The sequence below is a fragment of the Myiozetetes cayanensis genome, unplaced genomic scaffold (genome assembly GCF_022539395.1).
Source record: "Myiozetetes cayanensis isolate MyiCay16 unplaced genomic scaffold, myiCay2020 scf1, whole genome shotgun sequence".
Lineage (NCBI taxonomy): Eukaryota > Metazoa > Chordata > Aves > Passeriformes > Tyrannidae > Myiozetetes > Myiozetetes cayanensis.
In genome coordinates this window covers 50536658-50663554 of record NW_026086604.1, presented here as the reverse complement: position 1 = coordinate 50663554, position 126897 = coordinate 50536658, and the positions used below count along the sequence as shown (strand labels likewise).

The following is a 126897-nucleotide window of genomic DNA, read 5'->3' as shown; positions in this document are numbered from 1 at the left end:
GCATGGGGCTGCGCATATGCTTAGTCCTACACGCCATGTGCTGGGCTGGGCACAGGATGGGGACTACTTTGGTTGAGAACCATCTGAATCCATTTACCTTTTTTTTTTTTTTTTTTAAGTTTCTCTTACTATGTGCTGAAAACATTGAAAATAGTAACTCCGTTTTTTACCTAATTCTGGTAATACACACCCATTTTTGATTAAAAAGGTTAACCTCAGGTTGATAGTAGGGCTGCACCCTACACACATCAAAGTTATGCTAAATTTAAATTAAGTTAATGTTAAGGCCAGTCCACCAAAATCAACGAGGAAGGAGTCATAACCACGCTGCTTTCAGTATCCAGTGTTCTCGAATTTATGGAGCAGGGTTGCATACTATAACCCCAGGAAAGCAGAAGACCATCAGCTGTCCGATATTTTAAATCCAAGCTTCTGTTCTATTTACAGTTTTATTTCCCTTTTTTTTTTCTCCCACTAATTTATCAGGTACAATTGCTAAAGGGACATGAAGAAAATCTTGATTAGTCATTGTGAGATTACTGCCATATCATGAGGAGCTTCCTGGCAATAAACTGTTGTGGTGTTCATTATGTCACTGATTAGTTCCACATGGAGTCCTGCACTCACACTTATAGGCTGGATGAAGATGTTTGCCTTCTTCCAGGAATCCTAAATCCTAGGCCAAGGAAATGCCTGGAGAAGAGCTGTTGCTATCCCTGTGGAGGAAAGCACAAAGTATTTCTAGCAGAATATCACAGCCTGTGAGGAGAGAGAGTATCAAATGAGAGAGATCACAGGAAAGGCTCATCAGAGCGATGCTTTTGATTTAATTAAGCTTCTTTTTTTAGGAGAATTTATCAAAAAGAAACAAAACACAACAGATTTTCAGACAAGCAATAGAGAATATTGCTAGGATCCTGGCTGTTTGTTGCCTTTACACAAAACTGCATTATACAATAAAGTATTTCAATAAACATATAGAATACACTCACTAACATAGAACAATTACAGTTTGCACTCATAGCACAGCTAATTTAAAGCAGCTCAACATTTCAGCCAGAAATTAGTTCTACAAATTGACAGGAGATACTAATTTTTAAGGTTTTATACCATCCCACTCCATTCTTTCACTGACAGTGTTGTGGTGCAGGAGCACCTTTCCAGAGATTCCTTTTTTTTGTGTCACATCTTCAAACATTTCTGGGTCTTTCATGTATCCCATTAGTCATCTACCCTTTTGTTTGGTCCCAGTTTTGTAATTCTTGAAGTTAGGGAATTTTTGCTTATTGTACACAGGAAACATTGTGCTATCTGAATTAACTTCAGCAAGAAACACTGAAACTACACTATCATAGAATCATAAAATGTCCTGGGTTGGAAGGGACCTTAAAGGCCATCTACTTCCAACCCAGCTGCCACGGGCAGGGATGGGGATTATATTATAATCTTTTCTACGTTAGACTGGGGATTACAGAAAGAGACTGATAGATGGCACACTATATTCAAAGCTTTCAGTGTCACAAGCACAGCTTGATGACTTGTCCATAGGTGTGCTCAAATTAAGCTACAGTGATGTAATGGCAATGAGAGACTCCATAGAACAGATAAATGTACTTTACTGTTCATGCATGGACTCTGCAGCTTTAACCTAGAGGTCTTAACTTTCCAAAGCCTCTCGGTGCAGGCATGCACAAGAGTACAATTAATAAAGTTCCAGTTTGGGAGAGCATTTGCTTAAGCATGTCTATTTTTGAGACAGTAATACATCTCACCAACTTCAGAGGCATGTAAGTACATGTCCAATGGCTGCCTTGACTTAGTACCACCGAAATACAAAACAGTGCCTGAGAAATTTGCTCAGGAAAGCAAGTCAGATTCCCATCTTTCATCTTATCTAGGGAAATTTCTCAAATACACAGTAGTATATCTCACTAAAAAAAAGTTATAGCCCAGACCTTAAAAAGCATCTTTCAAAAGAGAGCAAATAACTTATTAGCTACCTACAAACAAGCAAATTGTTTAAAACAGTGGCATGATGATGCCCCAGTGGAAGCTGATCAAGCTGAAACAGCAGGAAAGAGATTGTTAAGGGCAATTTTACTTGCACAGGCAAAAAAATATAAAGACCCAAACAGAAATGAACAACCAGAGGAAAAAATAACCTATTGTAGTTGTTTAAACAAAGAGCCTATGAACAACAACAACGAAAGAAATGTATCCCCCAAAATTAGGGAGATAAGAAGAGAGAAAAACAACAATACAAACGGACATGTGCTCCAATATTAAAAAAAGCTACTGACGTTCATTCTTCCAGGAACTGGCATAATCCTTGTGTTTGTCTGCATGCAAGACACTGTGGTCAGGAAAACATTTTTGTGGAATTGGTCACATTGCAGTGTTTTCAAATGGATGGTTAAAAGCAAAGGAAGACAAGTCTTTGCATCCCAAATGTGGGTTTTTGTTTGTTTGGTTTTGTTTTTGTTTTGTTGTTGTTATTGTTTTTTGGTTTGGGATTTTTTTTTCCTTTTGTAGCATCTTATTCTATGAATAATTGTAAGTTTTGAAGTAGTGATGTACCTCACTTCTTTCTACCCAACTGTATTTTGCTTTTGGAAAATACAAAGCCAAGTAGCTTGGGTTTTCAGCAGCCTTCCTTTAGATTTGGTTTTCAGCAGCCTTCCTTTAGAATTTCAAGTCCCAGCATGGGGTCCTCCTCCAGTGGTCTAGAGCAACGATAGCTGTGGCTACTGCTGCCCTTCTCTTTGCCCCTACCCACATGTTCCTGCCCCAATGGGGCTCATGCTGGTAGAAAACCAGTCCTATGTTTAAAAGTTTTCTACAACCTCAGCCCCTTCCTCTCTACAAGTGGTGTAGTGGTATTTAGTTAGCCTGTATTGGTAGGAAACTGAATGCTTGTGAGGTTCTGGCAGTGTTCCTAGACTTATGAAGGCATCTGCCTTCCTCCTTCTGCTTTCTTTCTCTGGTGAGCGACCTAGGTAGAGAAAAATCTGTCCGAGACCCTGATGTGTACCCAGATCTTGAAACTGCTCTTGTTCTGTCCTGAACACTGATGAGTTACTTCCTTTCTCCCATGTTACTTTCGCTCTCTATTTCTTGGCAGGCATCTTTCTCACACAAAAATGTTATCCCTCCTCTTCACTGGCAAATTCAATCCAGGCCCTTCTACTATGGGCTGCCATCCCAGCTCTTATTCCCAAGACAGGGAAGAGGAGACAAGTTAACTCCCTGCTGCCCTGGCAGAAATGCCTCTGCATCCTTGCATGACACAAACGTGCATTACAGTAATGACTGCCACAACAGAAATTTCCCTGGTGCTTGCCCAAGAAACTGCCAAAATCTCTTACAATGAAAGCAGCTGCTGCTGAGCAAGCAGTTCTTTGAGTGGGAGGAGCAGCTTCCAGCTCAGGCCCTAGATCTCAGGCAAAGTCCAGTGGTTACGAAATGGCTAAAATTCTGGAAGACGCTCTTTTTTTGTTTGTTTAATCACCACAAAGGTTAGAAAAGGGCTGCCCTGAAAAGGCATCATGAGACTTCTGAGACATGAAAACCAGAGTACAGAAATGACCTGGTGGAAATAAGAGCCTGATTCTGATTTCAGTTGTACAGATCTTAAGCCACTGTCTTTTTTTTTTTACTTTGAAAAGGTTTATTCCACTTCATTGTACATAGAATAATTGAATTAGGCACTTCATAGCCCACTGTTTCCAGTGTGAATGCCAAGAGGCTCTGAAGTTGCCTGCCACTTTATTGTAGTGTTGCTTCATATTTTAACATCTCCTGTTTGTGGCAGTTAGACGGTCCAGTCACTGCCTCCTGAAGAGGAAAATCTGCTGGAAAAGGTTAGAGGGGAGTAAACCTCTGCAAGATCCTACTTGCAGCTTCCCTGACAAGTACTTTGAAAAGCATTATTTTTGCTGATCAATAAAACCTGGAAGTGTTTGTATAAAGCTTACCGGCATGCTTCTTGTTGGACTTTGTAACGGATTCACTGTTCCTAAAGTACTTGGGAAAGATTTTTGGCAGTAGAGATGTATGTTTGTCAAGAGGGTCAAGTTTACTCTACTCATTCACTGCTAATCCCCAGGGCAATCTCCCATCAAAGGTGTGAAAAGTAATGCAAGTTTTCTCATTCTTTGCACCATAGCCCCAAGCTGGTGATAGAGCTACATTTCTCCACTGTTAGATGGAGAAGGAATCAGAAAAAGTTTTTTGCTTACATCTAAAAAAACAGAAGCTGTGGTACAACTTGACAACGCTACAAATGTCATAGCAAATTAAGCACCAAGAAAGGACAAGACTAGCTAAAGCAAAATATTGGCTCAATTAAAAAATAGACATAAATTGGCTTCAGATGGATTTAGTCTAGAATTAAGAAGTAGGGCTTTCTAAAGCTTTGGCACATTCGGTCAGAGCAGTAAATGAAAAGCAAACTAATTTAAAAGTAGAGCTTTATATATATATAAAAAGAAATTTTTGAGATGACATGCAAAAAGAAAAGTCAAGATTCAGTGATCCAATAGATTATATGTCTGTATCACTACGTAAATTTGCCAGTGTGCTAGTTATGGCTGGGGTAGAGTTAATTTTCTTCACAGTGGCTAGTATGGGGCTATGTTTTGGATTTGTGCTGAACACAGGGTTGATATTACAGAGATGTTTTTGTTATTGCTGAGCAATGCTTACACCAAGCCAGGGCCTTTTCTGGCCTCCACTGGCAAGGAGACTGGGAGCAGGTGGGAAACTGGGAGGAAGCACAGCTGGGACAGCTGACACCAATTGACCAAAGGGATATTCCATCCTGTATGAGGTCATGTTTGGTATATAAGGTGGGGGGAAGAAGGGAGAGATGTTTAGAGTGATGATGTTTGTCTTTCCAAGTAACTGTTATGTGTGATGGGGCCCCACTCTCCTGGACCTCCAGGATGGCTGAACACCTGCCTGCCCATGGGAAGTGCTGAATTAATTCCTTGGTTTGTTTTCCTTGCATGCGTGGCTTTTGCATTCCCTATTAAACTGTCTTTATCTCAACCCTTGAGTTCTCTAGCTTTTACCCTTCCAATTCTCTCCCTGATCCTGCTGATGGCAAGTGAGCGAGTGGCTGCGTGGGGCTTGGCTGCTGGCTGGGGTTAAACCATGACAGCCAGACAACACCAACTGCTGAGGCTGGACACCAGGCCTGATGTGTCACAAATAAATCAAGTTAGAGCTCTTTCTCTGAGATTTAAATCACTGTGAAATCACTTAGCCTAGCAAAATCCATCCAGCTTATACAGGATGAATTCATACAAACAGTTTCTGATGAAAGCTCCGTATCTTATTATCAAACTCCTTTTCCACATGAGCCTTATTTGAATACTAATGTGAGCCCACAAGGCTGCATGAGTCCTTTCTCATGTATCATTCCATACAGAAATATGCCTGAGCACGCAGGTGTTTGCAGTGTAAACTCCAATCCAAACAAAGGGTTTCCCTGATTTCATGTACCAAGATGCAGTTCAAAACGGGGCCCACTGGGGGCATTCAAGGTTGCAATGTGGCTGTGTCCATAGCTATTGCAACTTGTTCCATTTTACCAGCTGTCACTTTGGGCTGCCAATTTTGAGGACAGTTTGAAAAGACAGCATGATGATTTTTATGAGTAAGTCCGTGGAAATGACAAGAACTGTTTCAGTTTACTTTTGGTGGCACTGACATCAGATGGCTCCATTCTTTTCATGCTTCTGGTGTATGTGATACCTGTTACTTGCTGCTTGAAAAGGGAAAGTAAAGATCAGCTTCACCAAACTATATGTTGTCTGATTGAAGCAATAACTAGCGATCTGTACTTCAAAATTCAGGGACTCTTAGCAGCAGAACAGTGGATACCTTCTTGCCTTCCAGTTCACTGCAGGAGCAGCCCAGGGAGGTTCTCATAAAGTACAATCACTTTACTGAATAGTAATGTTGTTTCCTTCTAGCAGTATATTCCACAGAGTACACTATTCTCATACAGAGTAGTGTAGTATCTGGTTTACCACCATTAGCTTTGTATGGGGTGAAGGAGACTGTGTTTACTACCAAATGAAAGGAGACCATCCACAATTCTCCTTTTAATTAAGCTTAGCCTTGTGAACTATGAAAAGGGTTTTGTATTAAGGCCAATGTTTTATTGTCAAGCAAGCAGGCTTCTATTGTGCGTATTGCCAAGGAGAGATAACAGGGCTCTTATACTCTTAGAAATTTGTCCTGCCAAGTGAGCATCAGGTTTATCTAAAACATGCCCAGGGTGTGTGTGCTGCCAGCTAGAGAAGGTTTGAACTTCACATTGATTTTTCTCATTAAATCCACAGGCAGTGAATGCACATTGATAGGTGCTTCCTCTGCTTACAGAAGACCCAAATAGGAATCTTCCAAACAAGGCTCAAGTGAAAATTTTTGAATGAAAATACATCTATCCATCCCAACCTTACAGTAGTTTTAGGTGTTGAGAAGGGTATCTGTAGCCAGCTTGTGGTGTAATTCCTATCTTTTTGTCTCCATCAGTGCAACTGGGTGTTCATTATAAACAATCATGAGGCAACTGCAAAGGAGAAATTAAAATTTTAAAAGTTGTAAGCCAGGTGGTGACTCAGGAGACTTATCAAATAAAGTCTTTTGTCTTAGTTTTTAGTCTTATGGACTAAAGTTGATTCCTTTGTTTAGGTTTAACAGTGAGAGGAATCTTTGCACTTTCAATGGAAACCAGGAAAACAGTATGAAAAAGGAATTTCAAAGGGAGAAAATCATCATCAATCCAAAAAATCTACAGCACAGAGTTCCTAAACCGTTGTTGTTTTTTTTGTTTTGTTTTGCTTTGTTTTGTTGCTTCTGTTTCATTTCTGCTATGAACAACATTTTTCTGTGTTGGAAAGAGTTTTAAGTCTGAGTTTGGGAGTGTGACCTCCCGTCATCCCATCATCAGTCTAAACAGTTCTGAAATGCAGAGGATGTTGGATGTAAACTCCAAATCCCCTTTTGGGTCTATGTCCTTTATGAGGATAAATTAACCCTTAAAAACCCCCACAGTTTTGCGAAGTTTTGACCACACAATTTATAATTATTGCTGTTAATGATGACTGCATTTTTCTTTTTCAGGATAAATCTTTGTTTAATATTTATTCCAATTTCCTTGTACATCAGTGGTAATAGTGACTGTTTATGGACCTCAGAATTTGCCTCCAACACATACAATCCGAGTTTGCTCAAACTTAAAAATAAACAGTAAGTCTGTATGCTTTGTTTTGTAGTTTTTAAAATATATATTAATAAGATATTGTACAATGGGAAATGAATGCACTACTTGATCAACGGGTTTAATTTTCTAATGAGGAGTAATAATATAGTAATCTCATCAAATATGCAATAACTTGCCAGGACCTTAACTGCACCAAGAGATGGTGATTACCCTGACATAACTAATAGCTAAGAAACTATCTTGAGGAGCAGAAACCAGAAATATGCACAATGCAGCCTATTTTATCAGTCCAGGTATTTTATCCTTCCCTTCAATCTTTTTTGTGTTTTTTTTTTTTTTTTTAAAGATGATGGAACAGTGATAGGTGTATCAGGTCCAAAGATCCTGAAATACACTAGGAGGCTCTAAATGTTGGTTTTAGGGCAATGAAATGCCAAGAAATGTTCTATACTATGTGTGCACTCTAAGGGTATGCAGACATACTTTCACTGTACATAGATCATGAAATCATCTCTCTCAGCTTCACAGTTAGAAAAGTTTTTAAAAGAGATGAGAATAAACAAACTAATAAAGTAATGAGTAATGGAGTCAGCAAAGTGAAGATCTACCTGTAGGACAACCTTAGAGAGAAGCTACCACAGTCATAATCTTTCTAATGATATCAGGAGTGTGATTAAAACGGATTAGAAAATAATTAAAACTTACACTCTGGCAGAGATAAAATATCATTTGGTGAAAACCCAGAAAGAGTCAAAGGTCTTATTTTGGTCTTAGAACATATTAAAAAAATTCTCATGGTTGAACTCTTCAAGTCTTCGTCGAAGTGTTAATTTGAGATAGCCCTGCTCAAGCCAAATAATTCCTTTCAGTAAGACAGGTGGCTGGAATGGCAATGTAGTCCCCAACTGTCATAGTTCGTATTTTTAGCAAGGAATTTTTCTTTCCTTTCCTCCTGCCGTGTGTGTGTGCTCTGTATATTGCCCATTTCGTTGAACAAAGGAATCGGCTCGAGCCCCTAATGGTCGAGATTTGTTTCCTTGACAACGAAGGGGAGAGTTGGCTGGTGTGTGACTGGAAGGGGGTGGAGGCTGGGGGGGGAGGAGAGTCTCTCTCTCTGCCGGGGTGGAGAGGCTGCTGCGGGCTGCAGACACTGCCGGGTTCCTTTGTCTCTTTCCTGTCGGAGGGGAACTCTGGCTGCTGCTCTTGGCTCAACTGTGGCTGGCTGCAGCCCTGCTTACAACGGACCCTAATCAGCTGAAGTTTGTGAGTTTTCTTCCATTGGGAGAACTTTCTGTTTTATTGCTGTTATTTTCCTTCCCCTTCTTCCCCCAACCCCCACCTGGTGGCAGCCAAGGATCTCACAGCGCTGCCTGGTGACGGGCACTGGACATTACAAGTTCTACTCCTCCAGTGATCCAACAGCACCACCTGTTGACTACAATAGGGCACTACAAGTTTTTTTACACCTTCAGTGACCCAACAGCGCCACCTGGTGAATGGTACAGGACATTACAAATTTTGCATCTCCAGTGACCCGACGGCGCCCCCTGCTGACTGTGGTTGGAACTGCACCAAAGGGTGCAAGAAATTGAACTATTTTCCTTTTGCCGGTTTATCGGTTTTGTTCTTGAAGGGGTTTATTGGTGGGTATAGGAGTATTACTTAGTTATTTTACTTGGGGTTTTTTTTTCGTGTTTCTGTTAATACACACATACCTTTTAATAAAGGGCTGTTATTTTCCCTTTTCCATAATTTGTTTTCCTTCAATCAAAGCCTCTTAATTTTGGATTTATAATTGCTTGGAAAGAGAAGTTTGGGTCTTTTCCTCCTAATCCATCCTCAGCAAAAGACCCTTGTCTCATTTAAACTGGGACACCAACCCTCTGGTCCAGGGGTTCATGCAGTCATTGGCAAGGGAGGAGCTTAGCCTGTGAACAATTTGGACTTTGTGTGAGCTACTATTGTTGACTGAACTTCTGGATTATGTGGCTCGACTGTAGTTTCTCTTCCAAAAAAAAGCTCAAATGATCTGCACCTCAGTGGGAATATCCCCTTTGGCTCCTGCACAGAGAATGGGAGCACTTGGGCATCTGGATGACTTAGACGATAGCAATTGCTTCTGGCTGCAGAACAGACAGAAGCTTGGAAAGACAAGAAATCAGACCACTGGAAATAAGAGAGGATTCGGGGAGCTGGGTCCCTAATGATTTTTACAGAGGATGGGGAAAATATTGAACTACCATCTGGCTTTATCCTGCAGTAAGGGAAGGTTAACTATACAGTGGGAGTTCAAAGACCTATCCAGATTCAGAGCTGAGGATAGTATCTCATAGCAATAGCAAGTTCATAGTGTCTTATTTATTCCAGCACAGGAGTGAGGACATAAACATCTCTCTGAGGAGGACACCTGTTATACACCTATTCTTGGACTTGTCACCCAAAAAATAAGCTCAAACTGAGGGCTGGTTCATTTATTTATCTAGTCCAAAGGAAGAAGTAAAATAGGCAAGTAATCAGGCTCAATGCACATATGCTGTGTTAGTGGCCTCTCAGGAGATAAATGTGGAAATAAAAAGGATGCAGAGATTTTGGAGGATAAGAATCTTAAAACAAGACACGTTGCTCCCAGCTCTCATCTTTATGAAAGATCTGTCTCCAGATCAAAGCAACAAAATCACTCTACAGCTTCTTTTTTCAAGATAAGCCAGATTTTCACTGCCGCTCCTCTAACTTGCACTGGCAAGTACATTGCATGCTTTTCTGTTTGCTTACCCAAAGGTATCATGAGATAATTAATACATAAAGCTAGAACTTTCCAAGAGAAGGAATTTTTCCTGTATTCTCAAGTTCTCAACATCCTGAAGTTTTGCTCCAAGGCAATTTTGAGAACTGTACAGATTAACTTTTCATGGGTAGGTGAAGGGCACCACAGCAAGAACAACTTTCTATTTCATCTATTTCTCGCTGAGGCAAATTACAAACTAAAGCTTTCCCTGTATATTTGATCTAATATAAACCTTAAAGTGCATTTGAGGGAAAGGATGTAATATATTATTTAAAACTAATCCATTAACCTATGGGTTAATAGCATTCATACTCTTAAAAAAACACAGTTGTTAGAAAATTTTAAGAACTAAATAGCATCTTTGGAATATTAATTCTCTTTACACAGGTCTTCAAAAAACATCAGACTGCCTTTCAAAGTCAAAGGTAGAAAGCCCTCTGAAAACATTATATCTGCACTGATTCCTGTACTGAACCCTTTCCAGCACTAGGGGCAGACCTAGAGTCTTTTTTTTTAGCTTTCTTTTAGCAGGACCTTGTCACATTCTGCCCATTTTGTAGAAATGTGAGTCTTTCAAGCTCCTTCTCCTCCACATAACTCTTCCTCGTCAAATAGGGTATCCACAGCCTTCCTTTTGCTAGATTTCCTTTTATTTCAGTAAGCTGCCCTACCTTACAAATGTATGGATTTTGCCAGGGGAGCAGTTAGGACCACTGTACTAACATAATTCATGCACTGGACCATACTGAGGCAGCGAAAGATGGCACTGGTACTGTTAAAACCACGAGAAAGCCCGTGCCCTCTGGCTTCCTGATGTACAGTGCGTGTTCATTGCATGGTACTGCACATGCCATGCCATCCTGTGGGGATGCATGGAAGTGGAGCTGTTCTGCTGATCAGACCACAACATCCCTCAGCCCAGTGGGGCTGTAGGAAGGCACGGCCAGATTTCCAAGGTGGTTATGCTCTCCGAGTGTGTCTAAGTGGAGAAAGCAGGGATAAAGGCAAACTGCCTTGTCCCTACTGTTTAGCAAGCAATATGTAATAAAAAAGAGAGACATAATCCTTGATCAGCAGTCAAAGAGAAAGTAAACGTAATGTATTTAAACAGATATTTTATAAATGTTAACAGCTTGCTTTTTAGTGATGGAACTCAGGACAACATTATCACTCATACCAGTGAGAAGCCTTCTATGTAGGGCTCAGTTTCCCAGTGTTAGAGCTCCTTGTTCTCAAGGAGTGGCTCCTTAGTCTCAGAAACAAAATCAACACTGTGGTTTTCAAAATCCTGCCTGGAAAGAGAAGTGAACAGGAAGAGTGCAGAGAGAGTGGGGTACATGCATGCAGATGTACCATCACAACACACCCAGCTCAGTAGGCTCATGGATGCTCAATTAATAGCAAAATTGTATTTAAATAAAAATGTTGCTGCCACTCTGTTATAGAACAGAGAGAATTTTCTTCTGTGTGGGAACTGGGAATAGTGTCCCTTTAAATCAATGTTATTTTTATTAATTTTAATAGTTTTCTTGCCCTTTACTTCCAACAAGTCTAATTGTAGTCTCATTGCCAATGGAATATCTGAGGGTGAGTGAGGCAGCTTTCTCATTTTACTTTGATATTTTTGCTGGGGTTCACTGGAATAAATGACACTTGGAAATATACTGGGGTTCTCATGGGCTAAATCCATCTTCATTCAGAAAGATTTCCTGTATGCTGTGCTTGACAAACATATTCCACTAAATCAGTGCTTTGATCCCACTCACATTCCAATACCACTGTGCATACTTTGTCTGTCTTTTTTTTATGAATCACCCAATAAAACACACACAGTTCAAGATATTACTGGCAATACTATAGTGTATGTGCATTAAATTTCATTTTAAATAGAAACTTGGAACCTGAAATGTTGCCAGTGCTCAAATCCAAGAAGATTTTGAAATGTATAATGTAAAGCTTCTTAATATACCTGAAACCCTTTAACTGTTCCCACAGTTAAAAAATAAGCTAACATTTTTATCACAACCAGGTACCCAGGGGTTCAAACCCTATAGGATAAAAAAAAAAAAAAAAAAAAAAAAGGAAATAATTGTATATATATCAAGTGAGCAAAGTTGATTTGGAAATTATTGAGAAAATCAGCCTACCCAGGAGCTGCTTTAGGACTGTAATTACCCTTTCACATGTTATTAAGTTAATTAAACAAAGGAGCTATTTTTGGACCAGACAGCTCTTTAAACTTTCAGTACTTGCTATTACAAATCATATGACCCTGTCATATATATTGTCAGATTTCTTAACTCATACTGTAGCACCATCTTCTTCAGAGATTATACAAGGGTTTTTATCCTATTTGTATTTCCTCTAGTTTTGTGTACATTTGTCTCTAGATAAAACACTTAATTCTTTGTATTCCCTCCCAGCTCAATAGCTGAAAAGTTCTGTGTAGAAACCGGCATATGTCACGAACCATCATTCAGTTGTTCTCCTTTTTTGGGTAGTTTTTTGGTGGCTGTTTCCTCTATTATATAATCTTTGCTCATAGTCTGTATATCCTTTTCTAACATTGTCAAGTAAGATAAAAACTGAGTCTTTTAGAATATTCTCAGCCTCCACTTTGAGAGGAACAACAATCTCAATTATTTCTTCAGTGAATGGACCTCTGTTATATTTTGCAAGTATTTGACTAGTTTCCAAATGTTGTGCCACTGTCTGTCCATACCTCTGTCTGGGACTCAGTGCTACATGAAGTGTGATTGCACAGTTGCTGATTGAGTTGGAGCGCAAGCAGAATGACTTCACATCTGCCCTCAAAAGACTGTGCAAACACGCACATCTGAAGGCTGCCTCCTCCGAAGGTCTAAAATACATGTGTGTAACTGACCCTGAAATGCAGTGTTCTTCCTGCAGGAGCCAGGGTTATCTAAACAGAGGGTTCTTAGGAAGTAACCTCTTGACTTCTCCACCCCTCACATTTTTAAGGATTGTCAGGTCCTAGCAATTGCACAGACCAGGATAACAAGCCGTGTCCCAGAACAATCATTCTCCTGACATGCATCCCGCTGGCACCTACCACCCTACAGATCAGCAAAAAAAGAGCTTGGCTGCCTGCATAGGCATGTACCCAATTCTTCCTGACTAAATGGATTACACCGTTGTTGGTTGGATAGGGTGCCAAGACTTCCAGCCAGCTAGTACTCATGTGGGTTATGAAAGAACGCCACTCTGGAATCTGACCTAAGTCCAGTCAAAATCTGAGAAAGGTCTGCAGAGAGGGTGCCAGACTCCCATTCTGCCAGGATTTCTGTTTTGTTTCTATTTTACTTTAGGAAAATGCAATGTGAGTATAAGAAAAACAGCAAGAAGACTCAAAAACTCTCAACAAAAACAGAATGAAAAGTGCTGCGTACACAGCAGCTTGCTGAGAGGAGTTTGGGATGGAGAAGAGCGGGGAGAGCTGGTGCATAAGTAAGAAGAGAAAGGATCGTAAGAAGGGACTTGTTGGAGGGATATGAAACTGATGTTGGATGACAACTGCCAAAAGGAAAAGTAGTTTTGGGGGTAGTGATAAATCAGTCCCATTTGTCCCTTTGAGATAATGTTCTGGGATCTCAGTAACTCATCTCTGATTCAGAAGAGTGTGAGCTATCAGCTTATATATGCCAATATCTAAGTAGATCTAAAGAGATGCAAATTTTAAACTCAGTAGAACAGGAAGCAAAGTAGTGAATAAATGCAAATATATTAATCTGAAGATCAGGTTAGGCATTTCCCGTAGGGACTAGTTGGGTGGGGAAGGGAGACTGTGTGGGTTGGGGAAAGGCTGGAAAGCCTGGCTGGCTCAAGGGCGAATCTAACAAGGGGGCAGGGTCTGGCCTGGCATACAACTCAGAGCTGGCACATTAGGAACCATGTATTAGATTGCTACCTCTCATATATGGCATCAGGTAGCGAAAAATAGTGCAGAAGATTTTTTTAATGTGTGTTTTATTTTATGCACTAATTTCTATCTCAGGCCTCAAGCTGTATCACGCACGTCACTTTGCTTCTTTTGTTCTCTGTTTGTCTATCTGTGAGACGAGAATAATGACACACATTTCCTTTCAAAATGGTTTGGAGATCTAGGATGAAGGGTTGGGGGATAAATGTATCTACTACAATAGTGTACCAGCTACACATCTATGTGGTTGCTGCAATTTCTTGAAAAAGCCAAAATACAGATTATTTTTTGTCCTATCAAAACAAATAAAACAAAAACAAAACAAGCAAACACAAACAAATAAACAACACTCCCACACACACCCAACAAAAAAACCCCAGACAATTCAGTGAGGAAAAGATTCAGTTTCTGATTGCCCAGTCTTGTTCCCTTCCAGTATGTCAGTGAGATGCAGATCTCTGAGAACCAGGAAATCCAGAGCTAAAATGCCGTGGTACAACCTGAGCTCTGACTTGTTTGATCAGTGATTCAGGCTTCCTGTCACATACATATGCATGACACATGATTCCTGAAGCAGAACTTCCCAGAGCTGCAGAACAGTGCTCTTAAAGGAAAATCCGTGTCCAAGGTGAGTGCTACTAAATGAGGAATGCTGTACAAACGCTGCACTCAAACACTGAGACCCAGCTCTTTGAAACAACCTCTGATGCAGTAATTCTTTGTGCTTTTTCACAGTGAGCTTGAGCACTTACAGGATGAGATACAGATTTTCACTTGACTACTATTGAGATGACAGGTCTATAGCCAAAGGAGTTGGATATCACCACAGGTAATAGTCTTACTTGAAACATGAGGCCATCAGAACTTGTCTCCTGATTTACATGCCTCTCTTAATTTTTCACACACATTACCATCTTCATGCCATTGCTTGCAAATTAATGCCAAGAGCCACTGGAAGCTCCAGGTGCAGCCTTAATGCTGCATCAGGATGTACTTCAGGAGGGCATTTCCTAGTTTTTAGAGGTTTGAGCATCACTTGAACATGCCACTGCATTTGTTGCTGACCCGGAATGATTTGTGGCTGACCCGGAATGACATGAGGAACCCACAAGGCAAACTTAACTTCATATTAACCAAGCTCTTTGTCAGCAAATTTAGGTGTTAATTTATTCACGGTTGGCATCCTGTGTGTTTATAATCCTTCTGCAAGGCCTTCACTAGGAGCAGTGGTAGCTGGACTCTGATATTAAGTGCCAGTAGTCACCAGCTCAACCTCTTACCCAGGAAAGAGGAAAAATTAAATAAAACTGAGTGTTGTGGAGGCACAAACTTTTGCAACCATAAGGGATGTATGAAAAAAAACTTCTCCAGTATTTTTACTGAAGAGGGAAAAAAGAAGAGGAGTAGGGAAGGGAAGGAGAGAAGGAAGGAAAAGGGAAAGGAGAAGAAAGGAAACATTTTATGATGATTGCCTCTTTTGAGCAGAAATGCTTTACTGTATTTTCAAATGCAAATTGATTGCAAATCCCAGGCTTTAGCCTGGGTTTTCATATGTATCCATTCATATTATAGGTACATGTGTGCCTATGTGTGTACATGTATCCTAATCTGTTTATGTAGTTATGGGCCAATTTTGGTTAAGCACTCTGCAAAGAACAGAAGGAGCGTCTGAAAAGTAGAGAGTGAATAGTTCAGCCATAAAGGACAACATATGCGTGCAGACAGAATCCTGGGGGTGGACAAGAAAACTATGAGTCAGTATTCCTCAAGAGGATAAGCAGCTGCCTTGGTGCACCAGCAGTCTAACCCTGATATGTTTTTTGGTAGGCTTTACAGGAACAGGGAGTTTTGCGGAGGAATACGAAGGAGGAGAGCAAGATAGCTGCACAGATATTTATGGGAAGCTCTTCCCACACACAGAGGTAGCTGGGGAGAAATGTAAAGCTAGTTAATATGTGGACATTGAAAGCTGACAGTTATCGGATCAGACTTGCTTCTTCACAACAAATGAGCAAAAATAGATAATAAATATGCTAGATAATAAATACAATAACACGGGTGAGTTCTGGGTGCAGCAGTGTTTTTGAGCCTGAGATCCTTATATCTAGAGCAGTTTTGATGGAAGAAATGTCACCAGTCAAACTACAGAATAACATGTTGCAAATACGTCTAGCCAGGTGTTGGGTATCTCGTGTCTAACATGCAAGATTGAAAGGATTTATGTAGTACTTTATGTAAATACTATAACATCTTGCTGATTGCTATGGACTATTTTGAGATACATCAGGTAGATAGCAACGCAGGTGTCTTTTATCACATGCAAAGGACCTTGCCAAGGAGTCTTCCATTTGTGTCCTCCCATCCGTAGCCTTGGCCTCCACCCTTTGTAGTGTGTTTTTTTCCCTGAGATAGAGTGTCAGAATGCAAGTTTATCTGTTCTTCAGTTTTTTACTTCCCAGTGCCTGTAAGGGTACTTAAACTGACTAGAAGAAGTCCAGCACAAAATCTGCTAGAGCGTTTTGGCAGGTGTTATATTACTTGCTCCTTAACACACCTCATCTAATAAAACAAGTCTGTTATGAAAATTTTATTCCATAATTAGGTATGCTGTTTTAGAACAGCAGTTCATCTGGAAGAGTCAGCATCTGTCCTACACTTACAAGGTCTCCACCTGGCTTGTTTGTGACTAGTGGCAGGGAAGCTTACCATCGACCTGAACTTTGCAGCAGGCTCCCAAGGAGTACCTCGGGATTCACTGAGGATGAGAAGTTTAGAAGTACCTGCTCACTTAGTCATTAAGTGGGATTTTGCATTGTGTGTTGGCATGAAGCCAATTTTTTTCCTTTTTTTTTTTTTAATTATTTCCCCCCACCACCTTGCGTGTGTCACTGTATGAGTGAAATGTTTTGCTACAGAGTTTCTACTCACAAAGGAAGAGACCTTTCCTGAAGGCTGCTGGTGATGGGGCTGGAACCAACTCTGCCTGAGGACAAAAGTCTGATGTTCTATCGGTAATGTATGGCACCAAAAAAACTGCAATTCCTGAACAATTATAATTTGTAACACACTGATACTGGTTATCTGTGCTATTTAAATACCACACGGTCCTGGCTACTGAGAAAGAACTAACCACCACTTAAGATCACATGCACATAGGAAGATCAAGAATTAATTTATATGAACTTATGCTAAGTATGACTGCTTGCAATTGTCATTGCTTTATTACATAAATTATACTTCTTGTTTTTAATTGTAGGTAAAAAAAAAACCCTCCTAAATACTCTAGAGACCATTACATATGGGCCAATGATTAATGGATGATAATTAACACTATTAATGCACTTTAAAGAGCAGTAATTCTGTTAATTATAATCCCCGTTTTCATAGATGTATCTCATTAAGTTCTATTTCTCATTATGATGACGATAATAATAATGCTCAAGGTAGCTTTGATGCTTCCAGACCACAGCAATCTACAGTTAGTGAGAATAAGTGCCTCTTCCCAAAGAGCTGGAAAACGGAACCAAACCCCTTGATTCTTTCAGTAAAACGAAGCACATCACATCTTAGCAGTGACAAAATTTCTAGATTCACTTCTACTGAACTCAGAGGAATCAAAATCAGGCCTTGATTGTGGTGAACAATGCAGAGAAGATGAGAGAAAACTTCTTGAAAATAACTTGTGGATATAAAGATAATAAAATGGGATCTTCAAGTACGCTTAATTTTCCTGTTCTACGTCTATCGCTATTACATCCAGCATTGCCAGAGATTTGTGATGTCAGGTATTTTCCCTGAATCTCTTCTTAAATTACAGTGGCAGAGAATAGCATGGTTCATATAACTTAGTCATGGTGAATTTACTTGATTTACTAAGATTTTGAGCTTATATATCTGAGCAAAAGCAAATGTTAAATAATCAGGATCCAGGAGGCCCCAGTGACTCATCTAAAGACTGAAGAGGTGTGAAATAGGGCAGAGTTTGTTCTGCAGGGTTGTAAGGAAAGGGATGTATGCATTTTAAAAGAAGATTACACATTTTCATCCACCGGGGCAAAGAGAATGAATGGCTACAGAGATTTAATCTTTGTCAAACTTACCAAATAAAAACAAAAAATTGATGTTGAAAAGCAACTTACAAGACATACTGTCAAAGACTCAGATAAAAACAGAGCTAATGAAATTGTATCCTTTTTTGAAAACCAAAAATAATTTATTTTGCTTTTTTGTATATTAACAACTTCATCAATTATTATCGAGATTTAAAACAAGACTGTGGAAGACACAGGTAAGACTCCCAAGTAGCACCAGTACCAGGCCCTTTCCTTATCAAGTGCTCTGGTTATTAACTAAATAGAGCATTTATCCAACACTTTTATCTTCCAATCTACAGAGGAAAAAGAATCTATCAAAACAGTCAAAATGAAAACCACCAGCAGTGACCAAAAGGTACAGCCAAAAAAAGTAAAAAGGATGGGTAACCTTGTGTGTACATATGACTAAATTGCGTATCTTTAAAGCAGAAGTCAGAAGGCACAGTGGTGCAGTGGGAGAACATTCCACGCGTTTAAGCCACAGGATCCCAGCTTCAGAAACTTGACAGTTCACATGAAGAGGATGCTCGTGGGCCGGGTAGTGGAGACATGGCCACCTGTCACAGAATCATAGAATTGTTAGGTTTGGAAGGGACCTCTGGAGATCATCTAGTCCAACCCCCCTGCCAAGGCAAGGTCACCTAGAGCAGGTTACACAGGAACGTGGCCAGGTGGGTTTTTAATGTCTCCAGAGAGGGAAACTCCACAACCTCCCTGGGCAGCCTGCTCCAGTGCTCTGCCACCTTCAATGTAAACAAGTTCTTCCTCGTGTTGAGGTGAAACTTCTTGTGTTTTAGTTTATGGCAATTGTTCCTTTGGGTACCACTGAAAAGACTCTGGCATTTCTTCATACCCGCCTTTGAAAGATTTATATGCTTTAATGAGATGCCCTCTCCAGACTAAACAGGCCCAGCTCCCACGGTCTCTCCTCATAAGAGAGATGCTCCAGACCTCTAATCATCTTTGTAGCCCTGTGCTAGACTCTCCCCTTGTCTTTCTTACTCCAGATGTGGCCTCACTAGGGCCCAGTAGAGCGGGAGGATCACCCGCCTCGACCTGCTGGCCGCACTCTTCCCTATGTTACCATTGGCCCTCCTCGCCACAAGGGCACACTGCCGGCTCAGGGTCAACTTGTCATCCACCGAGGCTGCCAGACCCTTCTCAGCAGAGCTGCTCTCTAGTAGGTCAGGGGACCCTTCTCCCCGGGTAACCCCACGACGGCGCAGGCAGGGACTTCTGCGGCCCCGCTGCCTCCACGACGGGACCCCTTCTCTCTGGAAGCGACCCCAAGCCGACCAAGGCGAGGAGCACCTTCGGGGCCCTTCCTGCAGGTGACCCCATCACACGCGAATTTCAGGGCCGGGGAAGCTCCGTGGCCTCGCCTCGGCCCCTCTGCGGGCGGCAGCAGGAGCCCAAGCCCCGAGATGGCGGCGGCGGGGAGGGGAACGGCGAGCCCAGGTGAGCGGGCCGGGGCGTGCGGCCGAGCCCGGGCGTTCTCTGGCCCCAGGGCCAGCCCGGGCGGCTCCGGGCGTGAGTCAGAGCGCGGGGCGTGGAGGGGCGGCCGCCTGTGCGAGCGAGCGGCGACCGAGCGAGAGAGCGGCTCCGCCGGGCGGAGGCGGGGGCAGCGTGTCCGGCCCAGACCCCTCCTCCCGCCTTCCTCCGCCCGTTCCCTCCTCCCTCCCTCCCTGCGCGGCTCTCCCGGGGACGCGGAGAGGCGCCGCCGGGCCCGGGGCCTGGACAGCACGGGTGCCCGCCCTCTCCCACCGCCGCTCCCAGCGCCGGCCGCAGGCTGGATGTAGCCGGGCGCCCCGCGGGGGCTGCAGCAGCAAGATGGCGGGTAGGCATCGCCCCCCTCCCCCTCCCCGCACACGCCGCCTCCCCGGCGAGGCGCCAGCCCTCCCTCCTCTATCCCCCCTCCTCCTCCTCCTCTCTCCCGCCCCAGCTTCGGGAGCGCTTCCAGCTGCTGTCCGGTCTCGGAGCGCGGGGGTCTGCGGGGTGGGGTCGGGTCGGGTCCGGTCCGGGGGGCGCAGCCCGCGGGCGGGGTTGGGTCACGGGGTGGCACCGGGGGTGTCGGCCGGCGCGTTTGGCACATGGTGTGTGTGTATGTGTGTCTCCCCCACCGCAGATCTGTCGCTGCTCCAGGAGGACCTGCAGGAGGATATCGACGGATGTGAGTGGGGACGTTGGGGGGAGCGACGGGGCGGCTTTTCGGGCGAGGAAGTGGCTTTCGCGGGGGAGCGCCCAGGGTGCATTGTGGGAGGCGGCGGCGGGGAGGAGGAGGAGGAGGAGGAGGAGGAAGCCATGGCCATGCTCCGCGCTTCCCAGTGTCCATGACCCGGTCCCGGTCGCGCGTGGGGCTCCGTCGGGTGCTCCCGCGGGGTGCGTTGGGCGGGGCGGGGGCGCCGTTAGCGGCCGCCCCGGCGGGAGGGAGGGAGGGAGGGAGGGAGGCAGGGAGGGAAGGGCGGCTCTGCCGGCGGGGCGGCGTCCCCTCATGGCCCGGGCACGGCGGGGCGCCGCCGGGGAGGAGAAGGAGGAAGAGAAGGCTGCTGCAACTGCAGCAGCGTGTGGGTTGCTTGTTCCTTTGCTCGTTCCTTTTATATCTCTGTGTATGTTTTTTTGTGTCCCTCATCCCTCCTCCTCCTCCTCCCCTCCCCCGCCCCCCCGTCCTCAGGCTACCTCTTCCTGGTGAAGGGTCTGGAGCGCATGTCCTGTGAGGGGGAGCTGGGGGTGTTTAGCCTGGAGAAGAGGAGGCTCAGGGGTGACCTTAACGCTCTCTACAAATACCTGAAAGGAGGTCGTAGCCAGGTGGGGATCGGGCTCTTCTCCCAGGCAACAAGTGACAGGACAAGAGGACCTAGCCTAAAGCTGTGCCAGGGGAGGTTTAGGTTGGATACCACGAGGAATTTCTTCACAGAAGGGGTGAATAGCCATTGGAATGGGCTGCCCAGGGAGGTGGTGGAGTCAGTGTCCCTAGAAGTGTTTAAGAAAAGACTGGATGTAGTCTAGGTGACAGGGTGGTGCTCGGTTGTAGGTTAGACTCAATGATCTCATGAATTTTCAACTTAATTGGTTCTGTGATTTCTGACCCCACTGAAGGGATGTGTGGAAAATAGTTAATGTTAGGGTGCAAGGAGCAGGATGTGGCTGTGGTGGTGCAGTATTTCTAACTCTGGGGTATGAAGCCTTAGCTCGGTAGACTGTGAGATGTTACTCAGGTGAGAAGGTGTCTGTTGGTCATGCCAATACCAAGGGAGCTTCTTGGTATCAGAGGAGGATGAATTTTGGGTGGAAAGTGAAAATGGAGGTGGAGGCAAGTGCCTGCCTCACAGCCTGCCATGGGTGTGCACACCCCCTGGTTGCTGTCTGAAGGTATTTGTCTGCTGCTCAGTCTGCACAGGGAGCCCCTCACCAGGGCTGGACCTTTCATTTCATGGCTTACATTTTTAGAGGAGAGCTATTTTAACTTTACAGGATTTAACTGCTACGTTTTCTTTTTCAGTTTTGTCAGCTGACGTTTGTAAGGCTCTTATTGTGCTTTGCCTTGCACAAAGAGGGAGCCTTTCCCTAAGGCCTTTTATTTTTTTAATTCAGATTGATAATGTAGCTGCTTGAAAACTCTCTGTGATTACAAGAGGACTTGTTCAGGAAGGACACACACACAAAAAACCTGTATTCTTAAGTTTCCACTTTGTTTATGGTTTTAGTTGACTGTAAGACAGGAGTTGAAATAAGAAATTATGTGTAGTCATTGGAAAGGTGACTCTGAAACTGTGGGTTCCTGGTGGTGGTCTGAATGCTGTGGTCTTGTCTTTAAAAATGAAAAAAATACATGCACAGGGATATGACTCAGTCCAGATGAGAACATCCTGAAAGCAGGAGCCATAGAAATCTAAAAATTCGAAACCTCATTAAAAATTACTGAGGTTTTGATGGAAGTAGATAAAAGCAAATGGCTCAATACTTATGCATGTTATTTTCAGAGAAAAAACAGGGACTCTATATGAATCAATGTTTGCAGTCTGGATGTAGCTCCAGTCACACAGTGGCTTTTATGGTTCTAAATTTTATGTGATTTTTTTCTTGTGAGGTGTCTGTGAGCCAAACAAAAATAATACAGACCATGGAGACTGTACATATCTAGTCAAAAGCACTATTTCTTGTGCAGTAGTATTTGAAATAACTGTGTTTTTTACCCACATACAACAGGTTTTACACAATTACGAAAGTGTTTCCAATTAGTGGATTATTAGGGATTAAATTTAAAAAATGAGGCAGAAAGCAACCTGCAGTTTCTACCTGAACCCCACCCTGCAGTACCTGTCTGTTGTAAATATTTCAAAAATTTGCAGGTCTTTCAAGCAGTGGAATTAGACACTGGTTTAGAGGTGTATTCCTGCAGAAGTGGAGTGCAATTGTGAGAAAACTGGAAGTGCTGGCAGCTTTTGTGTATGTGTGATTCTACCAGTTTTGATCTTGCTATTAAATGTGCTAAACTATAGTTGAGGACAAACAAGGAAAAAGATGTGTGGGCATACCTGTAGGCTTGGAGGTGTAATTTAGGAGGAGGAATTAGATAAACGTAAAATAATATGATCGATTGATTGGCTGTTTTGAAAAGTGAACCATGTTTTCAATAAAATTTTGGGCTTTTAATTGTTTTAATATAAAGCAAACACCTGTGAGGTGTGCTGGAGAAACCGGAAGTGTTTAAGACTGGATGCATGTGTAAAGATCTGGATTGAACATCTGAAGCTGGGTCTCTGATTAGACATATAGCTCAGGACATTTTACTAGATTAGGTGTTTCTTTGTAGCTCATCAGTGAGCCTTTGAATCAGAATCACAGAATTGTTTGGTTTGGTGGGTTTTTTCTTTGATAATGAGAATCTACAGTGTGATTCAGTGTTTCCTTCTAATGGAGGAATCATTAAGGTGACTGAAGAGAAACCTTTTATTGCTTATATTCTAAAGAAGTGGGAGAAAGTCCTGGAGTTGAGCAAACAACAAATACACAGTTGCTGCTAAAACTAATGGACCAAGAGTCTGTGCATCTTTTTAGATATGCAGAGTCATGAAGAGCTGTTTTATGATCTTTATCTTGTAAGGTTTCTGGAATTAGCTGTGTTACTGGAACATTGATGTTTAATAACTTGTACAACTGTACAATTTGTGCCTTCCCTCATTTATTATGCCAACTCATTGGATGCTAATTAACCTGAAATATAAACCAGTAAAATATTATATCTTTGGAGTACTATTTTAATAGCTGCTTGTAAACAAAAGTTTACCTTTTCCCTGAAGAGAACTTGATAAATATTTAAGTTAATGAAATATTGCTAGATTTCACCAGAGAGTAGTAAATCTGCTTTTGGAGTAGTGGGAGACCTTCAGAATGTATGCTGTGGAAAGCATCTATTTTAAAAAAAAATATTGCCTTTTGTTTATTTGTTTAAGAGGTCAGAGATTAAACAAGAGCTTTTATAAGAAAGGCTTTCAGAGAGTGGTTGATAAACCAGCTGGATTGACTTTTAAATAATTAATTTCAGCTTTGGTTTGCATTTCTATTTTGAAAGCTTCATGTTTTTTCTGCTCTTGGTTGCTTGGTAACCACTAGAAAGCTCTGATTTTTTTGTTTGTTTGTTTCTGAGGTGAATGCATACTTTACACCTGATGGTACATTACACAGATGATTGCTTTAAGTAGTTACATAGCTTGACAAATGACATTTCAGTACTTTTATTTTAGCTGCTATTTTGGTTCTGTAGAGGTAGCTCCTGATGTCAAAGGCTGTGATAATAATTGGAGAAATTCTGGTTCTTCCATCTTCAGTCAGTGGCTTTTCCTTGTTTGGTAGTTTGAAGTAAAAGGAAAAAACCTCAAAACCTGAACAGCGAATGTATGCTGGGTGAACATACAGAAGGCTATAGAAGAAAAATTTAATTTTTTTTATTGTGAAAAGCAACTTTGTTGTTATCTCTAACCCCACCAAATAAGGAACGTGCCATTGCATTTAATTTGTGTGAAGGTAAACCTAAAAAAAACCCCTTGTGTGATATACATTAAGGCAAAAAAACGCTGAAGAAGCACCCCACCCTAAAGACAGTAGGGTGAAAATTCAAAAATTAAAAGTGGAAGCCTGAAGAAGACTCCCTGTCCCATCTGGCTGTGATAAGATGGCAAAATGAAGACAGTAATTCATTGTCAGCTGGACAGTTACCCATAGCACTACTCAGACTGTTGGCTTCCTTGGTCTTTTGTCTGAAATCTTGCACAGTATATGAAAAGAAGTCAGGGAAAATTTGGCTTTTGTTCAGATCTTTGTTTTGTGCTTACAAAATCAAAATAGAATCGTATAACTATGTATGCTAAGTATATAACAGAGAAGAAAATAAGCAACAAAAATGATTGAAAAGCAAATGTGGGCTTGTAGAAGTACATATTGCTGATAAATAAAATGTTCTTTGATTCTTCCTAAATAGTTTTTTTTCTCTCCCTCCCCTGATTGTTTCTGAAGATTGAACTGATCAGTATTGATAGATGGAATCAAACATACCGTGATGCTGATGTCTTTCAGTCTGACCATTGATGTGTGCAGAATGTGTATTCTGAAAAATAGAGCCATCTGTAATTAGAATTCAGATTCTGAAAGAAGATAGCTTTGTAAAACTCATTATTTTAATTGTGATTTAAAGTACGAGAGCAAAAAAATCTTGATCTAGTAACTGGTTTTAATATTGTTTTACTTTTGTGTTTGGAAAAAAATCTATATTACTGGTAACTGACAGCTTCATTTGCATGCAGCATCGGGACTTTCGATAGTTGCAAGTACTCTGTGTGTGTGGTTATGTAGGGTAAGATTCAGATTTTAAAGCTTTACCTTTTGTCATGTTGAAAAATAGTGAGTGACAGTTTCCTTTTTCTCTATACTTAATTTCCAGATCTTTTAACTAAAAATGGAGAGAATGGAATTTTAATACCTAGGGATAGTTTAGGCAGTTCTAGTTTAGAACAGATAAATGAGCTTTTAGAGATACATATGTATATACACCTGTGTGTAAACTTGTTTTCTTTGGCATAAGGGTTTAGTGGCATGATAGATTTAAAATTCAACAATAAGATAGTTTCTACAATTGGCCAATCTAATGTTGCTGTTTGGATTTCACTAGTGGATGAAACAGTTCTAAAAACTAAAAATAAAGTAGCGATGATCCAACATAGCTCTGGTTTTAGTATTGAGTTCTTTTTCATTGATTGGAAAGGGAGGACAGATCTTCCTAGTCTCTGCTCCCAGCAGGCTTCTCCGAGAGTGAACCAGTTATTTAGCTGAGCTGAAGAAAATACGCTTTGTGCATCTGCAGTTGTCAAAAGCTGTTTTATCATTGATGCTATGTTCTTTTTCCAGGTGATGAGCAAATCATCTGACATTAGCTTGTGCTGGTTGATTGCTTTTAATTAAGTTATTCTCCTAGACTTTGAGTAGTGCACAGTTCTCTTTCCAAATTGAAGCTAATTTCAATTTATTTTTAAAATTTTTTTTTAATTGTACTAAAGTCAAAAGGTGTTGTTTTTGCTTTGTTGTTATTGTTGTTTTGTTTTTATAAAATCAGTCTCTTTTTCCCTGTGGTGTCAAATCACAATCACAGCTTGATGCTGTGTTGTAGTTTTTATTCTCGTGCAGTGAATTATGCTGGCATAACATGCATTCAGTATGTTAAAATTCACCTTCCCTTTCCCACAGCTGTACTTAGTAGTGTCAGAAGCTTTTGCGCTGTGGTTTCTTTGTTGCTTTGCCACAGAATAAGAATTAGCAAATTTTGTTATTCTGTTAGTTGTTATGTATAGACTGCAAGTCATGTCACTTCTTAGACTTAATTCCAGCTTTGAGGACAGTTAAATTTCCAACATGATGTTCAAATGCCGTGTTGCAGTACTGACCTTTTGGTCCCATCAGCATCTTACTCTGGTGAAAGAGAGCTGAGATACTTTGTGTTACTGGGTTGGTATTTGGGTGTTCTGCAATTTTTAACGTCTGTGTTGCAAAAAAGTAGTAACAGGAAATAATGGCAGACTTTCTGTAGTGATTAGGATCAGTTCTCTGGTGTGACTGAGATTCTGATCCTTTGGGAATTTAATAACTGTTTCTTAATGCTAATGAAGCGTACTTGTGAAGTCTGTTGTTTTCCCTGGAGAGCAGGGTTTAATTTTCCCAACTCTTCAGTTCATTTCTTTGTCTTTTAATGTGGTGATTGACCCTCATAGAAACTGGGAGACTCAGGTGGATGGCTGTGTCCCCATGGAATTCTGGTTTTAGTGGTCTCAGGTGGGTAATGGTTAGTGTCTCTTTCTCGAGCAACCTCTTAGGATGCTAGAGAGAAGGAGATGATGTGAAGAAAGGATTGTGCTTGATTTGATATAGGCTAATGAACCTTCCTCGTGCAGCTGCGCGTGTTTTTGCCATTACACCTAGCAGAGGATTGAAGAAGAGGTAGCTTTCTAGGCCTTCAGCTTTCCTCTGATGTGGAAATGTGCTTTTCACCAGCCACTTTTCATGTTCCCATCTCTGGCAGGGATCCTCAATTGAGGTTGCCAGCATTTTTTTTTTTTCCCCTTGTCTCATGATTTATCTCCTAGGCTTCTCCCTTTCTCTCCCACTTGGAGTTAAAAAGCCAGAAAGGAGAAGGAGTGAAAGAATCAGGAAGGAGCTGGAAATTTTCAATATCTTAAGCTTAAGCGAGTGCAGCCTTGGTGTTTGCAGTTATTTCTGACTGCTGACCTGTTGTGGAGGTGGCAGACCGCAGGGTGTTGAAGATAAAATGCCTTTCTTTCCTGTGTGTGTCTTTTGCTGCTAAGACTTTCCCTCTGTGTGGGCAGGAAGTTTTCATTGAGAGAGTTAGTAGCTGCAAGAGATACCTTGTAACATGAGCAGAACTGGATGAAAGGATAGCTTTGGCTTTGAGAGCTGGACTAACAGTTCCCTCTTTGGAAGAGTGAGGCAGGGACTGCTACCCCTGAAGGTTCCCAGAACATCAGGGCTCCTCTGTCTGCTATAGAAATTATAGCATAAGAAAAGCTAATGTGGCTTTTTCTTGGTTTGGGAGGGGTGCTGTGGTTCTTTCTGGCAGAAAGGTGTGAAAACCCTGTCCAATGTATAGGTTGAGCAAAATATCAAAATACGTTTGTGAACGCTGTTCGTTTGCAACAGCAGAACAGCTACAGAGAGAGTTGAGAGTGCTGGTTTGGTGGATTTTTCTTACTGTTTTTAAGGTAAAGAAGAAATAGAGGAAAATATTACAATAAATGTGCATTATTCTGCAATGCAATTTCTGGAAAAGCTAAATTTATTAATGCATTAAACTGACATTCTATATGAGCAATATTGCAGGCTGTTGCACTGTTTTTCTCTGATGAACAAGTCTGCATAGGGAATTTTTTTTGTGTTGTTGCCATAGTGCCTGAACATTTCCCAGATATTTGAATGGAAGAGAGGCTACCTTTTCCTTCCTCTTTAGCCTACAGAAGAAATAGCTTTATTAGTCTGTAGGGATACTTGCTTGTGCAAGTAATGTAAAGATTAAATAGCATTTAAATGAACCCCCATGGCTGTTCTTACTTTTTCTAGGAGTGGATCCACTGCATTCTGTATTTCTAAGTCTTCTCCCATAGACCAGTTTTATGCTTTATGCTGAACACGGACAGGAAAAGTGTGGAGAGTTGCACAAGTAAGAAAAGTGCGAAGAGTTGCAGCAAGAATTTCCACCTCTGCACGCTCAGGAAACACCAGAGTTTATCTACTGAGAGTTTTGAAAGCTGTCAAACAAAGTCTCAAGAACGTTGTCTGGGGGGTTAGGTGGAGAGAGGAAAAGTACAGTTAGGAAGTTCAAAGTGATTTAGGTTGCAAAGCCATGTTTTATGGATCATGGATGTACTAGTTGTAGAACTTGCCTTCTCTGCACTGTTTAGCCCAAGTAAGTATTTTTTGGTTACTGCGATTGAACCAGTTGAAGTAACGGCACAGGGGAACACTTAGTGGGTGGTGTATCATAACTCGTGGTGTCACATCAGCATTGCAAAGCCAACACAAGCCTTTGGAGCAATTGAGCTTCAACTGCTTGCTTCATAGCACTCTTCTTCCCAGGTTAGTCCAAGGTTAAAGCACATACAATTTGAATTTGGTGTTTTCGCATGTACCAGATACCCCTTCATGGCAGAACTTGAGCGTGGCCCCAAGCACAGTGAATCCATGTGTGCTGTTGTGGTAGGACCAGGGAGAACACGTTGGTTGAAGATGAAAGTGGGATTTTCCTTGCGGTGCTACAAAATTCTCAGTCACTAATGGGGTGAGCTAAAAATCCCACAAGCAGCAGTCCTCTGCAGAGAGAGAGAGAGGGTATACCTTTCTTTGACTATAATGTACTTGTGAAGTAGAAAAGAAGTACCTCACAGGAACTTCCTGATTTCCCTAGCTGACTTTTGCTTCCCTCTAACCTCATTCCATTCTTAAGTGTATGCAGTTGTTTGGAAGGGGTAGAAGACAGGGACTTAAATAGCAGGAGCCTTCAGTACCATGGTGATGGGTGTGACAGGCTCCCAACAGGAAATCGGCAGGCAAAATATAAACTGTTGATTATTTTAACTGGTCGCTTGGATGTCCTTCTCTTTGTTTCAGTTTCCTCCAGACCAGTGTTTTGTTGCAGGTCAGATTGTTAACCAGGAGAAGGTACATTCAGCTGTTGTGAGAATAAATGACTAGTGAGTGATATGAGATAGAACTATTTCTTTGTTTCAGAGCAAATCAGGATTTTCAGTGCTGCTTGCGTATGCCTGAAAGAGACAAACTTGTCTGTAGCTGCATTTGTTTTCCTTGCTTAAAGAATTTTGTATCATCCCTTGTGTCCTCTGATGCTTAATGAGAAAGGCAACTCCTTTGGCATGCTTGATAACTGTATCTTTTTTTTTGAAGGCCTTTGCTGAATGAAAATATTCTCATAGTCTGTCATATTTAGGCTAGTGGGTCTTTGATATTTGCTGTTCCGTACTTGCATCACTTCTCTGTGTAAACAGCTGCTGATTTTGATTTCTGTGTCTTTCTTTCATCTGCTAAATGCTCCCCTCAGCCCCTTAAGCCTGTACTGAAGCTTTATTTTAAAGGATTTGCTGTGTCTGTGCTTCGAGGTTAGCTAGCTCTGCTATCAAAGTGCTGCACAGGGGCTAATGTGGTAAAGCCTTGCTGTTGGCAGGACAGCTTTGCATCAGAGCTGCTTTGCATTTCTGCCTTCTTATCTGCTTCCTTGCTCCTGCCTCCCTCCTCCTTCTCTTCCACCCCTAGACCCAGCCCCACCAAAACTGGAGTTGTTCAGACAACAAAGTCTGGGCATACAGGTGTGGTAACTTCAGGTTCATAAGAGGCTCAAGGTGGATAGTGCTCTGTGTTTTGAAGGGGTAATTTAGGGGATAAATGGAGAAAGAGAAGAGTGCTTCTTATTTCTGCTAATATGATAGGCAGTCTGGAATATAAGATTATCATTGACAGTGATAACTTTTGCTAAGTAAAATCACATACCTGTCAAACTTGTATTTTTCTCCAAAAACGATTGCAATGTCAGGGAAAAGTTGTGGTCTCTAATTTGCATTTTCAGTCTTGGACTACAGCAGGAAGAAAACAGAAATAGTAGATTTTAAGTGTCTCTTGGAAAGATCGGCTCCCTCTTATTGATGATGGGTTCTGTGATCACCAGATGTCTGGATTGGGCAGGCAGGGTGGTGGAATTCTGCATGACAAACATATTTTGTAGTAGTTGTGTAGCTGTCACTGCAGTAGCTCTTGGTTAATGTTACTGAAGCAGGGCAGTAAATTTGTGGTGGCAAATGAAGCTGAAATAGCACGACTTGACTCTTTGGTCTGTGATGTTACTGCAGTACCAGAGCTGGAACATCATCCTGTAGGAAAGGGTGAGAGTAGCGAGTTCAGTGGTGAACAAATGTCGGTGTTCAGCTTCCATGCTTTTGCTGAGGTGAAAGTCTCTTTGCAGAACATCAAGATACAAAGTGGTATTTCTTATAGAAAATGATACAGAAATTAATGTATTTACAATATTGAAGGGCTGAGAATGCTGCTTGTGTTCTGCAGCAGTCTGAATGTAAGGTGAATTTTTTCTTTTATAGAATAGAGGACAGAAATTCAGAACAAAACCTGCTGCTGTTAGTTTGTGATGATGATATAAAATATCATGATATCAAATGTTTGGCCTTACAAGACTATTTTTACTTTAAAATAAAGGAGAAAAATTACTTGCCTGAACAGCAGAAGAGAAATCAGTCCTTTCTGCATGTAAGTGCTGTATTAACCTGAATGTCCATATAACAATTGATGTAGATTATAGTAAGTAGCCTGTTCTGCAGCTGAATAAAAATTAGTCCTTTTTAGTAGATGTATCTGTAGCAGCTGCCATAGACACTGTGTAATAGATCTTGAGGATGTTTCGGCAATGCAGAAGATAAAATGAGGGAACTGTAATATTAGTTGGAAATCTTGAATCTTTAAAGCTGTCTGTTGCTCAACTTTAAGAATTAAAGATTGCTTGCTTTTTAGAATACGCTTCTTCTTGTAACCGAGTTTCTATGCCAGAATGAGGGAGAACATGTTTCTGCCATGGAGCCCATGGCAAATACAGAAGAACAAAAAGAATATATGTAGGCTTTGCTACTGAACAGTCTACAGCAAGAGTTCATGCATTATTAAATAAAAGAAAAATAGTTATTTTTTTCAGACATGAACTTGTGCACCTGCCTGTAAAAGTCTCAGTATAATCAAAATCCTCATGAAAGACACAATGAAGATGTGATACACAGAAAAATGAGCTCAGTTGAAAATTGGCCTACAGACTGGTTTTTATAGGGTTCTGAGTTTTAAATGGACCTCTGTTTTGTTGTATGCTCAGCCAAGCTTGGCAGCAGTTGACTAAGCACCTCTAAACATAGACTGTCTGAGCAAGATTGCTCTTATAGTCCGTGGTAGTAACTGTGGCAAGTAATTGTTATATCCTTGCCATAGCAAACGGAACTTAAAGTGGGGGATGTTCATATATTCATGGTACAGTATGGACTAGATGCAAGATAGATAGACAAACCTGAACAACTTCTACAAAAGGCAAATGTTTGGACAGGAAAATGAAGGTATAGAGAGGAGAAGTTTTCTAATACACCAGGTCAGTGATAGACAATGGATTCTGTTTCAGTATTTGACTGTCTTGTTATGTGATGCTGCCTTGTGTTTCGTGGTAGTTGGTGTAGAGTTTTGAAGAGAAATTTGCAAACTTAGTCTGGATAAATTAATACATTTATTCATTTTGCTCTGCTTTGGTACTTGCGTAGACAGAAATAGGGGCACTGTGATCGCTTTTCATGCCATTGTGCAGTTGCTGTTTCTCTTCCTGACACTACTAGTGACTTTAAACCGCTGGGATAGGGTGTTTTTATGGAAACTCCTGTTTTCTTAGCTCTACTTTTGCATATCGGTGTAAACACGTAAGACCAGATAAGAAGGTAGGCTCTGCTCTTGCGTTAGTTTTTCAGTGCTGTCTTGTAGCTTAGATGTCTTCTCAGCATTTGGTCGTACTTGTTTAAAAAGCAGCTTAAAAAAGTGGAGAAAATTGACCTACAGTTTTTCTGCATCAGGAACGTAACATGTGGCCCTGTTGCCTGGTCTGCATTCTGAGGTGGGAATAAATCTGGATGTTCTGCATTTGAACTAGCCAAGATTTGTACTGGTTTTGACTGGGTTCGAGTTAAATTTCTCTGTAGTACCGTGTATGGGGCAATGTTTTGGATTTGTGCTGAAACTAGCGTTGATAGCATGTGAACACAGTGCTTGCACAGTGTCAAGGCCTTTTCCACTCCTCCCACTGCCCTCCAGTGAATGCAGAGGTGCACAAAATATAAGCTACTATGAAGAATTTTAACTGTATCCCAGTGAGAACCAGTACACTTGTGTTGTTCAGGGTTGTCTTTTGCATTTGTAAAATTTACAAAAGGTCCTTCAGTACTTGGACAAGTGCTCAAAGCTGGGTGGAAAGCAGAGGAGGGCTGAAGAGGCAATATTCAGCTAACAGCCTTTTTGATAACTGTTTTGGAATAACCTTCCAAGTGTAGGGAAGAGCAAAGCGACTTGGTTTATTGAATAATTCAAAGTATGCCCTTTATGCATTTTAGATGAAGAGTGGTTAGATTACTGGTGAATCATATTTTTGGCAAGTTAAAGAGAAGCATCTTCTTAAGGGGCTCTGCTAGAATGGGAATTCTAGTGGACTGCCTCTTTATTTCTTGGATACATGTTCTGATGTTGAAAGTGGAAATGAATACGTAAGATAACTCTAATAGTACTTTACTAGAACTATAAACTGGTCATGTACTGATTGATTTATTTTCATCACCCTTTTCTTCCCTGTTGGTATTAGTGTTGTGTTTATAAGGATGCTGCCATTTGAATGATCTCTTCTGGGACTACGAGCTGACATGCTGGAATTGTTTAAATAATAAATGTTGTTCAGCCTCAGTAACCAAGGTATACGAAGCCCAGTGTAGTGTTAAGCTTAATTTTACAATACACAAGCACAGCAGAGCCAAATCCACAGAACTCACTTTCTGTTGGAACCAGTAGGAGACATCAAACAGATAAATTGTAAGTAGCTGCTCATATTTTTGTCATTGGTATTTACATCTGATATAGAGTAGATTTAGCAGTTCAGTTGACTTAACTGGTTTCACAAGGCAAAAACTATCACAACATTCAGTTCGCTAAAACAAAGGCATCAGACATCTAGTGAACTTTGTCTTGTAGCACAGACATACGCTGATGTCTGCGTAAGAGTGAGCAGTCCTGCGTCATCTAAGATGGCTCTACGTTGGACCACTCACTGTAGGACTATTAGGGAAGAATAAATGTAGAAGGGGAAAAGGAGGAACGTGGAAGATAAAGTTGAGGTTGAGAAGAGAGAAATGGAGGAAGTAAAATTAGTGGTGGTTCATATAATGGTCAGCATTTATATTTTTTCCTTATTCATGCACTTGAAAGCTAAATAATTATACTACTGGCAATAACGATGCTGGTTTTTTAACATAGTTTCTTCAATTTATGCTTTTGAATTTATAGTGTGACCAGCAGACATTGAAATAGAAAATCAGGACTCTGTCATAGAGCCAATTTCAGTGAATATTTGAGAGTTGTTGTTTTTTTTTCTCCCCAGTTGGTCGTGTCACAACTTAACTGTAGTAATTTCAGTTCTGTAGTTTAGAAATTGGCCTGAATACAGGGGTTTGGTTTGTTACCAGGCATGAAGAGTATCTGTGTGAGATTTCTTCTGTGGATGCTGCAGAGTATGTTTGTTGTCTCAAAGCGTGTCTTGAGTCAGCCCTGGACAGCAGGAGCTCGCATACAGTAAAATGTTGCTGCGATGAACAACTAAGGACCTTGGTCTTGCCTAGTTTGGAGAGAAGGAGGCTGAGGAGCCACCTCATCACTCCCTGCAGCTTCCTGAGGACAGGAAGGGGAGCAGGAAGTGCTTTAGCTTTTAGTCAGCCTTGAGGTGTTCAGCCAGTCAGACTAGATGATTGTTGAAGCTGCCTTCCACTGAAATAGTCTAGGTATGAGATGGTGTAACTACAGACACAGGGAAACCCCTGGTTTCAGTTGGATTGATGGGTTGAATTAAAGGCCCATGAGGCTGTGAGTGACTTAACCTGGCGTAAAGTCAAACTTGCATTATCGGTGCATTTTTACATCCCCCCACACACTTCCTGTGAAAATAAAACTGACTCGTGCAAAAATCCCAAACCAAACAACAAAAATTAAACGCGAACAAACCCACAAAACCAAACCAAACACAGGTTCAAACAGTTATGTAAACTTGGGGTTGCTAAATGCTTTCACGCGGTGTTGCAAAAGCTTTTCGCAGCTGATCTTTCTTTTCAGCCTTCCCTTCCTCCCCCTGCAGTTTGTTATCCTATCCTCTACCTTATGTGTATCCAAGACCAGTGATTCCTCTCCTCAGGTTGCTCTTCATATACTGTGGCTCATAGTACACTTTCTTCCTTACCCCCATCTGCCAGATTCTTCTTACACACTTGCTCTTTCTCCATCAGTTCTTTGTTTGATTTCTGGCAAGAATGCCATGCGACTGCACATCAGCAACTGCAAAATTTGGACCCTCCTGCAAGGATGGGATCTATTTATAACCAGTTGATGTCCATGGATTCTCTACATAGAAAATGGGAGAAATACTTTGTTTGTAAAAGTGTGCTGTTAACTCAGTTTAGGTCTAAAAATATTACTCTTCCAGAGAAATTTAGTGTTTGTCTTTTGACACTGGAAATATTGTAAGGAAGATGGTAGCTGCTTGTGTATTCTGAATGTTGAAGATAATGATACAATGTCTGATAACCAATTTATATAGCATATCATAATTGTATGGAAGGTAAGAGGACAAAAATATTTTTTCTTCCTTCTGTAGAGTTCATTAAAAAAAAAAAATCATTGTTGGACTTGTAGATCTGTCTGTCTTCTGGCCTTCTCTATTTTGCAAGTTTTGAAAAGGCTTTTCAGAGAAATTTGGCTGAACTGAAGAATAGGAGTAGTGTACTGTACTGTGTTGTATTTTCAGGAGTAACAGAGATGACCTGGCATAGTTCTTGCAAATAACTGATTGCATTTTCAGGCTAAAGTCTGTGTTTGTTATGGGACTGAGTTTTAGAGCAGTTTAGAGGGCATATGGAAACTAAAAAAGGTGTTAATTCGAATCCTAAGTCTTCAAGCAGCTCTGCAGAGCAGGGTTGGACCTATTTTCCACTTCTTTGTGTTTCCATGTTGATAAAGGTGTCTATGTATGTGAAGTTCCCTGTTGACGTGCTGGTTAATAATTATGCAGTAGGTGAATTGCGCATCTTTTATTTGGTAGTTGTATCTAGCAACGTACTCTTTTAACAGGCTTAATTTAGATTTTTCTTTTTTCAAACAAAGAAGTCTTTTTGTTCTCTTAGATCATGTTATATTAACTCTATCTCTGGGCAAATTGCAGCGATGATTTTAGTATGTGTCTTCAAAAAGCTGACTTTAAATTAGCTGAAAGTAATTTGATTGATAAAAATATAAGGTATGAAAATACTGTTTGTCAGACAAAAATACCGTTGAACTTTGGAAATTTGGTGATGCATCTTACTCGGGAATTTGGAGAAAATTACTCAAAATCCATTTATACATCATCAGTCATACTTGTATGGAAAAGGCTTTATGGGGATAGGGAAAGATGGGGGGAATGATGCAGTACAGTTACTAAATATATTGTCAAGGGGACCTTGCCTAGACTTCTGTATTTCAGACCAACAACAGACATCATTTTAGTGTTAAACTACTGTGATTATAAGGAATATTTCTGATGTCTCTGATAGTTGGTGTGGATGACTACAGCTCAGAGTCTGATGTGATTATTATACCTTCAGCCCTGGACTTTGTCTCACAAGATGAAATGTTGACGCCGTTGGGAAGATTGGACAAGTACGCTGCAAGTGAGAACATATTTAACAGGTATGCTTTTTAAATGTCCTGTCATCTAATTCAAATCTGACTGAAGTTAGTTTGTATGGAATACAAATAATTAAAAAAAAAAACCAAAACCAACACCTTTACAAGATTCTTCAGTTCCCATTCCTTCTCCTGTTTCCTCATGTTCCTTCCTACTTACAGAAATAATTACAAAATATTAGTGGTAACAGAAAAATATTTGCTTACCTTGTAAGCAACTGTAGTTCAGGACTTTTTCATTAATTGGACCACATACTTTTAGGGCTTTTGTGGATGCTAGAATTCCTGTTGGCACAGGACTATAAGATGATAGTAAACTGAATCCATAATTCGGTGTGGAAACTGAGTTTAAGAAAATACATCAGGAGAGCATAGTGAACAGCACTGTAGATTGCTAGAGAAACCCAAGAAGTGTTCCTGAGGATCGATCTCCTATGTAATTTACAGTGTGAGTGTTGCTGCCTCTGGTTGCTGAAAACGAACTTGCCCAGTTAATACTGTGTTCTGCATTTTCCCCTTTTTATTTCTGTAATGCACAGGTATTGTAGCATAGTTCATTTAGAAACACCCCCCACCCCACCCCTTGCACACAGATATTCTGCAATCAAATGGAGAAGTTCAAACCCAGCATTTATTTTAATTATAACTGTGAACAGTTGCAGGATCACAGAAATGTATCAAATACATTAAGGTCAAGATTTTCTTGTATTTCATTTTAACATAGTTTAGTTTGGGCTTCAAGTAAGTTTTTAACAGTGTGTTTGCTTTTATGCTGAATTCTTAATTCAGTAGTGTGCAGAAGCTTAGTCTGTGATCAACCATCGAATAGGTTAGCCTCTATTTTGTTGTTCGTGGCCTGGTTTAGGAAAGAATTTAGCCCTGTGCTTAACTTCAGTCATGTGAACTGTACTTAAAATTCCATACTTACATGTATGAACATACCCCCATTTGAAAGGTTTTCATCCTAATTAAATTGAAGCTGACAATTATAGTTTCTCTTGTTACAACCTGCATATATCTGTATGCGCAAATTAGTTCTGAAATGCCTAATTTTAAAGTTTCCTGTTCTCCTGAAACATAAAGTTTGTTGTATTACACAGTTTGAGATGAAATCAGCAATTTGACAACCAGCAGAGAGTTTTTTGTGTGTTTGACTTCACATAGGGAGGGAGGGAAGAGGAGCCTTTAGCACTATTGGTGATAATTATGTAATAAAAGCCAATAGGGAGAAGAACAAGATCAGGAACTCAAGTTGTGTTACTTGAATTTTAAACAAGTATAGTGGTTCTAATATTTTACTTGCCTGCTTAAGAAAAAACTCCATCTGATTTTCTCAGTATGGATAGCATGGTGTGTGGGGCATGCATAAGCTTGAAATCATTTTAATGACTGTGTCCAGCTTTATGCATCCTTTCCTTTCCTGCAGGTGGTTGGAAAACTGTAGTTTTCCCAGATTTTTTTTTTTTTTTTGGTGTGCTTGTTCTTTTGGATTATTTTTGCTGGTACAAACATGTTTTTTAATCCTAGCTCTCTTTGTGGGCCTATTGTGGTTTGTAGCATAAGAAAATATAGAAAATAGCATATGATAACTATTCGTGATATAGCTGTGAGTAGCACTTATGTCACACTAAGTGTTAGTGACTACTGCAGGCAGTTTATGATGATTCAGCATTAGTCAGTCTCAGGAATAATAGGAGGGATTTTTGCTAGGCAGAGGAACTGGAGCATTTAATAGGAAAAGATAAATTATATTTGTTTATTCTAATGTCTCTTAGTGTGGTATAAACACATCCAGTTACTTATGTGTAGTATAACATTTTTTTAATATTATGACTGAGTTAATAATGTTTTGGTTGTTTCTGTGACCTGGAAACTGCATTTGTGTGGAAGCTTGAAATTTAGGCATAGATGCCCTTGAAACATAATCACTGAGCTTGGGCAAATTAGGGTAAGATTTTTTTTTTCTTTCTCTTTAAATACATGAATTTACTTTTACTGTGGGATTTTTTTAATCTTTCAATTTAAGTATTATTTCTCTTTGAATTTGGTTTTGTTATATTTTTCTATCTGGTTAGTCACCTACCTATGCATCATATTTGCAGTCTGTGGTTATATTGAATGACTAAAGTTAAGGAATTTTTAATAACTCCTGCAAAAGTCTAGTCTCCTTAAAGTTGATTCCTCAAGTTCTCATGGTTTCTCAGCCGGTTGTTTTGAGATGGAAATGAATCTGGCTGCATTCTAAGAAATGTCAGTAGATTGGACTTGGAACTTGGAAATAGGAATGTCTTCTTCACTTAAATATATAAGATTTTTGACAGGATGAACTGAAAAAAAAAGAGGTAGGAAATCCTTTATTGGCTTCCCAAATGGTGGAAGGAGTTGCTTTGTGACAATTTTTGATATGTTACAGTTTATGTTCTCACTGTTTCAGCTGTTTCTCATCAGCACCCCAGATTTGTCTTAGTCTGTGAGAATGGATGGGAACCTGACAAATGTTATGCTAAATGACTTGTCTTGTATCTGAAAAACAAGGCAAGTGAGAGTCAGTCCATGGTTTGATTAATGAAGAGCCAGCCTCCAGAACAGATTTGAGAAGCATCTCTAGCATATGCCTTAATAATCCAATATCATATTGCAGAAAGACTTGATGCCAAGCAGAAAGCCAAAACCACCACCGTAAAACAGAGGATCTTCTTGTGCCTGGTAGCCCTGGTGTGTGGGCATACATGAACGAATAAGGATTCCCTTTTGCTATTTGCTTTAAAACCAGTTGCTGGTGCAGTTTGGAGCATGGCTTTTCTATCTTTTCATGTTAAAAACCTTTGTGGGTTTTCTTAGTCTTTATTGCTGTTAACTTGCTTCTATTCTTCATTAAGAAAGCTCAGAACTGTAGGACATGCACCAGTAGATCTGCTTTAACAGTGAGATAGCTCCTGAACAAGAGACCCTTCCTTTTCATAGGGCTATGAGGAATTGTTACTGCTTTTTCTCTTCAAACCAAAGCAGATCTTGGCATACTCACATTCATCTGCATGATCAGTTTTGTCTATCAAGACTGTATCTGCATATCTGTATAGATAACTTCAAGCTGTCCTCGTGCCAGATTCTTTGTGTTCTGAAGTATTTCTTAGCTTTTCCCTGGGGAGAATACCTGATGTCTTTCGAAAAAGTTTTTTGGAAACAGTTTAACTTAAAAAATACTTGTAGAACAGCAGTCAGCAGTAACTGAGGATATACATACTGGATCTCAGGGAGGGATTAAGCATACATGTGTGTACTCACATACAGCTTAAAAGTAACAGTTTCGCTGCCTGCAGTGTACATCAAGATTTGGCCTAGGGCTTTTTGAGTAACTTGTCTTTTTTGGCTAAAAGATATGCTCCTCTGACTTCATGTCACAGATGTCATTCTTCATATGATTGGTAGAAGAAGCTGACCTTCGTGCTTTCTAGACTCCAGAGGGAAGAGAGGTTAGCATCAGCAAGGAGGCTGTACCATGCATGGCAATGAATTATTTTAATGTGTTTATCTGATTCCTCACTCCAACGGTCCCAATATAAACCTTGGTTTTACATGCCCCTAGTTCTGCAAAATAGAAATTTGTAGAATGTATGCTCTGTGTCAGGAACTGAGAGGTCGGTTTCCTTCCAAGGAATTGACTAGGGGTAAATTGAAAGCATAATGATAAATGTTCAGATGTGTCAGGGCTGTGGAGTCCATAACATCATTTAGCTGTGATAGTTCTTGCATGCATAAAGTGCTCCCATTAAAACAGAAGAATGTTTTCGTCCCTCTGCTGTAATGTATATGAAAAACCTCTCAAGACAGTTTGGTGGGATGTCAAGACCATCTTGCCTTTTTTTTTTTTTTTTTTTTTAGATATGATCAGAATATAACCAAGAAGTTAATTGAGAATTTGGTTATCTACAGCTGCAGTTATTACTCTCCCCGCTCACTTCTCTTCTCTCTGTGCAGCCTAACCCAGTGTAAAGTTTCTTTTCTGAGTATTTGAGTACTGACAGTAAGGAAATGCTGAACTCATACCAAAAGCCAAGCAGGTGAAACTGTAGTGGGTTTGTTCTGACTGGAACACTTCTTGTCATTTTAGCATAAATGTTGTTATTTTTCCTAATCTCTAACTCTACTCCATTTTCATGTTTCAGTCTTTCTGAGCCTACTGGATATGAAAGAATAAAATTTAGTAAAAAATAAAACCTCAAAACGATGGTTCTTTGCACAAAAATTTGCATATATGTGTATACCAAATAAATTACTGAAGTGTAACAGTATAGCTTGAGAAATGTTATCGTGTAAGTGTGCATTAAAATGACATAAGCTGAACTAGAAAGGACAGAGTTTTCCCAGAGCACTAAGAGAAGTCTTAATTACTTAAAACTTAATGTACCCCTGCATATTTAGTTATCCTGCTTAAGAAGGGTACAAATATGTTGATTTTGAGATTGGGAGTTTATTCTGGATAGCTTTTGAGATTGTTTGAGGAAAATGGTGCTAAGCTCATTTATTACTACCGATATTAATTTGAATACAAAATGTAATCTAATCTTGTTTTAGTTCTACAAAAACGGGTGAAGAACAAAAACCACCTTATTTAATTTTCTCTCTTTTTTTTTTTTTTAAATATCCTTACTAGCTCAATGCATGCCTTGTGCAGATGAAGTCATTTAAATGCTATAGTGGAAATTTATTTTAAGGCCTAATGATGGTCAAAGGAGTTTGAATGAGCAAAGCAAAGATATTTATAGTTTTTCTTTGAGTATGTCATCACAAATCCTGATTATGTCCATATGTAGAGTATTCAAAATACATGTCACAGGTCTGTGGGCATAAAGGCAGTGTGTTTGTAATCTATCCCTATTTTATCCCGTTGCTAATCCCAGTGAAGCGTGCCTACGTCCTAACTATCGGTTTTCCTAATGTTGGACAGGCTCACGAAAACTTGAATTTTGCTAAATATCCTCTACTTTTGCACGTGGTAGTGGAAGTGCTTGTAGTGCATGCCACATTGCAGCCTTTGACCTCTGTCTTTCTTTGGTGTGTAAATTATTTAATGGATAAATAGATGCATTGCTGCTTAGGTGGCAGTCATATACCAAAGACACATATGGTGAATAAATAATTTTCTTTGGGAATTCACAGCTGTAGGGATACTGATTTGAAGCGTCACTTGCCAAAGCAGCTAGCAAAAGTCTCTCTGGACCTGGAGGAACTGGGTACAAGATCTGACTGAATGGGCAAGAAGATGCAATTCTATGAGTTGTTGTGATGAAGACAGCTCTTCTGGCACTGGGAATGTGTAAAGGTAGAAATTCATGGTGGAGCTTAGTGTCTCATTAGAGGCAAGTACTGCACAAACCCAAGCCAGCGGCAGGAGGGAAATGGCAAGAAACCATTAATCCTAGTTCACAAGTTGTACCCTGATAACTGGGAGGAGTGTGTAGTAACAGAATATATGCCATTCACATCAGTTATATTGTCATCATTACTGTTGGTGGAGTCATTTTTGTCTCATAGGTACTGAGTACACATAGTTTGATTCCCTGTTAGAATGCAGTTTATGCAAACTTTAGTTTTTGTTGTCATTATCCCTAGAGGAAGCCTGCTTGACCTCTTTTTCTCTGTCACAGGAGATACTTTCTTGCCTCTGCAGCATGAAGCATGTCCACCTATTTTTGTTGTTTTGTGTGTGTCTAGACCAGACAGGTCATCCTTCAGAGCTCTGTTAAAAATTCCAAAGTGCTCACCTGGCACTCACCTGGCAAGTTGCAGGGCAAGCTAACGCTTGCCTTATGTTGTGCTCCTGTGCACGGATAGTTCAGTGCATCCTCTGTTGTAGGCTTTTTGTAGCTTGACTGGCAATGCTTGTGTGAGAGGGAAGACCAGGCTGCTGGTCCGGGCACCGGGGACTGTTGCATTCTCTCTACTCTGCAGTAAACAGAGCATGTTAAAAATGTGAGCTTGTGGGGCTCGAGTCATTCCACAGTAGTTGCCTACGCGCCAGCTGTCAGCCTGTGGAAAATACAAAAGTAGGTTTAGCTATGACCTGTGTTTGTGTTTTTGAGACGAGAATCATTTGGGGAGACTGTTGGGATAGTGGCAGAACTAGATTAGAGCCTGTGATGTTTGGAGAACGTGAGTGGCCATCATCTCTCTCATCGGTGGAGGGATGGATGGAATTAAGAGAATCCTCTGTGATTACTGGCTGCTGCCTACCCAGTTAGGTTTGTTAGAGTGAGCTTTGCTTACCCTGGTGCCCTTTGCTGTAATGCTTTTAACCAGAATCTGCTAAACATAAAAGGAGATCCATTGATTCCTTTTCAAGCCAAAAAATGAAATACCATCTGGATGCAGGTGGGGGTCATCTTCTACATGTAGTCCAGGGAATAAGTTGAATGTCCCTTAGCTTTGAGTGGATTTAATAGATAAGTCTCTTCTACTTCAGGTTAGGATTTGTTTTCATCTCCTCCTCTTGAGCAGAAGGTTTATGGCCTCTGTATGGCCATCTGTCCAACTTGAAGGAATTAGCAAAGACTTACTCTGGGATCCAGCCACTTCAGTCCAGGATAGTGCTAACAAAGCTCTATGAGATGAGTCTTCTCAAAACTCGAACATAGTAGGGAACCATTCCGTAGTCCCTAGGAGTCACATGGGATGGTAGTGCTTTCTATTAGACGAGATGTAGTGCTGTTCATTGTGGTTCCTTACTTGCTGAGACTTTAATCAGTGGGTCAGTTGGTTTGTCTCTCACTTTCCAAGATTACATTTAATATATAGGAGACAAATGTGTCCACACAGGGTGGTTTATGAAATATGCTTCATCTGTTCCTCTTCTCTTTTCAGGGGTGTCCAGCCCTTTAACAGACCAAGTCAACTCTGCTTCTAGGTTAGTGTGTCACGTAGTCTGTTTCCCTCTGCTAGGTTTGATAGCTGAACTTTTAACTGCGTATCAACATCTTTGCTGAGAGTTGTTGCACTTGATAGAGTTGAAAAGTGCGAGGGAGAGGAAATTTGTTAAGGACAAACAGGTTTTTTCAGTTTGTTTTTTAGAAGATTTTGTTCATCTGTTTGTCAAAACAGTTTAGTTTAAGATCATTTTGCAAGTAGCCAATGCGATATATTTAAATTGTTGATTTTCAGTTTGAGAAAATGGAAATGTCTGCTTAGCTTTGGGAATTCATGGAAAACTACTGCATTTCTCTGCATGGAACTGTGAAGTTTTCAAGCTTTCCTCATGCACTAGGAATGTAACCATCTGTTTCTTACCATTTTTTTACCATCGGTCATGTTCAACTGTTTGTAGTGAACATGATAAAGTTAGGTAAGCTTCTGCTCTTGTCTACAGCGCTGCTGTTTGTCAACAGTGCTTATACCTAGGCTGCATCCTAGGAGTGTTTCCATCAGTTCTGGAAATACCTGGCACTTGACGCTTGTTGCTTCAGCATTTTGATAAGTTGCTCCAGGGATGTACAGGAGTTACCAGCATCTTGAACACTGTTCCTTGGCCCATTCCACTCTTGGGTTAATCCTGCTAGCTCTCCGAAGTTCAACCCATGTTGTCCAAATGGGTGAAACCAGAGAGTTACACCACTGCAGGCTTTTGTTGAGGAGAAAGGTTGATTGCCACACATTTCCCACTGCAACGTTTAAAAAATTGATGTGTAAGGCTGTCTAGGTTACCAATGGGTATGACTTTGTAACATAGGCTGCAAGAGAACCTTAGAGGATAAAACCGCAAATGTGACTATATCTTGTCAGTCACAAGTTAATCCACAGAAAAATTTCTTGTACACAGAGGTAGTAACTGAGTTGACTATGATTTGTTTCATATTTTCATAATGTTTCTTTTTCTTTTTTGCTTAATGTATGTCCCAGGTACACATGGGTTGGGTAGCTTGTTTTATTTTCATAGTATATACACACTGCTCACAGTATATACCCGTAGCACTTTAATGAAGTTCAGCTTCTAAATGTCACCCTTGATGTGGAAATCTTCAACTTGAGTGTTCATGCTTTTGTGAAATAAGTTCAGAATTCTACTTAAGAACATTTTAACAATCTTGTGTTGTCTTGCTTTGTATGGAACAAGCTAGAGAACTCAGAGATGTGGATGGAAGGTTGATATTGACTCCCTACTATTGAGCTCCCGTTTGCCCACCTAGCAGATGATTACTGTTTTTGGTCGTGCTAGCTGTTACATTTAAAGTGAATAGTTCTTTAAGATTATGCCAGGTATCACAATTAAGAATTCCCAAAGCAGGGCTAACTAAATTTACTGAATTAAAAGTGAAGATATGTGACATTTACTCTTTGGTGTGAGAAACTTGTATGATTGCACAATTTTTTCATTTATCTGGATTTCTAGACACAAATAATGCTGATTTTTTTTTAATCTTTCTTGTAAACTAGGCAAATGGTGGCTCGAAGTTTGCTGGACACTTTGAAAGAAGTCAGTGATGATGAGAGAGATTGTATTGCTGTGTTGGAGAGAATCAGCAGATTAGCTGATGATTCAGGTAGGTAGCATTAAACATTTTACTGGTTAATGTGGCGAAGTCAGAAGCATTGAACCTATGTTCACAAAGGACCGATAAGTTCTTACTCATCGTCAATATTCAAACTAGACTTCTGCAAATGCAATAAAATACTGTAAAATTTAATTTCTCTAAATCACTTCCCAAACATGACTCTTTTCCTTAGTACTTTCGTCAACAGAATAAAACCCCTTCAAAATGTAGGATTGACACTTTCCAGCAGTACATTTTAAATAACTTTTGTGATGTACTTTTTCTACTCAGTAGGTCTATGTGATTATTTTAGCTTTGTAGATAAAGATTAATTTTTTGCTTTGAAAATAAACTTGAAAAACATTTGTGCAGAACTTCCACAAGTTGTGATAGAATTTAAATGCTGAAGTTGTTCTTTTAGACCCTTTTGGGAAACCAGTTGTGAAGGTAAGAGAGGCAGCAAGAATTGGTAAGCAAGATGAAAATATCATAGAATCACAGAATGGTTTAGCTTGGAAGGGACCTGCCATGGACAGGGACATCTTCCACGAGACCATGTTGTTCAAAGCCCCATCCATCCTGATCTTGAACACTTCCAGAGATGAGGCATCCACAACTTCTGGGAAACCTGTTCCAGTGTCTCACAGTTCTCATAGTGAAGAATTCCTGCTTTGTGTCTATTCTAAACCTACCTTCTTTTAGTTTGAAGCCATTACCCCTGTCAGTACGTGCCCTTATAAAAAGTCCCTCTCCAACTCTCTTATAGGCCCCCTTCAAGTACTGGAATGCTGCAATATGGTCCTGACCCCGAGCCTTCTCTTTTCAGGCTGAACAACCCCAACTCTATCAGCCTTTCCTCATAGGAGAGGTGCTTCTCTCATCATCTTTGTGGCCTCCTCTGGACGTGCTGCTACAGGTCCACATCCTCCTTACGTTGGGGGCCTCAGAGGAGGACACAGCACTTCAGGTGGGGTCTCAGAAGACTGGAGTAGAGGGGCAGAATCTCCTCCCTTGACCTGTTGGTCCTGCTGCTTTGGATGCAGCCCAGATTACAGTTGGCTTTCTGGGCTGTGAGCGCACATTGCTACCTTGTGTTGAGCTTCTTGTCAATCAGCACCTCCAAGTCTTTCCCCTCAGGGCTGCTCTCTATCTGTTCTCCACCCACCCTGTATTGATACCAGGGGTTGTCCTGACCCAGGTGCAGGACCTTGTACTTGGCCTTGTTGAACTTCACGAGGTTTGCATGGGGCCCCTTCTCAGGCATGTAAAGCTCCCTGTGGATGCGATCCCTTCCCTCCAGCATGTCAACCGCACAACATAGCTTGGTGGTGTCGGCAAACTTGCTGAGGGTGCACTCGATCCCACTGTCCGTGTCACCGACAAAGATTTTACACAGAACTTGTCCCAACACTGATGCCTGAGGAGCTGCAGTTGTCACTGGTCTCCCCTTGGATATTGAGCCATTGACTGCAGTTCTTTGAGTACAACCATCCAGCCAATTGCTTATCCACGGAGCGGCCCATCTGTCAAAGCCGTGTGTCTCCAGTTTAGAGACAAGGATGTAACAAGATACAGCATCAAATGCTTTGCACAAGTCCAGGTTGATGATGCCAGTTGCTCTTGCCTTATCTACCACTGCTATAACCCCATTGTAGAAGAACACAAAATTTGTCAGACATGATTTGACCTTAGTGAAGATCTGTTGGCTTTTACAAGTCACTTCCTTATTTTCTATGTGTCTCAGCAGAGTTTCCAGGAGGATCTTTGCCATGATCATGCTAAAGCAGCAAGATGAGACTGGCCTGCAGTTCCCTGTGTCTTCCTTTTCTCTCTTTTTAAAAATTAGAGTTTTGTTTTCCCTTTTCCAGTCAGTGGGAATTTCACTGGACTGCCACAGTTCTTGAATATGATGGATTGTGGCTTAGCTGCTTCCTCCACCAGTTCCTTCGGGACCTGTGAATGCATTGCATCAGGCCTTGTGGACTTGTGCACTTTCAGGTTCCTTAGATGACCTTGACTCTAATCTTCTTCAGTGAGCAGTTACTCATTCTCCCAGTCCCCATCTTCCCCTCCTGGACTTGGCTGGTGTGGCTGGGGCACTTGCCAGCAAAGTCTGAGGCAAAAAAGTTGTTGTGAAGTACCTCAACCTCCTCCATGTTGTGAGTAACCAGGGCTCCCACTTCCTTCTGGAGAGGGCCCACATTTTTCCCAGTCTTCCTTTTAACACTGATGTACTTGTTGCCCTTGACCCCCTGATCAGATTTAATTCTCTCAGGGCTTTAGCTTTCCTAACCTGATCCCTGTCTGCTCGGACAGTTTTTCTGTATTCCTTCTAGGCTTTCTGTCCCTTCTTCTACCCTCTGTAAGCTTCCTTTTTTTTGTTTGAGTTTGTTTAGGAGTTCCTTGTTCATCCATGCAGGCCTCCTGGTGTTTTTACCCGACTCCTTTGCTGGGATGCATAGTTCCTACACTTGGAGGAGGTAATTCTTTAATATTAAACAACTTTCTTGGGCCCCTCTTTCCTCCAGGGCTTTATCCCATGGTGATACTCTACCAAGCAGATCCCTGAAGATGCCAAAAGTCTGCTCTCCTGCACAGCACTGTCCTTGCTATGAGCAGGACATCTCTGTAGATACAGTGTGTCTGTTGCTAATCAATATAGTGGGACTGCTGGGTGTTTGGGATAAAGAGCAAAAGCAGGAGAATAAGAAAAACAAATGTGAAAGAAAAGAAGTTCTTAAAAAGTAATGGGTGATTGGATGAAGGGAAAAATGGTGTGGACAGAGCTGCAACAAAATTCCAGCTTAAAGATGCTTTGAAAAGAATTAAGGGCTTGATTTCAGCATAGCTGATGCAGTTGAAACACCAGAAGGAAGAAAGGCTTTAGCAGCAAAACATCAGAAATAATCTGAAGGTCATTCTTTTGTTTTTGTCTGAGTGCTATGGAGAGAAACTTGTGTTAAATCTCAAATTGGAAGAAAATGTTTCTTCTGCTTAATGTCTGTTAGTTTTTCTCCCTTCTTCTGGAACTGCAGAACGTAGTGCTTTCTAAGGGTAAAAAGATACTCTGCTGATTTCTGTTATTCTGTCATTACTGTCTTAATTTAAAATGCATGTGGGTTTTTTTTTTTTTTTCTGAGGGAATGTCCTTGTTTAGCCAGGAAAAATAGCCTGTTGTGAGCATTACATAATTGTATTGAGTATCTCTCCAAGGATTCTTTAAGCGGAAAAAGAAGTCACTATTCACTTATGATAAAATGTGTCTTTAATTGAGAACACTGGTATGCTACTGTTTCTAGAGTGCTTTCCTAGCAAAGTTCTGCTTCTGAAATCTGCATATACAGTGCCTGTTTGTGTGGTCCTGTGAACAGTTTGGAGCATCAGAAACTTTATGAAGCTTCACTTCAATTTATAATATGGGACAAATATGTCCCCGGGGAAAATTGTCTCTTGCAGCAACTTTGTAGCCTTAGGCTTTTCATTGGTGACCAACTAAGTGTGTCAAATTGAAGTTTGTTTAGGCATAAATGTAGTGGAAGCCAAGAGTCGAGCTCAAATCAATTTGTTGCCTTTAACAAGGGTGGAGTACATTTTTAGTCAGGGTTGATATTTTCTCAGCGTCAGTAAAAGCAGCAGTTCAGGCTTTTCCTGCATTGTAGAGGTTGTCTCAGATCTGCCAAACTAGTAGCACTGGATTCTGCATCTGCCCCACAAATTAAATTTCTGAAAACTTAACTGTGAGTCTTGTGCCTCGAGCAGTTGCAGTATTGGACTTAGCTGGTTTCGGTAAGACAGGTTATTAGAATATCCTTGTGTCTTAAGCCATGTGAAAATTCATTAGGGAACTAGAACTGCTTTGTAGCTTAATATATGTGTTTGACTGTTATTTGACTGCAGCACAGTGGGCTCTGTTAATTTTTTGTTTGGGGGTTTTGGTTTTGTTGCGTGGTTTGGAGCTTGCTTTTGTGTGTGTGTTTAAAGTTGCTATTACTAGACTTGTTAATTTTTCTCTTATCTTTTGTTTTCCATTTACAATACTTTTTCCAATTTATCTGTCAAACATAAAAACCCCTGAATTTGGAATAAGAGAACATTGTAAAAGTACTTGTGTGTTTTAACTTGCTTGATTAGAGCCAGATATTTTTATGGTTAGAGCCATCCTGCAGTAAGGCCTTCATGTTTAAATGCGTACATAAAGAAAAATAGAAACAGACTTGGAAAGCCAAACTCAACTATGACTATGAGAAGTACAGGTCTTCTAATTGCTGATACTCATTAGTCTTATGCCTGTTCTTTTAACATTTGGAGGTATTTGTCTTCTCTTGCCAAATCAAGTCACGGAAAGGGAGGTACTTTCCTTCTTTTGGCAGTAGTTGGTATAATGAGGTTGGAATTGAAGAGTGTACCCAGCATACACAACACTCAATTACAGCAATGAAGACAAACACTGGTATTTTTCAGTCCTGAACTCTGGACTTCCCTGCTGCCTTTGGTAGTGAGTTCCTTAGAGTAGTTACAGCTGAGATACTTTGTATTGCTTCTGACTTTGCTGTTTAATCACTTTGTAATTTCTGTTTCTCTAAGGATATTGGGTATGATTTTCTACTGAAATGTTTTTATGGTGTCTTTGAATCAGTGCAAGCTGAGAAGCAGCTTGGCATAGAAGCTCAGTGCTTGGCAAATGTGAAGTTAATCCCCCATAAACCCTTGTTAAAGATAAAATGCTGATCTTTGTGTTAAAACAGCTGGGTCTTCTTCATTCTCAAATGTAGACCAGCCAGACTTGTGGGAGCTTGAACAAGGGCCTTATGTCTGATTTTTTCACTTGAGTAAATTAATATAATTCAAACTTTTTGTTTTGGTACCAGCTTGTGAACAGCCTAGATGCTACAAGATTTCATCACTGTGTGCTGAAGTGTGATTAACTGGCTTTGAAAGTTAGCCTCAGCCAGAATTATGGCATTATTGGCATTTTGCTTAGTGTGCTTTTAAGGGGCACCAGAAGCTTTACATCTTGTTTTCTGAGAGTTCTTAAAAAGCCTATTATCTTCATTTCTAAAATATGTGCAGTAATTTATTATAGTATTAAATACATACATATAGGTATCTTTCTAAAGAAATGATGGCAGAAAAACAAAGTGATGTCCTGAAGAACTGGTGCATTTTTCACTTGCGTATAGACAAGTAGAATTTTTTTTTCTTCTGAATGAAAAGCAGTCCCTTTACTGCAAAGAATCAGTTGTGAATGCAGTTTGCAAAACAAACTGATTTTAAAAACAATTATTAGACTAATTGGTTGTTAAGTTTTGAAGCTCTATAATCGGGCTTAATGTGGATGGCCTCACAACCTTAATTACTTAATAGTGTGCTTAAATGGTTTTACTAAGGTAGGTTCAATTACTGCTGTTGGTATAGTGAGGGATGCCAACAATACCTGTTGAATAGCACATACTGCAGCATTTAATTTTAAAAAATCTTCATATATAAGCAATATTAACGGCAATGCTAATGTTTGCCTTTCCCAACTGTCGCTATCTCCAGCTGCGTTTTCTTCCCTTCTACATCTTCATGTTTCAGGATTTTCTGTACCTCATCTCCCACCTCCTGCTACGCTAAGAATTTTTTCCTGTGGTTAATATAAACCTCTTTTGTCTCTCCATGCATCTGATGGGTGACTAACGGTGACTGTACCCTCTCTCATTAGTTTGTATTTCACTCCTTGCTGTACCAGTCAGTAATGAAATCCATTTTTGGTTACTGAGAGGAAAGAATCTGACTACTGAAGCAGCACACGCGTCAGACACATCAGCCTTTCTGCTGGACTCCTAAGATAAAAGGGATGGGCCCTGGTTACAGTGTATTTCTGCTTGTCTAGGTTTTCTTTTGTCTTGAAAAAAGGTAAGAAAGTTGGAAGGAAAGATGAAACATGAAATGAGAGAAATCAAAAAGGAAAATATGGGTATCAGTAGAAGACAAAAAAGAAGGAAAGGGAAAGCTATATTTGGGAAAGAAGAGGATAAGTAAAGTTTGAACGACAGACCGTAGAATTTATTTAGATTTCTCTTTGATCATGCAAGTGATATTCACTTTGAGAATAGTCATGGTCACAATCCCAGTACTGTTGGCCATGCTACTGGCAGATCAGCATCTTGGTATGCTGTGGATTTTATATTCAGGATTAATACAGAACTGAGGATCTATACAGGGAAGGGTATAAAGGTGTTTTATGTTCTGCTTATTTGTCTCTAGAACTTATAAATCAATATTTTTGTTTACCTTTTGCCAAATTCAATGGCATGAAGCTAAGTGTGTGTATGAGGTGTTAGGTTGGCTCTAGGAAAAGGTTTTTCATCCAAAGGATGGCTGGGCACTGGAACAGGCTGCCCAGGGAAGTGGTCATAACACCAAGCCTGACAGAGCTCACAAAGCATTTGGATGACACTCAGGCACATGATGTGATTCTTGGGGTGATCCTGTGCAGGGTCAGGAGTTGAACTTTGATGATCCTTGTGGATCCCTTCCAACTCAGGATATTCTGTGACTCTCTGAGTTGTTTGGGTTTTTTTAAGAGTGAAAGTGTTAATGCAAAGCTGTGCACTTGCACCTTTCCTTCTTGCACACAACCCTTAATAAGAACAAAAACCAATATTCTTAATATTCAGATAAACTTAAAACATTCATCACAATTGTCATTTGAAGTGACACTAACATCATCAGTAGTTATTCTTCATATTACAACACAAAAACCTTACAACCCTTCACAAATGTAGTGGAAATTCACTACTGCTTGTATTGCAGAATGGTCACATTGGGATAATGAAAGCTTTGCAGACTTTATTCTAAATACTGGACATTGTTGAAGAATAAAGCATCATGAAATAAATCTTGTTATGAGGTGGCTCTGGAATAATTACTTCATTTACAAGTAACTGTTCTGGAGCAATTAGTTGGTATTATACCATGCAATAATCCCCTTATAATTTCCAGCATACAGCTAACTGTGGTGCTTTACTTCCTCATAGCTGAAGTGGAATACAGAAGCCTCAGCAGGGATGAAACATATTTATATATGAAAGCTGAGTGTATGTGCTAGTAGTAGCTAGGTGAGCATGCTGGCACTTTACTTACATGAGAGATGGTGTCAAATTCTAGGAAAATGTAAGTTTTTTCATGAATGAAGAAACAGTTAATTACTTCTATGATTTTGGACTCAGTTTAGGATGTTGATTTAAGTGGTGATTTCTGAAATAGCTAAAATTGAAGGTTTGTGTGTGCAGATCAAAGTCTGCCCAGATTCTGGATGTTAGTTGAGAGGTAGAACTGCATCATTTTATTCAGGCAACTTTTTTCAGAATTGTTTCACAAACAGAAGAAATGGAAGTCTGTTTTCACTGTCTTTTGTCATTCTCTTAACTTTGTTTGATTTCTAAAACTCAATTCAGTATAATTCTGTAGAGAATACACAAGACCTGACAGAATGAAATAAAATGCTAATGCTTAAGTAAGAAAAGCAAGTATGAGTTTGCTTCTTGAGATCTAATTTTTTTTTATATTAGGACTTATTGTCTAAGTTTTTGTTTTGACAAATTGAGGGTTTTTTTTTTCTAGTACATTGCTACTTTAAGGCATAGACTTATAGTTTGAGGAGATAGTTTAAAAAGAGCAGCATTTAAAAATGCTTCCTCTGCCAAACAGAAAAATACTGTTCCAGGCAAGTGTTATGGAGAACAAAACTGTCCACAGTGATTTTTTCAGAGTGCCTAAAATAGAAACTTGACATGAAGCAAAATGCTCCACCCAGATTTTGTTTATATTGTGTGGAAGCCTGGTCCTGACTGTATCGTACACTGCAAAAAAATTCATAACGTAGTGTTCCCCAGCTGGATGCCCTTATGCTTTAAGAAGCTGCGTGTAATGATTTTAACTCATACTGCCATGCTCCATTCACTGTGTTGATAACGATGCTGGTTTTGGCTGAGGCAGAGTTAGTTTTCTTCCTAGTAGCAAATATAGGTCCATGTTCTGGCTTTGTGCTGGAAGCAGTGCTTAGGCTGCCTTAAATTTAGGAGTAAGGAAAGTAACAACTCAGGATGATGCCCATGTCCTCACTGTGAATGCAAGCCATCCCCAGGAGAACAGGGCTCCATCATGCATAACAGTGGCTTGGGAAGATAAACACCACCACTCTGAAGGTTCTCCCCACTTCCTCCTTCTTCCCCCAGCTCTATATGCTGAGCATGACACCATATGGTATGGGATGTCCCTTTAGTCCATTGGGATTGACTGTCCTGGCTCTATCCCGTACCAGCTCCTCGGGCATCTCCAGCCTGCTTGCTGGTGGGGTGATGTGAGAGGCACAAGAGGCCCTGGCTCTGTATAGGCACTGCTCAGCAGTAACTAAAACATCCCTGAGTTATCAACACTGTTTCCAGCAAAAATAAAAAACATGGCCCTGTACCAGCTACTATGAAGAAAATTAACACTGTCCCAGCCAAAACCAGCACAATGACCAAACCGTAAATTTGATTATAAACAACAGAGAAGTTTAAACTGAAGTGGTAGACACTGTCATGTGTTAAGCCTGCTGGAATCTGTGCTTGGAGCTGCCACCTGTTTAAGCTAAAGACAAAGCTGAGGAATAGATGAAGGGAATGAGAAAGCTCTCCGGTGTATTCTTTGGGCATTGTTGCTTGGGTCTTGAGGAAATATAATGAGAAAAAAAAAAAAGCTCTACTGTAACAGCATCAGACTGCAAGATTAGGCTCTATTCAGTACACACTGGAACATATGCTTCAGCCTTTGGAAGAATTGAGCTCTTATCTAAATTGGTAAGCTTAAGGTTCAGGTTCTTGCATAGCAGCAGTAATTCCCCAGAGCAGCACAAACCCCTTTTGATAGCGAATTATGGTGTTGTGTTACACAGCCGGTTATGTGCACAGTGCTCGCTTGTTTGCTGGTTTGAATTGACCTTGCACAGATCGCAGAGCTGTGTACTTAAAAGTTAGGGAATGTAAGAGCTAAGGTGACTTTACAGTTCTAATTCATTCCTGGGCATTAATTTTTCAAATCTTTAATTGCATTATCTCATCTGCCTGTGTTCCTCACTAAGCCAGAGCTTACTTAGTAGCTCAGGAAGAAAGGGGCTCACTTTACATCTGCAGATCTTCAGTATTGTCAGGCAGCTGACATAAGTGCTGCATAATAGATGAACCCTGTTCTGAAGGAAAAAGGATCTTATGCTTTTGGTGCATGTTGCTCTCTCTTACTGGAATGCTTCATAAAGAAATTCATTAATTCAATTTCACAGCAAACCTAGTCAATTTGGGGAAAGGGAGTGTTGCCATTACTTTGTCAGTGGGTGGGCAAAAAGATACAGTTATCAAAGAGGTGTGGAAACAGTCTGCTCGTTTTGAGTGGCTAGTGTCCAAAGCTTTATACATAGCTCGTGTTAGGCTTAATGCAGAGCTCTTACTGGCTTTGATTGCAGAGGTGGTATTTCTTCAGCAGTGAAGACACAGAGTTTGGACTGCAATCCAAATGTGCAGTTACTCAGTGAACATTTTGCACAGCTTCCTGCTAAGCAAAGGAACAAATCAGGTTTCTCAGCATTTTGCTCCATTTACTCTGTTCCGGCACCCTCTCTCACCATCACTTGCTTGCTTCCATCATGAGGAAGTCCTGCTACTTGAGTGAAGTGTGTGATTGCACAGGGAAACCGATTTAAGTGTCAGTTATTGCTGTTTAGTGATGCTGCTGTGGTGGGGCAAAGCTGCATCAGCCATATCAGTTCTTTGATATGGTTTGTTTTCTGGCTGCATGAACAGTTGCATTGGCATAAATGGAAGCTGCAGGTTTTGCCTCTGGGAGGGTGGGAATTGCCCGAAGCAAATCCAGAAACAATTGAAGAAGCACTGCTGCCAAACATGCAGCCTCGGTCAAATTAATTTTGCTTACACTCCACTACACCCCCGAAGTCATCTTCTTTCTGCTGTAAGGAACAAGGCGTGAGTCCCAGGAAGTGAGAATGAGATCCTAGTGATAAGTGTTGAGACATAAGCTTCTTGTACCCCTAGATCATGTCCTGGGCGTGTCTTGAAATAACAACCTTATGGGAAAGGTGGTCACACATTCCTCCAGCCCTTTCTTTGGGCTCTGGTTCCCATTTCTTGTCCATCAAGTTCCCATCTTCCTTCCCTTAAGTTGCTAGTCTTACCTCCTTGTCACTTATCTCTCGGCCCTCCACCTCTCCTTGCCCAGCCTGATGGTTCCTCTTTCTGTTCTGCCACCTGCAGTGTTTTCAAATGAGTTACTCTTGGAAGTGGGACTGTGTACAGTGATAATGGCTTTCTCTGTCTCAGAACATGCTCAACAAGGAAGGACTCTTCAGTCTGTAGTTGCTGTGCTTTCTGTCGGATACTGGCCAGTTGCAGATGGAGGGTGTTTGCAGGGCTTTCGCTCAGCCACCTTTGGGCAGGTTGTCACACAGACAGAAAAAAGCATGTTGACATGTACATGCTAACATGTTAAAGGACGTCTTTCTCCAGCACATTTCAAACCCCTCTTACAGAACTGAAGGAGCTAGGCCTTGTCAGATAAGAGGACCAGAATTAAGTGTAGGAGGAAAATAGATGTCTTTGCCAACTTAATTCTCGAAAACATCTGATCTGCTTTGCTTGACACACCCTCACCCCCATCCCAAGACCTCATCCTAATGAAGAATTGCAGCTTATCCTGCTTGTGTTCTAAGGACTGCCTTGGCAATTTTTTTTTAAGAAAGCAAAAGACGAGTTACTACAATAGAAATAGTTTCTTTCTTTGCATTACTATGGTATGTAGACTTCAGCTTTCAGCATTAATGATCTCGTTAACTATTAGTTTGTCCTATTTACAGGACATGCTATCATGCTTAGTGCTACAAACACAGTGTTCACTAAACTAGAGTTTAGCCTTTTCTATCTGTTAATTTCTGTTAATTCAGGTCTGCTAAAACTGTAATATAGTTTGTGTGGACTTCTTCAATACAAACTTCAGGATTTCAGTATTGCTTATGGAGTTCAACCAAATGTATTTCAGAACATTGGAGGCTTAAATAAAAAGGCTTTTGTCCTGTGTGTTCCTGATAATGTTTGGAAAGAGATACAGAGCAGACTGCAAGGCTTTTTTTATGTTATTGCAATGAATAGCAAACCTATTTAGTATTGATTTATCTGGGATTTAGTTTTGTAGTTTGTAACATTGTGAGCAATTCATAAATGTTGCAGAGGATCCCTGGAAGTGTTCAAGGCCAGGTTGGATGGGGGTTTGAGCAACCTGGTCTAGTGGAAGGTGTCCCTGTCCATGGCAGGGAGTTAGAGCTAGATTATCTTTGAGATCCCTTCCAACCCAAACAATTCTTTAAGTCTATGATTTTGATATGTCTTTATATAGTGAAAGTAATTTAATTCTGTAGTGAAAGAAGTGGAGCCCATAGACATTTGATTACTTTGTGCACTGGGATCTTTTCTGTTCTTTTGTGCTCAGTGAAGAAAAGACTGCACGCAGCATGGTCCTTGCTTTGTCTTTGTTATGTTTTATTCAGGCCCAAGTTTACACTGTAATTAGTGTTCAAGAGAGCCAAGTGCTGCACATATTGACCATGTTAAATACAAATGCAAGTTAAATGCCTCTTTTTAACAAAAGGTTGTATTTTTCATGTATTGTGTTAATTACAAATATTCCAATGAAGATGTTTCTGGGCATACCATCAAGTTTTACATGAACAATTTGTAGGTAAAAATTCATTAAGGCACGTGTATCCTGTGAACAGTGTACATCTTACTATTACAAAAATTGTAAATCAAATTAGTGTAACTTGGGAGTATTTGGTGGGTTTTATGATGTGCTTTTATAGGTAATCAGTTCTCTAATGGTAACCACAGATGTCAGCAAATTCTGAAAGAATGGAATTACTTAGTTCAGAATTTTTTTTTCCCCTTTGGACAAGTGGGCTGTCAGGCATGTAATAATGTCCTACTTCTTAAACTGAATCTATTTTTAATACTTGTATTTCTTCTCTTGCTTCTCCTCTCATCCCCCAAATATATATGCATGTTCTATGGGGATTAGGATTCATTCAAGCAGTGCACCATTTCCTGAATTTAAAAATTGAATGAAATATTTTTCAAATAATTACCGACTGTGATGAAAACCATACCTGAAAGGTTTAACACAAGCAACTGGAAAGATGCAGGACCTTCTCTATCTGAGAAAGACATCGGTAGCCTTAAAAAGCAAAGGATGAAAAGCAACATCTCTGGTTATGGCTGGTTGTCCAGATCAGTGGGATCTTTCCTGTCTGAGAGGCTGTGGCCCAGAGTCCTGCACAGTTCATTCCTTCTCATAGTGGTACTAGTTTTGGGTTGACTTTCTACTTATCAGGTTTGTGTGAAGTGAGCGATGCTCATAAGGAGTTCAGGCAGATTCTGGTACCCATAATGTTTGGTGGCTTGTTCTCTCATACCTCTTCTCGGGTTTTTACTGAGAATATGGGACAGTACAGAGTGTAGTCTGTAATAGTTCTACCTGGTTTTGCAAAAAGGTGGTGATTGTCAAAACGAAGCTTGACATAAACACACCGGCATGAACACCTGTGAACATACTTGGTATGTACAGGACTGTAAAAAGCTTATGCTGGCAGTATCTGGGAAGGTATGCTTGTAAACATTTATTGTGCCTTTTTTGGTTTTATTTTGATCCTGACAGAGCCAACAGTGCGGGCAGAGCTGATGGAACAGGTGCCTCATATTGCTATGTTCTGTCAAGAAAACAGACCTTCAATCCCATATGCTTTCTCCAAATACTTACTGCCTATTGTGGTGCGATACCTCGCAGACCAGAACAACCAGGTAAGTGTCTTCTACCAGGAGTTTACTAGCTAGTTGAATAGCTGGTGGGATGCCAAATTATTTGAATTTAGCATCATATGATTTAACGCAAACATTACATAGTAGTGAAAAACTGAGTCCTTGGTATAATTCAGTTTTTTTAATCTACTATGTACCTTCATGACCAGTTATTTGTGTATCAATCCGATGAAGGTTTTGGACTGAACTCACGTGGTTTGTTTCTCTTCATTTGTAATAAGTTAGTTTGCCCAAAGCTTTCTAGAGGCTTCTCCAGTCATTTCAGACTAGACTAATGCTAGGTGATACATTATTTTCAATATTCTGCTAATTCTTGTGTAATACAGCAGCCATACTTATGCTTGATGTTCTCTTGCTAGAGAGAGTCTTTTCATTGTCTTAGCCTTTGTTGATACTCCATACTCCATTTGGCTGGTGAGCTCTGGAACAAAGAGCTCAAATGTGTTTTCAAAATTGCTGCATTGCAGTATATGTAGTCTCTTGCTGTATGTCACATTTTCTCTTCTGATGAAAGTACTCTTTTGAGAGGCAGGGGTTAGCCAGTTATGAAGTCAGTTATTAATGGGTATCTTATTTTTGTGCAATTTTTTTAAAATGAGACTAAGCAAAATTGTGTCTCAGAATTTAAAATGCATTAGAAATAAATGCAGTTATTCCTTGCCAGCCAAGCCTGTTAATCTCAGAAAAAGAGGATTTGTTTAGTAAAAATCACATTCCTGTGTTACTCCCAATTAATTGTGCTGCTTTACTTTATGTATTGCTTGAGCTTTGCCATGACTACTCCTATTGACATTGCTGCCCCATGTTTTGGGAAGTATGGAGGTGGACACTTAGAATAGCACAGACTTAGCTTAAAATATGCAAGTGTTCTTGGGTTCAAACACAGTTTGTTTCAAACATGAGGTGTTTGCAAAGTGCTTGTGGAACACTTGTCCTCTCACTGTGTGCAACTAGCACAGAGGTGTGTCGGTATATAGGTACAGCTTCCAAAATACAGGACACATTTAAACAAAAAACTTCTCTTCAAATTCCTTGGTTCAATTTTTTTGTCCTTTTATGATAGGTAAGAAAAACAAGCCAGGCAGCGTTGTTAGTTCTGTTGGAGCAAGAACTTATAGAGAGATACGATGTGGAGACCAAAGTCTGTCCTGTTCTGATAGATCTGACAGCTCCAGACAGCAACGACGATGTGAAGACGGAGGCTGTGGCTGTAAGTAACAGCAGTACCAAATCACAGCAGTCTAAAGTTTCTCTGGATGCTTGATATTGCAGTGATGGTAGTGTTTCCAAGTTGCACATCTGTTATTAAGGAGAAAAAAATATATTCTTCTCCATAATAAATCTGTAACCTTCCCTATGCTCTCTTACGCTCCTGTCAAGCTAAGATTTAAATTCAATAGCTTATATAAGCTGTAAAGAAAAAAACCCATCTGGTCAAGACAGCACAGGGGATTAATTTTATTGACTTCTAAAGCATCTGCTGTGTTGGCTTTTTAGTTTTTTTACAAGTTTGTCTGTTTGCTTTATGGAAGTTTAAATTGCCTGTGTGGAAAATTTCTATCAGTGGCAAAGCTTTGATGCCTCAGTTCTATTGGCCTTTACTGTATGTCTGTTCTCTTTATGGATTTTGTTTTGTTTTATTGGACAAAATAATAAGCATGTGAGTTGATTAACTCGTGGTTGGTTGGTGGTTTTCTTTTTTGCATTAGACACAATCTTAATAATTAAAATGTATATGTTGAATTATAATAGTAAGCAAATTAGTTAATTTATAAAAGAGAAATGGCAGAAGATGTTTCCTTATCTTTCCCTTGAATTTTTGCAATTTGTGTTGATGCTTTCTGCTGGGTGAACTTTTTTTCTTTTCGCTTGAGAGAGACCTCATTTAATATTTTACTTTCCTAATGTGACTGGGCTCATAAACAGTAACCAGGCCCCAGCACTGTTTCATTTGACACCAAATTTCTAGTGCTTCTTGATGAAGCTTACAAATACAAAAGGGAATAAAGTATAAACAGAGCAGTTTTATCTCTCTTCATGGTTTTGAAGATACTGAAACTTGACAAAAATTTCTGTAGCTCATCAACCTCCTAGACGTTACAAAAGCAATCATTTGCTGTTGCAGGAGAATGAATTTAAACAGTTCTAATGATGTGACTAGGAAATTTAAAAATAATTGGTTTACCCTTTTTTTTTTTTTTTAACTTTTATTACAAATCTGAATGAAAGAGCAGTTAGAGGGAAGAGTTCTTTCTTTGGTATGTTTTTTAGGGAATTTCATATTAGGGAGTTGCATATGGTCAATGTGGAGTGTTGTAATTTTTAAATCATACGGAAGTTAGAAGTCTCTTAATCATATTAGTTACCAGTAATTTTCTGTTAATTGTATACATATGCATTTGTTAAGTATTGCAGTAGTGAAAGAATCTTGTTTTGGTTTGGTTTTATTTTTATAACTCTGTTTGGTAAGGTGTGAGAGTAATTTCTGAGAGTCCAGTTGTCTCCATTAGTTGGGAATTTGATTTAATTTAGTGGAAGACAAATGTCTTCTGCAGCTGTGTTACATCATGAAAAGAAGTGGGGGAAAACCTTTTCAATTCAAAACACGGGTTTTTTCCAATATTTTTTGCACTTTTCAAGAAAATTATGTGCATCGGAATGAAAAGTAAACGTAAAAAGCTTCTGCTTAACTGACACAGAACTGTGTGTTGTGCAAGCATCCCTGATTAGTGTCTGTCTTGCTGTTAGATTATGTGTAAAATGGCCTCCATGGTGGGAAAGGACATCACGGAAAGACTTGTTCTTCCTCGGTTTTGCGAGATGTGCTGTGACTGCAGAATGTTTCATGTTCGTAAGGTATGAGTTATGAGCATCTGGTCTAGATTATCTGTGAAAAGAGTGTCATGACCTTGGAACTTCCATGTGACTAAATGACTTTCCTGCTAGATCTCACTTGTGACACGTATTAAGTGAAAGCTACGGGGGTTTCTTGATAGATCATATTTCCACAGATTTTTATATTGGATACTGAGATTTTTTTTCCAGAATCCCTACCTTTAATATTAGAAACAAAGAAAGAATATCCTTGTCCTTCTGCTATAGATATCTGCAGTGTAGTTAGGCATATCTCCTTGTGGTTGTGTTGGTAGGCAAGAAAACGTGAACCAACTGTGACTGATACAGGATCAACCACCTGAGCTCGTATTTCTGTGCATAGATGGAATTAAAGTTGCTCACCAAGATGAAATAAACCAGTAATCCATCATGGTATTTTAGGTGCTGAGGCTGTGCTTCAGTCTCACCCTGCCATTGACTAGGTTATTTCCCATGATAACTGCTTATGTTCTTTAATTTGATAGCACTTTGAATGCATTTTATTCTTCTTTCCTTTTCATTTAAGTTCTGGGGTTTTTCTATGATTAAAAAAGAATAATTAGTCTTGAGGAAAATTTTTTTTTTCTTTCTAAACCATGGAAAGTGATGGAATGGGAAAGTAGCTGATAATGAGTTTGCACCAAAACACGTTTTTTATGGGTTTAAAAGTTGTTTATTTTTTTTTCCTCTTTGGTCTTGCTGTATTAAAACTATGGTCTTAGTTGTTATTTCTTGCATTCTCTCCACAAGGTATGTGCAGCCAATTTTGGAGACATCTGCAGTGTGGTTGGTCAGCAAGCCACTGAAGAGATGCTGGTAAGCCATTTCTTAAAGGGTTTTTGTTTTTAACATAATCCAGTACTGGAGCTGGAGGTACAGAAGAAGGGCAGCTAAAATGATTAGACAACTACTACATTCCCTTAGTAGGGAAAATAGCTGTGGAGGCAGAGAGTATTTGCAAGTTCAAAAATGCATTAGGCAAGAAGTAGGCAGGAATATGTCTTTTAATGTCCATGAATGCAATGAGAGATTGCAGATGCAGTGAGGCTTATGTGGTCTCTTTAAATGACATCACTCAGTGCTGTTGTTCATGGATTTAATCTTCTCAAGTCAGTTTTCCTGCCTCAAACAAAGCCTCACTTGCCTTCCTGGAAAGGAGGGGAAGAGAAAGAAAGGTAAAGGAAATAAGTGAAGCTGGGCATTAACAAATGAACTAAAGGGAAGAGAGACAATTTCAAAATGGAAAAGCAGGGAAGTGGATGGACTGGTGAGAAGAGGATCCTTAACAGTGCCCCCCTTCCCCTAGTAGGTCCAAGGAGCTAGTGGATGTTGCTAGGTTCACAGACATGACAGGGCTGGGGAGCAGAAATCATCTTGGCAGTTACTGGGATTGTTCTTCAAGCTTTATCCTCTTGAGGATGTGGACAGTGAGCTTGTTGAGGGCCAGAAGAGGCTGATAAGTCAGTGCTCTGAATTAGCAAGGGGCTTATATAGAGAGAGTGTAAATGTAGGCATGACTTCAACAAGAGACTGCAGCATTTTGCAGTTGTGATATTGGGACAGGTAGACTTACTGTACCACTCAGGGCATTTTTTTAATGTACTTATAACATTTGCTGCATTTCCCCCTCTGTACTAAGTGATTCAAGCCGTTTGGCAATGAAGTTCAGTTGTGTGGATTTGCATCCCATCTGCTTCTTGATTTGGGACGTAAATGGACTTTTCTCACACAACTGCCCTTTTAGTGATTAGTGTAATGAATTTGGATTAAAACTTTGTAGAGGGTGTGATTAGGCTATGAAATAAAAAATTTCATTTGAAAGCAATAATGTGTGGCAGGACAGCTGGGGTTCTCTTTTCATAACAGAGAATGCCATTTTCTCTTTTTGGATTATTATAAAAACAAAAGGGGTGTAAAAAGCTGAATGATAAAATTTCATTTTCTGACATAATTTTTTTTTTTTTTAAATTTAGTTAGAGACAAAGTCCAGAAAACTTTGATGCAGGGTGTAGGAACAGCTGAACATCAATAATTGTGAACAAAGCTGTAGCAATAGACATTGTATTACTTAGATCTTGTCACTGTGCCTGTTCCAAGCCAGGGCAGCCATGTGATGGATCTGAATGCCTGTTCCTCACCTGCACTCTGTCCACCCTTACCATTGTTGTTTCCAAAAAACCCAAGCATCTGAGCAACTTTAAAGTGCTTCAGTTTTATTAGTAAAAACACTGGTCTGCTCAAGCATGTTTTCTCCTGCACCAAATAACACTGTTTCTCTCATTTCCCTGTTTCCCTTTGAAGTTCAGGTCCTGCTTTGTAGGATAGGTGGTGTCAAAGATTGATAAATCTAACAATGAGAAGTTTAGGTGAAAAAGTTTTTCTTTCTGAAGATGATATGCCTTTGCATTTCAGTAAGAATCTTACAAAACATCTGAAGTGGTCTCTGATAGTCAAAATGTTCCATCATAGACTCAAAAAATGTTAAGGGCTGGAAGGGACCTTAAAGATTATCTAGTTCCAAGCCCCCCTGCCTTGGGCAGGGACAACTCCCACTAGACCAGGTTGCTCAAGGCCTTATCCAACCTGGCACTGAACACTGGCAGGGACGGGGCATCCACAACCTCTAAAAGAACGGTGTAGACATGAGGTTTTGTGTTATGATAGGTTTGCTGGGCTTGGGATATTTTTGGAGTTGTTTGTTTTTTTTTTTTTTTGTAGGGTTTTTTGTGGTATAATACAGGTTAAAAAGTTAGTATTTCCTTGTTGTGCTTCAGACAGGTGAATTTTCCTTATCTGTATCCATAAGTAACATGAAAGCAACTGATTAGAAGGGGTTGTGCTACTGAATGTGTGTTCTTTGTCTTGCAAATGTTAAACTAACTCATCTGAGTATGAGGGTGGAGAACCAGATGAAGGAAATGAATGTGAAAAAAGAACTTGCCTTGAAACAGGTGCCACCTATTAAGACTTGCAAACTCACTCACTATGTTCCTAACAGCTGCCGAGGTTTTTCCAGCTCTGCTCTGATAATGTGTGGGGAGTTAGGAAAGCCTGTGCTGAATGCTTCATGGCAGTTTCTTGTGCAACATCACAGGAAGTCCGGAGGACAAAATTGTCAACCCTTTTTATTAATTTGATTAGTGATCCTTCACGATGGGTAAGAATTGCTTTTTATTTCTTGAATAGCTGTCATTTTAAAGGGTTTTACTGCAGTACTCCTTATAAAACTTCTCGCAGGTGTGGATAACCTCTTTCACACACCTCCAGCAAAATTGTTCTGCTTAGTTTGTCAACAGGTGTAGAGTCCCTCACATTTTCACTGCGGCATGTAAGAAAAACTGTGTCAGTGGGATAGCTTTTTTTAGCCACAGAACTGCCTGTGAGTTAACATTGCTGAGAATCATTAACAAAACTGGAAAATGAATGTGACTTAACTTGTATTCCTTCAGGTTCCCTACCACCATGTCTTTTTTTGGGGGAGTGGGGTGGTAGAGTTTGTTGTTGGTTTGTGCTTTGTTTGGTTTTGGGTGTTTTGGGTGTTGTTGGTGGGGGTTTTTTTATTTTATTTTTTATTGTTTCCTGTATGGGATTTTGTTGTTGCTGGTTTTTGGGTTTGTTAGTTTTTTAAAATTTATTTTATTTGCTGTCTTGTAGATCTGTTCTTAAACCTTAAGTTTGCTATTAAGCAGATTGCTTCCGAGAGCCAAGGATCTTATGCACAGGAACATGAGCTCTTGTATCTTGGAAAGTCATGCAAGTTGTAGCCCAGCAGAATTAATCAAATAAGAAAAGTTGAGATAGAGAATTGTTGACAAGGGGAGAATAAAAAGTAGGAGACAGGAGGAGCAAATGTACAAAATAGCCAAATAGGAAAGGGAAAGAAATGTAGAGTTTATCAGTCAGACTTCAGGAAGTGAAATGTCTGTTCACTGTAAATGATGCTTTCCTTTCAAGTTTTAAAATTCTCAGCTGAGCTTTCAAATATACCTATTTATACTATCTTAACAGGTTCTGATTTCTCTCGTTGTGGGGAGTAGGCCTCTCAACTTTGTTACCTGTGATTTAGCTGGTTTTACCCTGCTTTTTCCTTTGTCTTAACATTTTTTTTAACTTGGCACTGCATGTATACAGCTGGCTGACTCCTTCCAGACAAGATCCTCTGCTCTTGCTCCCTTTAGTGTGCTTAAGAGCCTTCCAATTCCTAGTATCAGGCATTTTATGTTTCATAAGACAGCAAGATTTATATATATATAACTTTTTTTTCACCTTGGACCCTTTCCACTAGGTCCGCCAAGCAGCTTTTCAGTCTCTGGGGCCTTTCATATCAACTTTTGCTAATCCATCCAGCAGTGGCCAGTATTTTAAAGAAGAAGATGGTAAAAACGCGGAAGATTGTGGTTCTGCACAGGAAAATAGGTAAAATTTGCAAAATCTACAAATTATTTTTTTCTCCTTGTCTTTCTTCTGTATAAACTGCAAGTTTAGAAAATTAACTTACTTGGATAAATTGAGTGTCTTGGTATATGGAAAGATCTGAATGATCTCATCTTAATAGACCAAAATTTTCAGTTATTTACTGAAAATACATGGCTATTCAGTAAGTTAGGATACCTTCTGTGGTGAAATGACTGACTTCATAGACAAGGGAGAGCAGTGTATACTGTCTACCTAGACTTCAGGAAGACTTTTGACATAGTCTCCCATAAGATCCTCATAGAGAAGCTGATGAAGTTGGGTTGGATGAGCAAACAGTGAGGTGGATTGATGGCTGCTGAATGGCTGGGCCCACAGGGCACTGATCAGTGGTGCAATAACTGGTCATGTAACTCCAGGGTCAATACTGGCTCCAGTCCTGTCTGGATGGTGGAGCAGGCTTGCTGATGACACAAAACTGGGAGGAGTGGCTAATTCACTAGAGGGTAATGCTGCCATCCAGAGGGAGGCATGGACACACCAGAGAGAGTCCAGTGAAGGGCCACAAGATGATGGACTGGAGCATCTCTGCTCTGAGGAAAGGCTGAGAGAGCTGGGACTTCAGCCTGGAAAAGAGAGGGGTCAGTGGGATTTAATCTATGTCCAAAAATGCCTGAAGGGAGAGTGCAAAGAGAACAGAGATAGGCTCTTTTTAGTGGTGCCCAATGACAAGGTCAGAGGCAATGGCCACAACCTGAAACACAGGAGGTTCCCTCTGAACATCAGGAAACACTTCTTTTACTGTGAGGATGACTGAGCACTGGCACAGGTTGTCCATGGAGGCTGAAATATTCAAAAGCTGTCTGGACACAGTCCTGGGCAACTAGCTCTGGGTGTCACTGCTTGAGGAGGGGGTTTGGCCCAGATAGCTTCTAGAGGGCCCTTCCAACCTGGACTATTCTGTGATTTTCTGATTTTTTTTGTTATGGTGTAAGTAAATGCACTTTGATAAATAACAAATTGATTGTATGTGTTTGAATTTTCAAGAGCATCTGTTTGCAACAGGTTTGTTTTGGTTTGTAAATGTTCATTTGCTTTGGCACTCAACAGTGAACAAGTCAGGACCACAGAAGATGTCACAACAGAGGAAGAGCACAACAGGACAGAGGATCTGTCTCCACATGTTGATAGCGATGATCTTGCAACAAAACTTGAAAATGCCATGGAAGATCAAAATACAGTGTCAAATAACTCCCAGAGGGAAAGTGATTACCAGACTGAGTCATCCTTCCATTGCACTTTGTCTTCAGAATCTTGTGGGGAAATGGCAGATGAGAATGAGGAAAGTTCTCATTGCTGTACAGCAGGTCTGCGGGAGGCTGGGCTGAATTCACAGGAAACCTCTCTTCCAGAGCAGGAATTGTACAACTCTTTCCATTTCTGGAGGACTCCACTTCCTGAAATAGATATTGACTTTGAGCTTCAGCAGACTTCTGATATAAAACTCGATAGAGAAATTCAGGAACTCACTATGCCAGTGTCTCCAAGCATTCCTATGGCAACAAGGAAAGAATTAGAAGAAATGATAGAAAATTTGGAACCCCATATAGATGATCCAGATGTTAAAGGTATGATAAAGAAATATGCATATGTTGCTTTATTTCAGCTTTAATCTCCCAGTAATTTTAAAAGTCAGAAATTCTATTTTCTCCTGGTCGTCAAAGAGATTGAGGAAAATTGATGTGAAAGCAATTGTCAAAATGGATGGTGAACTTAAAGAGAACTTGTATTTCTGTAAAGATGTTTAAAAGGACTATGACTCCTTTTATAAATGGAACGCACGTGCAGTTAGTATAAGCTTCTGACTGCCTGTTTTGACATTATAATCAGATGGTTCAAAGGCATAAGCTGTTGATAGGCAAGTTTATTTCTAATTAGCGCACATGAAAAATAAGGCAGATTAAGAGGGGTCTTTTTTGAAATTATCAGTGTGATTAAAGGTTTTCTTTTTATGCATTATCCATTTTATTTTTGATGAATTAGTCTTCTCCGTTTTTTCTGCAAGGGCTTTATTGTTGCAGTCTCAGGTTGTCAACTTTGATGTGACAAGTTTGTTGGATCAGACCGATAATTGATCCAAGCTGAATTCTTGAAGTGAACACACATCCTCCATCTTAAAAGCTCTTGAAGGGTGGAGAAGGGTTTTATAAGTATGACAAGCTGATGGAGCACCACCTCAAAGATATTTCATGGGCTAAAAGTACATGGCTCTTTTACACATACTTACTGGAAATAGGTTTCTCTTGGTATTCATACACTGAATAAATGGTAAAGCACGTCGAGCTTGAGCATTGCAGTCAGAAAGTCCAGAGGTGCCACTGAGCCATGTTATTCTGGAGCTGAAGAATCTCTAGGAGGAAGCATGTCTCTTTACGAGAAAAAGTAGGAAGGAAGAGACAAGTTGAGGGAAAACGTTTTTGAATAAACTGATACTGCTCTTGGCATATTTTTATTGTTAGTGGGTTGATATGCTAATAACTTTTCTTAAATCTGTTTGGGGCTGCATCTGTTTAATCAATTGTGAAGTCAGCAGATAAAATTTTGTTGCTTTAAGCGTGCTTTGGGCACTCTAAGGAAAGAGGTAAGAAAACAATTCCAGCCTTGCTAATTACCTCGTTCTTCAAAGAACCCATCCCCAAAGCTGACTGCTAATTCTCACACTGCTGTTTAGGTGTACTTTGTAAAACTTTGTTTTATCTAGTTACAGAACATATCTTAAACACACTGATTTATATAAGCATACATATGTACTTGTACATCTACAATTGCCCTGTGTTATGAGGTTGTTTCTCTCATGTGTGTTCATGTCTTGTTTCGGAGCAGGTTTTTGGATATTTTTGTTTGTTTGCAGTTCTCATGACTGGGTGCCAGGAGGTTTTCTGTGCAGTTGTTAACCAAAGTTTGTGCATTTCAACAGAAGAGAAGTGTTACTAGGATGTCAACACCATGGGTTCCCAAGTGACCACAAGTTAGGAGAGATTTGAATTAGGGTTAGCAGTGCTATTTATTCTAATTAAAGGTGGGAGTGGATGGTCTTGATTACTCAGTCAGCTTTGTACTCCATTCAGTACCGCTGACTTGGGCAAGGCTGTGTAGTGAAAACACTCCTAGTTTTCCTCTGGCCTGTGCTCTCATTCTTTGGTCTAAGTTCCTGAGAAGCTGGCATTTAACAACATGCCTCTTTTGATTTGGTAATGTTGCCATTTTAAGTTTGCACCAAGTACAAATAGTATTTACTTTGCATGTCTTGTCTCAGAACACTGAAGTTCACGTAGAAGTGGTAGGTATCCAGGCTTTAGTCTGAGTAGGTGACTTAATGCCTATGCTTTGAACTTTGCAGTTCATAAATTGTGACAGACCAGAGGTAGACTCGCTCTGAGGGTGATCCAGAAGATCAGAGCCCTGACTGCCTCCTTGCTCCTGGCAATGCCAGGAATTAAGGGTTCCATCTTCACCATCTAAAATTGTTGTTGCTTACTGGTGATATAAATATTCACTCCAAAGATTACCTTAATTTGTTATTTTCATAGAAATGTTATGAAATGACTTAATTTCACAGATAATTTTGTCTCTGGTATATATGGCTTACACGTGTTTGCCAAACAGCCCTGGTCCCAAATGGTCCATAGGGTCTTTTCCCACCTGTGCCTCCCCCTCCCCACAAGGCTAGCTATTACATTTTTATGAGTCTTGTACTGTGAGTGGGCTGGTTCTTGACAGCAAACACTGAGCAAGCCAGGGATTTTTTTTCCTCTCTTTATTTCTTTCTCTCTTTTTAAGTCCCTGTGGCCTTTTCCTTGCACTTACTTTCTTCATTGATTTGCTGTCACCTAAGTCCTGGACTCCTGCTTCCATGCTGTGCTCCTGTCTTGATTGCTGTCAAGGGGTGGGAGGGGAAGATGTTGTGTTCTCTGTGGTGGGTGAGCGGACACCTGCTATAGGAGAGCTCCTGTAACAAATTGGCATCCTAGAGGCATCACAAGATGAAGTGGGGATGAGTTAGCAAAAGCGTGGTTTGGGAATGAAACTGTAGTGTATGATGTTATGCATGTAAGGTAAGGTTGTTCAGATGAACTTAACTCTGGCTGTACCTGTCTCTCTGTGCTTGACTGTGCAAATTCATCAGCCTTCTCCTAATGTTTTTGTTTGGATTTTTTTTGAAATATGTTTTCTAAACTTAAAAAAAGGAAGAAAATTAATTCCTGTGGTGTGGAACCATGTTGGAAACAGGGTCATTGGCACAATGTTTTTGAAGTCTTTAAAGATCACACTGAATGTTTTTATATGACTCTGCAGAATAGCTAATGATGGTAATAAGGTGATATTCTTCCTTGTACAATTAGTGGAGGTTGATGATTTCCATTTTGCTAGCTGGTTTCAAAGCTAGTCCCTGATGGTTCAAGTGGGTGTGGAGCTTGGTGCTGAAGTTCAACCAGCAGTGATTCTTTGAGTCAGAAAAGTATGATTCTGTTGGGCTTCATTGGATTTTTTTTGGTATGGGTTGCTTTTTGTTGTTGTTCCTTTCCCCCACCCCACCCTCTGTTTTGCTCTGTATGTTCATCCCTAGCAAATACTATATCTTTGTACCCCTATCCCTTCCCTCCATATGTATTTCCCCTCCTATTTCCTTTATTTCATTTCTCTTTCTTCCCGGATTTGGCATTCCTCTATTTCACATCTCATCACTTCACATTCACTTCATCCTTGTGGCCTCTCCTGTCCTTCATCCCCACATCTTGGGATTGTAGAATTGACAAGAATCTGGGGAAATGCACATTTGGGTCAGATTTCTTCTAGGACAGGCAGAGGAAATCAGAACACATGTGGTCTCCATCCTGTTAAACCCCTAAGCAAGGGTGGTCCAGGTGTGTGCAGGCTGACAGAGCTTAGGTGGGGAGTAGGTCTTGGAAAATTCCCAATTACTGCTGTAGATACCTTCGCTCTTGTTACTAGAAGTAATTTTTGAAGCTCCATGTGGATTTCTCAGTAAATACATATACAGTGTTGAAGCAGTACGTGTTTTTACCCAGTCAGGGTAAGCTTTCTTGGCTCTTCAGTGAAAATGAGTGGAGTATACATTTTTCATGAAATTGTCCTTCATGAAAGAAAGTCTTCAAGAAAAATGTCTCTTTAATGTGCAGCAGAGTAGAATTATTTTAAATTTTCTGGTTTGTTTTCTCTAAATGAGAATAATTTGGAAATCAGCCAGGCATTTCTTGCCCTAGCAGCTGTTCTGAAATGATCAGCTATTTTTTACGGTTTTTGGAGTGATTTATTTACATTTTAAATTTTGGAGAAATTTATTAACCTTGATCTTTTTTGTTTTTGTGGGCCTTACAGTACACAGGTTTATTGTCAGTGAAGTAACACTTGAAGAGTGAGATCGTAGCAAGCTTTTATTAACCTTAAAAATTGTAACATTCCTAATTTATTTATATTTATATAGAAATTATACATTATAATATATATTACATATAGATATATTAAAACTATGTATGTTAATATAATCTGCTTTATAGTGGAAGTATAAGTATGATGATTATGTTTTTAAGCTTTTTAATGATGGGTTTTTTCTGTTGAGGTGAACTACAGAAGTATAGCAAGAATACCTTTGGGTTGCTCTATCAGAAATTTGATGCAGTTAGAGAATTAGCATTGCATATTGTAAAGAATTATCTTTACTCCTGCTCATCAGACTCTACCTAGAAATCAGTGAACCTGCAGTGTGTTTTCCAGTTTTTGCTAGCAGCAGATGTGTTGAGTTATATTTTTTTAGGCTTCTTTTAAGAGTTGTACTGCACATCTGTTTCTTTTATCTGTGAACGAGTCCAGCTTTCTTTGTTTAATTCTTGTTAACAACCATATTAAAAAATCTAGAGGGAGAAATTCAGATTCTGTAGTTTAGTGTGGCAACATGGGATTGAAAACAAGCATATGGTTTGTTGTTAAATTTCACAATGAACATTTAAGAAACCTTGGAAAAGACAAAATCTATGAAGAACAGAGCTTCTGGATGCCTGGGTAAACTTAGTGAGTGAGACTTCCTTATGCTCTTGCTTGCAGCAAAGATTGCCTCTGATACTTGATCTGCTCAGGTCAGGTTGTATCCAAGGACAGTGCTTGACAAAGCTTTTTTAAAATTAGTATTAAGCAGAGGGATATAAAGCAGAGCAGTCTCAGAACTGCTGTATCTTTCTCAGAAGAGTGGACGGCAGAGCATGGAGTGCTAACGTTTTCTTTTTGATGAATAGGAGGACATCAAACAGTACAACCTTCATTATTTGTTTGATGGATACCATGAGGCTAAAGTATCCTGTCCAGAAAAGAGTTACTGGTATCTTTCTGTATAGATCTTGCTTTAGAGCTGCTATAAAAACAGAAGAATTTAGTGACCATATATATCAAGAGACACAATCTCTCAGAACTTAAATGCTTTCTGTATGAGTAAACATGTTGTTAACCTTTATTTGAATTACATTTCCCTTCTTTCTCTTGCTCCCACCTCCCACAAACGGCCCAGTCTGTAAATTAATATTCATATGCTGTTCTGCCCCAAAAAGTATTTTCACCATTAATATGTACTGAGATTCTTAAAGAACTGATCCTACCATAACAGCAGTCTCTTATTCCTGTTGGGGTTTTTTTGATTGGTTGGGTTTGTTCTTTTTTCACTTTAAGGACAAATAGTGTGGTTTGGTTGAGCATCCTGGGAAAAGAGTGGAGTGACACTCTCATTGGCCCCCCTTTGGGATTTGCCAACAGTTAATGATCTTAGGTTTGTACCTCCTCTGTAGTTCCTCCACCATCTTTCAGTTAATTAGTCACTGTCTAAAAGCTGATTTGCTAAAAGTTGTCTTGCTAAAAGTTTTATTGCAGTTTAGTTTCTAACATATTTCTCTTTCATGTGCTGCAGCACAAGTGGAGGTGTTGTCTGCTGCGCTCAGAGCATCCAGTTTGGATCCTCAAGAAGAGACAATGGCCAGCGTCAGCAAGGGGACAGATTCACAGACTGAACTAACTATCAATGACCAACAAAGTTTTAAACCTATACTGGGTGATATTGTGCCTTTAATTGGTGATACTGTTGAGGTAAGAAGGAAGTTTTGTACTCCTATTTTATTTTCCCATTAGGATTTCTAGGGCTCCAGTAATAGAGCTGTATTTTGCATTCACGTGGTGATTGCAGCCAAATGCTTCCTACTTTGGCTAGCGTGGCATTTGGGTTTTTTGGCTGGTATTAAAGTGCTAGCTACTAAAATAAAATGAGTTGTGTTGGGTGCCTTTGTTTTTGCCAGTTCTACGCTTGTCCGTGAAAATTCTTGAAATTGTTTTTGTTGAAATCTGTTGTGACTGTCACATTTGAAGATGTTTTAATGCTACTGCAGTTTATTGCTGTGAAATTGCCTTCCTTAAAACAGAGCCCTACTTATAATAAGAGAATCCTCTTCTCCGGTGCCCCCACGTGAACCTGGAGAATGAGGCACTTTGTTGCCTTTGCTCCCTGTTAAAATGATTTATAGCAGTTTACTGTTCTGCATAAGAGAAGTTCAGGACTTGCAATCTAAACGTTGTGTGGACTGCTGAAAGAGAAAGTGATTCTAGCAATCAGTAGCATCTTAAGGATTTTGTCTTCACTTCTGCAGCCCCCCCACCACTGCCCCCCGCCCGACTGTAGTTGTGGCATTTTGATGCTCTTTTTCTGTTCTTTACTGGGTGTCAGCCAAACCCACTATGTTCGCTGCATATAGCACCACAAGCTCTGGTGGTATTAAAAGCTATGGCTATGCAGAAAGCAATGGTTCCAAAACGTGCTCCATAAAACCACGGCAAGGGATTTGTTCAATCATTTTGATGAAATGGTATTTTCGGGTGAAATTTTGATAAATGTCTTTGAAACGGCAAGGAGTTAACATCAGTTCAGTGCAAACATTTTCATCCTTCTGTAATTAGAGCAGTGTTTCTTGGTGACATTTAATTAACTTTTCACCTAAGATGTTGGACTACCATCTAAACATATGAGGAGTTTAGGAGTGTGACATTTACTTGGATACTGCTGATTATACACAATCATAATTTAACTCTACAGATATGGTTGGTTTATTTCAAAACATCCAACCTGCCCTGATTCCTTTATGTCAGGCTTGATATGCTTTTTTTACCGTAGGGTCTGTTGTAATCACTTCCTTCTAATGCTAATCTGCAAAATGACAGTGTAAATATATCCTCTGTCCTTAAGAATTTTGGGGGTGGTGAGGGTGGTGTTTGTTCAGAGGGACTTGTCCTACGTTTTAGGTCTTTACAGGGTATGGTGCTGACAGAAAGTTTAAGAACCTGTCACATTTCTGGTGTATGTTGGTTTTGCATGTTTTAGTTTTATGCTTTGAAAGGATGCTCTTAATCTGTCAGTTCCTTGCCTGTTACTGGCACTGAATCAAGTCCTCATTTTACAAGTGAACGGATATTACAGAGGTGACCTAGAATTCTGGGAATCAAGCTGTGATCTGTTGAGCAAGTAGACTGTTGCCCCTAGCAGTGAAGAGAGCTCTGATTTTCACAGGTGGTTGTTCGGATTTTTTTGGTTTGGTGGTTTTTTTGTTGGTGGTGGTTTGTGGTTTGGTTTTGTTGTTGTTGTGTCTTTGCTTGTTTTTTTTTGTTTGTAAGTCTCAGCATAGCAACGTGTTAACTGGGTACTGGACACTTGACAAAAAAATCAAGCTAAAGTATTTTATTTGAATGCAGCCTGCTCAGTTGTGCACAGATACCACCAGGCAAAACACACTTTGCTTGTCCTTCAGCAGCTGTATTGGCTCCTGAAGGAGTTATTTCTACGTATTACTGAGAGATTCTCTATTCAGATGAAATAAATGGTGTAATAGAGTGAACCAGTAAGATTTTGGGACATGATACTTGCTTGCTGAAGGTAGCTGTTTTATTTTCCCTCAGGAGCCATTTTTTTTATGTTCTTCAGGTACATTCTCTATAAGGTTTGGTAAATAAATGTAAGCCTTAAGAAATTCCCCAGGTCATATCCACCCAGTGGATGGATGTGGGAGTCCTTTTTTTTTTTTTTTTTAATGTTAGAGGTAGAAAAGAAAAGAAAGTAAATTAAAACCAGTCCACTCCTGTCTGGCACAAGTATCTCTATTTAAAAATAAAAGCTAAAGGAAACCTCACCTTAAAGATTTGTAAGGCCATGGCAAAGATTTTGCATCTCAGAGGTGGTGGTTCACCAGTTTGGTACACCAGAAACTTCCAGGCTAAACCCTGCTGAATTTCTCTGTCCTGGCTCTCTGAAATGCTCAGCTTGGTGTGTGCCTGGAAGAAGTACAGATGGAACTTCATCTTCAGGAATAGAGATACTGCATAACTTAAATACTGACTTATGCTGTGGTTCTGTACAGAAGAAGTGCATATTTGACTTTAAAAATGGCTGGGTAAAAATGTTCCCCTCTTCAGTATATTCAGTGTGTATATATATAGACATACTTCAGTATATTTAGTTGTTCAACTTAGTTCAATCCATAAAGTAAGATTTTTATTTTATATTTTTTAAACTTAGCCTTTTGGAACTGGGGAAGCAGGGAATGTGCGTGATGGAGTCTTTTCATTTTTGTTGTAGCAGAATGGCTGACTAGCCTGTGTTCCTGTGCTCCTGGACAACTCATGAAAAGCACTGTGGATAGGGTGTGGCTGGCTGCCTTGTAATTTCTTCATTTGGAAGGAGTCAAAACTGGTGAATTTCTGGCAATACTGAAAATGATCTCTTTTTCTGGGGAAAAAAACCCCAGCCAAACAAAAGGCTAAAAAAAGAGTGAAGGAATTGACTGTCAAAGTAAAAATCCTGCAGGGGTGTTTTTCAGAGCCTCTGGAGGTTTTATAGTTGGGAGTTGTACGCTGCTGGACACGTTTAGTTGCAAAGTTGCTTGCAGATTCCTTGGCTCTTTGACATTTTCTTGCTGCTGCTTGATGAGCCTGGCAGGTGACATGGGCTGCTGTGCCAGTAATATGTAGTTGCCTCACAGCTCTGCCTGGTCTTTATCACCTGTAATTATGCCTCAGCAACTAAAATTACAGCCCAGTTCTTAGATAAAAGCAGCTCATGGAAGAGGAAAAAGCAACTATATGAAGTCAAACCAAGGAAGACAGATGGTATCCTGGAGGCTTTTTTGAAGAAGTCTGTAGTTTGCTGGAAAATCCTCGTTGTCAAAATAATCTGAACAGCTGGTAGAGTAGGCGTGTTCTCATTGCTTGTGTTGACCCTGGGAGCTCACCCCGCAGCGTCTGTGAATAGATAAGATACCTTGGCTCAATTCTAGCAAAAATGCCTTTTTGTCCTGTGCCACCACACAGCAGCCTGATCTACTTTTCTAATATTCATCGCCTACTTCTTGAGATTCATGGTTTATTATGCAAAGTCCATTGTATTTGGGGAGCTCCACTTGTATGGAAAGTGACAGTGCTGCATCCCCTCAGCAGCACAGTTCGTCACAGCGTATCAAACCTCTGCTGCTCGGCAGAATTCTGAAACAGGGGCTCAGCCCTTGTCTTCAAGGTCCAGATATGTAGCCAGGTTGCTTGAATGATTGCTAAAAATTATTTTAATAGAACTGATGAGAGAGGTGATGACTGTGTTCAGCAGCTATGGCCAGCTAGGACTCCACATTATAAGATGAAGCTTATCCATAGAGAAGATTGTAGAATAGAAATGAGCAACAGCATAAGTCCTATCAGTTTCTACTCTTCACTGTGAGGGTGGCTTTGTTTTGACCTTTTTCTAGCACAGATCCAAAGCAACAAATCCAACAAAACTGGCTACAGGTGTTTCCTCATTTTCCATTCAAGGGACAGGCAATGTGACCCATATGTTGGATTACATTTTCCTTAACGCGGTCTCAAAGTTTCTCCTCTCCTGTGATTTTTTCATTCCATAAGAACCAAAATTTGGAGCAGAATAAGAAGAGCCTCAGTTTGAAATTGAAAGCAAAAAGATTTTGGGCTGTAGCAAAATTGTATTTGATATTAAAACATATTTTCCTTTAATCTAAAAAAAAGACTCTGAAGTTAGGGCAGCACTTCTTGGTGTTGATATTTCTTTTATGTTTAATCCTAGAGTGTATTTTGTGTAACCTTTCATTTTCTTTTTTTCACAGAGTATGGATTCTACACTTCACTATATTCATAATGATTCAGATTTAAGCACCAACAGTAGTTTCAGCCCTGAAGAAGAAAGAAAATCCAAAGTACAGGTAAATTAAAGTGACTTCTGGTTTTCTTATGTGTATCAGATAAGTGGAATTTTTTTTAACGTGTATGAGGATCTCCTTTATCCCTTTCTTTCAGTCATTCCTGACGTGATATGGTTTCTATTAGATGGGCAAACCTCTTAAGTAGTTTTAAAATATTCCTTCTTTCCAGAGGTAATGGCTGAGTTCAGCAGTTGTTTCTGTTACATTTATGCATAGGAGATGACAATAGTTTTTTGACATGAGGTAACAGTTGTCATAGATTTTCAGGCTCTGGTTTCATTTGGTTTAATTTGCTGTGGAAACGATGCGGTCATGGGAATTAGGTTATTGAGGAAACAGGATTTTTTAATTACATGATTTGAGTGAAACCGCCCCCACCCCATGATAGCTTTTTGCAGAACAGTTGTGAAAGTGTTTCATTGAGCTCAAACTGTCTCTCTGCTATTTTTCCCAAAAGGAATCAAAGGTTTGTTGTTACATAGTTTAACATTGTGTGCCACCGTGCAACAGTGTGATTCTTTGAGTGGGAACCTTAGGTCCCTCTTTGTTTCTTGTCAGCAGAGCTATGGGGCAGCTGTGTCAGGGAAATGTTCTCGTACACCCCTTGGTAGAGTCTGTGCAAAGATAGTGGTGAAGTCAATGCAAAGAGGTTTTCACAAAATTTTGGTTTAGATGCTTTAGTTTCTCAGTGAACAGAAGGAATGGTCTTCACCAGAGATCTCTTTGTCTCTGGAGAAGCATTTTCCTTCGTGTTGGCTATTCAGGGAGTTTGGAAGCAATACCGAACACACTATACTCTGCTCCCTTCCCTTCCCTGCCTCCCCAAGGCAGTTTGATTTAGTTTTATTCTCTCTACCTTCCCAAGATTTTGAGAGAATTAGGGAAAGTTTTTTTGAGCAAGTCTCATCATTTGCTGTTCTGCCTATTTTTATGGGTGCGTTAAAATGGCCAGTTTGCACAACTCATGAGCCTGAATGTTTGCAGAGACATAGAATGTAATAGAATGTAATCTTTTAATTTCCTGGTCTCCCTAAGACAACTGTGATCCACTTGTTCATCTGTTCTGTGGATCTGTATATTTTCAAATAGCCCCCAGTCATTTCATAGTTTCTTTGGAACCTTTTGGTGGAAATTAGGAAATACAAAACCTTTGTGCTCCACTGGGACACTGTAATTAAGTAATATTCTATAGCTGTGGTAGAAAAAAATGTTTTGTTTTTTTTTTCTGACAGCGTGCCCTGGAATTTTAGTAACCCTTATGAGGATTAATTGAAAATAGTGTAAAGACTGTACCCTTTTGTTGCCCGCAGGATGTGGTACCTCAAGCCTTGCTGGATCAGTACCTATCAATGACTGATCCGTCTCGCGCACAAACAGTCGATACCGAGATTGCCAAGCACTGTGCCTACAGCCTGCCAGGGGTGGCACTGACACTGGGCAGGCAGAACTGGCACTGTCTGAAAGACACCTATGAGACACTGGCATCTGACATGCAGGTAAGCTCAAGCAGCTCTCACAGCAAGTGACCTGAACTTCTGTGATGTGACAACGAACAATCTGAACCTCTGTGGTGGTTTCTCTTGTTTGCTGGGTGTTGGGTTGCCCTGCTTTTTACATGGAGCTTTCTCTTGCTGATGTTAGTTATTTATATAAGGAATGAAGGTATAATGGTTGTCTCAGAAGAAGCTGGGGGTGTGTAGTGCTCAGATAGTAAGGAAATAGGGCGGTTAGAGTGGGAGGTGTATCTCCAGTAGGAAAGTGAGGAGTGGTCTCCAATTTCCTCTGCTTGCTTGAGATCTTACGGTGGTGTCTGGGAGTCTCAGAGGTATGAGAATTTGGGCTGTGCTGCTCTTCAAGCAGACATTGCCCCTGCAGGCATGTCTGGAGCTCAGTGAGTCAGCCTCACGCCAGGCCTTTGGTGCTGCATCCAGTCAGTCATAGAGAAATAACATCACTTGTCACCACGCAGCATTGCTGCTTTAAAAACAAATGCTGGAAATAGCACCATTTTCCTTGTTGTCAGGTGGTAAGGAGGTGGCTTTATTCATTTTGCTGTTGGTTTACAGTTGTTTCCCAGTCCTCCCTTGTTTCCTTTTTTGGAGATGCTCTTTGCACTTTTTTTTTAAATATTCTCAGACTACTTCACCTCTCTTGAACTTGCTGCTTGCTGTGTCAGAGCAGCAGTTCTCAGTGATACGCAGTGAGCAATTTATACATGGCTATTGCTCATGTTTTCCAAACTCTTTTGCAGCCATTAAAAACAAACAGCTAATAAATTTAAAACATAAGTAAAAACAAATTACCCTTTGTTCAAAACAATCTGGAATTTTATTGCCAGTCTAATCTGAATTAAGATCAAATCACCAAACCAGGGCAAAAGAACAGTACCCAGGCTAATTGGAAAGTGCTGGCTAAAGAATAGATGCTATTTTATTTTAAAAAGACTTATTTGAAATAACTACTCGATTAAAATAGTGCACCCTCAATTTAGGGTGTCTAAAAGCTCTGCTGGTCTTGGGCTACTCGGTGTGGAAGAAACTTTACCTATTATGGAAGCTAAAATATCCCAGCTGAAATATTGTGGGATATATATTTTATTCTGCTTTATAAATTAAGTGAGGGAGAGAGTGGTAACATGAAACTAATTTATATGAAAGAATTTAAAGCAAAAGTAATGTGTGCAAGACTACTGATGTCAGGAATACTATTTTCCTTCCTGGCATCCAGAAAGTTAAAATATTTTCATTACTTCTGTTTACCTGGTTCCTTGATATTCAGGTGGAAGAGATGATACCCTATCATTTGTCCTCTCTTTCATTTTCCCTTTTTTTTTTTTTTTTTCTTTTAAATTTCCAGTTTAACTTTCAGTTGTTACACGAGACACTTTGAAGGTGTTTGTCAGTACTGTAGGTTGCTGGGAGTCCAGCTCTGATGCTGACCCTCAGGTTAGGAAAGAGCACTTCAGATCAATAACATTAATTTATTTATGTTGCAGTGGAAGGTTCGGCGGACACTGGCATTTTCTATACACGAACTTGCTGTCATCCTTGGAGACCAGCTTACAGCCGGAGATTTAGTTCCTGTCTTCAATGGCTTTTTGAAAGACCTGGATGAAGTCAGGATAGGTGTGCTTAAGCACTTGCATGACTTTCTGAAGGTATGTCTGTGTTCCACTCTGGTCAAGTGCAATTATGAGTGATTCGTGTCTTTGTATGCACCTGCTTTTTAACATAACACTGGTATTACTTTGTGGGAATCTCTGCAGATATCTGAATAGTAGAATACGTTTTACAGGAGATCTCTGTTGCTGATACATTCTTTTCTCAGAAGAGCCTTGTTTGTGCGTGATTATTCAAAATATAGATGGCAGTCGATGATTTTTTTGGTGGCTGTAACCTCTCTACAGAACTTGTCAAATTTCTGTTGAAGTTTTTCTGTAAGTGCCTCATTTTTGGAGCTGAAAGACAAAAATCATGAAATTGTCTTTACTGTTATGCCTCTCGTTTCCTGGAATAAAAGTAGAGCCTAGATTAGATTTTGCTTTCAGTAGTGCCCCATCCTTAAACATGATAGGGTTTAGCCCAAGAAGGCAACACCATTGCTAAAGATTGGGGGTTTTTAAATGAAGATCAGTGTTTCATTAGCTGTATTTTAAAGCTCTTGTTCTGTCTGCTGATTGTAGCCTATTGTTCTTTATGTATGTTTACATTTACTGTTACAGCTTCTTCATGTTGACAAAAGACGAGAGTATCTTTATCAACTTCAGGAATTCCTGGTGACTGATAACAGCAGGAACTGGCGTTTCCGAGCTGAGCTGGCTGAGTATGTTGTTTTCTGAATGATTGCTTTTATTGTTATGGATATTTAAAATTGTGAAAATAACATAATAGAGGTTTTACTGTAATATTCTTAATTTCATTTTTAATTAGTAGATAGCCCTTATCCTATTCATCCCCTTGCCTAGAAATTCCCAGTAGTTGTATATCACTTATAATAGTAATTTCTCAGTTATCCAGTACACTCTGAAGAAGAGCAAGTTTATTGATTTGTTAAATCAATGTACTTAATTGGCCAAGGATACTTACCAAACTCAGTCAGAGAAGTTGCTGTACGTGTGTTTTATGTGCGAGGTGTCTTTACCAGGTATTCAGATGTGCGTGCACGCCCAGTGTCGCAGCTGGATCGCTGTGCTGCACCTACACTGTAGCTGTTGTCAGGATCCCTGATAAATGCAGCCTTGGCCTCTTGCTTCTGCCCTGGCTTTACATTCTTCAAGCTCAGACACCGTTTTGGCAGTATTGTGAATAAGGGGCAATTTAATATTTGCAAGTGGCCCATAGTCAAACTGATGGCACTGAAAAATAGAAGATTTTGCTTCCCAGTAACTTTATTACAGCCACAATGCATGTTTGATAAGTGTTATCATATAAATGATGATATTCAGTTGAGCTACATTTTTTCTTATTATAATATGCTCTGTTTGGGTTTTTTTCCATCTTGCAGGCAACTGATCTTGCTGCTAGACCTGTACAGTGCCAGAGACATCTATGACTACTTGCGACCTATTGCTTTCAGCCTCTGTGCAGACAAAGTGTCTTCTGTCCGTTGGATTTCCTACAAGCTGGTAAAGCAACCTAAATAAATTTAGGATTTCAAACTTCTGAGCATTGGTGGTCAGAAAAAAAAAATTGAATTTCTTTTTTCCTCATTTCTTCAAGGTTAGTGAGATGGTAAAAAAGCTGTACATGGCTTCAACGTCAACCTTCGTGGTAGACCTCATGAATGAGCTCGTTGAAAAGTTCTGTAGATGCCACAAATGGTCTGGTCGGCAAACTTTTGTCTTTATTTGCCAGGTGAAATGTCTTCTTGGTTTGGTTTTGGGAGGTGGTGGTGGTGGTGGTGGCCAGGATTATGGGGCCTTGGCAACTGGAACTCTCCAGCTGAATACTGACCGTATTTTAATGAATATTTCAGAACTTTGTTTCCAAGCGAATAGTTTTATGGCTGCTTTCTTCTGTGAGATGAGCTTGAATGCATCTTTAGCTCAGCATATTAGCACCAGGTCATCTATTCTGATGTTTAATATAGGACAGAAACATGGCAAAGTAATCCCTGAGTTGAGAAACTTCCCTGAGCTTTGTTGATTTTTGTAACATTCTGCAGTAGCCCACCATTCCTTTGGGTTGCCCTTTAGAAATCAATCAGCAGGAGCTGCCTGTACCTCCTTAGCTGCCTCGTGCAGCTTGGTCAAAACCAGTGTATTCTCAGCAAAATAAGCAGAGGAGTTGAAACCAGCTGGGGTCCCACAGAAATGGTCAAATTTGGAGGCTGTAGCAGAGGTGCAGACTGGGAGCCAACGTGGCTGCTGCCCAAGTGGGACAGGTCTTAGAAGTATTTGGAGAAATGTGAGCTCTGAGCTTCTGTAGAGAAACACGCTTGGGTACAACAGATGTTTATTGAGATGAACCATTCTTGTTTTAATATAGAACTAGTTAAAACAAAGACTAAATCTTGAGAAGGATTGGAAAGGTCTTCTACTCTCCTTCCCTGTGTTCAAATGGTACAATTATTAAACAAATAAAAATAAAAGGGAAGTTCCAGCCTTTATTAGGCTTGTAACTGAGCCTGAATTTCCTCAACTCTAACTTGCTTCATTATGTAGAGGTTTGTGCTAGAAAGTATTGTACCATATTTTAAACCTTTGTGGATACTAACTACTGTATCCATGCTATGAAGTTAATAGGATCTGTTAGCTCTGACTGCCTGTTGGGATTTTATCCTCACTGTGCTGAAATTTAATGGAATTGCTTCTGCCTTCTTGCCAGACTATCAGTGAAGATGACTGCCTGCCCATGGAGCAGTTTGCTGTGCATCTGCTGCCACACTTACTGCACTTGGCATCTGACAAGGTTCCAAATGTTCGAGTCCTGCTCGCGAAAACATTAAAGCAAACTCTTTTAGAGAAAGGTCAGTGGCAGAGAGAGTTGCAATGGGCTGACTGTGGGAGGATTTTTTGTCCCTTCACTTCCCTGTAGTCAGCTTGGAAAGAAGAAACAGTATCAGGTGTGGGCTGCTCTTGCTTTTACAGTCTCATTGGTGTGGGATGTTACCTTGGCTGAGATAAAACCGTGACCCCCGTTGTGGTGTCAGACCTGCTGTTGTGTAATGCTGAGGAATTCAGAGTTCTTGCTCCTATGCCAGCCTGTTGTTTTGGTGTCATTTTCCTTGAAGGAGCTTGTTTGTAGAGGTGTCACCAAAACCCAGAAATGAACAACTAGCAACTGTGAAGTTGTTGAGCCCTTTATTTGGTTAAAAAAAAATAAAAATCTGTCGATGTTCTGTGTAAAAAGAATAAGAAAGAGAAATCCTTCCATACAAATTCACCGTCTGTTTTCTCACTAGGGGGAGAAGAGGTGGCTGCTTTGTGATTTTTATATTTTATGGCAGCAGTGGGTTCTCTTCAGGGAAATAAGCATGCAACTCTCAAATTGCAGACTTTGGAAAAGGCTTAGGAAAGTGTCCCTGGTGCATAGCAGGTGCCAGAGGAGTCAGCAGTGCTCAGAGCCCAAAGCACTGTGAAGGAAAACAGCATTAGAAATATTATGGTATTTTGTAAAACAGCAGAGTGTCCATGCTTGGAACACTTCATCCAGTTCTGATTACTTTCATTCTCAAAATCTTACACTGGCTCAAGGACTGCTGTAGAAAAATGCAGAATGCTCAGAATACTGGACAGTGCAAAGGATGCCAACACAGTGAGCACTGGGGCTGTTGGGAGCTGTCTTGTGCACGCTGGAGGCTCTGAATAAGCATAAGGAGATGGTTAAGATGGATCAGTTGATGTGCAGTGATTTATCCTCTGTTAACTTGTGCCAAGGATCTCACTGTTCTTCCTACTGTCCTGGGGTACTGATATTTTTGTATAGTCCCTGCCTCAGAGATGTTCTGTGTATAATTAAGGATGTTGGATAGACTTTGAAAGGCAGATTTAAAAAATAAGTTCAGGAGCTTTTAAACCTCACACCTAAACTGCTCTTCCTGTGAGCTTTTTGTAGTTACGCTGCTTTTTGTGCACCTTGTGCTCTGTAGTTCATGAAAACTGTCAGATGTTGGAACTTCTTCCACTCTTATTTCAAGTTATCTTAGTTTTATCATTTGATAATCCCCTGGCAAGGCTGGCAGTGAAATGGATTGGCATGGCCACAAGCTTGGTGGTATTTTCTCTCTGTCCTAAATACCAGCAGACTCCTCCTGAGTCATTTGCAGGATTTTTTCTTCCTCTTTGGCCCTGGAGTCTGTCACACTTTTGTACTGAAGGGCCACAGAAATCCTGTACTCAAACAGCACCAGTAGAGAAACTGTGCTCTGTAACATGGAATGAAATTTTTTAAAAGATGAATTCATGGGTATGTTCAGACGTGTATTTTGAGCCTCCCAGATATTCCATTGGACTGTAAGTGTGCACTGTCCTCTGAGATTTTGTATCTCGTGGTGGTACGCTGAGGTTTGCGTTGAACTCTCTGCCTTCTTCTCCTCCCATAAGTCTTGTGCCTTTTCTCTTACAGAATATTTTCTCAACTCTGCCAACTCTCATCAAGAAGCTGTGGAACAGACAATTATGGCCCTTCAGATGGACGAGGACAGTGACGTCAAGTATTTTGCGAGCATCCATCCTGCCAGTACCAAAATTGCAGATGATGCCATGAGCACTGCTTCTTCAACTTATTAATGAGTTCTAAATGTTGCTATAATTAAAAAAAAAAAAAAAATTAAACAAACTATCCTCAAATGCTTCTAAAATGGTTGATTTAGAACAACCTCTTTGGAAGGAGGGATTTCTTGCCAGATTTAAAAGGTGGATATTATCTAAACCAGGGATTTTAAGTCAAGAAAAAGTAAACATACCTATGTCAGCTTGACTTTAGAAAAAAACACTGCTCAGAGGATTATTTTTGCCACCGAAGCCTTAAATCTTCTGTCTTCCTGAACAAATGAAACTTGAATTGGCAGATCATTTTCATTGTAGAAAGGATGTGATTTCCAGAGACCTGCATTGTTTCTCCTGAGGAGTTAACTTAGCAAGTATTTTCTGTAGCAACTGATAGACGGAATGGCCAGAGAGGCAAATTTGTACCGGGACGTGAGACCTCCAGTATTAGAGCTGAAAGTTTTTATCATTCAAGGACTTGATTTGTGTGCAGCTGGGCACACCCTTAAGTGGGAATAGCTTTGATGTTTGTAAATGGAGAAAAGTAGAAAATTTGGATTTCTCTTAAGGGCTCAGTGCTAACACTAAACTAGAATCTGATTTTAATCCTTAAATGCAGCATATTGCTGTACCCATTAGCAGAAAACTTTGCTGAGTACCTGTGTCCTAATTATTTTCATGCTGGTCATGACCTAAAGGAAATTTATTAGCACATGTACTTTAAGTCAGGTATTTTTAACTTGATCATGATCGGCTCTGAAGGTGCAGCTTTTTTCTTCATATACTGTACATATCTGTGAGCCTCCTTGGAGTGCTGCAGTCTTTAATCATGTTGTTTAAAAGCTGTTGTGATACAAGTTGTTCTCTACTTGTCCAAATAAAATTTATTAATAAGATTGAAAAAAAAAAAAAAAAATCTTGTGACCTTTTTAAGACATTAAAAGAATAAGTTTGAAATTTAAGTGGCCTTTTTCCTTCAGTTCTCTACACTTCGATGGCTGTTTCAGGGGCAAGGGATTTGCTTAATGATTGTGGAGAATTTTGCATTTTGAGATGGAATATATGACATCATAGACGTACTTTGACTGTGTAGCTGAGGTTTTGGTAGTTTCTTCCAGGCATCCCTGTTGTGCCTGGCAGCCTGTTACTGCAGCAGGAAATGGCATCTTGCCTGGAAGTAAGTCTGAATATCCACCTCAGTCCAGGCTTACAGGAAACCGTGAGGTCAAACTGCCTTTAACCTGCCTTCAGTCTGTTGACTACTTTGTTTCCTCTCCTTTAAAATTGCTGATACAGTATCTCCTGTGTCTTCCAGGGGCAGCTTGCTTAAATCCCCTTTCTTCCAGCCTGTGGAACCCAAAGTGTGTGTGAAGCTGTTTTTTTCCCCGAGGAGGTAGAAATGGCTGTGGCAGCTTGTCTTTGATGTATTGTAGCAGAACACTTTCATTTATCAGTCAGGTACCTGATGCCCTGGCAGTTGAGCCTCAGGCAGGTGTCTCTTTTTTTATTTTTTTTTTCTCCCTCCTATTTCCTTGGGAAAACAGACTCTTTTGCAGTTTCTTTTCTTGTAAACAGGAAGTTGCTGTTTACTCCCCAGAGGTTGTGTTTGTACTCCTAGAACAGCCATGGTGGTGGTTAAGATATAGAGTCATCTCTGCCTTGAAGTGTGGTGGGTTTGGGTTTTTGAAGGGTTTGTTTGATTTTTATTTTCTTTTTTTGTGTGTGTGTGTTTTTAATCTTTTGTTTGTTTTTATAGTTTTTCCTTTGCATGTCCCTTTTTCTTTTCAAAATTGGCTTAATCCCTGGAGGAGTAGGCAGTGTGACAGCACTGTGGGTGGTAACAGGCTGTCAGGAAGCAGTGAGCTCTTCGGGCAGGAGGATTTCTGAGTTCTGAGCTCTTCCTATTGCCATAAGGAGAACACCTAAAAGGAGCTCATTCTCTCCCAGGCCAGATGATTCCCATTTTAGAAATGTGCACCGAAGTCCAGTTGATTTCTGTGTTTTGTTCAGAGTAAATAAATCCCTTCATCTGTTTTTTGCCTCAGTGTAACGACAGTTGAATTAAAGTTGGATCATGTGTGCAGTTCCTGAGTTGAAAGGGTCCAGCTCTTTCTTCAGACCAGGGGATACTTCAGGTCATCCTCTAACTGTAAATGGAGCTCAGGATTCACTGGAGGAATACTGGGACTCAAATCCTGGTTTTTGGTGTCCAGAATTAACATGGCCCAACCTAATTCCATCACTGTACTTGTGTACTGTTCCACCAGCCCAGTAAAATGAAAGATTGTATCTGATCCTTTCAGATATTTCCTAGTCTCTCCACCTCTTTTCTGCTTCATTTGGTGATTCCACAGAAGTGGAAGGGAAGGGAAGACTTGCTTTATTCTCAGCATTTCCCAAGAGCGTGTGATCTACAGCCTGAGGGATGTGGACTCTAGTGGTTAACTGTGGTAGGGAATTTTCTCATGCTGGCAGTGTTAAGTGAGGTCAATAATTCAGGCTTCAACTTGTCCCTAAGGATATGGGGTTTGGGGGAATGTGCATCTCTGTTCTGAGCAGGTAAAAAGGAAGCTGTTTATTCTGTGGGGTAGAGCCTGGAGATGGTGCCAGAGATCCCGCTGAATAATTAAAGATAATTAAAAAAGACTTTAAAGCACTGGGTCAGTCAGTTCAGGGGACAGGAGCACAGGTGATATTTGCCTCAGTTCCTGTACTATCTGGGATGGATGAGGAGTTAAATAAAGAGAGGAGTAAAAAAGCCCAACTCCTCAACAGATGGCTAAAGAATTGGTGCCACCATCAAAATTTTGGTTTCTTTGACCATGGGGCAAACTCCATGGTACCTAGTTTCTTAAAATCAGATGGGATTCATCTTTCTAGGAAGAATAAGAGGACTGTAGCCCATAAGTTAGCGAGGCTGATTAGGAGGGCTTTAAACTAGGTTTGAAGGGGGAAGGGGTTGAAACCGGGCTCTCCAGTGATCAGCCTAAGGATGGAAAGCCTGAGTTAAGAATTAAATCAACAGCCCACCTGAAGTGCATGTACACTAATGCACGCAGTATGGGCAACAAACAAGAGGAGCTGGAGGCAATTGTGCAGCAGGAAGGCTATGATGTAGTCGCCATCACAGAAACATGGTGGGATGACTCGCATGTCTGGAGTGCTGCTATGGAAGGCTATAAGCTCTTCAGGAAGAACAGGCAGGGGAGGAGAGGTGGAGGGGTGGCTTTATATGTTAGAGACTCTCTGGACCCTGTTGAACTTGAGGTCAGCAACAATAAGGTTGAGTGCCTGTGGATCAAAATCAGGGGGAAGACCAACAAGACTGACATCATCATGGGTGTCTGTTATAGACCGCCATACCAGGATGATGAAGGGGATGAATTATTCTACAAGCAGCTGGCGGATGTCTCAAAATTGTCAGCCCTTGTCCTTGTAGGTGACTTTAACTAAAGGGACCTGGGGGTGCTGATTGACAGGAAGCTGAACATGAGCCAGCAGTGTGCCCAGGTGGCCAAGAAGGCCAATGGCATCCTGGCCTGCATCAAGAACAGTGTGGCCAGCAGGAGCAGGGCAGTGATCCTTCCCCTGTACTCTGCGTTGGTGAGGCCGCACCTTGAGTGATTGCGTCCAGCATGTTCAGCTCTGGGCCCCTGAGTTCAGGAAGGATATTGAGGTGCTGGAGCGGGTCCAGAGAAGAGCAACCAGGCTGGTGAAGGGACTTGAGCACAAGTCCTATGAGGAGAGGCTGAGGGAGCTGGGATTGTTTAGTCTAGAGAAGAGAAGGCTTAGAGGTGACCTCATCACTCTCTTCAACTACCTGAAGGGAAGTTATAGCCAGGTGGGGGTTGGTCTCTTCTCCCAGGCAACCAACAACAGGACAAGGGGACATGGGCTCAAGCTCTGCCAGGGGAAGTTTAGGTTAGATGTTAGGAAGAAATTCTTTACAGAGAGGGTGATCAGGCATTGGAACGGCCTGCCCAGAGAGGTGGTGGATTCACCATCCCTGGAAGTTTTTAAAAAGAGATTGGACATGGCCCTTAGTGCCATGATATAGTAATTAGAGTTGGATCAGGGGTTGGACTTGATGATCTTGGAGGTCTTTTCCAACCCAATCTATTCTATGATTCTATGATTCTATGAATTACATCATCTGTGTCTTCCCTAAAGAAAGATTTGAGCTCTGTATCTCAATTCATTTCTCTTTTGGTCAGGGTTTCCTGAGCGGAAAGTGAGGTGGCTCCTGAATTAGCATCTGTTGGTCCGTGGTTTCCCAAAAACCATATCCTACCTCTACCCCCGCCTTCTTGGCGGAATACCAGGTTGGTTCTTCACAAGCGATTTTCATGGATTTCCTTTAATCTCTTGGCTCACCTTAGAGCTTCTCCATGAGAATTCTTCACAGAGAATCCCTTTTTTTTCCATGTCCTGGTTACAGCGCTGTCTGCCTTTCTCCTCCTTGCTGTTTTTCCACAGCAGGTTCTCTTTTTTTCATTGTTCCTCCCCAGAGACCCATCAGGATTTTGTAGGGCCATTTCCTTGCCACATTTTCATGCAGATTTCACGCCAATGAACTAGCAAATGTCTGGAACCCTCTAGAGGGTGGATTGTTTGTAACCAAGACATGACTGAGGCTTGGAAACCGATTTTTTTTTCCAGTTTTGAATGTCCCAGATAGCTGTTGCACAAATTCCTGGCCCCGTGGACAAGATCCTACGTTCATTAGGACTGTGGAACAGCAGGGTTACTTGTTAGGCTCGTTAGTGCTCGCCCCCTTTTCCCTGCACTGTCAGAGGTCGGGCAGCAGAGATGGCTGACTGGGATTGGTAGTGGATGGGCAGGATGGCAAAGTCTGTCCCATGGCTCAGGCACGCTCTTACACTTGATTGGGTTCCTTCCTGTTGGCAGGGTCTCCTGCTGGTCCCTTGTCCTTTGGTGGGGGATCTGATGTGCAGTGCTCATGTTTTCTGGCCTGGTTTCAGCCTAAGGACCTCTGTCTTGGGAGGATGGGAAGGGGAGTCTGAGACAGGCAGATGGATAAAAGCTTGTTCTGTGTTCCACTTTCTCCTGTCAGTTCTGTTTGATAGTGATGGGGAAGGCTTGCCTCCCTGTCTGTGCTGGTAAGTATATTTAAAGTGATAAATCTTTATATGCGGAGTTAGGACATACTCGTAGAGTACCTTAAAATATGAAAATATGACAGGAAAGCTCATTTAAAATATTCCCAACCATCCCCCCACCCCCAAAGTGCTTTCAGGCTCTGCCTTTTAGCTTTAATTAACCTTTATTTCACTTTTTATTTAGATCAGGAAAATAAATAAAGAGCCCAAGTTAATGGGATTATTTTAAGGTTCAATTGCTGCTGAGGTTGGACTACGTCTAGATGATTAAAATGCACTGTGACTTAGCAGAGATAAATAGCCAGATGTTTAAACATCTTGCAGCTCTCCGATCATGGTCTGCTAGAAATTCCGTGACCCGATTTCTGCAGAGGTGTAGTAGTGTTTCTGTGTGGGAAATGTTTTACAGGGATTAACTGCTGGTTTGGGATCGTGTCTGTGATTATGGAAGGTACTGAGCACACTCCTCTGCATGTTTTTTTAACAGGGCTGAGAAGAGGTCCTTTGTTTGAACATCAAAAGAAATGTCAGTTATTTTTTTTAGTCAGTCCAGGTTTCCGGTGTAAGAAAGAACCCAAATAAACTTGGTTTGAGTACGGTGACAACCAAGGCTCAGGTGGGGGCGGGGCCATTTCTTCTGTACTGGTCATTTATTTCACAGTTTCTTCTGACTGAGGGGTTTTGTGTTTTGCTTTGGTTTATTTTAATAAACCATCCACCCCTCCTGGGTGGACGGAGCAGCCCTGATGGGAACCTGTGGAGGAGCACTTTTCCACCCTCTGCTGTTGGAGTGTGTTTAAAGAATGCTGTGGAGAACTTGTGCTGTTGGATATAAGCCATATTTGGTCCGGATGAGGCATTTTTCCCTCTGCAGATGAAGTCTTGTGAGTCAGAGGTGCATGCTGAGAAATGAAAACCTTGACAGATTAGGCTTGATCAGACCTTTCTAGCAAAGACGTGGATCGATGCTTTGTTATTTATTTTTTTTAATTGAAAGGGAGTAGCTTTACATGGTCAGGTGTAAAATTCTTGGCTTCAGTACACAGATTTTAAAAATTAAGACTTAGATCAATAATCTGATGGGACACGGAGACGAAAATTATTCCCTCCAGTGCTAGTATGGGAATTAGTGAATGGAAGTGAAAACCTCTTGTACAGCAGCCCTTTATCTTCATCATAAAGGACCGTGAGTTTCTGGAGCCCCTCACGTGGTTCCCTGCAGGACTGTGTTACAAGACAGTGCTTTCAGAGTACCTGCTGCACCAGAGAGGAAACCTTCCACAATCACACCAGCACAGATGGCTTTTGCTTCGGTGAGAGCAAAGCTGAGCCAGCAATGGAAACCTGGTGTGTACAGGGCAGAGCCCAGGAAACCTGTAAGGCCGGCTGGAATCCTGCAAGGCCTTGGACACAAGCTTATGTTTTCAGACTTGTGGTAGGGATGTGATCTGAGAGGAGTATTGCTTATTGTTTATTCTTTTCTTATCTTTCAATAAATAAAATAAAGTAACCCCCCTTTTAAACTGTTCAGACAGTAACAGTTCAGGTTCCTATTTTTTCAGAGCGAAAAGACTTACTGGGAAGGAAAAATCCTGCGTCGGTTTGCCAGATGTCTGAGGTTGGTTCACTGTGCAGCTGCAGCACTTCCGTGGGTATGAAGGCTGTCCTGTTCTCAGTTAGATGCAGGTACCCTGCTGCTGGCAAACCCTGGGTTTGTGCCCTGGTTCACGCTGGCACTTTAGTCCTGGTGACTTGTTCATACAGGGCTTCTTGCTCCTGATCTGGCCAAACCTGTTCGGGCTTGTGCTAGAAAAACAAGGTGTGTAGTTGTCCCTTGTCCCAACACCCCCTGCCTTCTCTGTGGAAACACTTAGATTTTCAAGAAGGAAGCTGATGGGCCACATCAGACTGTCACAAACGTTTTGTTAAGTCCAGAACACTGGAATTAACGTGGTGGGCCTGTTCCCTTTTTTCAGTAAACTAAGTCAATCTGGCATTTTGTCCAAAGGCTCTGACAGAGGTTCTGTTGCTGCACTCAGCACATACAAGCTCTAAGGCTGCACATGCTCTAAGGAAAGAGGATTATTTTAAGTCAGTTTAAATGATACTTTAATTCAGATAAAGTGGTCGTTCAGAACATGGATGTCCTTGGTGGGGGTGGCCCGGCTGCTGTGCAGGCAGTGTTGGTGCCCTGGGTGGGAGGCGATCACCTGACCCACTGCTGCTCACAGATTTTGTTCCAAGGCCCTGGGGATTGATGAGGCAGCTCATAACGTGATCTGACCAGCACACTCATATTATTGTGCTGTAATTACGTTCCACTTTATTTGAAATGAGCTTTGGCTTTTTTGGCCAATTATTCACGACTGCCACAGCAGCCTCTCCAAGCACCGCTGCTCTGGGGCTGTTTCATGGGAAGCGCTGGGTACCGGGCAGCAGGAAGAGCAGCGCCCTGCCCAGCCCCTCCTGGCAGGGCTGTGGCACAGAATGTGACAGATCACATCGAAAGAAACATCTTTCAGGGGGTTTGAAACCAAGTCTCTGGTTACAGAGACTGTGCTGCTGCAGGAGCAGCAATTCCACCTCCGTTTCTGACCTCTGTAGCAACATGCTTTGAGAGCGGTGTCCGTGGGGTGGAAGGAATCATGTGAGTAAACGGGACGGTTTTGCCTTCATAACTGAAAACTCTAGTGGTAACAAGAGAAGCAAAGGCTTAAAATCTTTAATTTGATCAAATTTAACTTGATCCTCACCTGAGTTACAGAACTTTCTACGACATTCAGTTGCCTTCTCTTTCAGAGAAGAGTTATTAACAAAGCCCAAGTTAATTTTTCATAGAAACTTCTCAACTGCAGGTAGCCACCCAGGAAGAATCACTGTGATTTGCATTATGAAATAGATAAATGAGAAACTACTTTCAAATGGCTGTTGAATTTATTTGCTTGATAAATACAATCCTAACAAAATAAAAGTTAACCGATATTAAGAGATTTGTCTGAAGAACATTAGAAAAATCCATGACAATTCAATAGGAATTAGTGTGAATTAAACAAACAAAAAGTTTAAATATTGCCAGCAAATATAAAATGTATGTAACGAAGGCAAGGGAGAATGCTTTAGTTTACATTTGTAATCTGATCACATTTTCTGTGTTTATAAATTTTTTTCCAAATTTTAAAAAAATACTATGCTGTTTTCTATAACATATCAAAGCATTATTTGTACAAAATCAAATCATGGCCAATGATTCACAACAGTGCAATAGATAAAGAATACAACCACATCCAACAGGTGCTGAAAATAAATATCCAGATTAAAAAATAAGATAGCCTATATGCACTCTGTGGAGTTTCTGTCTATAAATGGTTTGATGGATGGGTCTCGTGAGTGTATCCAAAACATTAAATGGCCCTTAAATGCCAGCGTGGGTGGAGGATTTTGAAGGGCAGAAGCAGTAAAAACAGCCAAACCAAAAGCAAGTCCCAGCTGGGGGTGGTTGGTTTGTTAAACAACAACACAAGGGAGGCTGTTGCTGAAGCCCCGGTGCCTCCCCTTGGTGTCGTTCTTGGGGCTCACTTGGGAAGCACAAGTGACTGGCGCTTGTGCAGGGAAGTGCTGGGTCAGGCAGACACATCCCAGGTGACGTAACCCATTCCCATCCCTGCCTACAAGCAGCGGCTTTCTCCGAGGGACGGGAACGTTTAGGATGGGTGAAGACAAAGCTCTTGGCTACGTGGCAGCAGTGTGAACAGGGCCTGTCTTGAACAGGTGTGATGAGGGCGGTTAATAAATGCGTCAGTGTGTTACCTACACCGCTAAAAGACGTGAACGGCTCTCGATGAACATTTCCATCATACGGGGACATAAATAACATCTCTCAAGTTTTTACACTTATTCAGTACATCTCAGAACAAAAATGAAGCTTAAGGGCATGTCAGGTAAACACGATACCCCACGGTCTCCCACCGTTTCAGCCAACCCAGAGTAAATTTAAAGCTCCCTTGTATATAATCTGCATCAGAAAGGTATCAAAGGCACAAGCAAGAAGTGACTCGGTTAATAAGCAGAAATAATGGTGAATGAGGATGAACAGATCCACAAGGCAAATAATTAGTAAGTGTGTGTGGGTTTTCGTTTGTTTACTGAAAATGATATTTTCCAATTCTGCTCCAGTGAATGTCAATAATGATTTTGGTTTGAAATAAAACTGTTACTGAATTATTTTAAATCACCTGAAGGAAACCAGTCTCGAAATAATCTGATACTAACTGAAAAACTCTTCTGGCCTCTCCAAACTCACCTGAGTCTGATGAGTAGAAGCCACAAGTATTAGAGACAAAAGTCTCTAGGGCTTAAAAGAAAAGTTTCTTTACAGAATGTACACAGCCAGCAATAATTTGTGCAGTTAGACTTAAATTACAGTAATTTGCACAGTTCAGTTGATTTTATGCATAGCCAAGGAGCCTGATCAAATCGGAGTTTCTTTCCTGTCTTTACTTGGCGATGGCTTGACTTGCTGCTCCTTGCTTGCTTTTGGCTGCTCTTTGGCTGCTTTTGTCTCCAGGACACTGTCTCTTTGCTGCTGAGAAACACCCCCGCGTTTTTCTGGCTCCTCTTCCTCCTGCACCTGCTGCTCTGACTTGGCTCGCTGCAGCAGCCGGAGCTGCACCCGCAGCTCTATGATGGCCTCTCGCTCCTCGTGAATCGCTTGGTTCAGGTGATTGTTCTTTATCTTTTAAGGAAGGAAAACCAAACGTCAGGGCTCCTTCTGACACAGAACTGCTGTAGCCTGGGGCAGGTTTAGCACTGCAGTGCCAGCCCAGACAGCAGCAGGGACTCGCACACAACAGAGGGTGTGTGGGTCACAGCCTGGGCAGAACCGGTGCAAAACAACCCTTGTGCACATGTGCAAACAGCTCTGCACAGGCTCCAGCAAGTAATCGCTAAGGGAAGAGAACCAGTTAATGCCTAAGAACCAAATCTTACCTCCAGTTCCTCGTTCTGTCTCTGCAAATCCTCCAGGATGACCTGCAGTTCCTCCTCATCCTCACTCTCACTTTCACTCTCAGAAGAATATTCCTCGGTTTCACTTCGGCCATGCTGCTGGCGACTGGAAGACCAATGACAAATCCTGATTTAAGCACTTCCTCAAGTTTGTCAGAACTGTGGCAGCATCAGAGAGTTAACTTGCACCCACTGAATTATCTGCCAATGGTTTAAAAAAAAAAACCAGACTTTCCTTTCAATGCTTAATTTAATTAAGCAGTGATTTCCAAGGGGGATTTTTTTACAGCACAGGGCCTAGTTTCCCTTACATCATAATTCAAGTGAAAACAACAGAAAATATCCTGAAATATCCAAATTTGTTGAGACTTCAATAAAAGTAAGGGGCTTTCAACTGTGACATTTGCTGGGTGAGCTTTTTAGTGTAGTCTAGACTATTATTTCAGCAAAGCATCTGTGTAGTTGTAATCAAAGTGTGGTCGCCTGGCAGGGCTCTGATGTGAACTGTCCCTCTTACCTTTGTATTTCAGCTATTTCTGCTCGGAGACGATCTATTTCTTCCTTCTCTGAGGCAATCTGTCTCCGCAGAAACTGCTCCATGGCCAGCAGTTCTTCCTGTTCTGTTAAAATCTCGTTCTCCTGCAATGATCAGTTAGTTCACCTAAAGTCTTGACTTTATTTCCTACAGGAGCACACAGTAAGTATGAGATGATGCTGTTCTCTGAAACGCTTTCAGTTGCAGTGGTTAGCATGTCTGCTTTGAACTCTGATCCACTGAGGTCTCAAAGCAAATATAAGTTCAAACCCAACACTGTCTGTTCCCCAAGACGATTGCTGTACTTAATACTGTGTTGATGACATACCAAATCCTGCCATGTTTGGCTGCCATTCCTTAGGAAAAGGTTTTTCCAGGGGAAAGCTCTGGCCAACCAGTAAAATAACTAGAAAAACTAAATTATATGTCTTTGAAGATGAATATAAGGAGGAAGGTACAGTGGGGAGAAGATCAAAGCTACTGGGGGAAGCAATGGAAGGCAGAAAAGCCTAAATAGTTGCCTTACTTCCTTTGATCAGCAGGAAAGCAGTTTAACGGTATTAAAACTGGCTTGATTTGGAAGTGCTTTCTAAGTACATTAACAACAAAGGCTCCTTTTTTCTTTTTCTTTTCCTTTTTTTTTTTTTTTTTTTTGCACAGTGTCTCCTTCCTGCTGCTAACAAGAGTCTGCTCAGCTCTGGGTTTACTCCTGCAGTCAACTTTCCTTCCCTGGTTTATTTCCCTTTAAAACAAAGCCTTGTGTTTTAATGCACAGAGAGACCCCATTAAGCCTTCAATGTCCCACTGCATTAGGAGGGACAAAGGAGCGTTCAGTACATCTGAAATATAAAATACCAAAAGGCAAACAGCTGAGTGCCTGCCAGCTACCTGTGCAAGTAGAATATTTATAACTTCTTCATTCTCATTCATTTCTTCTTTGGAGACATCCTCCTTTGAAAGGCTAGCAATTTCTTGTGCAATCTTTGTTTCACACTCCTGCCACAGAAAGAGAACATTTAAAAGGACACCTCCCCCAGTCACTCTAGTTACTCTAAGAAAGATTTTTTTGAGTGTATTATTTCCCAAATTTAGAACAACCATCTCAGTTGTCTCAAAAGCTTTCAGCAAGGTCTGTCCCTTCTCTGGGACACAGAACAGTTTAAAAAAATGCTTCTCAAGTTTGTTAACCCTGAGTCTTCCAGTAATTCCTCTTGGTACTCCAGGACACGATGTTTTAAGCATATCATGAATACATGTTCTGTCAAACACTACGGTTTTAATCACACACATATTTTTTTGTGAACAGCTGCAAAGATCTCTGTCCCTAGGGAGAGCCAGCTAAGCAGAAAACACAATTGCTCATCAGGAATGTAAAGTTAAGATGAGAAAATCTGCAGTAAAAAGACTGAAACGTGGTTTGATCTGTGTGTCTCAGATTAGTGATCCATGATTTAGATGTCTGGCCAATAAACAGGAAAGTTACCCACCTGTCTTTTAGCTTCTCTTAGTTTCCTCTTAAGAGCTGTTAATATTCTTTGCACCTCCCAGAGTCTCTCTTCTTTGGATAAGTCTTTTATGCCTGCCTGCAAGTCTCTGTGTAAACAGTTCAGTAGGAACTCCTAGAAATATTGCCAAAGAAATTAAGTGTCTTTAATATACCATAGTAGGTCAGACTGAAAAGGAAAATCTTTTTGGCTTTCTGGCAACAGGCTGGGAATTCTGGTTTACAAACCTTGACATGTCAACAAACAAGTTTTGACATAGACCCATATGACCTAGAGCCAGCTGAAGTGCAGTACTAAAGAAACCACCCTCTCCTGACCTTCCTCCCACAATAAAAGTATTGAAAGACATAGCAAAGCACTCCACGAATGACACAGCTATGATCATCACAAGACCGTAACAACTTTACAGTGAAAAAAAGAAAGAAAATCATCAGTCACTTTCCAGTGGTCTCCACTGATAGGATAATGGTGATGGAATTAAAAAGTATGTTACAAACTTACCAGAATTTTACTGAGTGTATAAAATCCAGGCCAAAGATAAACAGAAAAACACTAAAATAATTGCCAACCTGTCGCCTGATTTCTTCTTTGATGCTTTCTTGTGTTTCTGGAAGTGCTGGCATTGTTGCCATATTCGACCAGCGAAGAGGTTTTGTCACCTGCTTTAGGGTCACATTCCCAAAGAACTCCTGAACATGTGTAAAAAACACATACAGGACACGATTGCTGATCTGCAAAGAAAGGACAGACAGGTTACTGGTTAAGATGATTTATTCACATCATCTTATACCTGTGGAGCACAGTGTCTTCCTCCAGAAACAGTAGCCTTCAACGTGCCTTTCTGTGATCCACAGTCATGCCAGTTTCATGAGAAATTAAGAGATTCAAATCTGGATTAAAAATGACGCTGTGAACAATGCAGCACTGGCATTAAAGAGTCACTTCACTGTCTCTCTTACCTGTCTGTGCATCTGAGGCATTTTCATGCTAAACTCAGGATCTTCACATGTCTTTTGCTACCATAATTATTTCCATCTCTGGTAGATATAGAAATGTATTAAATCTTTCTTTGTACTCAGGTAAAGGTAGTTAGTAAAAGGGAACAGCAACCACACCAACTTATGGTTGCTGGTTGGCTACACCTTCTCTCTCTTACCCCACCCTGTAGTATTTTCTACAGCTTCTCTCTCAGATGATTTCATATAGTAGGAAAAAAAGTAGTTTGAAGGGATCTTCCAATGTATTCCCTGTTTTAACATGAGACAGAAGCAAGTATTTATTTTGATACTGTATCTTCCATTAAAATTCAAAAAGTTATTCTGAAACAAATATTAGAGTTCTGTCACTACCTGCACTTTAATTGCTAAGATGTAGTTACCAAAAAAACATGATGGGGCCTGCACTGTTTTATGTTAATTGTTACCTCTTTTCTCAGTTAGAAAGCAAAACAGCAAAACAGCCAAGAATAACACCCGGCCCTTTTGCTACCGGGTCTCTACCTGGACTCTTAATTATAAAGTCAAGCTTTTCTGAAGTGTGGGGCTTGTTCTGGAAAGCCCACACCCAATAATGCCATGTTTTCATCTTGCTAAGGACGAATTTAAATTCAATATTTCCAAGATGTTTATTAAGGAATCAATCAATCTAGAAACCACAATATCTTACTGGAAAACTAAGTCAAGTCGTTTTTCCCCAGCCATTTGACTGCACCAAAGCCATTTTACCCAAGTCATCACGGCACCAGGAAGATCTATGTACTGGACAGGGTTCATTGGCTTGATACTAAAATTAAACAACAATGTAGTCTTCACTAAATTATCACTGAATCAGAAGCCACAGAAATTGTGTATGTGCATGAATTATTGGACAATTTCAACATTAAATGACTGCTATTCATGGCAGAATTAAAACACAGACGGCACTCTTTGTAAAACTATCATAGTAACCCAAATATGAGACCCATAGTACGCAAGCTCACATGTGGAAAGCCTTTTGTTCCCCCTTTCCCAGCATTTTGGGTTCCTGAGGCATAAGCAGAAGCTGTAATGTAGCTTAACTCTATCAGACAATATGCAATTCCTACAAAGAAGTCTTTCTCAGGCTGAAGTTGTGCTCTAACACCTGCTGTGTGGTGCACGTACCTGGACAGTAGGGCTGAGCACTATAGAAATATTCTGGATGTTCATTTTTGTTTCCAGTTCCTCTGCAATAACATGGTCCATATGCACAATCAGCCAAGAAATTAGGAGGTGGTTACACTCTGGCAACTCTTTCAGCAGCCTCTGGCACTCCTGAACTTTCTCAGCCTCTGTGCTCTTTCCACAGGCATCTTCAAAGCGGGATGTGAGCTCTTTGGTAAGCAGATTTTCAGGCAGCTCTCGCAGGTACTGTTTCAGCAGGCTGGCCACTGTGTAGGGTTCATATTCTTCCAGGTTAGGAGACTCTTCGCGATCATAGGCTGCTTTTAGCTCGTCAACTTTTGATTTTATTCCTTAAAATATTCAGATCAAGAATTAACAGAAATGTTCTACTCTAAATGTATACTAGTTATATTTAAGTTTGTTTTTTTAATTTTTAAATGCATTTATTTCACCTTTCCTTACAATTTATGCTAATTGAGGAACATTGTTTAAAAGTTATCCGCAGGTAACAAAGTGAAAATCATGACTCAAAATTACGTGATCACTGGTTCTAAAAACACTGACTAGTACTATGAACCAAAACCACAGCACTGGCAGAACTGCTGCCAGCATTCCCCTTCATCAAGGAACATAAAATAGGGTGAGGAAGGGTAGGGGAATATTGAGATCAATTATGTATTTGCATTCAGCATCTTTCTGGGTGTTCAAGTATACATCCCTAAGCCAAGTAGCAAATATGTTATCAACTCAAATATTGTGCAGCAAGTTCTACCTATAACAGCTTTCTTCCATCAAAACAAAACCCACACATTTTAGTTTCCAGATTTCCAGCTGGCCCTCCTCAGCGGAAGAATCTCACACAAGATTTTTGATTTGAGGCATCCTATGAATAAAAGTGTGTTCACATAATGATTCAGCCCATCTGAGATTTTCTGTAAGATGTTTTTATAACTCAGTGACATTCTAATCTTCCTGAACTTGGAGAAATTTCACTCTTAAAGCTCAACACCCACGTGAGTTACACCAACTCGGCATGCTGCCATGGCTTGGCTCACACCCAATGAGCACAGCTGGGCACACTCAGCCCAGGCAAAATGGGCTCAGTGAGCCCTCACAACAGCTGGCCACTCCTTGAGTCAGTGCAATGCTCTCTCTGAGCTCTCAACTTAAACAATCCTACATGCACAAGAGGGTGCTGTTGCTCTGGAGAACACCTACAAAGTACACAGAGCAGAAATGGTTTACAGAAAACACACCTGTGAAAATTCCCAACACATCGCATCTAGAGAAACTGAGCAACCAAAATGTTTCAGGAGGCTAGACAAAGCAACTGCTTAAGCTGCTGCAGTTATTCATGCATTCCTACCTAGCACCATGCCGACAGACACCACGAAGACAGCTTAATGAAGCCTTTGCTATCGTTTGCTTACTGTTGTACAGTGCTGGCCAACCTGTTTTAAATGCTTTTCCTCCAATTCCTTTCCTCCCTTACTCTTGCCCCCTTTACAGGTACCCACAGAGATACGTTGCTGGTGCAGCTCCCAAATAAAGGGACTGTTCTGATTAACATGATGAAAACTGAGGTCTCATTTCTATAAGCTGGTGTTATGCAACCACCACGGTTAATTAGCCGGCTGTTGCTAAGCTTAAACAGTGACACTTGTATTTTCTGGTTATTAGCATATTTGCTGAAAGAAAACAAGTTTTTAAGAAAAAAATCATACAATGGAAGTAACTGGAAAAACTAACTTAGTGGGAAGCTTACGTGATAAAATGGTTATATCTCATTTTTGCTTTTGCAATCAACTACCATTGTATTTCTACTGCGGAAGGAAAAGAATACAAGCTGGCCATATACATTTTATTCGTTGTTACCATCCTATCACAAAAGGCCAAAATAGGTGTGTTTTTACTGCCATTAGGCAGTACCACCAAATTAGCAATTTTTCTGGTATTTCATACCTACAGGCTTGCTTAACTTTGGCTACCAGATTACCTTTTGGATAATCAAAATTAATGCAGCTACAAACAGAGTCTCTAGGTGTTGGAATTGGTAAAATAATAATAAGACTGCAAGTAAAGACCTTAGGAACCATCATGTCAGTCTGCCCGGAGTACCTGAAACTCTGTAGATGCCTTCACATTTCATGCCATACTTCTCTACGTAATCTATACATTCACGGAAAACTGCTGGCAGGCGGATGCCATCGTACATCATGGTCCTGTCTACGGCATGAGACAAAGGAATGCCAAACACCGGTCTATGACTTGGAACATCCACTTGAGGTATCTCTGTCTCCTGAATTGGCTTTTTCTTTTTCTTCTTCTCTTTCCACTGTTTTACAACATCTGCTGCAGTTAAGTCTTTCGACTTCTTCTCTTTATGTTTGTCTTCCTTATGTTTGTCTTCCTTGTGTTTTTCATCTTTGGGTTTCTCTTTTATCTTAAAATCCTTTTCCTTCTTTTTGGAAAAGCTGGGTTTCTTGAAGACATGTATTCCCTTGGACCGTTTCAACTTTGAAGGACTTTCAGCTTCATCACCGGAACTGTCCTCTTGAAATGCAGCATAACCTTCCGCTGTTAGGCAAAGGAGGAGAAGGGAAGAGGACAGCTGTGAGCTTCCAGACACCATATTGCAACAGGGAGAGAACACAAAGTCATACACAGGGAAGAGAGAGAAGCAACATAAATTAAAAAATAGCACCTGCCTGACTCCTCAAAAGGTTTTCTTTGGTTGTTACACACTTGAGTGGACAAGGATTAAATCAGGGTTGCATAAACACACTAAAGATAAGCCACAGAGCTCCTGAATGATCTAAACAATGAATACTTTATATACTTACTCATAATGGCAATGTCCATCTTATGGGCTAGATTCCCATCTAATAGTCAAGGAAATGCAAAACAAAAACAACTGTCTGGCAACTTCTCTATGGTCCTGTAATCAATAGTATAAGAGTTGATGTTAAGGATCATCTACTAGATACATAAAAGTCTAACAAGTATCTTTTAAGAACAAACTAAACTTCAGCACTTAAAACCCCAATCCCTTTCCAGAATATTATGAATTTTAATGTACGAAGTTAGTAAAGTTTCAGCCTCAAATAAAATACAACAAAAAAAACCCGACACAAAACTAGAAAAGCACTAGCACACTTACTTTTCACTAGATGAATAAAACAATTCCAGTAACACTAGCACAATACCTGCCCGTGAAGGTGCAGATTTGCCTTAAAAAGCACATGGGAGAGCTTCAAACAAGTCCCTGGGCTGAGTACACTGTTCCAGCAGCAAAACACCAAGTGCTGTCTAAAACAGGCACCAGTGCTTTTAAGTAACTACGCCCCTGCAGCCAGCCCTGCCTCGCCCTCAGGCAAGAACATGAAAATCTCTAAAGGTGGATTAACAAAAAAACCCAACCAACAAAGAAACAACCCACAAACAACATGCAATCCAACACAACTTTCAGGTCCACTAATTACGATTTTACATACTCAGTACCCCACATAAGAAAAGTAAGCCTGAAACCTGGTCAACAAGGATGACATTTCACGTGCCATCTGCACCAGCCAGGTCCCCCAAGGCAGCAGGTACCAAGCTCTTGCTTCAACATGAAGCCCCCGTTATACACAGAACCTTTGAGGCTCTTCCACTACCTACAGGCAGTGCCTCTGCTCCAGTGAGGAGGCACTGACAGCCAAGTGCTCTTGCTGCGTGAATAGTTTTGGCTAGAGGAAAATTACCCCCTTAGATAATATGAGAGCACATCATGCATGAGACTACAGGCTGAAATTTTTTTAGGTGAAAGATCTTGCACAAAAGAACCAGAGGACATTTGGCCTTTTATTCTTCCAGTTCTGAACTATACCAGGCTGCTGAGTTTCTCAGCATTATCTCAGCACATCCAAGGAGCCATCTGTATTTTGAGGTCTCCTCGGCAACTCTGTAGAAGATAGCTTTTAATAGCCAAATAAATATAGGAAATGTATTAAAGCATGGAACTACCATAAAATAATTACAATTATTTGAGCAGCTCGCCCTTCCCAGCTGGGACTCTTCCCTAGGACTACCAAACACACACTTTCATAGAAAACTGAGAAGGACCGTAGAACTGTTCCTGTCCAAGTGGATTTTAATATAAAAACGCAAATGTTAACCTGGAGCACAACCACCAACCAGGTCTCCTCCTCTCTATTTACTGGCTAAATAATTCATGGTTTTGTAAACAAAAAACAGAAATGGGTAAGGAAAACCTGCAGTTCATAAACTAAGGACTCAAATCTCACTCTTATAAAGAATTGCAGACGCACCAGCTACAGGACAAAGGAGGAGCACCCATCACTGTTCTGGCTTTGTGAGAATGAGCCGGGGCTGGCACTGACTTTCAAGATGGACTTCGCAGATGTAATTTCCAAACAGAAAGCTGTACCTTCAACAGACGGACCCCAGAACCATTTGCCTCCAGTCCTTCCTGCTGGGTCGCTGAGACAGCTCCCAGTCAAACAGCGTGGGGTTCCACATGCACACGAGGAACATGTCAGCACAGGGGATGCAAGCTTGGAGGTCGGTGCCACCAGCAGAGCTCCTGCCTGACGTGTCTCAGCACTCCATGTTGCAACACAAACCCTGGTGCCTCTCTAGGTCTGTGGTAATGCAGCGCCCGCAACAGCACATTACTGAAACTGGTAATTCTTGACTTCATGAGAAGACAAGAAGCAGCAAGTTAAATGCAAAACCAGCCTTTGGTAATTTGTTTCAGTTAAGTAAGTCAACGAAGTTTATAAATATCTGCTAATACTAATACAGATTTGTAGAGCATAACCCACACATACCAAGAGGGGATTTGTACGTCTCTCAGAATAGCCCAGTTTTCTTCATCCTATTTTTGGTAGTAAAATCATTGCATCCCTTTCACCAGTGATGCAATATAATGAAATATAAAGAACCTAAATTATATACAGAAGAAATATTATCAAAACCACTTGACAAATCAGGTAATTTTAAATGTGGAAACAGTATTACTTACTGTTAGTAAACTGATATTTCTGTTCACTGTTTCCTTCTAGTACTAATAGTCCCCATTTTCCCATCACTCTAATACATGTCAATGACATTTTCCTACATCCAGTAGGAATGTAGGAGACCAGTATTAACGTAATAAATACTCAAATTCCACCGGCATGATGGACTATCTGCCAGTTCCTTGCTCAGGTTTTGTTAACCTTGCTTCCACAAGCATGCCTTCACTGCAGTTATTTTAAATGTGAAGTAAAATGAATAATAAGATTTACTATGTACAGTAAGATTTACTACAAACTTTATCTACTGAAAAATTATAGCCCTTATCTTATGAAAATTATGAAAACCTCTTTTAAAATAATAATAATAGAAAAAATCTAGTGTTACTTTGGAAAAATCTAACTTACAGGCTTAAAAGCTTTGTCATGCAGCAAGGTCACTATCAGGCTATCAGTCTGCCTACTTGGGAATACTCCTCCTGCACTCTTAAACAAAGCTATAAAGTCATGCCATAGTATTTATTGTTTACTCAAAGGGTTGCATTATGTAGAACTGCCACTTATCAAACCTACCACAAGATACTTTTTGTCCATCATGTCTCTCATGAGTTTTAAAGAAATTTATAACTCTACAGCTGATTTGGCTCCCTGGGGAAATCTGCAGGATCTGTAATTAATTCACTGAAAGAAAACATGGATGGCTTTTACATATGAAAGAATTAGTAGGTCAAATATGACCAATGTGCAGTGCTAGCATTAGTTACCTAATTTGAATTTGTCAGAGGGATTGCCTTCCAATTACATACCATTTCTAAGTAAAACTGTAAGGCACATGATTGCACAGTGAGATTGGATAGATGGCTTCTACTTCCTCTCCCTGCCCACAAGATGTATCGTCACTATCAACACAAATTTCCGCCTTACAGACACTACCAACACTTACTATCCAACTTTCAATTAGACAGGATTGTCTTTAATACATATTCAATTCACTGATGTGAGCACAGCGATCCCAAACAAATTCTGCATTCAGATTACTCTGCAGAGCTATGGCAGCAGAGCAAATGAAGCTGAAATAAGAAATTTGCCTTACTTTGTTTTGATTTAAAGTAATCACTGGCACTGAAAGGTAGACTTTTAAACTATTTGCAAATGGTACTTTGCTAGATAAATGCACAGCGGTATATAGAGATAGACAGTAATTTGTCAGTAGAATAGGATGTAGCTACACATCCTATTTATCTCAAAGATAAAACTTGATATGAAGAGCCTCTAACATTTATCAGGGGTAGACAATTCTAGTAACTTGCTTAGTATGTAGATCTGGAAACTGTACTCAGAGCTTCTCCACTCACCAGATGAGTAAAAATAACATTTCCTTTGCTATAGCAGGGACTTGCTATTGTCCTCATCTACTTCCCAAAAGAACAGTTGGAACCCCTGCCCAACATATTAGGGATTTGGCCTTCAAAAATATTTCCTGAAAATTTCAGAAGACCTCACACTACTGATACTACTGTCCCTTCACAAGACAGTTTGGTTTATAATTCAACCACCTCCAGATTTTCCTGAGAATCATATAAAGAATATGAAATTATTCTAAACAAAAAAAAACTGGCTGCATATTGAACCCACCCTGTCCAACAGCATCAATCTCAGAAGTAAAAACGATAAGCAGAGTAAGATCTACCACATACAGACTCTTTATCTACAGAAACTCTAATGGGTAGAATAGCTTCTTCTTCTTAAGTATTTCTTATAACCTTTTTGTTTTGCAAGGATCTGCATATTTTATGACTATATCAACACATGATTACTGACAGGTATTTAAACATTTTACAGAAATCAATTACACTGGTCACTACCTCAGATAATCCACTACTGCCTAAAACAGATCCATTTTTGCTCTCCTGCTGTCACAGCACAAGTTCTGATTCAATCAGGGAACAGATCTGATTTAAAACTATGCCACTAAAAAGAAAATTCCTTTTAATCCCTAATAAGTCCCCTAATCTAACTCACTCTGCTGCCAACCAACACCCACTCTATCACAGAGGAGTGGAGAATAGAAATTAGTGGCTATCTTTCCAGCAGCTGATATTCCATGTAAAAAACAATATTCCATTTAATTTTCTATTATCTCCAAAACATTTCTAGCACTTCTCCTCCAGAATAATTGCTGTGTATTATTAGATTATTGTCATTAACATGAAAAATATCAAATCAATATATTAACCAAGTAGAAAAAAAATGCCTTTTTGCTATAGGTACTAATAATGCAGCTAAGAGTGCATCACTCTTGCAAACAGGATTGACCTGAAAAACTAAAATTAATAACTGTGGGATATTTATCCTTCCCTCCCTATAAACCCTTCTGCTCTTCAAGCACTACTGAAATTTACATTTAGAGTATTATCAAAATAGCCCAAATTACAGTTACACTTTCAGGAGTTAGAATGACCTTGTCATTAGTTCACTAATTGCTAATTCAACAAACATTCACTCTCCATAATGTAATGCCAACTTGTCTTTTTTATATTGACCTGTTCAGTTATATTTGTTTAAGCCCAAAACTACATGATCATGGCAGTTTGTCCAAAATCAAAGCAGGTAGCCAGAAAATACGAAAAGAAAGAATCTGAACATGTATAACAGAATTTAAAAGGTGGAAAAAACTCAAGAATCAGAAGTATGGGAGGAATAACAAATAGTGCTAGAAGGGGAACTCTTAAAATCAGCCATGATAAGCAACTGTAAAGAACTCTTGTCATGTACTCAAGCAAGATGTCTGTTCAGGGTATATTTACAATAATGACTGCTTTTGGACTGCTTGAGATGTACTGAAAGCTTTGTATGTAACTCACTCTTCTATCTGACCAGCAATTACATGACAGATATGTATTAGGGCAAAGAAATGATGAATACTTTTTACATTAGAGCTGCAGGAGGTGATTTGGTTCTTCCCATGTCTTAAATTTGTGTGTTCTTTGAGGGTTTTTCATACCTTCAAAGTTTTTTTTAAGTAACAAGAATTGCTTTACATCAGCTATAAAATGTGTTGCAATCTCTTGCAGAAGAAAGCAGCTGCAGTGCCAGTGTGCACAGACCTGCATGGATTTGCTGAAGAAGCATTTTTCACCTTGAACAACAGCCCTCATTTAGACTATCACCATGAGCCATGCTGAATTCCACCACAAAGAAACCCACACGATGTACAATGCTGACCTCTACCAACCCCAAATTTAGAGGTGTGCAATGCAGAACTATAACTGAAAGCTTGCTTGCAAAAAAAAAAAAGCAACTACTGCTAGTCTGAATTTAGACCTATCCAATGAGCAACGAATTTTCATCACCAATCCAGCAATCTCTATTAGGTTACTGTTGTTTATATTGGAGAAAAACGCTAAGGAACCATTTTTGTTAAAACTTGTAGGAATTTCGACTCTTGGTTTTAACCTGAGGACGCATTTTTCTTCAGGCACACGGTTTTTAGTTAAAACAGCAACAGTCCTTCTGAACTGTGGTAGAAACAATTCCTGCATTCCAGTAAATTACTGAAGAGTAATTTTTTAAATATGTGCATGCACATTACAGTCACCATATTAATTCCAACAGAACACAGTATGCTGTCTCATTGTTTCTGATCTTCCAAATTCCACATGTAAGAAGTAGCAAGATACACTGGCATCGAGGATACAGGTATTGTAGAAGAGGAATAATATTTTGAAATTATGCTAAAACATAATACAAATGTCAGTTAAAAAGCACTAGCACTTAGGATGTGATATCTATGTTTGAGAGACTTGGACAGTCTCTGGTAGTGAGAGTGGTCAGTATCAGCTCAGTATTTCCAAGTGCTTTGTTATTTCGGAATATGTAGAAAAACAGTTGAATAAAAACTACTTCATGTTTCCAAAATTTTCTGCACAAATCTAAAGGTGGAAAGTAAGGTTTCTGTTGGAGAAAGAAAGACAAAGAATGGATTATCTAGTCAAAGCTTTACTTTCTTCTAACCTCTGCTCTGTCAGTTCTGGAAAATTCAGATCTCAGTGCTGGTTTGCATATTTTTGACCTCTGCAATAATACTTTGGCACTGCTGGAGGAAACTGCATGATCAGACTAAACTGAGAAGCGAGAGAAAAGAAGGTCACAGATTTTACTACTCCTCAAATAACAGTGTAGTGTGCACATGAAAACTTGAGACGGTATAGGAGACACATGGAAAAAAGGTTAAAGTTGCTGAAACTGACTCTTCCACATTTACAAGTATAAGACTGAGGTCAAACATACAGTTTTATTTCAGACAGCACCTCAGCTACGATTGAAAAAGGACCTATTTGGAAATACACTTGAAAACCTCCACTTCAGAATGTGAACTGATAAGGAGATCAGAAAAACCCCATGCAAGGCATATACCAATGCATCATTAAAGGATAAACACATTTCTTAGTAACTTAGTAACTCTGGGTACACTTTTGGTACCTGTATCTGTGCAACAAAAAAACAACCAATTGTTTAGCTAAGGTGTGGTTTTTCTGGAAGAGAAACAGATACTGCACACAGCCTATTTGTAACAAGTTAACTTCCTTCACACCTAAACAAGTTCAGGAAAACCCGCTGGGAATACTAAGCAATTTTGAGCAAGAAAGAAGGAAAGAAAAATGAAAAGCAACAAATTACAAACAGAAGTTGTCTACTCACTTCTTTTTTCTTTTTTCTTAAATTTGCCTTTCTTCTTCCCATGCTCCTTTTCATCATCGGATACTATATCTGGAGGCTCGTGCAAGCTGTCATGAGGGGGTGAAGGCTCACCGGTGCGGTACAATCCAGGGAATTTTGTAGGACTGATTTCTTCAGAGCTGGGAGTACGAGCAAGACCCCCACTGTGCTCTACCCGACGGTGTTCACTGGGGCTGCTGGTGGGAGGCAGGAAGCACTCGGTCATTCTGATTCCCTGATATCAAAGCGAAATCTTCTGCTACCTGTCCATCACACCTGCAGCAGGGGAAAATAAAAACAAACCCACACTACTTTAATCAATGAGTTTCAGAACCCCTTGTTCAGAGCTCTTTCCTGAAAAAACAAACACCACCTTCTACAATGAATCTTCCAACTCATGTCAAGACACAGCGACACAACATCAGCTCAGCGTTTGCTGAATCTGTTAACTCCTAAGCCGTATTAACATGAGAGCTGCTATTTTAGCTATTTCTACTTTATAACAGATAAAATATGTATTTAAGTATCATAATATTTTAACAGTTGAAATAATTCTTACACAATTAATAGGCATCTAGCCTATTTATTATATTAACCTATTTATTGGTAAAACTTACTACAAAATAGTCAGCTAACTTCAATTTTTTGACATAACATGGATTTGTCTGGAAGCTCAGTGTTTGTGAGCACTGCCCTTAAGGCAAAGATCATTTTCATCTTTCCCAAGCAGATTTTATAGATGCAAATAAGAACTCGCCTAGCCTGTTGTAATAAGGGGGAAAAAAGTAAAATAAATAGAGTTAAAGCAAATCCATCTTTTAATTATGCTAATGCAAATTAAAGAAGGTAAAAGAATGATGATTAAGTTTTTGTGGTATACAACAACTTTGCCTTTGAAGAGGCTATATCAGGTCATCTGCACCCAGAGGCTGGTACATTTGCTTGAGAGTTAGAGACGAATAAATGCTAATAAAAAAATTACTGAAGGAAGCTAGTACTTAAATTCTCAGCAGTGGAACTTGTAAGCAAAAAACCACTTCCTAGCACAGACAAATTTCAGAAATTCCACAGAACAGGTATGTTGTATGGGACATCACACCTCTGGAGTCCACTTGGCTGAATTTGGCCCCTAATATCTAAATGGTCACCAAGGATTTTGTTGTATTTTGTTATATTTTTAACTGATATCAAATATCCCTCTGCCAAGCTTATTTGATACTGTGTTTAAACAAGTAAATGGCCAGCTCAAATGAGATTTCACGAAAAATATCCAGGTATAAAAAGCTTCAGAATTAATAATAATGGCACTAGACCACCAGGGGCTTCAGAATTACAGCTATCAAAAAAGGCCAAAATTTTCAACTGTATAAGCATTTTCAGTATTACCAGTGACAAAGACTGGCAATACTATTGCATCTCATCTCAGTATCAGAACTATCTGTAAAATTCCTGCACAGCACCTGTTTGCATTTCATCACCAATCACTCAACCCTGCTCCAAGAAAAACAGAACCAAAACCACCCCACCAGCAGCTGCTAAACAACAGACAATATTTCAATAATAATTCATGGAATTAAATTAGAAATATTGCATAAAGTTTTTTTAAGTGAACAGCACGGATGGCACCTACAAATCAGTCCATGTTTAGAGTGGACAAGGTGGGCAAGTGCACAGACCATCACTCAGGAAAATGAGGACACACAGACTTTGCTTCTGGAACCCAGCAGAGCTTCTGGGATTAAGACAGACTTAGCCCATACATTCCACAACACTCTTCAGCAGTACTACTCAACTCCTGGGGTTTTATTTACAGATTGGTAGCATACAGAAAAAATATAACACAGAATTGAGTTTTGCCAGGTTAATAATTAGAGATGTGTCCAGCTAAGTGGGTTTTGGGGATGGTGGTTGGTTTATTTTTTGGGGGATGGGATTTTTTATTTTAATTTTTTAATTCTCATCCTTCAGCTCTCTGTATGCAGATCAGAGTGAAATTTTAATGTACGTATGCAACAGTACCTTACTACAGGAGATCACTCACAGTGCTTATGGAAATTATCAGTTACTCAGATCAGAATTTGAATAGGGCACAGTGAGAGACAGAATTATGATGAAAAACAAAATATTCATGAGGTCTTTTAATACTGTTCATTCTTTATTCTGGTTAAAGCAGAGACTGGCTAAAAATAAAGATAATGGCATATATTTGTAAATGCAACAAATTAAGACTGCACTTAGGTTCAATATTTTTTTATTTTACAGCTTAAAGAAGGATTACTTTCCTACATGCATTGTTTCTGAGGCCTTTAAATAAGGGAGAAATTCTAGAATGCTCAAATTATATCATGATGTATCAGCAGAATGAGAGCCCACTGCAAAAACCTCTTCCACTTTTACTAATGGATGTTAATGTATTACTGCCATATAAATCCACACCTTTCCTCTCACTTTCACAATTTTTTTTCTGACAGAACTAAATGGTGCAACTGAAAAAATCAGGGATCTTCTAGGCATTTTGAGAAGGAACATTTCCAACAGACTCTTCTGCCAACTTCTCTCTCTCAGACTTGACCCTTTCTTCCCAATCTGTTACAGCTGCAGTCCTGCAGTTCCCCTCTGTCAGGAAATTTAAGAGCTCACTTCTGCCACATGAGGAAGGTCATACTACTTCTTCCCCCCCTCCATTAACTCTCCCCTGCCTCCAACTGCAGTAGTTTGCTCTCTCAAGGTCCCTTTGTGAGATGATTCAATTTGCTGACTGCTCCAACAGGCTTCTGCTGCCGAGCTGGCGTGTGGAAGAGCTCAACAAGCACCAACAATGACAAGCAGTAAAGTGGTAGAGCCACAATGACAGGAGTGCAACCTCCCTCTTTGGGCAGCTCTGTTTTGTGATTCTGCACGCAAAGCTTCATCTCCTCAGACTTCAATTAATTTGCACTATCTTTGTCGCAACATAAAGCTTTGATTTCTTTACCACCCAGAGTCAGTACTCCCACGGTTCTTGTCTTGACTCAGTACTCTTTTTTTCACCCTTAGTGTATCACACGCATCATGATCCTCACTTGCTTTGGTCTCTGTGACCCAAGCTCAGTCTCCCACTTTCCCCTCATCTTGTTCTTTAGGTGGTTTCTACTCTCCTGCTGCACACTGCTTCCTTGTAGATAAACTTCTCCCTTTTCTTCTTCTGTTTCTTCTATCCTGGATGTTGTTTGCTGCTGCAGTCTTTTGTTTCCTCATGATTACCTACTTCATCTTCTCACCTTGGCCCCATTTCTCCCACAGGCTCTCAGTCTCTCCCTAGTATCACAAGAAGTCACCTTCTTCCTTACCTCCCTACCAACAGGACACTCCTTGACTCCCACCACTTCTTGTTCACTTGACATTTGATTCTTCTTCCACAGGAGCCACAAATGCATGACAGCACCAGAGAGCTTCTTGCATCTCCTCAGACCTAGCTACTTTTTCCAGTACTCCCAAATCCAGTTTCTTGAACCATCTTCCGGCTCAACATTGAGTCAAGCCTGCAGAATAACTGAATGTCAAAAATAAGCCTTCACTGAACATATGCAAATTTGTGACCTTTCCACTATACCCCAATGAAAGACTAAGTTATAAGAGATTTTAAACATGGAAGTAATGTATGTCACTAACACAAACCTCTTACCCATCCCACCATCACCATCATTCTAGACCATACACCAAGCACGGGAAAGTGGGTTGGGTAAAGGAAGGAAGATGCTTGCATAGGCAAAATAATGTGGTTTTCCAAGCGTCATTTTTGAAAATAACTGAACTGTTTCCTAAAAAAATCAGTCTGAGTTACATATCTAGTAAGTAAAGATGAGGATTAGAAAAACCACAGAAAAGGGAAGACAAAGAGACATGACAGCCAACTTTAATAGGTCTCACTTGTAACAATGTGTCATCTAAGCACGAACACATTAAAGAGAGGCACAGTCTGAAAGATCAAACTCACAGCTTTTCATTCACCACAGAAGGCTCCATTATTTCTGTTTTGCACTGAATCTATTGTGACTTTCTGCCTTGTAACCAATTGCAACAGCAGAAGCAAATTAGAGCAGGTGATTTCATGCACAGCTGTTATTTTGTAAAGCTGCTGGGCGGAATGAAGGAGTTTTTCTGCAACAAGCATTATGCAAGACCACATGTGAAGCACAGTGGGTGTCCCCAGGTCATTCCATTTTGGCACAAACAGACACCTTCTGAATATCTGGGTGTTACACTGAAAATAATCCCAAGAAATCAGTAATCAAAGGATGAAGGCAGAGTGGGGACACTCACTCAGCTACCAGTACCTGCTCTATTGCAACTACCCAAAAGCAAGGCGGAGAGAACACCAACACCTCATCATCACAGACCTTCAGTCCAAAAGATCTGGACATGTTTAAGAACCTGATATTACTTGAAGAAATGAGGCGTATCAGGTTTGGACAAAAAATTATCCTAGTAACAAACACAGCTCCATTTTGGAAAGTAATGGACTATAAGAGGAAAGAATAAAAACTATCATCTGTGGTCTAAGTATGTAAAAACACTTCAGAAACCATGAGTGGTACTCACGTAACTGCTGAGACTTTTGAATAAGATGAGAAGTCTGAGTTAGAAGTTATTCACCAAGACTATACAGGATCTGTGTCACATCTAAGTTCTGTATCTATTGAACTTTTTACAACATACTAAAAGGTTTAAGACAAATCACTGCTTTCACTTGAACACTTCTTCAACTGAATGCTGCCGTACAGTCAAGTGTCAAAATGACATCAGAGGCCATCTGTTTAATTTAACAAGCAGTAGCCAGGTACAAAAACAGTGCCCTTTCCTTTCTTTAATAAGGCAACATAGTCATGAAAGGAGAAGGAATAGGGAAGTACTTCATGCAGACAGGCAAAGCAAGTTTAAATTTCCCAAGTCACGAGTAATCACACAAACACAGCATTAAGTAACTCCCTTGTGAGTCACACACTCTTTATAGCTGGCAAGAATTAAAGCCTCAAGAAGGGACTTCACAAAATTTTTTTGGATAAGGAGAATAAAATACAAACTGCTCAGCAGCATTCAGCTGTTAAACCTCAGATTACTTGACAGCATATGTGATCCTACCAGAATGCTAGAAAATTGACTTCGAAGGAGAGTGTGCAATCATACAACTGAAGTCGCAGAGGAGCAAGCTGTATATTTTTCAAAAATAATGCCAGCATCAGATCAGCTCTAAAAGTAACATAAACAGCTTTTGTGCATTCCCTCATTTACCTGCAGGCGGATAAAGTCTGCCGCAATCACAGCACCATCCCAAGTATTTCAAGTTGTGCTCTGAGAGCCCATACCAGCTCAGAAGGAGCAATACACTAATACACAAAACTACTCAGCTGTTGACAAGCAGTGAGCTTTAGACCACATCCATGTTTGAGTGGACTCTTGGAGGAGCCAGCTCACGTTTAGAATATGCAGTTGTATCCAGGTCATTCCTTATTATTGAGGGTATTTCAGCTCAGAGCGCCAATCTTAAAACAAATAATTAAATAATATCCTAGATATTTTAGAAATACCAGAAACAAGGTTCCCAATCCCATTACTATAAAGGCTTATATAACTGCATGAAGATAAAATCTCCAGATATGTGGTAGATCGCACTTTCCAGTTTGGTTCGCTTCAGGGGAAACAATACTACAGCCCCTGGCCTACAAATTCTGTAGAGATCTCTCAGGATGCAATTCACAGGCTGTTTCCAATAGACATCTTAGGAAAAACAAAAATTGGATTCCTGGGTGTTGTGTGTATGTGTGTTGAGTGCTTTGCTCCGGAGAGAGTACACCTGAAAAGAGACGGACCATAACTGCCCAGGAAAAGCCCCTGCCCCATGACTCTGCCCCTGCAATGGCTATGCCACCACACTGCCTATTTTTACATAACATCCTACTTTCCTCATGAGGGATGATGGGACAATTTACATCATACTGTTTGTTCTACAGCAAGCTAAAGCAGGTAATCTAGGAGAAAAGTCTAGGCACATATCTTTGTTAGAATAACAACCATAGCCTTATACAGAGGTTACATAAATTATGCCACATATGACTCCCATGTTCATTCCCATCCTTCAGGGATATGCCAGCAAGCCCTGCCACACACCTTTCCTCAGCTGAATCAACCTTCATGGAAGCAGTTTCAAAGTAGAGCACTGTATTATGATCACAACCACACATATAAGAAGCATTCTTGGAAATAACTGGCCCAGTAATGAGCTGTTTAATTGCTTTACATCACAATTTTCTCAAGTAACAAGCAGAATGTCTGGGCTCCACATCAAAAGGCAGGTGGGCACTGTAACCAGGCCTGACTTCTGACTAACCAGTCACCTCCACTGCAACTACTACTGCCCACACTGAGAATAATTTCTCAGTCTTCAAACTTCTCAGGAATGTGCTGGTCCACTGTTCAGGATTCCCTATTTTTACCCCCTGTGAATCCTGCTCCTGGTTCCCATGGTCTTGTCACCACAAAGTAATCTAATATCTCCAGTAACAGTACTCAAGACCAGTACACTAGTATCCCACTCCACAGTTTAGTCCCACTGCCTCCCAGGCTCAGTCCCTCTCTATCAGCTTCTTCATTCCCCTCTCCTGCAGTCCAGTTCCTCCACCATCAGGACTGTACCTCATCTATCTCACAACCTCCTCCTCACCAAGTATTTGCTCACCACCTATACCTGTGCAATTCCAATTTCCCCATTCCTGTTCTCCACACCCAGTGTCTCATCTAACCTCACCTCTTGGCTGCTCACTGTTTCCCAGGTTTCCCTTGCCACGTTTTGTTTCTCCCACACTCAGTTCTAATTAAGAGTTCTGAAAATTATGGGTCACACATAAGCAAGGAAATCTGGGTTGTCTTCTCCAGCCAAAGTTACAAATTCTAACCTACAAACAGCATTAAAAAGGTTTGCCTCATTGCCCAAATATTTGTTATTACAGAAAAGAGGTATTTTTTCCTGCTAGATGAATTCTCAGAAACAGTTTTAAGAATTTGTTAGTGTTTTTGTCTGAATTTTTAAATACCAGCCTCTGAAACCCAACTTTTCAGCCCAGATGTGGTAACTTGATAAAAGCTGAACTATTGAGACCTGAATTGAACATTACCAACTGTCCTGCTAACAGCAAACCATCCTATACTTCTAAAAACACCATACTGTGCAACATACAGAATACCACTGTTGCTTAGACTGGCCTTAGAATTATTCCTGGTGTGACAACCCTGCCCCTTCTCTCCTGTCCACCTGCCCAAATTCCCACTTTTGTACAAGCACTAATGCTTGTAAAACAGAAAGTTTTGCTTTTACCACTTAACAGAGGAAGGCAGGAAAAAACAACAAAAGGTGTGCAGTTTACTTTCTTAACAATCACTATAAGGACAGTATCACTACAGGTTTTGTTTGCCCTTGGGACAAGTTTTTCCACAAGTCACATTTTCTGACAAGTCTTTTGAAGAGTCATCTAATACCTGGTCAGCAAAGGTCTGCAGCAAGTGGTATTGGCATTGATGATTTAGCAAATTAAGACTAATATTTATACTTTAATCAGTTCCTGAGCTGAGGTTATCTAATGACACATTCCCCCTTATCAAAGATTTCAACTACAGCATTGTCCAGTACCAACATGAAGCCAACTTGAGAGTTGCTGTCAATTTAATGGAGTCCCTGAAAAAACCAAAACATCCTAAACCTGACTGTTGAGCTGAATGTACTACAAATGCTGTTATAAGAGCAAGTGCTATTCATCAGAGTAAAAAAAATCAAAATTAAGCAGAAGAGAAACCAATGGATTTGGCATAAAATATTTTACTGGAGCTTTAAGTTTCTGCTACTCTTTCAAGAGCATCTACAGACTAACTATGACAGAGCAAACAACAGAGAATGGAATCTAGTTTCCCAGAGGCCAGAGCTCTGTGCATTCAGTTCCACCACCCAGTTAAAAAGCCTAGTTTTGAGTTTTGTGAGGGTTTTTTTAAGAGTGCACTAACACATACTAAAATGCTAGAAACGACAAGGGTAAACAGCAATTATTACAGACTCTTTGCTTTGGATTTAACATTGGTAACAAATGCGGGACATGCCCACGCACCAAAAACGTGTAAAATAATGCACTGGCATTTCTGTGATAGCAGTAATTCACCTGAAAATGCAACAGCACCAGTGGAGATACAGTAACACACGCGAGGCTCCTGCCAGCAGGTAGAGTTCAAGCGCTGTGGAAATCCTGGAACACACTCAGCTGACAGGTACAGGCAGACACCGCTGCATTACTGTCATCTTTCCTACCTGTGCCAATTACAATGAAACCAGAACTGATGTGCCTCCCACAAACATCACTTATCTGGTGTCTGCTGGTTAGTCCTTTGACAGCCACTTGCCACCATCCACCAGCACACAGAGAGTTCCCTATGGATGAAGCCCTGTTACTCTTTGTCAACTGCATAAACTTGCTCAATATATGGAGGGAATGGCAGAGCTCTCATGCTGCACGGAGTACCGCACGCTGAATCCAGACAGCGCCGCTTTTTTATTCACTACTGAGATATTATCTCTCAGACTGCATATACAAAAATCAATTAGAAGTACCATGCTTCTTCACTGAATTGTGATCATGATTTTATTCATAGAATTTTCTAACAGCATTAAATAAATTTTACAGAAGTCACTTTATAATCCTTTAACTGGAAGATCAGTACAAACTATCTAGTTTAGCTTACCAAAGGCAAAGAATATTCAATTCTAAGGCCTTATCATTCCCAGAAATAAGCAGTGTTTGAAAGTATATTAATGACACACAAACCTTTAGGGTTAAAACTGTGAAAATTAAGTTCCTTACACTTTACATTGAATTTTTGACACCATGTATTGGACACAGATGAGGAGATCTATCAGTTACAGGCTGTCACTCAAACTGACAACTCTGCAGCATAAGGAGAAACTAAGAACAGCTTTGCTTGGATCTCTTCAAGTGATACATGACACCGATGACCAGTTTCCATTCTTTTTCGTGTTTAAACCCCTGCATGTTCCAATGTAACAGGCAAATCATATCCAACTTTTTGTGAATATTAAACAGAACTACAGTGGTTGAGATAAAATCCATTCTAAAGTAACAGAAGAAAGGGAAAGTAAAGAAAGATTTTGATCTAGAAAAGCTGGTTATGTAACAACTTCTCTGATTATTTTTACTGATTAGACATTTAATAACTATGTCTATCTGCTGATTATTTTTAGTGATTACTTGTTCACTCTGTTTATCTGCATCACCTTTGTTTTTGGCTTAAGAGCCCAAGCTAACATCAGTGGCTATTGGCCTAGAAACCAAAGCAAAAGGAAAGATGACTCCTTATGCTTTCACTTGTTGTTTTATTAGGCCCATTTTGAGTAAAATCAAGTGCAAGTTGGGTTGCATGCAAATGTTTTCCCAACTTAACTATAATGGATCGGAGAATATTGTTTCTAGATAGGAGAATACTGTGCTCCTAGTACAGCAGTGTTTACCAAGACCTTTATTGCAGATGCAGCTTTACACACATAAAGAATTTCTTTTCTGATGCAGCTTGTTTCACTTTGAGATCTGTTTTGAGACATGCCAACAAAATAATTGTTTTGTTGATCCTTGTTATGTCTATAGCAGTGGAACCTGCTGCAATTGATGTTGATGTCTGTCAAACTCATGCTATATGGAAAAGCCTTTTTTTTTTTTTTTATTTTTAGCATGGTATGTAAGTTTCTACACAGGAAAGAAGACTGTATCATTTCCTCTTTTCAGACATATTCCCATCAATGCCAGTGACAACTTTTCATCAACATCACACGAAGTATTTAGCCTTTCAGCAAATTTCTGAAGTTTCAGTTATTTTTTCAGTACCATATGTAGAGATGGGATTAACAAGTTCTGATTTCCATGTCTGCCTCAGATTCACTCAATACCCGAGGGGAAAGTCAATTTAAATATTTACAAGCTCAGCAGATTATTAATCATGATTAACATCACCACCTCCAGGGCTGAGATGTTGCAAAATGTCATGCATGTGAACACAGAAAACATTCACAAATACATCCAATGCAAGGTGTGGCATCTTGGGACAGCTGCTGGTCTCTTCAGAGAACGGTTGGGAAACAGGAATCTGTCATCCATCATTCATTAAAATGCCAATTACTGAAACAGCAGCAGGACCCACAAGTTCACAGTATTTGTCTTCTATGCCAATTTACCTACCCAAACAGCCTTACAAGAAAACTTACATAAAACACTAGCCCTCTATAAAATATATATAAACATCCTTAGAATTTAAAATTAAATTCACATATGTTTTCTAAAACAGGTTTCATTCAGTTCAGATTGAAGCAACTACTGTACTAATTTTCAGCAATCTTATGTCTTGAGAGTAACATAAAAAAACACATACCTTAATAAATACAGACTGATTGATGTTTCCAACTTACTTGCCAAATATAATAAAAATGAACTGAATAATAAGACAAATAAGACACTAAAATTATGTATGCTTCACATAGATGGAGAAAAAGTTTAGTATTTGATAGCACAGGACCAAACAAGTTCTAACTGCCATTCCCAAATCTGTGGTGTAGTCTTGCCTAAACATAAGTCATGCTACTTTAATTAAAATTAGGGTGGGTAGTTTAATGGTAGTTTAGTGGAAGCCTCACTACATGTAAGGGAAAAGACAGCCATTGTCCAATCTGTCCCCAAAAAGAAGGTAAACTGCCTGCACTGGTACAAGGCAATTATAAAAGTGGTGAAATCCTTTCTCTTAAGTTCTAGAACCCACCAACTGCAATTACCCATTGAAAATATCCACTTATAACTGACTGTTCTAATCATACTCACTAACTGCAAACTTCCGTGACACGCATTTGTGTATCTTTTAGATGTCTTCCAATTTGAATGAAATAACATATTGAAAACTTACTTAATAGAGGATTTATAAAGAACAAGCAACCAAAAGAAAACAACAGAAATCCACAAGCAAGTTTGATCATAAAACAAATAAAATATCATAAAACTGCAGCACACAAAAGGAGTGATGCAGATAAAACTGACGCAACTTTTCCATTGCTTTTTGGTAGAGTACACAGATTTTGGCATATTCAAAGACGCATTTGTGAAAGACATGGCCAGAAATTTAGTTCTTAATTACTGTTGTGGAGGAACTTACATTTAAATCTACACCTTAGTATACTAGCACACTAACTTACTGAACTATCCGGACTGCAAAGTAAGAATTCCACATATTCATCACTTCCTCTTTCAGTTGTAAAGTTGCATTTCATTTCCCTCAACAATGCTTTAGAACCCTTTTCAAAACATGACTGCTAAAAACACACTTGCTCACCAGTGGTACACACCGTATGAATTTTGGAGAACTGCAACCCCAAATTTCAGGATTATAATTTCAGAAGCATGACCTGTGAAAGGTCTCTGTGTCTAAGATTAGATTGCAAGTGGCCGCTACAAAGAAAACTTACAGAATTTGTAAAGATTAAAACATGTAAAGAACAAGAAAAGCTAAAACCACTAGACTGAAATAATCCAATGAGTTTCTGGGTAAATCTGTTCAATCACTTGCTGTTTTCCCCCCCAAGCTCTTACAGTTTTAGTCCATTCAATCAATTAAAAATATCCTATAACATATGAAAAGCTCTTTAGGCTATCTAAAAAGAACAGCACTTCCTTTGAAGCCACCACAATTGAAAATTAAAAGAGGAGATGAAACTTTTCTTTGAATCCGATTTATTAAAAAAAAAAAAAAAAAAAAGGTATTTTAGGTTTTGTACAGATAAGAATTATGCTTTTATATAGCATTTGGTTCACAATATTAAAATCTACTGGAGTTAAAGTATTACAAATACAGTAAAATATCTGCCAACTTAATTATCCTTCATCAATAGTTATATACTAAATTAATAGACTCAGTATTAAGTATGTGAAAGCAGTATATTGGACATAGAAAAACGATAATATTATGGACTTCCATAGTAATATGATAGAAGATCACTACTAATCCCACGAAATGAGAGTTTCATTGCTGGCATGTTTAGCATTACAATTTACATTTAGAATTCAATGTCATTGATGTTAATAAAAATCAGTGAAAATTGATTTTCATGCTAACATCCAAAAAAATTCTGCACCTTGACTGGTGATGCTCACATTTAAAAAGCTCAACTGGGCAGGCTAGAAATGTAAAGTAGCAATAAGCCTCATTGCCAGGGTAAGTTAAATGCTAAACTTCACAAAAGTCATTAGAGGATAAACATTAAAATTATAGCTCCAAACTCTTAGGTGTAACTCCTATTTTACAAAGTTAGGTATAGTTTTAAAGAGGTGATATCCCCGCAGAATTCTTACTAAATGTTTTGTGAAAAAAAGAAGCTGCAGTTTTTGTTAGCTGTGGCAGATCTTTTACCACAAGTGTCAAGTTAACAGTATTATCATCATACATTGTGTTTTTAAAAAACATGTATCCACCTCAAGCTCTGGTAGTACCAGAGATAGATGTTCAGTCCCAAGAGCTACTTTCTGCCAGATGTCTTGTCCTCTACCACAAAGATCAGTTACTTGTAATACAAAAAGCCCAGGCCCCTTGCTGAACTGTAAAGCAGGAAGCAAACTTCATGAGCTGCCTTAACCTAGATCACAGAAACACACGAAATTTTCACTCTACTGAGGATAAAAATGAAACAAAAATACATTTTATCTACACATAGGGAAGAGTTATTCACTGCTAACAAATGTACAAAACAACCAACCCAAAACTAAATTTGTTTTCCTTAAAATAATTTTCAGCTTGGTCCAAACTTGCGTTTAGATTAGGAATGTCAAACCTTACCACCAAGCACTCGCTCCTCACTCTTTCCTTACAGCAGCCATCTGGCTGTTCCCACCTCATGCAAACAGCCATCACTCATCCCTTTCTTTCCTTGTGTGCCTCCAGAGACCAGAATAGCCAGTCTAAAAAAGCTCTGTTCCTTGTGGGCAAGAAGGAGAATAAAGGACGCAGTATGGCAATGAGAAATCTGCACCTACTGGTCGGGAAGCTGCTGCCTCCTCCACTGTGCTGCAGCAGAGGGCAGGGCCTACTCCCATGAAAATGCTTAACCCCCAGCAGACAAAAGAGTGCATCTCTGCACCTTTAGATAAGGTCTTCCCCACCACTGTGCTCTGCGTTGGGCTGTAGCTGGCAAGAATCATTAAGCCATTCCCTGCTTCCTCCAGGGAAGGCAGTAACCTGGATGGAAGCAAGCCACGGATTGTTTACAAGATCACACTGTAAATTAATGTGTAACACCATGGATCATAAAGCTTCTTTAAAGAAATTTCAAAGTTACATCAATTGCTTGAAGTTTACATTTCTATGTATCTTCCTTAAAACAAATGCATAGATGGAAAACTACTAACAATTAAGGGTACACCAATACAGATGAAGTGATTTAAACACTTCAATTATTATTATATCAGAATAATTGCATCATTTTATTCTGCACATAGAAAGCCACACTAGATTTGATTATTTAAAATATAACATTTCTCTACTAATGTTTTTTGGTTTTGTTTTGGGTTTTTTACTGGGCTAAATATCACATTAATATTAATACACATTAACATTTCACCATACTAACTCTGATTTACATTATTATTGTTGTTTTAGCATCTGACAAGCACTTTTTCTTTATTTGTAGCATTATTATTATAAAAGTGGTGGTTATTAAATAATTAGTTGCTATTTTTCAGTCTGAATGCTATGCCAAGCCACTTCTGGAAGAAACTGGGACATCTTCGTTATCTGCACTTTCGTTTACTTAGTATCGCAGAGCTAGATAAAGAAAAAATACCAGATCATGTTCTCCATTAAAACACATTTAATTACCAAAGGAAATACTACCTGTAGGTACCGAGCTGACCACTTTAAACACTGGAATCTCATGTTTTTGAATTTGCAGATCTCAGTCTCCCACACATAATTGGAATTCATCATTAGTCAAGAAAAAGAGATGCCTACTGCTTTTTTAATGCACAACTAATAACAAACAACACTAAGGACTCCAGTTATTTTTCACAAATATTTTTGGTCAGACATTCTTCCCTACTAGTGTCACAGCACTTTACTGATGAAATGTAAATAAAATACTTTTTCCTAGTACATTACCTTCTAGTAACAGGACAGAAAAAACTAGAAGCTCTTTGGATATATCAGTGCTGAGTGTTGCGCGAGCTGACTACCTGGATCACCACTCCTTACTTGGGTAATATCATATACATCCTTCCACATCCCATTTCCCAGCACCTGCTCCAAGTAGGCAGTCATCCCTCAATTTCTACTGCAGCCTAAAGAAAAACAAGGAGCACTGGATCCCTGCTGTTATTCAGAGACTTGCTGTTGCCAGCACCATCAAAATATTTTTCAGTCTATTATACCTCCACAGTTTCACCCAAGTTTGTTTTCCCTGATGTCAAACTCAAAAGGTGAGAGATGTCAGGATGGAAAGGATAAGTATGGACAGGAAAGAAGTCATACTGTTCCTTTCTCTAAACTCAACCTGCATCCTTACCCTTCTGGTTTTGGCCATGGCAGAGAAAGGATGCACATCATCTGGACAGCAGTCACCCCTCAACACCACCATGTCTGGGGATGCAGCCTAAGCCTCCCACTCCATAAGGTACTTCCAGCCCAATTATGGGCCTGTTTGATGTATTTTAATCTTTATTGAGCAACAATTTGAAAACTGTGGTCCATGAGGCTCTGGGGAACAGTAGAAAGAGATAATGAATTCTTTAGGTGAAAATCTGAAGCTGGCACATGGCAAACCATGACTAGTTTTAAGGGTAGTGAATCATTCACTGCTTCAACATAATCAGACACATTAGTTCAGAGAAAAGCTTAGTAGATTTTGCTATACTATACTACAATAAACTGAAGGTAAGTGTCATACTATATTTTGGCATTTTGAGGCCAGCTGCATGTCACCAAGCTTTGCAGAAGGAAAGTAATTTGCATTTATTGCTATTTATTGCTGAACAGCAGTATCTTCCATGTTAGTCTAAAAACAGCCTGTAAGAAACAGTAGTGTTTACTCATGAAATATGCAAACCTCTTCTGTAAGAAAATGCAGCTAAAACATATTAGGGAAGTGTGCCTAAAGGGTACAGCAGAGATCAGAACCCCAAAACTCACGCACATCAGCTCTGCTTTAGGCACACCTGCAGAATAAAGCCGTGCAGCTCTGAAGCAAGAACGCAGTTATTGCAGTTCTAGGACAATATATTCTGGTATAGGCATGCACATACAGAAATGGAAATAAGCTTCCCCACAGAAAAAGAACTTTCTTCCCTGCATAACTACAATCACACCAGGGATTTTAGAGTGAAATCTTTACTTTGGGAGAAAAAAAACCAAAAACATTAAACCAAACCACAAAATCTACCCTTCCATCCCTGAACACACCTTAACTAAGACCGAACGATGCCAGAGTGGCACTTGGAGTATTAAAATTTGGAGGCAGCTATTTGTATCTTCCATTTCAGATGTGGGAAGTCTAAAGAACACAACTTATTTTCTCCAAGACAGAAACAAGATCCTTAGAACTGGGAATGTAAGGTTCCCTGCTTCTCCATAACAGACACTCTATTTTTGAGGTAATTACCTAGAACAGTAGAGCAAGGGGTTTAATAAATTTCAAACACTCAGAAGTACTAAACACTCAAAACTACAACAGTTTGGAAGTGCCCTTTTTTTATTTCTCAGTAGAAAAGAGTCCCCCAAAAGCATATGTCACACACACTGTATGGACTATACACAGCCCCCACCGATATGAGCTGAAGAAGCCACACGGCATCATTCACCACAACAACACCTCAAACGACATCAAAACCCAAATCCAAGGGATCTAAGAGATCGCTCCTTTAAACTCATTAATACATTTACAGCCATTACAATCCCACATCATATCCAACAGAGCCTCAACATCATCCTGAACAGGTGCATTATGGCAGTGCTGAACTCTCAAGCCTCTTCCAGGTGAGAAACACGTTTAGGAATGCAATTAGGGCTGTTCTGCTGTGCTGGAACAAGGGACCTGCACAAATCCATCTGGTTTATGCAACTGGCAAAAAGGCCTTAACCTGCTTTTTTAAATTATTATTTCCCATTAAGGGAATCCAAACCACACCATTCTCATGAACAGACACTTTCAATATGGATTGCTGATGTTTTCTTTGTCGCTTGTTTTAACATACATAAGCACTCAAAAGTAAGACCTGATCAGTGGGTCATGTATTTGCTCATACATCACACACACACTGACATGGTCCTGCAAGTGTTCAAAGGTCAGGCTGGATGGAGCAACCTGGTCTAGTGAAAGGTGTCCCTGCCCACAGCACGGGCCTTGGAACGAGATGATCTTCAGGGTCCCTTCCAACCCAAGGCATTCTGTGACTCTATGATGTACAGTAACACACACACTTTCTAAATAACGTTATCAAGCAGGGAACAGCATCCTTAGCACCTGTTAACCACACCGGATGTGGAAAAATGACAGTAAGTTTTCTGGTTTTTATGGTGTGACCTTTAGGAGAAGGTAAATGAATAAAAAAGCCTGATCTCTCCCTCCCCACCAAAAAAAAAAAAAACAAACACCCGCCAACCCAAAACAACACCGCGGGGAGCCAACCCACAGTCCAGCAGAGCTCTCATCCGAGACCGAGCTACGGCGAACCCCGCACGGTCCAAAAGGAGCAAACGCTTCAGCAAACAGGTCGCACAGGGCCACCGCTCCCGCAGGGGCAGGAGGGTCAACACGGAGAGGTAAGTGAACACGGAGAGGGAGAGAGGGAGGGCGGAAAGGGAGAGAGGCAGAGAAGGAGGCAGAGCAGGGAGGGACGGAAAGGAGGAAGGAGGGAGGGAAGAAGATAGGGACAGAGGGAAGGAAGAGCGGTAAGAAGGGAGGAAGAGGGAGACGGATAAGTGGGTGGAGTCCCCCGCGGCCACGCCCCGCGCGCGCGGGCAGCCCGGCCCGGCCCCTCCCCCACCCGGGAGCCGCGCGCGCCGCGGGGCGGTGGCGGCTCGCGCCGCTCGTTGTCCTCCCCCCACCCTTTCCTTTCCTTTCCCCCGTCCCCGCCCGCCCGGACGCGGAACGGCTCCCGCGCCCCCTCACGGAGGTGTCGGGCCGGGCCGGCCGCCCCCCCGTGCCCGCACTGACCGTCGGGGGTCCCGCTCGCCGCGCAGCGGCTCCGCCTCGGCCTCAGGCGCGGCGGGCACGCCCCGCCTCGCGCCCCATCCCGGCGCCGCCGCCGCCCGGCGCTCGCAGGCACGGCCGGGGAGCGGCGCGAGCTGCTGCCACCGCGCGTGCGCGCCGCCTCGCTCCGCGCGGCCTGGAGGGCGGGGCGGCAGGCGCTGGACTCCCCTTTCGCGGGGCAGGACGGGAGTTGTAGTTCGTCCTCGGGGACGCTGCCGGCGGGGTGCGAGGTGGCAGCTGCCGCCGCACTACAGCTCCCAGCAGCCCGCGCGTCGCGGGGGCGGGGACGGTGCCTCTCCAGTCCCCCGTGGCTGTTGAAGACGCCGCTTGAGGGGTGCCCGGCCTCTCTCCCTCCCTCCCTCCCTCCCCGGCGGGGACGGCCGAGATACGTGTGTGGAGCTCTCGCAGCAGCCGCTGAGGGCCGGCGGTCAGCGGCCCCACCGCTCCTCTGGGCAGGTTTACACGAAACGCGAGGGTCGTTGGTCCTTGAGCCAGCAGTGGCCCTTGTGACCAAGAAGGCCGGTGGGATCCTGGGGGACGTTGGGAAGAGCATTCACAGCAGGTCAAAGGAGGTGATCCTGCCCCTCCAGCCCTGGTGAGGCCTCATCTGGAGCGTTGCGTCTAGTCCTGGGCTCCTCAGTACAAGAGAGACATGGAGCAGATCCAGTGAACGGCGGCAAAGAGGATCAAGGGACTGTCACATCTCTCTTATGAGGAAAGACTGAGAGGGTTGGGCCTGTTCAGCCTCAACAAGAGACAGCTGTCTATAAGCATTGGAAGGGAGGTGCCAAGAGGATGGAGCCAGGCTGTTAGTGTTGCCAGGCAATAGGACAAGAGGCAACGGGGAGAACCTGATGCACAGGAAGTTCCACCTGAATATGAGGAAGAACTTCTTTACTGTGCGGGTGACTGAGCACTGGCATGGAGCCCGGGGGGTTGTGAAGTATCCCTAACGGGTGATACTCATGAACCATCTGGACACAATCCCATGCCATGTGCTCTGGGATGACCTTGCTTAAGCAGGGAGGTTGGACCAGGTGACCCCCTGTGGTCCCTTCCAACCCAGTGGTGACCCATTCTGTGAGTGTGTAATTCTGTTAGCAGTGATAAAGCCGGGTATGGCTGAGCATGTTGTGAGATCATAATTGTCAGAGTGGCAAGTCTGGGAACACTACAAGTCCCAGCGCAGGAGCTGACACAGCCCCACGGGTGGGGGCACCTGGGCTGCCTCCTCAGCTCACATGGGAGTAGCTGTTGGCTTCAGCTTTGGCTTCATCCTGCATAACAAACCTGACCTTGAGTCGCTGCCCACTTGTCTCTGCCACTCTCTGAAATACGAGGAAATGGAGTCTGGATGTGACTTGAGGCAACCTGTGCCAAGGAACACATCTCCATCTAAACGTGCATCCTGTTTACAGCCATGCTGAAAGGAATTTTGCAAATCTTTGCCTCTTACAATGCAAGTTTCTGTTACGTTAAGCACCTGCATAATTTGAATCCCTTTCAGGATTCTTCATCAACAGAAGAATTTGTTTCAGCCAGAAGCAGGGCCGATTCATTCCCACAGCCTCAAGCATAATCCCTGGCCTATTGGACACATTAATACTGTGGCAGCGTGCCACCTGCTCCATTTATTCACTTGAGATTCAATGCTGCTTAGTCCCTGTCAAATGAGCTCTTTGTGCCACCTCCTGCGGTAATGTAAAAGGTCCCCCACAGGAATTTCTGCTATTCAGTAGAAGATACAAAAGGGAAAGGGTTGTAAACACTCTGATTAGTGTTGGAGCACAGGGATATTGTCTCCACTGCGTATTACATAACCACGCAACTTCCAGCCTGCCTCCTCCTCTCCAGAAGAAACAGTTTAACAGCAAGGGTTCACTGGGCTATTTAAACTTAACTTCACAGAGAACGTGTTTCTCTTTTTTTTTTTTTTTTTTATACAAAGCCCACGTTACTCCTGGCAAAAGAAGAGAGAAAGTTTAGTTCTGTAACATTTCCCAGTAATTCAGGATGATTGCCTGTGAGGATCTCCACTTGCAGTGACAGTGGGCAGAGGCTCTCTCAGCTCTGAAGAATGAGTGTTGTCAGAGGCCTTTGCCAACAAAAGTTCATGCACAATGGGCTCATCAGCTAATGAACCCAGAATGAATCTTCTCCCAGTTTTTTGAGGACAAACAAGTGATTGTGTGCAGTGCCAA

General features: G+C 40.6%; 2 protein-coding genes across 11 annotated transcripts; one reads left to right on the top strand and one right to left on the bottom strand.

Annotated features, from left to right (window-relative positions):
* The first annotated feature begins 19462 nt into the window (after positions 1–19462).
* PPP4R1 (protein phosphatase 4 regulatory subunit 1) lies at positions 19463–84243 on the top strand. 8 transcript variants are annotated; one of them, XM_050315716.1, is made up of 20 exons: positions 19463–19511; positions 20179–20223; positions 35543–35627; positions 44052–44158; positions 56891–57033; positions 58115–58261; positions 59800–59907; positions 60676–60741; positions 62924–63082; positions 64211–64341; positions 65449–65966; positions 71312–71487; positions 75549–75644; positions 76955–77140; positions 78640–78801; positions 79366–79466; positions 80148–80268; positions 80363–80497; positions 81470–81611; positions 83210–84243. In XM_050315716.1, exons 1-20 carry the CDS (start codon positions 19478–19480, stop codon positions 83371–83373), a joined length of 2826 nt encoding a protein of 941 aa, XP_050171673.1. In that variant the 5' UTR covers positions 19463–19477; the 3' UTR covers positions 83374–84243. The 8 variants fall into 8 exon arrangements, with proteins under 8 accessions (XP_050171673.1, XP_050171663.1, XP_050171680.1 ...); XM_050315706.1 differs by having other exon boundaries at positions 35492–35627; XM_050315723.1 differs by lacking the exon at positions 19463–19511 and adding an exon at positions 19750–19890.
* A 7143-nt stretch (positions 84244–91386) lies between these two features.
* Positions 91387–124794, bottom strand: RALBP1 (ralA binding protein 1). 3 transcript variants are annotated; one of them, XM_050315777.1, is made up of 10 exons: positions 124661–124794; positions 107377–107670; positions 99776–100234; positions 97658–98007; positions 96086–96247; positions 95499–95630; positions 94900–95007; positions 93994–94115; positions 93459–93582; positions 91387–93204 (listed from the first exon to the last, which is right to left on the bottom strand). In XM_050315777.1, the coding sequence occupies exons 2-10, from the start codon at positions 107618–107620 to the stop codon at positions 92941–92943; spliced, it is 1965 nt and encodes a 654-aa protein (XP_050171734.1). In that variant the 5' UTR covers positions 107621–107670; positions 124661–124794; the 3' UTR covers positions 91387–92940. The 3 variants fall into 3 exon arrangements, with proteins under 3 accessions (XP_050171734.1, XP_050171726.1, XP_050171743.1); XM_050315769.1 differs by lacking the exon at positions 124661–124794 and adding an exon at positions 110724–110900; XM_050315786.1 differs by lacking the exons at positions 107377–107670; positions 124661–124794 and adding an exon at positions 100501–100595.
* Between the last annotated feature and the right edge of the window lie 2103 nt (positions 124795–126897).

Bases quoted from the DNA above. Each gene is read 5' to 3' on its own strand.
- PPP4R1 (XM_050315706.1), top strand. From the start codon at position 19,478: ATGGCGGCGGCGGGGAGGGGAACGGCGAGCCCAG. The intron at 71,488-75,548 runs GTAAGAAGGAAG...TTTTTTTCACAG, and splicing joins TAATTGGTGATACTGTTGAG to AGTATGGATTCTACACTTCA. The intron at 81,612-83,209 runs GTCAGTGGCAGA...TTTCTCTTACAG, and splicing joins GCAAACTCTTTTAGAGAAAG to AATATTTTCTCAACTCTGCC.
- RALBP1 (XM_050315777.1), bottom strand. From the start codon at position 107,620: ATGACCGAGTGCTTCCTGCCTCCCACCAGCAGCCCCAGTGAACACCGT. The intron at 100,235-107,376 runs GTGAGTAGACAA...TTTGCCTAACAG, and splicing joins TAAGAAAAAAGAAAAAAGAA to CGGAAGGTTATGCTGCATTT. The intron at 95,008-95,498 runs GTGGGTAACTTT...TTTCTGTGGCAG, and splicing joins TAAGAGAAGCTAAAAGACAG to GAGTGTGAAACAAAGATTGC.